The sequence below is a fragment of the Melanerpes formicivorus genome, unplaced genomic scaffold, assembly GCF_026170545.1.
Source record: "Melanerpes formicivorus ecotype bairdi unplaced genomic scaffold, bMelFor1.0.p_v2 SCAF_2, whole genome shotgun sequence".
In the NCBI taxonomy this organism is placed as follows: Eukaryota; Metazoa; Chordata; class Aves; order Piciformes; family Picidae; genus Melanerpes; species Melanerpes formicivorus.
Genome location: NW_027142354.1, coordinates 167,175 through 309,030, shown reverse-complemented (window position 1 = coordinate 309,030; position 141,856 = coordinate 167,175). Strand labels below are relative to the sequence as shown.

The following is a 141,856-nucleotide window of genomic DNA, read 5'->3' as shown; positions in this document are numbered from 1 at the left end:
GTACTCTGCACTGGTTAGGCCACACCTTGAGTCCTGTGTCCAATTCTGGGCTCCCCAATTCAAGAAAGATGTTGAGATGCTGGAAGGTGTCCAGAAAAGGGCAACAAAGTTGGCGAGGGGCTTGGAACACAGCCCTGTGAGGAGAGGCTGAGGGAGCTGGGGCTGCTTAGCCTGGAGAGGAAGAGACTCAGAGGTGACCTTATTGCTCTCTACAACTACCTGAAGGGAGGTTGTAGACGGGCAGAGGTTGGTGTCTTCTCCCAGGCAGCCAGTACCAGAACAAGAGGACACAGTCTCAGGCTGCGCCAGGGGAGGTTTAGGCTGGAGGTCAGGAGGAAGTTCTATACAGAGAGAGTGATTGCCCATTGGAATGGGCTGCCCGGGGAGGTGTTGGAGTCACCATCACTGGAGGTGTTCAGGAGGAGACTTGACAGGGTGCTTGGTTGCATGGTTTAGTTGATTAGGTGGTGTTGGATGATAGGTTGGACTTGATGATCTTGAGGGTCTCTTCCAACCTGGTCTGGTCTGGTCTACTCTACTCTAAATTCACAGCAGAATTACCCATTTGAGCTAAAAAGAGTACAGTCAGCAAAACAAACAGAATAGAATACAGAATTAACCAGGTTGGAAAAGCCCTTTGAGATAATCCAGCCCAACCTATCACCCAACACCATCTAACCAACCAAACCCCGGCACCAAGTGCCTCATCCTCAACCCCTGGGTGGATTTACAGCAATAACATCAACAGGGTGAACACATAACCTTTAGGAGCAATCTGGTAAATATTTTATTGTGGTTTCCTTGAAGAATCATTTTGTTTACTTAAGAAAGAAGATGTCAGTGTGAAGAAGTTACAGCGGTTCTTGCACAGCTAAAATTCCTAGAGCAGGGAAACACCGCGGAGCACAGAGGATTCGCCACATTTTCATCACTGTGTGTAGTCAAACCAGTGTTGCTAATTTATTCAGAGGCTTTCATGCATAATTACTAGAAAACACAAATCTGTTAGTCTGCCATCAGAAAAGGAGAAGCTATCCAGTGCAGTTTTTTCCTTCAGTGGGGCTGGGGGGAGATAAATAATTGTAAGCATTAAATTATTAACCGCGACACGAAGACAGCATCTAAAGTGCCACTTTCATTTTCTTAAGGTTTTCTTTTTTTCCTTGGTTTTTCTCTTTTTTTTCCCTTCTATGTATTTAGGCTGACAGTGGGAATGGAAGGCCTGATGTCAAGCTTTGCCTACGCCACAGCAGATGACTTCTGGCACAGTAAGGCTTTCCCGGGATGCGACAGCGTGGAAATCGTAACGCCGTTGAGAAAGCAAAAGCCCTTTCTGAAGGACGTGCTCGGACTGCAGACCTGCACTCTGACTTCTAAAAGCTTGGGGCTTTGTTTTGGTTTGTTTTCGAGGTGGGAGAGAGGTGCTGTTAGGTTTGCTGCATTGGTACAAAGCACCGCTTCCCTGTATTGACTCAAAAGAGCCAGCAGAACACGCTTGCTTCTGTATCCGCAAAGGACCCTCGGCTCCCAGGTGGTTTGTATCTCTTCTCTCAGTATGTGTGAGCTAGATCTAATAAATGTTTCACTTCCCAAAAGGACTGCTTCCTCTCTTCCTCAGTGGGCTATCGCTGTTTGATTCCAAGCCAAGGTCCTTGCAACTAGCAAGCAGTGTTGTTTGCCACGCAAAACAAACCACGACAAAAACCAAAGGAGTGTTAAAACCACGACAAAAACCAAAGGAGCGTTAAGCTATGGGCCTGGTTTAGCCATTATTAAATCAGCATTGATTTAAAACCCGAATTGTTATAATTAAACAATTTATTCAATTATATGTATTATTTATTCAAATGTTAATTGTTCCACTTTCTGCTACACCCCCCAGAAATCTCAGTGGAAAAACCACCTGCATTACGGATACCCTAGGAGGTGACGCCACTTGCTAGCAAAATGTTTCCATTTATAGCAACGGGAAGAAATTAGAGCTGTAGCCATAAAACATGACCAGAAAATGATGGAATTAGTCAGCAATTGCTCCTGTTGCTAGTGCTGTGGTTTCCAGAGCTGACCCACTGCAAAGGGGGTATCCCCAGTCTCCTCTATAAGCTTCTCCCTTCAGAATATAAATGTCATTCGGAAGCTTGAAACCAAAACGAGGTGTTTTTTTTCTTACCAAATGCTATTTTCCTTCATCATATGCTGAGAATGAATGGCTCTTCTTGAACATTCAGCTGCTAAAGAAAAGAAAAAAAAAAGAAAGCATGTATCAAATTTTCATTCTGTCCACTTTGACAAAGGCTTTCTCAGAGTCAGGATTAAAGGGAAAACAAAGATGCTAAACCTCAAACCACAGGTGCAGCCGGGCTGGTTCCCTCTACCTGCGCAGGTTCAGGATTAACTCCTTTCTAATGGATTTCTTGAGAGAAATGAGGCGAAGGAGAAATTATGCAGATGCATAAAGAGCAGAGTATACCACAGGGAAAATACTGGTAGAATAATGAGAGTTGGGATCCGAGCACAGTCCTGTTTGGAATGTATTTTTTTTGCCATGCCCATCTTCAGCGACATCCCAGTCAACAACCGAACCCGGGACTGCTTCCTCAGCTGGCGTGTCACCGGGGATCGTCACCAGCGCCTAAGAGCTAAATTACCCTGAATAAAAAGATTTAAAGCAGTTGTGCAAAACTTCCAATCACTTCTCTGGGGTTTTTTTTTGGATGTCAAAATTCTCAGTAATATTATGGCTTGCTGAAATAAAAGTGAGATATGAAAGCTACCTTGGATACAGAATATTCTGTTTCGTACCTGGCAACGGCACTTAACCCAAAAGTACTCTAGGAAAAACAGATGACAAGTATGTCAGAGAGAAGCTTATTACAGCTAAAAACCAGTTTTAAGAAAGCACTTGAACCTGGGGCAAACTGCTCAGCTGTGCAGCCTTCCCTAAAGATGTGTCCACCACCTTAAGCTAGATGTTTCCTATGAAACATCATCGCGCTGAACATTGGAAGTTTATGTATAGAAACCACATTTTAGAGGGATTCAGTGCTGCACGTGTTTTATTGGAGAAGGAATGAATGGATGAAAACAGCATCTCTAAGCTGCTCTGGAAATAAGTCACCAAGTGGAATTTTCAGGTGTTAAAGCAGGGCAGAGATTATAAAATGCGCTTCGGAAGTACCTTTAAGCTGACGTCGTTTCGTATGCATAGCTTTTTAATCAAGTTCTGAAGCGCTTTGGGAGCTACTTTCTGAGGGTCTTCTCCGTACCACTGTTAACTATTGCGCAGAAGGAAAAAGAGAGGTAAAATTTCAAGCACTCCTTTATGGAAGGGGATTTTAAGATCAAATAATGCATTGTACACAACACCAAAGCATTCACAAGTCGGTCAGCCGCCGCAGAAGAACGCTACCGAGCACAACACTGACGCATGCTAACTGTTACATCCTAACAAACGCACAAGAAGTAAGCAAAAGGCAGAAATCATTTTCAAGTAGCCGTCACCAAGTCTCTACTGAACTTCTGCTACATTTTCTACGATACAAAAATAACAATCTTTGAAATAACAGGTGTAGTACAACGGGTACACTCGCTCACTATACAAATAGTCAGTCCATTGGTGAGAGAGAAGCGAATCAAGTCCGTGCCCCTCTTCACACAGCAGCTCTATAAACGCGTGGCTGTTAGGCTAACACGCCACGGAGAAATGTTTTCACTGTAGTTGCTTTCAAGTGTCTGTGAACAAAACCCAGGAAACTGCCCAAGAAACCTCTTGGCTTGTACACATATCATCTGTTATGTTACAGGAGCGTCTGAAAGCGTGGATGGCGCTCTGCTTCCTCTTGGCACTGCACAAATGAAGTGTAAGCTGATAACCTCTGAGATGACTAACAGAACAAAGCATGCTGCATAGCTATTGTGAATTCCAGCTTCTTCCAGCAGCTATCTTGCATACACCAAGGACGAACGGTTTGCATAGTTGCACAGCAAGAGTTACTCACACCGGGGGGGGGTGGTGGGTTTCACGCTGCTCTTAAAACATGGGCAGCAAACATTCAGACCAGCAGCCTGCTTTTTGAGAATCCACAGACTTAATTCATACACTGTTAATCAGATATTGCTCATACAGTTAAGATTACAGCAGGAGGCACAGGCTATCACTTAACTTACATTACTTGTAAAATATGCTGACTTATCGAAACATTGATTGTACTTAAGAATGCTTTCTCTTTTTGGAGGGTGAATGTACAAAACTCCATTACTGCTATTGCACAAAGCCAATTCAAAGCAACAGAACGTTAGTCTGAACCCAGCTTGGGCTGCTTGCTTTTGCCTGAAGTTGCACGGAGAGAAAAATGCACTCCATTAATGCCGATGCCCAAAACATATTGTACTTCTTTTGATACTTTAAGGACTACTTTGTATTTATGAGCTCTCACCAAAGCTGTATATCTGTGAGAAAACTGTCACTTTTTGAAAGCAAAAAGGACTAAGCCAGCAATTCATAAAATCTTAAGAGATGCTCAAGAGCTTCAAGTAACACAGACCATGGCAAAAAAAAGCTCCACAGATAGACTGATAGATACCAATTCACATCACACTTTGGCAGCTGGTGTGGTTTGGTTTTGTTTTCTCTTCATTAAGAACCTACAAATAGATTAGAAAAAAGTGCATTAATTATTGGAGGCCATTGGAAGGCTCTTGCTAACCTTTTTCCTTATGTCATCAGTTGCGTACTGAATGATGCATTTTTTGATGTCTCCCTTTGCATGCTTTATCTATTTACAAGTAAATGCATTCCCAAGCAAGTAATAAGCAAAAGATACAATACTGAAATACACCTGGCTATAAAGTTTGAAAGATAAATGTAAAGTTCCATCGAGTTACTTGATGCACTTCACCATAGAACTTCACAAGTACCAAGAGCTTCAAATGAAACAGTAAAGCACTCGGTCGGTCCTGCGCTGATTCACAAGCCTGAAGCTCACCGACCACACGACTGAGCTGCGATTGATTCAGTCCAGAACATAAAGATATTTTGTGTTTTATATATATATATATATATATATGTTAAACAATTCAATTCAGGTAAAATTTGCTTTAACTTACAAATCCTACAATGCAATTTGAATTTTTTATTTGGTAGAGAAGACCTTATGAAAATTCTCTCAGCTGGTACCTTCCCAGCAGCTGCCTCAACGGTGTGCAGTCGGTTTTGAGAGCAGGCTGTGCCAAAGTGAACCTGCTCTCCACGTTGATCCATGTTAAATCTCCTAGCATAGCCCACAAAACTGTCAAGTACTTATGTCTCTAAAATACACATTTGTATAAAAAGATTTAGTCAGATCACTACTGCAGGGCTATCACTTCAGAGACTGGGAAGTTATCCACATTCTTAGATGTCCGGAACAGCTCTCATGGAACAGCAAACTTCCAACACAACACTTCCTCTAAGACTGTTTATTGAATTCAACAGTTCCAGATGGGAGTTTAGATCCAGTCTGTATAAAAAAAAACCCTCTCTCTTTTCAAGTAAACTGCAATCAAAAGCAATTTTACAAAAGGGTAAGGGACTTAGCTTCCTAACATGTAAAACTCTATGTAAAGCATTTGTGCATGCTCACTACTCGATTTCCTCCTTCGTAATGGAAGAGCTGCTAAAAGGAGTTCCTCTGTCCTTTTGTTGTCTTTAAATCTCAGGGGTGGTCTATGAAATGCAATTGCTGTCATCACAGTTCGGATATACAAGGTCAAAACTGGCACACAGGAACATGTTTGTGGTTTTTTTCCCCACCCCACCCCCCCAAAAATTTGAGGCAGCTTTTGTTGAACGGTGTCTGCATTGGTAATATTGGTTTTTATATAAGATATAAACTCTGCTGGCTTTGGAGCATCAGAGAGAAGAGTTTGTGGTTTGTATTTTTGTTGTTGCTCCTACTGAGATCTTGAAACAAAATACTCTCACAAGTTCAGACTTGAGGGCAGGGAGGAAAAGCAGCAGCAGCAGCTTGTTTCCTACACCATGTGCAGCTGCCCGGCGACTCAAAACAAAAGATGAACTTGACATCACAGGGAGGCATATCCCCCTCAAGTTATACACACGTCCGAGGTTTCTCCAAGGAGGGGGAAGCAAGCACAAGGATAAAGCCTGAAGTCTACTTTTCATGCATAGCTACGGTGCGCTGCTCAGGGTCCGCAGCGCTTCGTCAGACGTCAGAGTTGGAGCTGAGGTTTGTTAACCTGGGGTCTGCATTGATCTCGTATCTGTAGTGGTAGCCCTCCATGTGATCCCTACAGGCATCTCTGATGTTGTGCATCCACTTTTTGATTCCTTTCCGGTTCAAGTACAAAACCAGGAGGAAAATGGCCCCGATGAGAGCCAAGACTATCCCTAGGAAGACATATGAAGTCTGTAGCTGGGAAGGCAAGTCTACAGGCTCGGAGCAGTTAAGGTCCGAGCCATTGATCTTCAGCAAAGTTTTGCCCAACACCTTGTCAGGGTGGGCACAGGTCAGGGCTTCTTTGCCCTCCCCTTGGTCACTCTCCTTGAGCCAGGCCACCAGGTCCTCGACGGTGCAGTTGCAGACCCATGTGTTGCGGCCCAGGCCAACACGCCGGAGAGCAGGCAGACCGTGGACCTGGGCCAGGCTGCGGTTCCTCAGCACACCCAGGGAGCTGTCGCTGAGGTTGAGGCTCTGCAGCTGGCCCAGCCCCTGGAAGGAGACGTTTTGCAGGCCCACCAGAGAGCTGTTGCCAAGGTCCAGCTGCCGCAGTGCGAGCAGGGTGGCAAACATGCCGGAGGGCAGCAGCAGCAGCCCGTTGTCAGCCAGCTCCAGGTGGCTGAGGTTGCGCAGGACCCCGGACTGCAGCATGGCAGCCACGCTCAGGAGGACACTATGGTCGCGCAGGGCCCCCCGGAGAGCCAGCTCCTCCAGTGGGCTGCCGTCCTCCCCGAAGGCCTGCGGGCTGAGGGACACCAAGGGGTTGCCGCTGAGGTCCAGCTGTCGCAGGGCGGGCAGGGCGGCGAGGGCGCCGGCCTCCACGGCCCGCAGGTGGTTGCCGCTGAGGTTGAGGGCGCTCAGGTCGGGCAGGCGCTGGGCAGGGAAGGCGCCGGGCGGCAGGCGGGCCAGGCGGTTGCCGGTGATGAAGAGGTTGCGCACGTAGGAGGGCAGGTTGGGTGGCACCGCTGTCAGGTTCCTGTTCACGCACTTCACCGTCTTGGCTGCCTCCGAGCACTCGCAAGCGGCCGGGCAGCCGCCGGGCTGCTGCACCGAGCTGCAGCCCAGCAGGACGTGCAGCAGCAGCCCCAGGCACAGCGCGCCGCGCCCCGGCATCGCGCCCGGCCCGGTCCTGCACGCAACTTTCCCCTCCGGGCTCCTTCGGCTCGGGGCGGCGCGGCGAGGCGGGCGGCGGCTTCCGCCGGGGCACTGCCCACGCTGGGCAGCCCCTTCTCCGGTGGCAGGCGTTTCCCTCTGGCGCTGGCTCCGCTCCCCGCAGCGAGACCTGCGGCAGGGAGGAAAGAGAGAGGGCAGCGGCAGGGCGGCGCAGCTCTGCCCGCCCGCGCCCACCCACCTTCTCCCGGCTCCAGGGCTCGCCCCCAGCCCCCGACACGTGGTTCGGCCGGGCGGCCCCAGGCCCGCAGCTGCTCCGGGGAGCCCGCCGAGGAAGTTTTCCCCCGCTTCCAGCACACGCCGCGCCTCCCCACCTGGCCGGTGCCTCCTATGCTGCATAGGAGAGGAGAGGGGAGGGAAGGGTCTAACCCGCGCGTCCCGCAGCTCCCCGCTTGCCACCCCCCACTCCGGGGTTCTCCGCTTCGCACCACGACCCCTGCAAACTCCCGCCCGGAAAACCCACCGCTGAGCCGAGCCTAGCCCTGCCCTGGTCCTTGTCCCTTACCTCCCGACCCGCGTCCAGAGCAAACTCCGCTGGAGCGAACCGCCGACTGCCCCCGGCCCCGCCGCCAACTCCGCGCCCACCCTCGCCGCGCCTGGCCCTGCCTCCGCTGACAGGAGAAACCAACGGCCACCCCGGCCGGGGGGAGCCGCCGGCCGCCCCTGCCCCGAGGGGCGGTGCCGTCCCCGCCCGCGCCCCGCCCGGCTCCCGCCTGCCACCCCCGCACCCCCGCTTCCCCGCGGCCGCAGCCGGGAGGATTTTGTCGGCTACGCGCTCCCCCCTGCCCTGGTGGTGCTTCCGCAGGCTCACCTTGCCGCTGAGCCGAGCCGAGCCGAGCCGAGCCGCTCCATGTGGAGCTCTCCTCAGCTCAGCCGAGGAGGCAGAGCGCCGCTCGCTCGGCGCGGAGCGGTTCCAGACCGCCCCGCCACGGGAGAGCTGCGGGCCAGCACTGCCGGAGCGCAGTGCCCCGCTCCCCGCCTCTGCTGCGCCTTACCTGTGCTCGCCTCGACGGAGCCTGGCTGCCGGCTGCCGCTTTCCACAGTTTTCCCCGCTCGGCGCACTCAGACCGGCAGGACTGGGAAATCCCGAAGGATTTCCAGAGCGTCCCCCGCCCAGCGCAGACCCGCCCGAAGCCCGCCCTCCACCCGGGTGCGCAGAGGAGGCGAGGGGTCCGCGGACCCCGGCAGGTCTCGGTGTGGAGGTAGGGGGGTGAGGAGGCAAGGCTGGCATCTTCCCCGATCCATTCGTCCAGGGCAAGCGTTTTGGTGGCGGAGGGAGAAGCACCAGCAGCAAAATACGCCGAGCAAGCTCCGAAACTAAAGCGAAGATGCAGCAAATCCACGGGGATATCTTGAGAGGTCCTAAGATACTTAATTTTCGGAAGGGGGGTAAAGGGGGGAGGGGAAGGGGGAAAAAAAAGAGCCGTAAATTGACAACTGAAGTCTGAGATGTAAACATCCATCAGTATGGTTACCAGTTTAAGTCACTCTGGTTGTATTAGAACTGCCCAGGCATGGCTGAACAACCTGGGCAGTTCAAACGCTGTTTTGTAGATGAGTGACTCGCTTGGGATACTTGAGGAAGAGGTAGCAGTGGGAGCTATCATGGGGCCTGTGTTGGACCACTGGCCCCTATGAAGTGATTGAGATAGTTAAATATGATCCAATTAGAGCAGGGGGAATGGAATGAAGCTGGAGGTGGGGAGATTCAGGCTAGATGTGAGGAGGAGGTTCTTCCCCATGAGAGTGGTGAAGCCCTGGAATGGGTTGTCCAGGGAGGTGGTTGAGGCCCCGTCCCTGGAGGTGTTCAAGACCAGGCTGGATGAGGCTCTGGCCAGGCTGATGTAGTGTGGGGTGTCCCTGCCCATGGCAGGGGGCTTGGAACTAGATGATCCTTGTGGTCCCTTCCAACCCTGACTGATACTATGATACTATGAAATAGACACAGTTTCAGCAATGTGAAACACTTTGGGTCTGTGACTCCTTTGGACTTTCTTTACCCATCTGATGATTGCTTAGAAAAGATTTCCTTCTTCCTGTAAGTCGGAGTTGCACTCCTGCTTTCCTCATCAATTAGGTTTCTTCTTTTGTTTCCTCTTGTCTTTTTGGTTTTTTTTTCCCCAGAAGTCAGCAGAAATTGTACAGCTGTCGAAAGCCATGAGGGAAATGAGCAGATGAATCCAGGGTGAGAAAATCGACCCCAGAACCTAGATAGAACACTGATTTCTGTAGGATTGTCCTCCCCTCTCTGCCCTGACAGTGCTATTATGTTGCAGAAAAGCCTGGTGTTGGGGTGGCAGGCAGGGGCTGCCCAGCTAATAGACCAGCATGCTCTCTATGAAGAAAAACAAACATGGACTGGCTGTAGTAATAGCATTATGCGGCACACACGAGCCAGCAGTGTGCCCAGGTGGCCAAGAAGGCCAACAGCATCCTAGCCTGTATCAAGCATAATGTGGCCAGCAGAACCAGCAAAGTGATTGTGCCCCTGTACTTAGCACTGGTGAATACTCTGCTCAGTTTTAGTCCCCTCTCTGCAAGAGCGCTGGAGCGTGTCCAGAGAAGGGCAACAAAGCTGGTGAAGGATCTGGAGAACAAGGCATGTGTTGAGTGGCTGAGGGAACTGGGATTGTTTAGCCTGGAGAAGAAGAGGCTGAGGAGTGACCTTATTGCCCTCTATAACTACCTGACAGAATTCACACAGAATTCACACCAGGTTGGAAGAGAACTCCAAGGTCATCAAGTCCAACAGATCACCCAACCCTATCTAATCAACTAGACCATGGCACTAAGTGCCTCATCCAGGCTTTTCTTAAACACCTCCAGTGATAGTGACTCCACCACCTCCTTGGGCAGACGATTCCAATGAGGTTGTAGTGGGTGTTGGTCTCTTCTCCCTTGTATCAAGTAATAGAATGAGAGGAAATGGCCACAAACTGCATCAGGGGAGGTTTAGACTGGGCACTAGGAAAAATTTCTTTACTGAATAGGGTGCTCAGGCTGCCCAGCATGTGATGGAGTTACCAAACTTGGAGGTGTTAAAACAATAGTGTGTAGACATGGCACTTTGGGACATATTTTAAAGCCCATGGTGGTGTTAGGTCCCTTGTTGACCTTAAAGGTTTTTTCCAACCGAAAGCATCCTATGATTCTATGAGATCTTGGGGTCACAAGAAGTTCCAGAAACTTGGGAGGTTATTGCTTTAATGTTGAATTGGAAAACCAGTGACATTGTTCTGCAGGAGCTTTTAGTTTGTTACACATATTTGCATTCCAGATCCACGCACTTGTCTTAGAATAATCACAGAATCACCAACCTCTTGAACACCTCCAGGGATAGTGACTCCACCACCTCCCTGGGCAGCACATTCCAATGGCTAACAACTCTCTCAGTGAAGAACTTCCCCCTCACCTCGAGCCTAAAATTCCCCTGGCGCTGCTTGAGACGGTGTCCTCTTGTTCTGGTGCTGCTTTGACAAGTAGAATTTTGCAAGAGAAAGAGATATTCTCCTAGTCTATTCAAATTCTTTTATAAAGTCAAAAGTGGGGGGAAAAAAAAGGCACAAAGTTGGCCTGCTAGACCACAGTGAAATTTGGTGACCAGTAAAAGGTAATTTCCAATAGGAGACAACTTTTAAAAGTAAGTAACTGAAAATATTAATAAATAATGTGTGATAAATCAGAGAAAAAATACTTATTGAGCATACCCAGAACAGCAGGCACCAGGACAGGCCAGGGGCTGCCCTGCTGGAATGCAGCTCCATGGAGAAAGACCTTGGAGTCCTGCAAGTTCTGCATGGGATAGCAATGTGCCCTCGTGGCCAAGAGAGCCAATGGGATCCTGAGGTGCAGCAAGAAAAAGTGTGGCCAGCAGGGCTAGGGAGATTCTTCTCCCCCTCTGCTCTGCCCTGGTGAGACCACACCTGGAATCCTGTGTCCAGATTTGGGCTTCCCAGCTCAAGAGAGACAGAGACCTGCTGGAGAGAATACAACAGAGAGCCACAAGGATGATTAGGGGATTTAAGCACTCCCTTATCAAGAGAGACTGAGAGCCCTGGGGCTGTTTAGCCTGGAGGAGAGAAGACTGAGAGTGGATCTGATCAATGTCTATCAATAGCTGGGGGGTGGGTGTCAAGTGGAGGGGATCTGATCAATGTCTATCAATAGCTGGGGGGTGGGTGTCAAGTGGAGGGGATCTGATCAATGTCTATCAATAGCTGGGGGGTGGGTGTCAAGTGGAGGGGGCCAAGCTCTTTCCAGTGGTGCACAGTAATAAGACAAGGAACAATGGATGCAAACTTGTACATAGAAGGTTTCACTTCAACACGAGGAGAAATTCTTTCCAGTGAGGGTGACAGAGCAGTGGAACAGGCTGCCCAGAGAGGCTGTGGAGTCTCCTCTGGACATATTCCAAACCCACCTGGATGCATTCCTGCGCAGACTACCCTGGGTGATGCTGCATTGGTGGGGGGGTTGTACCCAATGATCTCTGGAGGTCCCTTCCAACCTCTAATGTAATGCTAACCATTTGTAATCAGATGTTTAGAGATAATGCCATTTGTAATGGAATAATACAATTGAGAATGATTACATTGACCTGCTTGTCACGCTGACCAAAGTTATCCTAGTAGCTCCTGGCTCTCTGTGGCTGTTTAAATGGGTCTGGGCCACTTAACCCTTTGGGCTGGGAACCTGCTTTTGTTCTGTTTTTCTGGAGGGCTCCCTGACAGGTGCTTGTATGTAACACAAATAGCGTTGCATACACAAATAAGCAACACAAATAGTAAATAACAAATATTTCCTTGCTGTTTCCTTTCATTTGGGTTGGAAATTGCACCTGCTAAGCCTGCTTAAGCTTGCCAGAGGAATACAAACACTTGTTAATCTGCTCTCTTCTCTTCTTGTTTAAATAAAGCAACTTTTCTCAGAGGCATGCTCCAGAATGGAAACACTGCTTTCTGGTGAATACTCTTATGCTGAGTGCATCTCCTGGAGGTGTTTGTAATCTGTTCTAGGAAAATGAAGTAAAAAAAAAAAACCCAAGCCCTGGGTGTATTTTCTGGTCAGTTTTGGTTATGATGATTGATTGATTTGTGGATTTGCATTGCCACAGCCTGTTGGCTCTCACATCAGATGTTTTTTTTTGCATAAGGCTTATGTAAAATGTCTTAGTTTATATGTAGTATTAAAATCTATGTCTTGTCTGGGCTAAAGGACTCAAATGGGGAGAGATCCTGGGCTGCATCAAGAGAAGTGTGGCCAGCTGGTTGAGGGAGGTGATTTTTCCCCCTCTACACTGCTAAGGTGAGACTCCACCTGGAGTACTGTGTCCAGCTCTGGAGCCCCTATTACAGGAAGGATCTGAAGGTGCTGGAAGGTGTCCAGAGAAGGGCCATGAGGATGATCAGAGGGCTGGAGCTCCTCTACTATGGAGACAGACTGAGGGAGTTGAGGCTGTTCAGTCTGGAGAAGGTCTGCAGGAGACCTTCTTGTGGCCTTCCAGTATCTGAAGGGAGCTACAAGAAAGCTGGGGAGGGACTTTTTGGGGTGTCAGGTAGTGATAGGACCAGGGGGAATGGAGCAAAACTAGAAATGGGCAGATTGAGATTGGATGTTAGGAAGAAGTTCTTCCCCTTGAAGGTGGTGAGACACTGACACGGGTTGCCCAGGGAGGTGGTGGAAGCCTCATCCCTGGAGGTTTTTGCAGCCAGGCTGGATGTGGCTGTGAGCAACCTGCTGTAGTGTGAGGTGTCCCTGGCGGTGGCAGTGGGGGTGGAACTGGCTGATCCCTGAGGTCCCTTCCAACCCTAACACTTCCATGAGTCTGTGATAAGGAAATTGTTTTGTGGCTGATACCCCTATGGGCTGACTGAGAAACTCATTGGCGTGGTGATGTCAAGGCACTGCTTCAGTCTTTTGGTGTCTTTTCTGCTCCAAGCTAAAGCTGGGTAACATGGTGGTCATCTGTAATCACGAAGGAAAGTTCTGCCTGTCCTCCTTCAGAAGATTAAAGCTTGCTTCATGTGCCAGTTTGCTGTTGAAAGCCAGTGCCCCATAATTTAAGCTCCCCCAAAGGGAAAATGTGACATCTACCTCAAGAACTGCAGAGTCATAGGGGCAACCTGTGAGAGCTATACTGCTCAACATGTTTGGAGTTGGTCTACCCCTCACTTTTGCAAGCAACAAAGTGGCATTTATTCTTGTGTCACTCCACTCACTGTCCTTAGGAAAACCTGGCAGAGGATTTTATTAAGGCATTTGTTCATATATCTATTAATTGAGATGGATCCCATCCTGAATAACCTGGAAGATGATTTTGTTAAGGCACTTATTTATTTACTGAGATGGATCCCATCCTGAATAACCTGGAAGATGATTTTTTTTAAGGCATTTATATATTTACTGAGATGGATCCCATCCTGAATAACCTGGAAGATGATTTTAGTGTGGCATTTGTTTATTTCTTTAGGTAGATAGTTAATTATTGAGATGGATCCCATCCTAAATAATCTTCCCAAAGCCCCTCAGGCAGATGATAAACAATGCTGGATGCCTTCCATAAGATTCTGAGTGGCCAGCTGATGTCTAAGCAGGCGGAATAGTGTAGAGTAGGACTCCATGCATCAGCTCTCATCTTTTAAAAACATACATTTTTTCTTCACTGGCAGGGAAATCCATGTTTTTTAGGTGAAGTGTCTCAATATTGCATGAAGACACTCAGCACTTCACAGGAAGTGCCCTTGGAAGGCTATTTCTGATGTGCTAAAGAGCATACACCAAGTGAGCAATAGTGCTGAGACCAGAATTCTTCTCCACTACCAAAAATATCTCCCCACAAAAGTGGAAGAACATGCTGCAAGTTCCATCTGCTTCCTCACATGGAGAGATCCAGCAGGTCCTCCAGAGGACACCTTCTGTTTCCTTTGGGCCTGGGCTTCGTTTGCAGAAACACGTTTTGAAATTCTTAGGATGGTGCCATAAAAATACTGAAGGCAACCAAATGCTGCCTTGAAGTCTGGTTTGAATGTTTTATTCAGCACTGACACCTTCACACCCATAAACAGTCCTGTGCTGGTTCTCCTCTTAGGTGCACTTAAAATTCTTATAGCAGTTGAAGCAGTACAGATGGCAATCTTTAACTAACTTATGTATCTATATATCATAGAGTCAGGAAGGTTGGGAAAGACCTCAGAGATCATCAAGTCCAACCTGTCACCCAACACCTCGTGCCTAACTAAAACATGGCACCAAGTGCCACATCCAATCCCCTCTTGAACACCTCCAGGGACAGGGACTCCACCACCTCCCTGGGCAGCACATCCCAATGGCAAATTAATCTTTCTGTGAAGAACTTTCTCCTCACCTCCAGCCTAAACCTCCCCTAGCACAGCTTGAGACTGTGTCCTCTTGTTCTGGTGCTGGTTGCCTGGGAGAAGAGACCAATCCCCACCTGGCTACAACCTCCCTTCAGGGAGTTGTAGACCACAATAAGGTCTCCCACGAGCCTCCTTTTCTCCAGGCTAAACAACCCCAGCTCCCTCAGCCTCTCCTCACAGGGCTGTGCTCCAGATCTCTCCCCAGCTTTGTTGCCCTTCTCTGGACACATTGAAGTATCTCAACATCGTTCCTAAATTGAGGGCCCAGAACTGGACACAGGACTCAAGGTGTAACCTAACCAGTGCTGAGTACAGGGCAGAATGACCTCCCTGCCCCTGCTGGCCATGCTATTTCTGATGCAGGCCAGGATGTATCTCCATATATATATAGTAATTGTGTTGAAGTGCCATTGTGCACAAAGGCACCTGGTTGGTGTGTGGGTCCAGAGAGGGAAAGAGACTCAGTTCTTTTGAATATTCCTGTGTCATGAAATTAGAGGCACAAACAAGGCCAAAATATCAACAGTGAGGCTGTTTATTACACAAATAAAGTGGATGGATCAGAAGGGTTGAGAGAGAATATAGAGAGGGAGAGAGAGAAGAGGGAGAGGAATTATATTATCACACCCCAGGACAGTTTGAGTCTGTGGAGGAAAGGTGCTGCAGCTTTGGATGTAGAGGAGATGTTGGGTCTGTAGAGGAAGGGTGCTGCAGCTTTGATTGTACAAGAGATGATGTCCTCTGGGCAGCCTCTTCAGCTCCATGAGTTGCAGCAGGCAGAACTTGGTGGAGTCACCATCCCTGGAGGTGTTCAAGAGGGGATTGGATGTGACACTTGGTGCCGTGGTCTAGTAGTCATGAGATCTTAAGTGACAGGTTGGACTTGATGATCTTTGAGGTCTTTTCCAACCTTATTGATTCTATGAACTTAGGACACAGATAAAGGCTTTCTCTTGGTCTGCTTCTTCCAGGCTACATGGTGATGTCTCTGTCCTGGTATTCTCTCTGTTTTTCCTTCTCGGCAGCATTGCCATGGTCTTTTCCTTCTACTGAGCCAGTAGTTGCTCAGATCTTTTACAGAGTTTTTAGCTATGTATATTCCAGAGAGTATGGATAGCAGTGGCTTCTGCCCATTATTTCCAGGGCAGCTGCAGTCTGGTGATCAATCCTTATCTATGCACCTTCCCGAGTCTGCCCAATACACATCAGCTATTGTCTGGGCAAGCAGCAAAGGTGATTTTATCTTTGTCGAGTCACATCAAGAGAGACAAGCTTTAGTCTCACACAGTTAGGTGAAGGTGCTGGGCTCCAGCTCACATCTCCTCATGGTTTCTGGAGGGCTTTTAGAAGATGTCATAGGTTAGGGCAGTTGCTTAGCTGCAGTGAGGGCAAGCAGGCAGCGCTGAAACACGTCGCTTTCCCTCCTGGCTCGGGAAAGCAGAAACCCAGCTCTGCAGGGAATCTGGGCCAATGTGTTCCTCACACTCCAGACGCCAGTCCCACTCATTCCTCGCTCTGCAGGCTGTGCTGAGGTTTCACAGCCACTCCTGGTGCCAAGGGTGTTTCCCGGTTTGCCCTGCTTCCCTGGTGCCTAAGAGCGGCTGGCTCCGGCAGGCAGGGCTGCGGGAGCTCGAGCCACGGGGGAGTGCAACTTGGGAGTATTCCCCCCACAAAACCACGTTCATCTGTTCATCTTCGTAAGAAAAGCTTGGATTTGATGAATTCCCCATTAAAAAAAACCCCACACATAAAAGGCTCAGCAGATTTGAGAACATATGGGGGTTGGATCTCCACTGTCTTACACGTTGTGCTGTTGTTTATGAGCTGACAAAGCAGATGTAAAATGCAACCTCGCTGCCTGGTTAGGCTTTGCCTCCACTTGGTTACAAGTATAAGTGAAAATACACAAGGTTAAAAAGCCTGATGAATCAGTTCCCTGCTTCTTTTCCTCCATGCTCATGATGCTTGCTTGCTTTTGATCACTGTGGCACAGGTAGGTTTCTCTAGTCCCCCAGGACTGAACTCTTCCTCTCTTGCTTTGCCTTCCCAGCTTTCTCCTGCTTATCTCAAGTCACAGTATAACTAAGGTTGGAAGAGACCTCGAGGATCATCAAGTCCAACCTATCACCACAGACCTCATGACTAGACCATGGCACCAAGTGCCACATCCAATCTCCTCTTGAACACCTCCAGGGAAGTCCTTGCAGCTTCCTAGGTTACTATATCCAAGGTGTTTGGAAACAGGCCTGCCCCGAGAAGAGGAGGTTCAGGGGAGACCTTATTGCTGCCTACAACTACATGAAGGGTGGTTGTAGCCAGGTGGGGATTGGACTCTTCTCCCAGGCAACCAGCACCAGAACAAGAGGACACAGTCTCAAGCTGTGCCAGGGGAAGATTAGGCTGGAGGTGAGGAGAAAGTTCTTCCCAGAAAGAGTAATTGACCATTGGGACGTGCTGCCCAGGGAGGTGTGGTGGAGTCACCATCCCTGGAGGTGTCCAAAAAAGGATTGGACCTGGCACTGGAAGCCATGGTTTAGTTGTCATGAGGTGTTAGGTATTAGGTAATAGGCTGGACTTGAAGATCTGAGTTTTTTTCCAACCTGGTTGATTCTATGAAATGTGTGCATAGACATTAGAAGAAGGTGGAAAAAAATAAGGGAGAAGGGGATATACTTGTTTTTTTGTAGGGGTTACTCAGTCTCTCAGCAAAGGAGTAAGATAATACTCTTCCTTCCCCCTTAGCACAGGTTATTACTGTAACTAGGAATTGATCACACTGGCTGTAGAGGTCTTTGGTGCATTTAAGCTGGGCTAAACCACAAAAGCACAGAAACATTCAGGATGGGAAAGACCCTCAGGATCACCAAGTCCAACCAACAACCCTACTCTGCAAGGCTCAACCCTAAACCATAGCCCCAAAGACCATATCCAAACCACCTTGAAACACAGCCAGGCTTGGGGACTCAACCACCTTCAGCCCCAGTGAGGAAGCCCAGCCAGCACCCATGGATGACATTGGAGTGGCCATCAGTCATTGCCCTAACAACCGGGGGGCCACCAGGCCCCCCGGCCTTTGTTGTCACCACCACCATCACCCAGTGTGCACCAGGGGCACTCACCTGTGATGAGAGGAGGATCCTCAGCCCAGATGGGCTCAGCTTGGGGCTTCTGCCTTTCCTAGGGAGGATTAAAAAGGGGAGTGGGTGGGGAGGGCCAAGTGGCCACACCTGGGGTGGGAGGAGACTCCAATAGAGCCCAGGTGCTCTGGGTTTGAGGAGAAAAAGGGGGAAAATGGGGCAGGTGAGGGACTTTTAACGTATCAGGTAATGATAGGACTAGGGGGAATGGAAAAAAACCAACAAACCAAAATTAGAACTGGGTAGATTCAGACTGGATGTTAGGAAGAAGTTCTTCACCATGAAGGTGGTGAGAGACTGGCACAGGTTGCCCAGGTTGCTCAGCATAATCCAAGGGGAAACAATTAGTGACTTGCTTCACAATTTAGGCACACACAGTTCTTAGGATGTCAGGTAATGCTAGGAGTAGGGGGAATGGAGCAAAACTAGAAATGGGTAGATTCAGATTGGATGTTAGGAAGAAGTTCCTCACCATGAGGGTGGTGAGAGACTGGCACAGGTTGCCCAGGGAGGTGGTGGAAGCCTCATGCTGGAGGATTTGAAGGCCAGGCTGGATGTGGCTGTGATCAACCTGCTGTAGTGTGAGGTGTCCCTGGCCATGGCAGGGGGGTTAAACTGGATGATCCTTGAGGTCCTTCCAAGCCCAACAGTTCTATGATTCTAAACCAATTTTGCAGTTTAGGCTGGTTGTTAGGAAGAGATTCTTCCCAGAAAGAGAGATTGGCCATTGGAATGTGCTGCCCAGGGAGGTGGTGGAGTCACCATCACTGGAGGTGTTTAAAAACAGATTGAATGAGGCACTTAGTGCCATGGTTTAGTCGATTAGGTGGTGCTGAGTAAAACTTATAACACCCTCAAACCATTCTATGGTGACAGAAAAATATCTTTTTCACTTTTTTCTAATAGAATAGAATAGACCAGGTTGGTGAGACCTTCAAGATCATCAAGTCCAACCTATCACCCAACATCATCTAATCAACTTAACCATGGCACCGAACACCCCATCCAGTCTCTTCCTAAACACCTCCAGTGATGGTGACTCCACCACCTCCCTGGGCAGCACATTCCAATGGCCAATCTCTCTTTCTGGGAAGAATTTCTTCCTAATAGCCAGCCTGAACTTCTCCTGGTACAGCTTGAGGCTGTGTCCTCTTGTTCTGGTGCTGGCTGCCTGGGAGAAGAGACCAACCCCCACCTGTCTACAACCTCCCTTCAGGTACTTGTAGACAGCAAGAAGGTCTCTCCTGAGCCTCCTCTTCTCCAGGCTAAGCAACCCCAGCTCCCTCAGCCTCTCCTCACAGGACTCTGAGCCAGACCCCTCCCCAGCTTTGTTGCCTTTCCCTGGTCACCTTCCAGCATCTCAACACCTTTCCTAAACTGAGGGGCCCAGAACTGGACACAGGACTCAAGGTGTGGCCTAACCAATGCAGAGTACAGGGGCAGAATGACCTCCCTGCTCCTGCTGGCCACACTATTCCTGATGCAGACCAGGATGCCATTGGCCTTCTTGGCCACCTGGGCACACTGCTGGCTCATGTTCAGCCTACTATCAACCAGTACCCCCAGGTCCCTTTCTGCCTGGCTGCTCTCCAACCACTCTGATACCATCCTGTAGCACTGGATGGGGTTGTCATGGCCAATGTGTAGAACCCAGCACTTGGATGTGTTCAATCTCTGATTAAATCTTAGATGTGTTAAATTTCCATTCCCCCTCCCCCCCTTTCAGTATTTTATTTATTCCTCACAGTAAATTTATTCTTTTTGGTATGCTTAGACAAACTTTAAATTCCTGTACCTTTGCAGAGCTGCTGCAAGACTGCAAAAGTCACCAGAAGAGACAAGAGGAAAGAAAGAAGGGGCAAAATGCCTTCATTTGTTCCTCACAGTGTCTTCAGCTGGAACTCAAAGAGTATTGCAGCAACAATAATCTCTTGCTTTTACATAAAGTAGAGGCATCCTTTATATATGCCATGACAGCTCCAGTCAGCTGGCATTTTGTCCAGCATCTAGTATCAGCTTGAAATATGCCTTCACTTTGCCAGCCTCACATTGCCAAGTCGCAGAACAACAAAGGCAAATTCAATAGCTGGAAAACTACAAGAGAGAGAGAGGGAAAAAAAACAAAGGCTGGCTTTGGACAAGATTATATTTAATGCTGCTAGGAGCTCTAGGCCTGGTTAGAACTGTTTCAAAAACCTCTATTCTGCTCTTCCCTGTGGGGTGTCCCTGCCCATGGCAGGGGAGTTGGAACTAGATGATCCTTGTGGTCCCTTCCAACCCTGAATGAAACTATGAAACTATGAAACTATGAAATGATTTGTTGGTGTACCTCAAACCCAGCAGAGCCACCCAGAGGAAAGCTACCTATGTGATGCACACGCTGCCAGATGCTTGCAGCTGTGGTTGGAGCTACAAGTTTCTCAGTTAAGCTGCTCTGCCATAAGTCAGGTATTTCCAGTCTTAAAGTGAAATCTGCAGTAAAAAAGCCCTTCTAAGTTTTGACTCCAGAAAGGACTGATACTAAGCAGCCCATCTTCCCCAGTGTGGTGGGTTGAAATCACCCCACCAACATAAAATTTCCACACCAGATCAGTTGGAAAGCAAATGAAGCTGTATTGGGAATGGGAATGGAATGGAATGGAATGGAATGGAATGGAATGGAATGGAATGGAATGGAATAGAATAGAATAGAATAGAATAGAATAGAATAGAATAGAATAGAATAGAATAGAATAGAATAGAATAGACCAGACCAGGTTGGAATAGACTTTTGAGATCATCAGGCCAACCTATCACCCAACACCATCTAATCAACTGAACCATGGCACCAAGCACCCCATCCAGGCTCTTCCTAAACACCTCCAGTGATGATGACTCCACCACCTCCCTGGGCAGCACATTCCCATGACCAATTACTCTTTCTGGGAAAAACTTTCTCCTCACCTCCAGCCTAGACTTCCCCTGGTGCAGCTTGAGACTGTGTCCTCTTGTTCTGTAATGACATTTATTTTGAGCTTGCATGCAAGATGTATGCTTTTAAGGTACGAACTCTGATATTTCCAGAACACATCCATCACTCTCATTGACACAGGTCTTAGAATCATAGAACAGGTTTGGGTTGGGAGGGACTCTAATGATCATCTAGTTTCAACCCTCCTGCCCTGGGCTAGGACAACTTCCACCAGACTGTATTGCTCAAAGCCCCATCCAACTTGGCCTTGACTGGTCTCACAGAAGCACAGAATCAACCAGATTGGAAAATACCTCAGAGATCATCAAGTTTAACCTGTTACCTAATACCTAACAGCTCATGACAACTAAACCATGGCTTCAAGTGCCACATCCAATCCTTTTTTGAACACCTACAGTGATGATGACTCCACCACCTCCCTGGGCAGCACATTCCAATGGCCAATCTCTCTTGCTGGGAAGAATTTCTTCCTAACATCCAGCCTAAACCTCCCCTGGCACAGCTTGAGACTGTGTCCTCTTGTTCTGGTGCTGGTTGCCTGGGAGAAGAGACCAACCCCCCACCAGGCTACAACCTCCTTTCAGGTAGTTGTAGAGAGCAATAAGGTCTCCCCTGAGCCTCCTCTTCTCCAGGCTAAGCAGCCCCAGCTCCCTCAGCCTCTCCTCACAGGGCTGTGCTCCAGACCTCTCCCCAGCCTCATTGCCCTTCTCTGGACACGTTCAAATACATCATTTGGGATCTCCTAAATCGTTGGGGGAGGTGGGGGGGAGGAAAGCAAACAAACCCTGGCTGTATGCTGCTTCCTTAAATATTTACCCTGGATGGTTGTGTGATTATTTTTAGCAAGTGTTGGCCAGTGCAGAAAATGAGCCTGTGTGGGCAAAGGAAAACATGTGTTGAAAAACTCTCAAGGAAGGCCAGGACCAGCATTTTAACCAAGATTCTCTGCTTCTGTGTGCATGAGACAGAAAATGCAATGAAGTTGTGGAAGCCATGGGTAATGTGACACTCTGCAGATGGGTACAATGGGAGCAGAAGCTCTTCAGAAGTGTTTGCAGCTGATGGCACAATTGCATAGGTTGCAGGCTCAGAATCAAATAGCTTTCCAATTCTGATAGGACAAAGCCATTCCCAGCTGGGTTTTAGAATTGCTATTTACACTGGTGGAGACATGAACATGAAAACTACAACAATCCTTTTCACAGCACAGTGTCACAGTACCTTGGAGGTTGGAAGGGACCTCCAGAGATCATCAGGTCCAACCCCCCTGCCATGGGCAGGGACACCTCACACTACAACAGGTTGCTCACAGCCACATCCAGCCTGGCCTTATAAACCTCCAGGGATGAGGCTTCCACCACCTCCCTGGGCAACCTGTGCCAGTGTCTCACCAGCCTCATGGGGAAGAACTTCTTCCTGACATCCAATCTCAATCTACCCATTTCTATTATTTTTCTGCTCCCCCAGGGTAGTCTGCACAGGAATTCATCCAGGTGGGTTTGAAAGCTTCCAGAGAAGGAGACTCCACAACCTCTCTGGGCAGCCTGTTCCAGGGCTCTGTCACCCTCACTGGAAAGAAGTTTCTCCTCATGTTGAGCTGAAACCTTCTATGTTCAAGTTTGTATCCATTGCTCCTTGTCTTATTACTGTGCACCACTGAAAAGAGCTTGGCCCCCTCCACTTGACACCCACCCCTCAGATATTGATAGACATTGATCAGATCCACTCTCAGTCTTCTCTACACTAAACAGCCCCAGGGCTCTCAGTCTCTCTTCACAGGGGAGAAGCTCAAGTCCCCTAATCATCCTTGAGGCTCTCTGTTGGATTCTCTCCAGCAGGTCTCTGTCTCTCTTGACCTGGGGAGCCCAAAACTGGACACAGGATTGTAAGTGTGGTCTTAGCAGGGCAGAGTAGAGGGCAAGAAGAAGCTCAGTAGCCCTGCTGGCCACACTTTTCTTGCTGCACCCCTGGATCCCATTGGCTCTTTTGGCCACGAGGTCACATTGATGTCCCATGCAGAACTTCCTGTCCAGCAGGACTCCAAGGTCTTTCTCTGTGGAGCTGCGTTTCAGCAGGGCAGCCCCTAACCTGTCCTAGTGCCTGCTGTTATTCCTCCCCAGATGCAGGACCCTGCACTTGTCTTTATTGAACTTCATGAGGTCTGCCTGCACCCAGCTCTCAGCCTGTCCAGATCTCACTTTGTTATCTCCACCCTTTTTCAGCATTCTGAAAAGCATGTTAATTCTTTTCATCATTTATTCTTCAGTTAAGGATTTTTATTTCCTTTGGGTTAATTGATAATAGGATAATGAATAAACCATCAGCATGTGAATTCAGATTCTGAGGGTGTGTGAAGATGAATCCCTTCACTCAGAACCCTCCTCCCTCCCAACTTGAGCAAATGTGAATCTTTTTGTGGTTCCAGGCATTTAATTTATTCATTTTTAAGTAATTAAATTCTCAAGTCAGGACACTTTTTATGGCTTCTGGGGTTTTTTTGGCTACAGAGATATTCTCATCACTGGTGCCTCTACAAGGTAAATTACCAAGCTAGGGGCAGGAGTTGATCTGTTAGAGGGTAGAAGGGCTCTGCAGAGGGACCTCGACAGGCTGGACAGATGGGCAGAGTCCAAGGGCAGGAGATTGAACACATCCAAGTGCCAGGTTCTGCACATTGGCCACAGCAACCCCATGCAGTGCTACAGGCTGGGGTCAGAGTGGCTGGAGTCAGAGTGGCTGGAGAGCAGCCAGGTAGAGAGGGACCTGGGGGTGCTGGTTGATAGGAGGCTGAACATGAGCCATCAGTGTGCCCAGGTGGCCATGAAGGCCAATGGCATCCTGGCCTGCATCAGAAATAGCGTGGCCAGCAGGAGCAGGGAGGTCATTCTGCCCTGTACTCAGCACTGCTTAGGCCACACCTTGAGTCCTGTGTCCAGTTCTGGGCTCCTCAATTTAAGAAGGACATTCAGACTCATGAATGTGTCCAGAGAAGGGCAACAAAGCTGGGGAGGGGTCTGGCTCAGAGCCCTGTGAGGAGAGGCTGAGGGAGCTGGGGTTGTTTAGCCTGGAGAAGAGGAGGCTCAGAAGAGACCTTCTTGCTGTCTACAACTCCCTGAAGGGAGGTTGTAGCCAGGTGGGGGTTAGTCTCTTCTCCCAGGCAATTAGCACCAGAACAAGAGGACACAGTCTCAAGATGCACCAGGGAAGGTTTATGCTTGAGGTGAGGAGAAAGTTCTTCACAGAAAGAGTTGCTAGCCATTGGAATGTCCTGCTCAGGGAGGTGGTGGAGTCACCATCCCTGGAGGTGTTCAAGAGGGGATTGGATGTGGCACTTGGAGCCATGGTTTAGTAGTCATGAGGTGTTGGGTGACAGGTTGAACTTGATGATCTTTGGGGTCTTTTCCAACCTTATTGATTCCATGATTCTATGATTCTATGATCCCTTCAGGTATTGGAAGGCAGCTGTAAGTTTCCCCCAGAGTCTTCTCTCCCCTAGGCTGCAATATTTACATCAACCAGGACTCTTCCATCGTGTTCACCATTCATCACTTTTGCTGGCTCCACGGTTCCTATACTGCTTGTTCCTTACCAACCTGCTGCAGCTATTTGCATTGCTTTTTCATACTAGATTGCTTTGATTGTGTTAATATGCTGACACCCACGACTTTGAGAGGAGTGGAGTCATTTTTTTTTTTGCCTTGTGCTATCAAGAAGCCATAAAATGCCTGGCAGGCTGAGAACCCCAGAGATGCATTATGTGCAGTAAGTAAAAACCTGCTTTTGTTGCAAGTGGGGGGAGGGAGGGGGGGGGAATAATTTCAGGTGCAATGCCAAGCTGGAGTTACAGAGTGTGCTCTTCTGCTTGCAAAGACAGCCTTTGTATAAACACAATCACGGGAAAATAAGGGAAATGGTTATTTTGACAGCCTAAATGACTTGCTCCCTGTTTCCTTTGGAGGATTTAATATCTTTGGGGAGTTTTCCCTCGTGTTGAGGCAGGTTGTATCATGTTCTTTCATGGGTTTTGGGTGTTGTGTGGTTGCTTCTTTTTAATAGCACTTCTCCCACTCCAGCTCTGGCTCCAATTACAGTTACGATGAGGCTTAATTATAGAAAGGGAATAACTCTGCTGGGCTGGAATGGATTTGAAATTACAGAAGCTGCTTGACCAAATTTCAGTGCTGGGTCTACAAACAGCTCCATATGTTACATTTCCGTGCCTAGCTGAGCTCCTGCACTCCAAGCTGGGCAGCAGAGGCAGAGAGGAGATCAGCCCTCTCTTGGCATTTGCATAAGCTAAAATATTTCTGCTTCCTTATTATTCAGGGGAAGAGTTAAAGCACTCCAGATTCTTGGGATAATGCAGGGCTTATTTCTCACCCCAGGAGAAAATTTCCTTTGGGGGTATGGGGATGGCTTTTTAGAAAAGCTATCCTGCTTGGTTCCTCTGGAAGACACTGCTTTCCATTCCAGCTGAGTTAGTGCTAACACTGCTTTCCATTCCAGCTGAGAGTTACTGCTAAGCTCTTTTATGGAATCATAGAGTTGTCAGGGTTGGAAGGGACCTCAAGGATCACCCAGTTCCAAGCCCCCTGCCATGGGGCAGGGACACCTCACACCACAGCAGGTTGCTCACAGCCACATCCAGCCTGGCCTTATAAACCTCCAGGGATGAGGCTTCCACCACCTCCCTGGGCAACCTGTGCCAGTGTCTCACCACCCTCATGGGGAAGAACTTCTTCCTAACATCCAATCTCAATCTACCCATTTCTATTATTTTTCTACTCCCCCAGGGTAGTCTGCACAGGAATTCATCCAGGTGGGTTTGAAAGCTTCCAGAGAAGGAGACTCCACAACCTCTCTGGGCAGCCTGTTCCAGGGCTCTGTCACCCTCACTGCAAAGAAGTTTCTCCTCATGTTGAGCATTTCTAGTTTTGTTCCATCCCCCCCAGTCCTATCACTGCCTGCACTTTAAAAATTCCCTCCCCAGCTTTCTTGTAGCCCCCTTCAGATACTGGAAGGCCACAATAAGGTCACCTCGGAGCCTTCTCTTCTCCAAACCGAACAGCCCCAACTCCCTCAGTCTGTCCTCATAGGAGAAGAGCTCCAGCCCTCTGCTCATCCTTGTGGCCCTTCTCTGGACACCTTCCAGCATGTCCAAATCCTCCCTGTAACAGAGGCTCCAGAACTGGACACAGTGCTCCAGGTGGGGTCTCACCAGAGTGGAGTAGAGGGGGAGAATCACCTCCCTGGACCTCCTGGCTGTGCTTCTCTTGATGCAGCCCAGGCTCTGGTTGGCTTTCTGGGCTGCAAGTTCTCACTGCTGGCTCATGTTGAGTTTCTCATCCACCAGCACCCCCAGGTCCTTTTCTTCAGGGCTGCTCTCCAGCCAGTCCCTGCCCAGCGTATATCAGTGCTTGGGATTGCCCTGACCCATCTGCAGGGCCTTGCATTCAGTCTTGTTGAACCTCATGAGGTTGTCATGGTTCCATTCCTGTCCTCTACTAGTTTCTACCTTCTATTTCTGGACTTTTCTGGGAGCCTGATTAAAGCTATCCACCACATTGCATTAGGTCACATCATTAGGGCACTGATATTCCTCTTTGGTGCTTTGGCTTCCCGAATGTGTTTACAGCGTTCCTGGCTGATACTCTCTCCCCTCGTGGACAAAGTAGCTCCTCAGCTGTTGAAAATGTAGATCATTGTGATGGGTTGAAATTCCACCCCCAACATAAACTACCACAACCATCCTGGAGATGCCCAATGCTTTTCTTTAACACACCATAAAGAGCAGCCTCTGGGCAGGGTAACAGATGCCTTAAGTATGAAACTGTAATCAACAGATTTATGAAGCAAGCTGAATCACTTCTCATTATTATCAGCACTTCTCACAGGATAGCTTCAAAACCTGCATTTGGAGCGAGCTGGAAGCTCTTGTGCAAAATTTTCTTCTCCTTTCTTTCATTTTTATCTAAACCTTTCATGTGGAGCATTGAGATTTATGTGTTTATCTTTGTATGTATAATACGGAGTTGGGCATGGGAGATAGATGCAACAGGAAACGAAAGAAGCATTCTGAGGCTTGTGAATGGCTGCAATACTTTGAGCTAGCCCTGTTGTTTAGCTGCATGTAGAAAGCCTGACTAGCAGGGGTGCCTAGGATTATAAGATGTGTGTATGTATGCCTGCACTATGCTTGAACACAGATTTCACCTCAACATGAGGAGAAACTTCTTTGCAGTAAGGGCCAAGAGAGCAAATGGGATCCTGGGGTGCAGCAAGAAAAGTGTGGCCAGCAGGGATAGGGAGGTTCTTCTGCCCCTCTAATCTGCCCTGGAATACTGTGGGCAGTTTTGGGCTCCCCAGGTCAAGAGGAACAGAGACCTGCTGGAGAGAATCCAACAGAGAGCCAGAAGGATGATTAGGGGACTTGAGCATCTCCCCTGTGAAGACAGACTGAGAGCCCTGGGGCTGTTTAGTCTGAAGAAGAGAAGACTGAGAGGGGATCTGATCAGTGTCTATCAATATCTGAGGGGTGGGTGTCAAGTGGAGGGGGCCAAGCTCTTTTCAGTGGTGCACAGTAATAAGACAAGGAGCAATGGATACAAACTTGAACATAGAAGGTTTCAGCTCAACATGAGGAGAAACTTCTTTCCAGTGAGGGTGACAGAGCCCTGGAGCAGGCTGCCCAGGGGTGTGTGGAATCTCCTCTGGAGGTATTCTGAACCCACCTGGATGCATTCCTGTGCAGACTACCCTGAGTGATCCTGCTTTGGCAGGGGGGTGATGATCTCTGGAGGTCCCTTCAAACCTTTAATGTACTGTGATACTGTGATGCACAAACTCCATAAATACCTACTGCTGCCTGATTTTAGTACACATAGTGGTAAAAAAGGCCAATTGGACACATTGCAGAGCCACAGACCTGAACGTTTTCCAGCAGCTGTAGCTGTACGGGGAGGCTGTCACGTCCCCCAGGAGGCAGAGGACAGCAAAGGAACATTTTCCTCTCTCCTCACACAGGCAGCACAGGCAGCTGTTGACAGCCTGGCTGCTGTGTTCAGGAGCATTAATCTTTGCAGTACTTGTCTTGCAGCATAAGAGGTGCACTGGGAGGTATTCTGTCTTGGGGTGAAAGAAGAAATTACCTCCCTACCAGTCTTTCAGGTGCATGAGGCAGGTGCTTAGTCTTGCAGTTATATTGTTGTAGGCATTGCTGTGCTTGCTGTCCATCAGTAAATACTGACAGGTGCCACATGTGGGGGGTTGAAATTGCCCTCCCCCATACTAAAATTGCCAGACTAGCTCAGAGGGAAGCAAATGAAGCTGTATTTACAAGCAAAACTAGAATCTGAACTACAAAGTGCAATGAATACAGGTTGGACTTGATGATCTTTGAGGTCTCATCCAAGCTTGGTGATTCTGTGATTCTGTGAATATGTGCAATATCTACAATATTTACAATTTATAAACAACACAAGAGCCCCACCTGGACAAAGCCAGGGGGTTGCCAACAGCTTCCCTTTCTCTGCTCCCTTCCCCCCTGTACAATATCATAGTATCATAGAATCAGTCAGAGGTGGAACGGACCACAAGGATCATCTAGTTCCAACCCCCCTGCCATGGGCAGGGACACCCCACACTAGATCAGGCTGGCCAGAGCCTCATCCAGCCTGGGCTTAAACACCTCCAGGGATGGGGCCCCAACCACCTCCCTGGACAACCCATTCCAGGGCTTCACCACTCTCATGGGGAAGAACTTCCTCCTCACCTCCAGCCTGAATCTCCCCACCTCCAGCTTCATTCCATTCCCCCTAGTCCTATCACTACCTGAGATCCTGAGAAGTCCTTCCCCAGCCTTCCTGTAGGCCCCCTTCAGATACTGGAAGGCCATAATGAGGTCACCTTGGAGCCTTCTCTTCTCCAGACTGAACAGCCCCAATGAGAGAGAAGAGCAGAGAGCAGCTTGTTAGTTCGTAGCCACAACAAGAATGCAGCCAAGGTCAGCAACAGCCATGCAAAAGCAACCAGCTGGTGCCTGCTAGAGTGAGCAAGCTGAAAGAAGGAAAGAATCATAGAATCAACCAGGTTGGAAAAGACTTCAGATGGGCTTGGAACACAAGCCCTATGAGGAGAGACTGAGGGAGCTGGGGTTGCTTAGCCTGGAGAAGAGGAGGCTCAGGGGTGACCTTATTACCTTCTACAACTACTTTAAGGGAGGTTGTAGACAGGCAGAGGTTGGTCTCTTCTCCCAGGCAACCAGCACCAGAACAAGAGGACACAGTCTCAGGCTGCGCCAAGGGAGGTTCAGGCTGGCGGTTAGGAGGAAGTTTTACACAGAGAGAGTGATTGCCCATTGGAATGGGCTGCCTGAGGAGATGGTGGAGTCACCATCACTGGAGGTGTTGAGGAGGAGACTTGATGGGGTGCTTGGTGCCATGGGTTAGTTGTTTAGGTGGTGTTGGATGATAGGTTGGACGTAATGATCTTGAAGGTCTCTTCCAATCTGGTGTATTGTATTGTGTTGTATTGTATTGTATTGTATTGTGTTGTGTTGTGTTGTGTTGTATTCTATTCTATTCTATTCTATTCTATTCTATTCTATTCTATTCTATTCTATTCTATTCTATTCTGTTCTATTCTATTCTATTCTATTCTATTCTATTCTATTCTATTCTATTCTATTCTATTCTACTCTACCAGGTCCAACCTATTACCTAACACCTCCTGACAACTAAACCGTGGCTCCAAGCGCCACGTCCAATCCTTTTTCTGAAGGATGTTTTGAAGTTTGCACAACTAACCTCATGTTAGCCATCAGACCCCTGGGATTGTTTAGACCTTGTCACTATTTCCCCTTTGACATCCAGGGGTAATTTATTCACATTCTACCCCTTCCCTCCTCTGCCTGGGGAGAATTTTCCTAGGCATCAGCCTGAAAGCAGCACACCACGTTCGCCTGCTGTCGAATGAATCACTCTGCGCTCTGCTGCACAGTCACAGGATGACATTGGTTCAGAAGCTTCCCAGGGAAAGAAAAAACCCAACCCTGAAAACATTTCAATGGACTTCTCTTTTATTTTTTTGGGTGTTATTATTATTTTTTCATTACACACCTACATTTTGGGATCTGAGAAAAGCAATTATAGATGAAGTGTCTGAGCTCACTGCAGGGTTTTTTTTTGTTTCCCTGCTTCCTTGACTGATGGGAGAATAATAGTTTTGTTTGTCTTCTGCTGTCTCAGGCAGCTGGTAATTCCTATTCTCCTTTTCCCTCTAGATTGTTTTCTCTTTTTATTTTTTTCCCCCCTTCTGCAGGGCCAAATTGGAACCACAGACCTAATCTTCTCCTACTTTATATCCCATGCAGCCACTTCCAGGTGTGTGCGTAGTGTCACCTTAGCAAAACGGCAACGCTTTACAGAGGGATAAATTAGAAGGTACAAGCAGTACAAGCAATATAAGGAGCAGGATAGGAGATAATCAAGTCCCAGAGAGAGAGAGAGTGAGAGAGGGGAACTATGTTTAAGTGTTATACCATCTGGCCATGACTTTTTGTGAGTGCTTATGAGTTTAAAATATCTGTAGGTTCAGTGAAATGTGCCGGTTTTATGCGAGGAGCAGCTGAGTGCCAGATCAGAGATTTAGAGCTGTTAAAGGGAGATACTCCCTAAGAGACAAATGAAGCTTAGAATAGAATAGAATAGAATAGAGTAGAGTAGAGTAGAGTGGAGTAGAATAGAATAGAATAGAATAGAATAGAATAGAATAGAATAGAATAGAATAGAATAGAATAGAATAGAATAGAATAGAATAGAATAGAATAGTGTAGGAAAAGAATAGACTAGACTAGACTAGACTAGACTAGACTAGAATAAAACAGGTTAGAAGAGACCCTCAAGATCATCGTGTCCAACCTATCAACCAATCCAACCCACCTAAACAACTAACCCATGGCACCAAGCACCCCATCAAGTCTCCTCCTGAACACCTCCAGTGATGGTGACTCCACCACCTCCCTGGGCAGCCCATTCCAATGGGCAATCACTCTCTCTGTGTAAAACTTCCTCCTAACCTCCAGCCTAAACCTCCCCTGGCACAGCCTGAGACTGTGTCCTCTTGTTCTGGTGCTGGCTGCCTGGGAGAAGAGACCAACCTCTGCCTGTCTACAACCCCCCTTAATATAGTTGTAGACAGCAATAAGGTCACCCCTGAGTCTCCTCCTCTCCAGGCTAAGCAACCCCAGCTCCCTCAGCCTCTCCTCACAGGGCTGTGTTCCAAACCCCTCACCAACTTCGTTGCCCTTCTCTGGACTTGTTCCAGCAAGTCAACCTCCTTCCTAAGCTGAGGAGCCCAGAACTGGACACAGTACTCCAGGTGTGGCCTAACCAGTGCAGTGTAAAGAGGCAGAATGACCTCCCTGCTCCTGCTGGCCACACTGTTCCTGATGCAGGCCAGGATGCCATTGGCCCTCCTGGCTGCCTGGGCACACTGTGGGCTCATGTTCAGCCTACCTCCTTTTCAGACCCTGCCTTTATAAGAAGAAGTTTCCTGTTATTTTCTTCCCCTCCAGCCTGGTCTTTGCATAAAGCTCTGCCTGCTTTGGTGTTTGCCTATGGGAGAGGACAGGGAAAACGTGGGTGTGCAAGGATATTGCCTGTACTGGTTGTACAGAGCTCTTTGTTGGAAGGAGTTGAGAAAAAGCTGACTGTAATCTGCTCAGGCTGAAAAAGGCTGAGCACAAAGCTTTAAGTCATATAAAAGGAGACTGCAGAAAGAAAAGGGCCCTGAGGAGAGCTTGTAACAGCAATGTCCTACAGAGTAACCAGTGAATCATCACATTGACTACATAATATCATTAAATCTCATCCATTTGGGCCTGTTCATTACAAAAAATTGGGTGTTGTGTCTCATCCCTTTCACAGCTGTGCAACACCAGTCACATGAAAATTCCTTGAGGGGTCTCTACTCTCAGAATACCACCTCTGAGCATCTTTTGCCCCAGCCTTGTTTTTACTTGCTTTAGTGGAAGGATAGACTAATGACATTTAGTGAAAAAAGTGCCTTCACTGGTGAGAATCATAGAATTGTTAGGGTTGGAAGAGACCTCAAGGATCAGCCAGTTCCAACCCCCCTGCCATGGGCAGGGACACCTCACACTACAGCAGGCTGCTCACAGCCATATCCAGCCTGGCCTCAAAACCCTCCAAGGATGAGGCTTCCACCACCTCCCTGGGCAACCTGTGCCAGTGTCTCACCACCCTCATGGGGAAGAACTTCTTCCTAACATCCAATCTGAATCTACCCATTTCTAGTTTTGCTCCATTCCCCCCAGCCCTATCACTCCCTGACACCCTCAATAGTCCCTCCCCAGCTTTCTTGTAGCCCCTTTCAGATACTGGAAGGCCACAATTAGGTCTCCTCAGAGCCTTCTCTTCTCCAGACTGAACAACCCCAACTCCTTCAGTCTGTCCTCATAGCAGAGCAGCTCCAGCCCTCTGATCATCCTCATGGCCCTTCTCTGGACACCTTCCAGCACCTCCAGATCCTTCCTGTAATAGGGGCTCCAGAGAACATAATAAAGGTTTTGTTGTGCTGCCATATAGCCAAGCCAAGCCATAAGACAATGCTGAGGTGAGAGATTGCTGTGAACCCTTTACTAAGGCAACTAAAAGGTAGACAAAAAATAATCTCTCACAGGTCAGCTCATTAAGGATGCTGCTGCAGTATGGGGAAAAACAGGCTCCTGAGGTCTTTTTTTTTCCCTTTCCTTTTCTCTTTTCTCCCTCCCCCCCCCCCCCCCCCCCTTTTTTTTTCTTGTGAGCTGAACCAAATTTGCTTAATGAGCTTTGGCATGAAAAATGATCTTTAATTTTTTCTTCCTACTATTGTCTACAAAAATAGAGCTGAGGGAGTGCAGAAGAGTACCTGGCAAACAAATAGAGAGAAATGACAGTTAGTGGGGATTGAAAAGTGCCAGAATAGCTCTTCCAGCTCACCCCAACCCCCTCCTGGAGATAAAGCAAATGTCAGGGCACAGCGGGGATGTGGGCCAGAGCAGTAGGGGCACCCCTGGAATGAGCAGGGTCTTGAAGCAAGGGATTCCACTGTTTAAGCCAGCAAGAATAGCAGGCCCCTGGGGGTTTCACAGTTAGAATAGAATAGAATAGAATAGAATAGAATAGAATAGAATAGAATAGAATAGAATAGAATAGAATAGAATAGAATAGACCGGGTTGGAAGAGACCTTCAAGATCATCGTGTCCAACCCATCAACCAATCCAACCCACCCAAACAGCTAACCCATGGCACCAAGCACCCCATCAAGTCTCCTCCTCAACACCTCCAGTGATGGTGACTCCACCACCTCCCCAGGCAGCCCATTCCAATGGGCAATCACTCTCTCTGTATAGAACTTCTTCCTAACATCCAACCTAAACCTCCCCTGGCGCAGCCTGAGACTGTGTCCTCTTGTTCTGGTACTGGTTGCCTGGGAGAAGAGACCAACCTCTGCCTGTCTACAACCTCCCTTCAGGGAGTTGTAGAGAGCAATAAGGTCACCCCTGAGTCTCCTCCTCTCCAGGCTAAGCAATCCCAGCTCCCTCAGCCTCTCCTCACAGGGCTGTGTTCCAAACCCCTCACCAACTTTGTTGCCCTTCTCTGGACTCGTTCCAGCAAGTCAACCTCCTTCCTAAACTGAGGGGCCCAGAACTGGACACAGTACTTGAGGTGTGGGATCACAGAATGTTAGGGGTTGGAAGGGACCTACAAAGATCATCAAGTCCTATTCCCCTGCCAGAGCAGGACCAGAGAATCCAGCACAGGAACATATCCAGTGTGCATTTGAATAGACATCATATGGAGTCTTATTTTTTTTGCTTCACAGAGCTATTATCAGCATTTCACTGGGAGGACAGTGGGGTTTACCATCTGGGCTGGGAGAGGTCTCAAGCACAAACCCTATGAGGAGAGGCTAAGGGAGCTGGGGTTGTTTAGCCTGGAGAAGAGGAGGCTCAGGGGTGACCTTATTGCTCTCTACAACTCCCTGAAGGGAGGTTGCGGCCAGGTGGGGGTTGGTCTCTTCTCCCAGGCAACCAGCACCAGAACAAGAGGACACAGTCTCAAGCTGTGCCAGGGGAAGTTTAGGCTGGAGGTGAGGAGAAAGTTCTTCACACAAAGAGTAATTGGCCATTGGAATGTGCTGCCCAGGGAGGTGGTGGAGTCACCATCCTTGGAGGTGTTCAGGTCTTTTCCAACCTTATTGATTCTATGATTCTATGATCCAGATGGGTCTTGAAAGTCTGCAGGAAAGGAGGCTCCCCAACCTCTCTGGGCAGCCTGTTCTAGTGCTCTGGGACCCTGACAGTGAAGAAGTTCCTCCTCATTTTGAGGTGAAACCTCCTGTGCTGGAGTTTATCCATGACCCCTCATCAGGGTGCAAGGGAGCAGAGTCTGTCCCCTCTTAACCTCCAGCCCTCAGATATTTATACACATTTATTAAATCCCTTCTCAGTCTTGTCTTCCCCATCCTAAAAAGCCCCAGGGCTCTCAGCCTCTCCTCATAGGGCAATGTGCTCCATTTCAGGTCAGTTTCCTTGTTCTTGTAAGCTGCCTGAGCCAGGAGACAGTCCGGTGGCCTGCAGGTATCTTGGCAGGAGCTAAGCAATATTTAGCTCAAGGATAGCTGTTTAGATAACCACCAGACCAAACAAATGCAAGGAGCGTATGGACACATTCTGCGTCAGGAGGAGAGCTACGTGTGACCAAGGGCTGATTCCAGCTTTCAAGGTCTAGGCACAGGATGGCAAATTTGCTCTAGTCCCAGTCAGATATCTGGGTGGAGACCTCACAATACCTTCAGGGCAATGAGAGACTTCTTATTCTCTTATTTATTAGGAAACAAAAGGGGGAAATGGTTCATCTTGTGGCTTCCTTTCTTTTTCTCCTGGCTGTTGTTTTTTTAGCTGGTTGATTTCAGCTTTCAAGGTCTAGGCACAGGATTGCAAATTTGCTCTAGTCCCAATCAGATATCTGGGTGGAAACCTTATAATACCTTCAGGGCAATGAGAGACTTCTTATTCTCTTATTTATTAGGAAACAACAGGGAGGAAATGGTTCATCTTGTGGCTTCCTTTCTCTTTCTCCTGGGTGTCGTTTTTTAGCTGGTTGATTTCAGCTTTCAAGGTCTAGAAACAGGATTGCAGATTTGCTCGAGTCCCAATCAGATATCTGGGTGGAGACCTCACAACACCTTCAGGGCCATGAGAGACTTCTTATTCTCTTATTTATTAGGAAACAAAAGGGGAAAATGGTTAATCCTGTGGCTTCCTTTCTTTTTCTCCTGGCTGTTGGTTTTCAGCTGCCTTCCATGTGAGAGGGAATAGCTGAGCAAGGACAGCATATACTCCCAGATAAGAGGAAACTGGCAAGATGGGAAGAACTATTATGTTTTCCTGGACAAATTAAATAGGAATCTCACACACCACCTTCTCTCCCTAATGCTGATTCCACAGCCCCGGAATAGGCTTGTGATTAGGTGAAAGACATTCACTCTGTCTCTAAATGGCACCATAACTATTTAAAACAGCTAAATGCAAATGATCTCATTTACTTGCAATAGCCTGAAAAGATGTTTTTTTGCCCCTGGTTCTGCTTCAGGAAACTATACCACACTCGTTAGGATTTTCTTCTTCCTCGATTGTATTCTCTCCTCATGTTTTAAGAATAAGGCTTTCCAAAATGCGGCTAGCTCGCCGTTGTTCAAATCTGGTTTTCCCCATACCTTTGCAGCAGCAGCAGCAGGAGGAGGATGAACAAACAAATGTATCTCGACAGTGTCATCTAGTGGCAAAACACCTGCGAGGCCCTTGAGAGGGCAGCAGCAGCTGAGCTGGCACGGGCTGAGCTGGCTGGAGCCAGCCCTTCCTTCTGCACGCTGATTAATGGCTGATCCACAGCTTTGTACTTTGTTGGAGGCCACCCTGCTGGCAACTTGAAGGCATTTTCAATCCAGGACAGATGAGAGAGTGTTTATCTCAGTTTACAGAGGAGATCACAGAACGTTGGTTGGAAAGGAACTCCAGAGTCCAACCCCCTGCCAAAGCAGGATCACCCAGGGTAGTCTGCAGAGGAATGCATCCAGGTGGGTTTGGAATGTCTCCAGAGGAGATTCCACACACCCTGGGCAGCCTGCTCCAGAGCACTTTAGAGTTCCACTTGCATCTTCATTTGCAATTTCATCACAAACTAAACCAAACCAATCTAAAGTTTAAAGTGAAGTATTTACGTTTACAAAACTTAATCTCAAACTTTAAGCACTGAAGTATTTACCTTTACAAAACATAATCTCAAACTTTAAGCACTGTTTACCTTTACAAAACTTAATCTCAAACTTTAAGCACTGTTTACCTTTACAAAACTTAATCTCAAACTTTAAGCACTGAAGTATTTACCTTCACAAAACTTAATCTCAAACTTTAAGCACTGAAGTATTTACCTTCACAAAACTTAAGCTCAAACTTTAAGCACTGAAGTATTTACCTTTACAAAACTTAAACTCAAACTTTAAGCACTGAGATTTAACACATGAGACTGAAAACATCGAAGGATTGAAGCTGGAGGTGGGGAGATTCAGGCTGGATGTGAGGAGGAAGTTCTTCCCCATGAGAGTGGTGAAGCCCTGGAATGGGTTGTCCAGGGAGGTGGTTGAGGCCCCATCCCTGGAGGTGTTTTAGACCAGGCTGGACGAGGCTCTGTCCAGCCTGATGTAGTGTGGGGTGTCCCTGCCCATGGCAGGGGGGGGTGGAACTAGATGATCCTTGTGGTCCCTTCCAACCCTGACTGATACTGTGATACTATGAGATCAAGTTGATGTTTTTCCAGCAATCCCAGTAGTCCTTTATCCTTATTAAGTATGGAGACAGACCATGCTGGGAGTGAGGAAGGAGGAGTATTTTCCCCACTGCCACTAGTTCACTACCTTCATGCCTCAGCCTGCACTTCACAGCTTCTGAGTGTGGAGAAACCTGCGGTTTGGTGCAGAAATGCCCTGCCAAGGCTGCTAGCAGATAACCAACCAACACTGCAGTGTCATCTGTGTGCCGGCAGAGTTTTTCGACTCTAGATGGCACTGCAAGATAAGTGCAAAGCTGTGCTTCCTAGCTTCTGAAGCTGGTTTTTTATCTCCCAAACACATTAAATTTGACTGCAAGGTTAAAAAAAAGCCTCCAGAGAGGTTTTCATGACCCATAGAAGACCTAGAAAGAAGTAAAGAAAGGCCAAAGGAAAGCTGTCTGTGGCTGATAGAAAAGGAATGCCATGCTATCCTTGCCAGCATACTATTTAATGCAGGGCTATCCCCATTTTGGGAACCAACCCCTCCCAAGGGAAGGGAAGGGAAGGGAAGGGAAGGGAAGGGAAGGGAAGGGAAGGGAAGGGAAGGGAAGGGAAGGGAAGGGAAGGGAAGGGAAGGGAAGGGAAGGGAAGGGAAGGGAAGGGAAGGGAAGGGAAGGGAAGGGAAGGGAAGGGACCAGGTTGGAAAAGACCTTTGAGATCATCGAGTCCAACCTATCACCCAGCATCATCTATTCAACTAAACCATGGCACCAAGCACCCCATCCAGTCTCTTCCTAAACACCTCCAGTGATGGTGACTGGTGAGGCACTGCAGAGATGGACAGGATTGGTGGATGCAGCTGCTCCTGGCATCCCTGGATCATGCAGCTGGAGCAAGACAGCTTGGGAACCCTGGCATCACTTCAGCTGGACCACAAACTGCAGAGAGCATGGCAAAAGACAAAGAGCATTCAGAGAGACAGGCAACCTCCTTAGGGTGCCCAGTGCTGTGAAGGGCATCCTGACCCATGGCATGCTGCAGTTGCTGGGCACCCTTTGCCCCCAGGCTGACTGAGGGTTTTGCAAGCTTTCCCTGCTATGAGGTGTATGGCAGTTTTAGTCTGCTGCCTAGGAAGATTTCCCACAGATTGAGTGGACAGTGGTAGAGTGTAAATAAATGACCATTGGATGTCAAAGGGAAAATCATCATAAGGTCTAAATAATCCCAGTGGTCTGAAAACCAACATCAAGTTAGTTGTGTAGACTAACTCTCTTTTTGGCTTCTTCCCTCTAGCAGATGCTACCTGGTGGCTTTTGCTTGGCTTTTGCCGACCTTGGCTGCATTTTTGTTGTGGCTAAGTACTAACAACCTTCTCTCTGCTCTTCTCTCTGCTCTTCTCTCTCTTTTACTGTGTACAGGGGCAAGGGAACAAAGAAGGGGAAGCTGTTGGTAACCCTTCTGGTTTTGTCCAGGGAGGTTCTTGTGTTGTTTATAAAATGCAAATGTATGTAAATATTGTGTATTTTGTACACATTCATTGCACTTTATATTTCCTGATTTTAGTGTGCTTGTAAAGATAGCTTCATTTGCTTTCCACTCAGCTGGTCTGGCAATTTTGATTTAGGGGGTAATTTCAACCCACCACAAGGTGTTACACTGAACCTTCATGCATTACAGAATTAACCAGGTTGGAAAAGACCTTGGAGATCATCGAGTCCAACCTATCACCCAACACCATCTAATCAACTAAACCATGGCACCAAGTGCCGCATTCAGTCTTTTTTTAAACACCTCCAGGGATGGTGACTCCACCACCTCCCTGGGCAGCACATTCCAATGGGCAATCTCTCTTTCTGGGAAGAACTTCTTCCTAACATCCAGCCTAAACCTCTCCTGGTGCAGCTTGAGACTGTGTCCTCTTATTCTGTCATGGGTTGCCTGGGAGTAGAGACCGACCTCCACCTGGCTACAACCTTTCTTCAGCTAGTTAGAATCATAGAACCAGTCAGGGTTGGAAGGGACCACAAGGATCATCTAGTTCCAACCCCCCCTGCCATGGGCAGGGACACCCCACACTACATCAGCCTGGCCAGAGCCTCATCCAGCCTGGGCTTAAACACCTCCAGGGATGGGGCCTCAACCACCTCCCTGGACAACCCATTCCAGGGCTTCACCACTCTCATGGGGAAGAACTTCCTCCTCACATCCAGCCTGAATCTCCCCACCTCCAGCTTCATTCCATTCCCCCTAGTCCTATCACTACCTGAGATCCTGACAAGTCCCTCCCCAGCCTTCCTGTAGGCCCCTTTCAGGTACTGGAAGGCCACAATGAGGTCACCTGGGAGCCTTCTCTTCTGCAGACTGAACAGCCCCAACTCCTTCAGTCTGTCCTCATAGGAGAGGTGCTCCAGCCCTCTGCTCATCCTCATGGCCCTAGCTGTAGATGGCAATAAGGTCTGCCCTGAGCCTCCTCCTCTCCAGGCTAAACACCCCTAGCTCCCTCAGCTGCTCCTCACAGGGCTGTGTTCCAAACCCCTCACCCAATTTGGTCTTTAATAGACATTTCCCAGTAATTTATATCCTTCATTTTTTTTTTCAGGTTCATTAACCCAAAATACCACGAGGAACTTACTTAGTAAAACCTGAAGCTGATTAATTTTTACTTCAGTGTTACTGCTGCCAGTAAGAATTATTACTCAAGGCTCTAGAGGACACTGGTAATAATTAGGCTGGCTAAGGCTGCTAAGTAGAAATTTGAAGGGGGTAAATCTGTCACTTGACACAGTAGAGCTGAAATGGGGTGGAGGGGGGGGGAATTAATTATTTCCACTTTTGCTATATAGACTGAACTTTTGGATTGAATGAAGTAATTGTTGAAGCAATTGATGAAGTAATTACCATCTCTTTTCCAACATTTGGAAGCAGTATCAGAAATGTGCTCTGAGATGGTTGCAGTGATAGCATAGAATGCAGAGGACATTTTTTCCTTGCTGTTGCTTATATCTTTTCCTCTAGTTCCTCTAATAGCCTAAGATTGGTGCAGCAGACAAGGCATGGACCTTTACCACAGTATTTCTGCAGACTACTCTGGATGGATGGAGGGAGGGATAGGTTCCATAGGCTGACAGAAAGCTACCTCATAGGGTAATGTCCTCACTATAGCCTAGATTTATCTTCTCCTAACCCTCAAACCATCTTTTAACCTTGCAGATGACACCCAGCTGGGAGCAGAAGTTGATCGGTTAGAGGGTAGAGAGGCTTTGTAGAGGGATCTTGACAGGCTGGACAGATGGGCAGAGTACAAGGGCAGGAGATTTAAGACATCTAAGTGCCAGGTTCTACACATTGCCATAACAACCCCATGCAGTGCTACAGGCTGGGGTCAGAGTGGCTGGAGAGAGCCAGGCAGAAAGGGACCTGGGGGTACTGGTTGATAGTAGGCTGAACATGAGCCAGCAGTGTGCCCAGGTGGCCAAGAAGGCCAATGGAATCCTGGCCTGCATCAGGAACAGTGTGGCCAGCAGGAGCAGGGAAGTCATTGTGCCCCTGCACACTGCACTGGTTAGGCCACACCTTGAGTCCTGTGTCCAGTTCTGGGCTCCTCAGTTTAGGAAAGATGTTGAGTTGCTGGAAGGTGTTCAGAGAAGGACAACGAAGTTGGTGAGGGGTTTGGAGCACAGCCCTGTGAGGAGAGGCTGAGGGAGCTGGGGTTGCTTAGTCTGGAGAAGAGGAGGCTCTGGAGAGACCTTATGGCTCTCTACAACTCCCTGAAGGGAGGTTGTGGCCAGGTGGGGGTTGGTCTCTTCTCCCGGGCAACTATCACCAGAACAAGACGACACAGTCCAAGCTGTGCCAGGGGAGGTTTAGGCCGGATGTTAGGAAGAAGTTCTTCCCAGAAAGAGAAATTGGCCATTGGAATGTGCTGCCCAGGGATGTGGTGGAGACACCATCCCTGGAGGTGTTTAGGAAGAGACTGGATGAGGCACTTGGTGCCATGGTTCAGTTGATTAGATAGTGTTGGGTGATAGGTTGGACTTGATGATCTCAAAGGTCTTTTCCAACCTGGTTAATTGTCTTCTATTCTATTCTATTCTATTCTATTCTATTCTATTCTATTCTATTCTATTCTATTCTATTCTATTCTATTCTATTCTATATGACTACACATATTTGGAGCACAGTCAATCTATAACACTTCAACAGTCAAAGAATGGCATACTAAGACAAAAGATACACTTTATAGGCTAATTAAGCCTCTCAAATGTGATGTTCCTCCTCAAGTTCTGAAGTAGACTGTTTTTCATTTTAAAGTGATGTGTTTTTGGGTTTTGCACTTTTTGAGAGGTTTCTGACTTGGAGTCTAGAGCTGCAATAAAAGTATGAAAAGATGGTGGTCAGATACAATTTTTTCCCCTCTGTAAGATGATTACATGTTGATTTGCAATAATTCAGACCTTTTAACCACCACTTGAATATTGATGATCTGGATGAGTGCATTGAGTCCATCATCAGTAAATTTGCTGATGACACCAAGCTGGGGGCAGGAGTTGATCTGCTGGAGGGTAGAGAGGCTCTGCAGAAGGACCTCAACAGGCTGGACAGATGAGCAGAGTCCAAGGGCATGAGATTGAACACATCCAAGTACCAGGTTCTGCACATTGGCCACAGCAACCCCATGCAGTGCTACAGGCTGGGGTCAGAGTGGCTGGAGAGCAGCCAGGTAGAGAGGGACCTGGGGGTACAGGTCGATGGTAGGCTGAACATGAGCCTGCAGTGTGCCCAGGCAGCCAAGAGGGCCAATGGCATCCTGGCCTGCATCAGGAAGAGTGTGGCCAGCAGGAGCAGGGAGGTCATTCTGCCCCTGTACTCTGCACTGGTTAGGCCACACCTCAAGTCCTATGTCCAGTTCTGGGCCCCTTAGTTTAGGAAGGAGGTTGACTTGCTGGAGCATGTCCAGAGAAGGGCAACGAAGTTGGTGAGGGGTTTGGAACACAGCCCTGTGAGGAGAGTCTGAGGGAGCTGGGGTTGCTTAGCCTGGAGGAGGCTCAGGGGTGATCTTATCACTCTCTACAACTACCTGCAGGGAGGTTGTAGACAGGCAGAGGTTGGTCTCTTCTCCCAGGCACCCAGTACCAGAACAAGAGGACACAGTCTCAGGCTGTGCCAGGGGAGGTTTAGGCTGGATGTTAGGAAGAAGTTCTATACAGAGAGAGTGATTGCCCATTGGAATGGGCTGCCTGAGGAGGTGGTGGAGTCACCATCATTGGAGGTGCTCAGGAGGAGACTTGATGGGGTGCTTGGTGCCATGGGTTAGTTGTTTAGGTGGGTTGGATTGGTTGATGGGTTGGACACGATGATCTTGAAGGTCTCTTCCAACCTGGTTTATTCTAAATAAATACATTCTAAAAGATGAACACTCCCTAATTACCAAGCATGCACTCCATGCAGCAGGACTTCAGAGATCTTAGAATGATAGAATCATAGAATCAATAAGGTTGGAAAAGACCTCAAAGATCATCATGTCCAACCTGTCACCCAACACCTCATTACTGCTAAACCATGGCACCAAGTGCCACGTCCAATCCCCTCTTGAACACCTCTAGGGATGGTGACTCCACCACCTCCCTGTGCAGCACATTCCAACAGCTAACAACTCTTTCTGTGAAGAACTTTCTCCTCACCTCGACCTAAACCTCCCCTGGTGCAGTTCGAGACTGTGTCCTCTTGTTCTGTTGGTGGTTGCCTGGGAGAAGAGAGCAACCCCCTCCTGTCTACATCCTCCCTTCAGGTATCTGTAGAGAGCAGTAAGGTCTCCCCTGAGCCTTCTCTTCTCCAGGCTAAACAACCCCAGCTCCCTCAGCCTCTCCTCACAGGGCTGTGCTCAAGGCCACTCCCCAGCCTCGTTGCCCTTCTCTGGACACGTTCAGGAGTCTCAATGTCCTTCTTAAATTGAGGGGCCCAGAACTGGACATAGATCTGGCTCTTGGACTACCCAATTATACAATTATACTTGTTACTGGCTGTGTCTGCTGCCTGTGATTTCTTCTGAAAGGCTTAAAATAATGTATTTTCTCACAATAATGTTGTCATTTCCCACTGGTAAAAAAACCCACACACTTAACCAAACCCAGTAATTTCAAGAGAGGCTCAAGTTAACCTGTTTTGAGCTATTTTTGTTTGACAGTGTTGCCTTGGCATCTCTGCAAATCAAACCTTGCCATCCTGGTTCTGTGAAGGGCATTCATTAGTTTGCTGCTTTTGCAGAGGCTGCACAAGACAGCAGGAAGTTCTTTCACTGACCTAATAGAGGGGGGACAATTAGAAAAGCCTGGACAATAAACAATAGGTAAATAGTTAATAGTCCTGCAAATCAGATCAGAGTCTTGCCCAAAGACTGGAGAGCCGTGGCTAAAAGCTTTTTGGTTACTCTGTCAAGGTTTTGGTTGACTCAAACTCCATCAGGTCCTGTTCATGACTCCATATTATTTTCCATCTTTTCTGTGTCCCTTGCTGCAGTTTCCAGTTCTTTACAAAAGTCTTTTTTTTCTTTTCACTGAAGAGCTCAGGCAGTTCAGCTTCCTAAAAGTTACTTTTCTCATACAGAATATATTGTTGTCATGGACCTCATTCTATTTTAAGCCTCCTGATCTTTCCACCGTGCTGTTTACCTCTCCGAAGGACGCCTGTCCTGGCCAGTCACTTGAATTCATTACTGTACAACAAAGCATTGTTTATGGCTGACTTCAGCTGTATTTGGACCTCCTTATCTCCCCAGATGGTCATTACTGTTGTTAGGCCAGCTGGCAGCATACTTGAAGCAAGGCCACCTCTGAGGTATGCTCATGACTGTAGCAGGAAGAAGTGATCAGAAGGAAAGCACGCAGGGGTAGTTGCAATGGTGAATGGCTGCTGCCAAACCTTACAGTAACTGGGCCAGATGGTACAGGTAAGATTTTGTTTAGATCCACCTACATACAGCTTCTGCTGAGGCTTCCCCAAATTGAGCTGCTGCTGAAGGACACAAGTAACTTCTTTCAAGTTCAGAAGTTCAGAAGAGAAGGCTCCGAGGTGACCTCATTGTGGCCTTCCAGTATCTGAAGGGGGCCTACAGGAAGGCTGGGGAGGGACTGCTCAGGATCTCAGGTAGTGATAGGACTAGGGGGAATGGAATGAAGCTGGAGGTGGGGAGATTCAGGCTGGATGTGAGGAGGAGGTTCTTCCCCATGAGAGTGGTGAAGCCCTGGAATGGGTTGTCCAGGGAGGTGGTTGAGACCCCGTCCCTGGAGGTGTTTAAGAGCAGGCTGGCTGAGGCTCTGGCCAGGCTGATGTAGTGTGGGGTGTCCCTGCCCATGGCAGGGGGGTTGGAACTAGATGATCCTTGTGGTCCCTTCCAACCCTGAATGATACTATGATACTAAGTTTTGTGGCTTAAAAAACAGTGGAGTTGTTTGAAGTCTTCAGTGTTTATACAACACAAGGGATAAGCTGCAGCTTTGAAAAGAAAACACATAGAAACTGGCCAGTAACATGACAGAATCACAGAATGTTAGGGGTTGGAAGGGACCTTGAAAGATCATCCAGTCCAACCCCCCCCGGCCAGAGCATAGTATCATAGTATCAGTCAGGGTTGGAAGGGACCACAAGGATCATCTAGTTCCAACCCCCCTGCCATGGCCAGGGACACCCCACACTAGATTAGGCTGACCAGAGCCTCCTCCAGCCTGGGCTTAAACACCCCCAGGGACGGGGCCTCAACCACCTCCCTGGACAACCTATTCCAGGGCTTCACCACTCTCATGGGGAAGAACTTCCTCCTCACCTCCAGCCTGAATCTCCCCACCTCCAGCTCCATTCCATTCCCCCTAGTCCTATCACTACCTGACATCCTGAGCAGTCCCTCCCCAGCCTTCCTGTAGCCCCCTTCAGATACTGGAAGGCCACAATGAGGTCACCTCGGAGCCTTCTCTTCTCCAGACTGAACAGCCCCAACTCCTTCAGTCTGTCCTCATAGGAGAGGTGCTCCAGCCCTCTGATCATCCTTGTGGCCCTTCTCTGGACACCTTCCAGCACCTCCAGATCCCTCTTGTAATAGGGGCTCCAGAACTGGAGGCAGTACTCCAGGTGGGGTCTCCCCAGAGCTGAGTAGAGGAGGAGGATCATCTAGAGCAGATCACACAGGAACTCATCCAGGTGGGTTCTGAATATCTCCAGAGACTGAGACTCCACAACTCCTCTGGGCAGCCTGTTCCACCACCCTCACAGTGAAAAAAACTTTCACCTCCTGTAATACATCATTAAAGCATTTCTGTATTTTGCCAAAAGTGATGTATGATTATTTTCTTTTTCAGTCTCTATTTTATGTTGGGTACTGTTTGTCTTGGCTTCTGGCTTCCCACCCTAAAATACTACACCCTAATCTAGCTCCAGATTAATGTGCAATCTGTACCACCTGTTACATCATCCATTAATTAAAAAGCAGAACTGAATGAGCCCTCCTGGAGCTCAGTTGAAGCACACATTAAGTGAACCATAGGTAATTACTTTACAAAAGCAATTTTTCCAATCCATGTGCACATACCAAATCTTGCCCTCGGAGCTGGCATTAAAAGCCTCATAAAGATGAAGCTGTGTGTTACCAATTAGGCCACTTGTTCTCGGAGAGACAAAAGGTACATTGGCTTAAGATAATGTGCCTCAACACAGCCTTGTGGTTACTTCCTTTCAATTATTTTCCAGAGACCTGCAGGCTGATTATTTAACGTTAAGTTCAACAAGACCAAATGGAAAGGTCCTGCAGATGGGTCAGGGCAATCCCAGGCACTGATATAGGCTGGGCAGGGACTGGATTGAGAGCAGCCCTGAAGAAAAGGACCTGGGGGTGCTGGGGGATGAGAAGCTCAACAGGAGCCAGCGGTGAGCACTTGCAGCCCAGAGAGCCTGGGCTGCATCAAGAGCAGCACAGCCAGCAGGGTGAGGGAGGTGATTCTCCCCCTCTACTCCACTCTGGTGAGACCACACCTGGAGTATTGTGTTCAGTTCTGGAGCCCCTATTACAGGAAGGATCTGGAGGTGCTGGAAGGTGTCCAGAGAAGGTCCAGGAGGATGATCCGAGGGCTGGAGTGCATCTCCTATGGAGACAGACCTAGAGGGTTGGGGCTGTCCAGTCTGGAGTAGAGAAGGCTCCAAGAAGACCTTCCAGTATCTGAAGGGGGCTACAAGAAAGCTGGAGAGGGACTTTTTATGGTGTCAGGTAGTGAGTGATATAACTGGGGGGAAGGAGCAAAACTAGAAATGTGTAGATTGAGATTGGATCTCAGGAAGAAGTTCTTCCCCATGAGGGTGGTGAGAGACTGGCACAGGTTGCCCAGGGAGGTGGTGGAAGCCTCATGCCTGGAGGTTTGGGAAGCCAGGCTGGATGTGGCTGTGAGCAACCTGCTGTAGTGTGAGGTGTCCCTGCCCATGGCAGGGGGGTTGGAACTGGATGATCCTTGAGGTCCCTTCCAACTCTGACAACTCTCAAAGTTCTCCTAGAGAGGGGCTGCCTTGCCAGAAACTATCCTCCTTCTCTACTACAGGCCAAGCTGTTTCCTTTTTGAAGGCTGACAGGAGCAGACATGTAACACCTCTGCTTGCTTCCCCCCTCTGTAGCGCGCTCGGTCTCGTCGCCGCCGCTTCCAGCCCTTTTCCTCGCCCCCCCCCCCCCCCGCGCCGGCCACCTTGGTTCAAGCCTTACGGCTCCTGAGGCAGGCGCCGCCCCCTCGCGCCTTTACCACCTGACCTAGCCCCGTCGGTCAATCCGGGCTCCGCCACGCAGGGGGAGTGGGGGAGGTTTGGGAGCCGGGGCCCATTCGCAGCCAATCAGCGAGCGAAATGCGGCGTTGCCGCGGCCAATCGGCTCCTTGCTTCTTCGGGGGTGCGGTGGCTGCTGCTGTCTCTGCGCTCCGCTGTGCGCTGCCGGTACAGGCTGTCGCCGCCGCCGCCGCCGCCGCCGCTGCCTGAGGTACCGCGGTAGCCACAGCGGCCTGGCCCTGCCCTGGTGTCACTGAGGATGAGCCCCCGCGCTGCCCAGCGCGCGTCCCGCCCTGCCCGCCCGAGTCCATTCATCTAGCGACTGGTGAGGGGCGGGCCGCGATCTGCTGATGTGTCCGGAGTGGGAGCCGGGCCTGGGGGAGGGGCAGGGTCATAAGTGGCCCTGCCGGAGGGGTCGGGACGCCAGTGTCGGGGTCTGTTTGAATGGGGAGAGCCCCAGGCAGGAGACCCAGGGAGGGTAAAGGGCAACCGGCCACATAAGATGGGAGGGGACCGGCTTCGAGGCGGAAGAAAAGTGGCCGGCCGCCTCCTGATAAGTCTCTTCTGTCGCTCCTCACTTCCCGGCTACGTGGACATGTGTAGCGGGGTTAAGAACGGCCACTTAACCCTCAGCCTGCCCCTGGCCTGTGTCTGGCTCTTCGAAACACTTTAGACCTTGACACTCGTTCTTTAGCTTGTGATTCTTGGAAAGCTCGCCGTGTTTCTGACTTTCTTGGTCGTATTTTTCCGTGGCTTTTGTTAGCAGCTGCCCGCATTGCTGGCCTCTAGCAGCGACGCAAGCCATAGAGAGAGGGCCGAAATCTCGTGGTTAAAAAAAGAAAAGGATCTTTCCGTGCGGTTTTCTTTGGTGCCAACCACCTGATCTCTGAAATCTGGATGTTATTTTGTTTTGCTGACGTGATCAGTGCAGTTGTCTGTCCTCAGGGAAACTCAGCACGGTTTGTGGTTTGCAACAGAACCCGACCAACCCACTCACCCTGTTCTGATGTGGATACCACAACCAAAGAGGTCCTTTAGAAAAGTCACTTCTCCTAAGGCTTGGTGGATATAGTTTTATCTGGTGAAATGCTGTCACACCCTTGTGATTTGCTGTGCTTGCAGGTTACCTCTTTCAATTGAATATCTGGATCAGGGTCCCAGTGTACTGTGGCATTCTCTGCAGCTGGCAGTTGCAGTAGTTTTGTCTGCATTTATGTTATGCTTTATGTCTGATGGTTTTTTTTTTTCAGGTCAGCATTTATGGCTCTGAAGTTCTAATGTGCTGGGTCTTAGACAATACTTTAATAGTTTGTCACGCTTTCAAAACAGGCATTTGTGTGTTTTTTTCCAATGCTCTATGAAGGCAGCTTTTAGCAGCTCATTAGTTCTTAAAAATTGTGACCCTGATTTCCTGACTGAGAGGCCTCCAGGCTCACCTATTGCCTAACTTACTACAGCATCTTTGAAACAAATAGTCTTAGGGCAGATAGTCTCAGTCCTCAGTCTTAGGGATAGTCTCAGTCTGCAGAAGAGAAGGCTCCCAGGTGACCTAATTGTGGCCTTCCAGTATCTGAAGGGGGCCTACAGGAAGGCTGGGGAAGGACTTCTCAGGATCTCAGGTAGTGACAGGACTAGGGGGAATGGAATGAAGCTGGAGGTGGGGAGATTCAGGCTAGATGTGAGGAGGAGGTTCTTCACCATGAGAGTGGTGAAACCCTGGAATGGGTTGTCCAGGGAGGTGGTTGAGGCCCCGTCCCTGGAGGTGTTTAAGCCCAGGCTGGCTGAGGCTCTGGCCAGCCTGATCTAGTGTGAGGTGTCCCTGCCCGTGGCAGGGGGGTTGGAACTAGATGATCCTTGTGGTCCCTTCCAACCCTGAATGAAACTATGAAACTATGAAACTATGAAGTGGTTTGGGGCTATTTCTAGGTAAGCCAAAGGCAGTGTTTCACAGCATACTGTTTATGTACTATGATTCCTGACTAATAGATCTGCTCTGACGTCCTGTAGCTGCATTTAGCTACCAGTGGTACTTTGGAGGGGGTTTTGGCAGCCGTCTCTGCCTCTAATTGGCAGCGCTTGTTAGCACTGTTAAGAGCGAATGGATTAGAGTTGTTGGATCACTAAATGTCTCATCCTGATAAGGATTAGGTTGGTGGTGCTGTGAAGAAGGAAGTTGTAGAAAGCCAGGAGAGAACCTCTAAAGGTCACCTGTGGCAGGCTGTACCTGTGGGAAGCGGTGGCACAGAGTCCCAGGCGTGGTAAATGAAGCAGCTTGGATCTGCCATAGCCCGGGGGGCATAGTGGGCACGGTGGAATGCCATGGGGTTTTTTTTAAAGCAAGCTGGTTTTCCTTCATAGCTATACTTCTAGGTCACATTTATTTAAAACTCCAAACAGGTTGCTGGTTGTCTAGCCCATCTTGAGAGCCTCATTAGCATTCAGTTTATCATTTGAAACTGCTTCCTGACACACAGCCTCTTAGAAAATGTGAGCAAAGGACTGCTTGTCCCACTGTCAGGAGGGCCATGCATGAGGGTTTTGATATTTGTTCTGTATGTTGCAGCTGTGCTATTCAAAGGCTCGGGGCAGTCTGAAGGAGAAAAGAAATCCTATATGCTCAGCCTGTACTCACAGGTTGTTTTGTAAACCTGGCTGCTCTTTGGAAGTTTTCTTCTACTTACCTGCTTCTCTTAAAACTTGATGCCTCAGCTAGAGGCAGCACTCAGCATGACGTTTTTTCTGATGGGAAGACCTTGTTTTCTGCACCTTGTATTGCAGTGCCTCTGTAAGATAGTCAAGAAGAAGCTACTTTATAGAAAAGCCTGGATGTGGGAATGTCTAACTGCCAACTACTCTAAGCTGCTGCAAAGCTCAATTTACCTTTTTTTTTCCTTGTGTATTCCATCACTTCCCCCCCTCCCTCTCACCCCCACCCCCCCAAAATATATTGTGGTCAAATAATACTGTTTAAGGGATTTAAAAGCCTGGATTTATCATAGTATCACAGTATCAGTCAGGGTTGGAAGGGACCACAAGGATCATCTAGGTCCACCCCCCCCCTGCCATGGGCAGGGACACCCCACACTAGGTCAGCCTGGCCAGAGCCTCGTCCAGCCTGGGCTTAAACACCTCCAGGGACGGGGCCCCAACCACCTCCCTGGACAACCCATTCCAGGGCTTCACCACTCTCATGGTGAAGAACCTCCTCCTCACATCCAGCCTGAATCTCCCCAGCTCCAGCTTCATTCCATTCCCCCTACTCCTATCACTACCTGATATCCTGAGAAGTCCCTCCCCAGCCTTCCTGTAGGCCCCCTTCAGATACTATGCTCAGACTTCAATAAATGTGCAGGGAGTTTCTAAACATCTTAAGTTCTCTGTGGATGTGTGGTCTTCTGAGTAGAAATTACTAATCTAGCTGCTCTTTGAAGCCTTGAACAATGTGCTGTTTATAGCTGAAGGGTGTGTTTACTGCTGCATATCTAGGAATTAATCTGCTTCTTTGAGGCTATGTTACTTGATGCCAGTGCTATGTTTATTATATTACTATCCAGCTTCAATTTGCTAGTCACTTTTCTCAGATGCTAAACTACTACTTTAATAGGTATTAGTAAAAACTGCTTTAAGATGAGACTACAGTCAACAGAAAAATCTGGGATCAGTAACAAAATAGTAAATTCTTCTCTCTTTAATTCTTTACCTAGTGTGCAAAAGCCAACCAACACAGAGGCAGAATAGTTGTTTTGTTCCAGATCTGTGCAGGAAAGGTTGCTAGGTGTTAATTCACAAAACTGGCACCCTGGCTGAAATTTGTGGCAGATATTTTCATAGTTTCATAGTTTCATTCAGGGTTGGAAGGGACCACAAGGATCATCTAGTTCCAACCCCCCTGCCATGGGCAGGGACACCCCACACTACATCTGCCTGGCCAGAGCCTCATCCAGCCTGCTCTTAAACACCTCCAGGGACGGGGCCTCAACCACCTCCCTGGACAACCCATTCCAGGGCTTCACCACTCTCATGGTGAAGAACTTCCTCCTCACATCTAGCCTGAATCTCCCCACCTCCAGCTTCATTCCATTCCCCCTAGTCCTATCACTACCTGAGATCCTGAGAAGTCCCTCCCCAGCCTTCCTGTAGGCCCCCTTCAGATACTGGAAGGCCACAATGAGGTCACCTGGGAGCCTTCACTTCTGCAGACTGAACAGCCCCAACTCCTTCAGTCTGTCCTCATAGGAGAGGTGCTCCAGCCCTCTGCTCATCCTTGTGGCCCTTCTCTGGACACGTTCCAGCACCTCCACATCCCTCTTGTAATAGGGGCTCCAGAACTGGACACAGTACTCCAGGTGGGGTCTCACCAGGGCTGGGTAGAGGGGGAGGATCACCTCCCTTGACCTGCTGGCCACACTTCTCCTGATGCAGCCCAGGATCTGATTGGCTTTGTGGGCTGCAAGTGCACACTGAGAGCTCCTGTTGAGCTTTTTGTCCACCAGCACCCCCAAGTCTCTCTCCTCAGGGCTACTTTCCAGCCAGTCACTGCCCAGACTGGATTTGTGCCTGGGATTGCCTCGACCCAGATGCAGGACCCTGCACTTGCTCTTGTTGAACTTCATGAGGTTGGCTTGTGCCCACCTCTCCAGCCTGTCAAGATCCCTCTGGATGGCCTCCCTTCCCTCCAGCTTGTCTGCTGCAGCACACAGCTTGGTGTCATCAGCAAACTTGCTGAGGGTGCACTCAATGCCACTGTCCATGTCACCCACAAAGATGTTGAACAAGACAGGTCCCAGGACTGAACCCTGAGGGACTCTGCTTGTCCCTGGCCTCCACTGGGACATGGAGCCATTGACAGCCACTCTTTGGGTGTGGCCATCAAGCCAGTTCCAGTCAAATGTATTAACTGTGCCTCATGTCAACAGCTACTAACTAGAATAGAATAAAATAGAATTAGAGAGGTCAGAAAAGACCTTTGAGATCATCGAGTCCAACCTATCACCCAACACCATCTAATCAACTAAACCATGGCACCAAGCACCCCATCAAGTCTCTTAAACACCTCCAGTGATGCTGACTCTGCTACCTCCCTGGGCAGCTCATTACCAATGGCCAATCACTCTGTCTATGAAGAACTTCTTCCTAACTTCCAGCCTAAACCTCCCCTGGCACAGCCTGAGACTGTGTCCTCTTGTTCTGGTGCTGGTTGCCTGGCAGAAGAGACCAACTCCCTCCTGGCTACAACCGCCATTCAGGGAGTTGTAGAGAGCAATAAGGTCTCCCTTGAGCCTCCTCTTCTCCAGGCTAAGCAGCCCCAGCTCCCTTAGCCTCTCCTCATAGGGCTTGTGTTCCAAACCCCTCGCCAACTTTGTTGCCCTTCTAGAAAAAGAGAAAATTTGGAATGTGTTGGTGGATAACATGATCATATTGATGAAGGTTGAAGACTGAAAACCACTAACCCTTATAAGCAGCTTGGGTATGCAGAGAGATTTCTGGAACTCCACAGTGGGAAGCTTTTGCCAACTTAATTTTTCCTCAGTGACTGAACAAGCAGTCTGGTGTTTTCCTTCCTTCAGCTTGTGATGCCTCTGTGCTGAATGTTAAGTTGGAAACAGCTCACTTCTGAGATGAATAGAATAGAATAGAATAGAATAGACCAGGTAGGAAGAGACCTTTGAGATCATCGAGTCCAACCTATCACCCAACACCATCTAATCAATTAAACCATGGCACCAAGCACCCCGTCAGGTCTCTTCCTAAACACCTCCAGTGATGGTGACTCCACCACCTCCCTTGGCAGCCCGCTCTAGGCACCACAAAAGTTTGTGCTGAATATGCTTTGCCTGCACTGTGTTTGTGTTTGAAAGACAGTGACTACAAACCAGTTCCATAGCAGAGGGCCCTGAAGCTGCCTTGGTATCATCATATCTTTCTTCTGGCTTAATATTTGTGATTTTATGAAGTTTCAGAATGCCATTGCTTACATATGTTGTATCTATTCTCAAAATCATCTTGGATAACAAAATTAGATAAACAGAACCCTTTTGATTGAAGACCACTAAGCCTTGTAAGCAGCTTGGATATGCAGAGATATTTCTGTGTAGTGGGCTTCTGAGCCTCGATATAGAATAGAATAGAATAGACCAGGTTGGAAGAGACCTTCAAGATCATCGTGTCCAACCTATCAACCAATCCAACCCACCTAAACAACTAACCCATGGCACCAAGCACCCCATCAAGTCTCCTCCTGAACACCTCCAATGATGGTGACTCCTCCACTTGCACAGGCAGCCCATTCCAATGGACAATCACTCTCTCTGTATAGAACTTCTTCCTAACATCCAACCTGAACCTTCCCTGGCGCAGCCTGAGACTGTGTCCTCTTGTTCTGGTGCTGGCTGCCTGGGAGAAGAGACCAACCTCTGCCTGTCTACAACCTCCCTTCAGGTAGTTGTAGACAGCAATAAGGTCACCCCTGAGACTCCTCCTCTCCAGGCTAAGCAACCTCAGCTCCCTCAGTCTCTCCTCATAGGGCTGTGTTCCAAGACCCTCACCAACTTCATTGCCCTTCTCTGGACTCATTCCAGCAAGTCAACCTCCTTCCTAAACTGAGGGGCCCAGAACTGGACACAGGACTCCAGGTGTGGCCTAACCAGTGCAGTGTCCAGGGGCAGAATGACCTCCCTGCTCCTGCTGGCCACACTGTTCTTGATGCAGGCCAGGATGTATCCTCTACTCCACAGTGGGAAGCTTTTGCCAACTTCATTTTTCCCTAGTGACTGAACCAAATTTCAAGATTTCCTACCTGCCCTCTGCTGTTTGCAGGAAATGAAGCCTAGCACCATCATACTTGGTTGCTAAGGTATTTGCCAGCTAAGTCTCACAGATATGTGGAACTGAGAGGTGTGACAGCTTTGATTATAGACTTTTTTAGCATAAAAAAAAAGTGCCAAATCTTTGCTTATTTGTAGTGACATTCTGAAAGAAACAGGTTTTTGATACAACCCCAGTAGGTAGGTAGCTGCTTTTTCAGCTCTAAGAGCTCTGTTTCCACGAGGCCAGATGACACGTCTGACACACTGCTGCTTGAAGGGTGTCTGACAGCTGTAGTGCAGCAATACTTTGAATAAACCTTTATTTAGAATAAACCAAGCCAGGTTGGAAGAGACCTTCAAGATCATCGTGTCCAACCCATCAACCAATCCAACCCACCTAAACAACTAACCCATGGCACCAAGCACCCCATCAAGTCTCCTCCTGAAGACCTCCAATGATGGTGACTCCACCACCTCCCCAGGCAGCCCATTCCAATGGGCAATCACTCTCTCTGTATAGAACTTCTTCCTAACATCCAACCTCCCCTGGCGCAGCTTGAGACTGTGTCCTCTTGTTCTGGTACTGGCTGCCTGGGAGAAGAGACCAACCTCTGCCTGGCTACAATCTCCCTTCAAGTAGTTGTAAAGAGCAATAAGGTCACCCCTGAGTCTTCTCGTCTCCAGGCTAAGCAATCCCAGCTCCCTCAGCCTCTCCTCACAGGGCTGTGTTCCAAACCCCTCACCAACTTCGTTGCCCTTCTCTGGACACGCTCCAGCAAGTCAACCTCCTTCCTAAACTGAGGGGCCCAGAACTGGACACAGGACTCAAGGTGTGGCCTAACCAGTGCAGTGTACAGGGGCAGAATGACCTCCCTTCTCCTACTGGCCACACTGTTCCTGATGCAGGCCAGGATGCCATTGGCCCTCTTGGCTGCCTGGGCACAATGCTGGCTCATGTTCAGCCTACCATCAACCAGTACCCCCAGGTCCCTCTCTGCCTGGCCACTCTCCGGCCAATTTGATTCCTTGTCTGAGTGGAAGAGTCGAGTGAGAGGGCTGTCTGTACTCACTTCCAGGAGGCAGGATATCAGAAACTTTCTTACTATTTAGGAATTGCTTCCAGGTTGGTTGCAAAATTTTCCTGGGGCTCTGAACATTTAGCTTGTGTCTCTAAGGGAAAATCAAGAAATTCACTTGCTGCTGAAATAAACCATCATGGCATACTCTGAATGCTTCCCCAGAGGGCTGGAGTGTCTCTCCTATGAGGACAGACTGAAGGAGTTGGGGCTGTTCAGTCTGGAGAAGAGAAAGCTCTGAGGAGACCTAATTGTGGCCTTCCAGTATCTGAAGGGGGCCTACAGGAAGGCTGGGGAGGGACTTCTCAGGATCTCAGGTAGTGATAGGACTAGGGGGAATGGAATGAAGCTGGAGGTGGGGAGATTCAGGCTGGATGTGAGGAGGAAGTTCTTCCCCATGAGAGTGGTGAAGCCCTGGAATGGGTTGTCCAGGGAGGTGGTTGAGGCCCCGCCCCTGGAGGTGTTTAAGCCCAGGCTGGCTGAGGCTCTGGCCAGGCTGATGTAGTGTGGGGTGTCCCTGCCCATGGCAGGGGGGTTGGAGCTAGATGATCCTTGTGGTCCCTTCCAACCCTGACTGATACTATGATACTATGTCAGGTCTGGGGGGAATGGAAAAAAAAATAGTGTAGATTCAGATGGGATGTTAGGAAGTTCTTCCCCATGAGGGTGGTGAGACTCTGGAACAGGTTGCCCAGGGAGGTTCTGGAGGTTTTGAAGGCCAGGCTGAATGTGGCTCAGAGCTTCAGGGTTTTGCTTAAGAAGCTCCTCTGTATCTAAAAACAATCAGATGTTGTAATCAGATGATGGTGTGTGCTGCTGGGGTTGCCAGTCTTCATTGTGGAAAGATTAGTAAGTACTTGATCTGCAGCCTTCTGTCTCCAAACTGAAGGGGGTATATATCAAGCACAAATATTCCAGCTAATGTTGCAATGTTTATAGTACTAGAGGGCTGGGTTAGAATGACTTACAGAACAATAATTCAGCAGAGTCAGATTGCACATAGCTGCAGTAAATGTCAGCATAATAGAGTCAGTGTGAGGAAGGCAGGGTTGTATTTCTACCTAGTAGCAAACTTTTTAATGTGTAGCTGATTGCTCACAGTACTTTGATGTGTGGTGAGGCTCAGGTGCTTTAAAGAAGTTTTTCTGTAGCCTCTTTATTCTCTTCTTGTAATGGCACAGATTTCTCTGGAACCTGAATTTACTTCCTTCTGAATCATTTCTTCATGCACACCTATTTAAGACCCTGAAATGCACCTTCATGAGGGAGGGTATGACATGGGGAATGGCTGCACTGCTTCCTTGGGTGGTGGTGCCATTTCATGCTAGTTTACCTTACTGATTAGCTGATTTTACTTTATGACTCCTCTGACTAATCTTTCTTTATTTTCCTTTTGACTTCCTTTCTTTGTTGCACTAATAGCAATGTCTTAATGGTGGATTACATGGACTATAATGCTTTACAAGGCATATGGGAGATGTGTTCTTCTTCCGTGACATGATTTTATTGCTTAGTGACATACTGATGAAGTGAAAGGTGACAAATTGGTCTGAGCATAATAGCACTTGTGATGTTTTTCCTGTAGACCTCCAAATATATATATTATATATATATATATATATATATATATATATATATAATTACTACTGTTTAGAAGGTGCTTGATGCACTGGCAATCTGCTGTAGTCTACTGATAACAGTCACTTGTCACACTTTGATTCCTTAAGCATCAAGTCATGCTGTGTTATTAAACAAGACCTTTTTCTGAGCTTGCAGCAGTAATTCACTTTTTTTTTTGTGGAGAAGGTGAAGGGAGAGTAGTCCACATGGATATAGATTTGGAGGGTAGAGAGGCTTTGCAGAGGGACCTCAACAAGCTGGACAGATGGGCAGAGTCCAAGGGCAGGAGATTGAACACATCCAAGTGCCGGGTTCTGCACATTGGCCACAACAACCCCATGCAGTGCTACAGGCTGGGGTCAGAGTGGCTGAGAGCAGCCAGGCAGAGAGGGACCTGGGGGTGCTGGTTGATAGTAGGCTGAACATGAGCCTGCAGTGTGCCCAGGCAGCCAAGAGGGCCAATGGCATCCTGGCCTGCATCAGGAACAGTGTGGCCAGCAGGAGCAGGGAGGTCATTCTGCCCCTGTACACTGCACTGGTTAGGCCACATTTGAGTCCTGTGTCCAGTTCTGGGCCCCTCAGTTTAGGAAGGAGGTTGGCTTGCTGGAACGAGTCCAGAGAAGGGCAACTGTGACCGTTTGAGGCGGTGCCTTTAACAAAGGGACACCATGGTCAAATGTTTTATAAACAAGACAGGTCTAAACTAATTTCATTGGTGGAGAAGCAGAAGCACTGCCTTAAGTTTTGGTTCCCAGTGGGACTAGTCTCAGTCTTGTACTTCTTCCCCCACCTTTCGCATGCTCGCAGCTTCTTGGGCTTTCGGCCAGACTGACCTTGGAGCTGATAAAGCGTGTGAGGCCTCTACTAACAAATTCTGCTTCAATTAACAATGTCTCTTTTTCTCTCTTTCTAACCCTCTTTTGGGAAAAAGGGGAGAGAAACGGGGTGCAGGGGGAAACCCTTCCTCTTGGTGGGGGAGGGGAATCTCATTTCTGTGTTACTTCATTCTGTATTTCTGTATATATTGTAAATACTGTAAATTCTATATATAAACCTGCATTTCCTAAACTGCTTTGTAAATACAGCACATTCCTTTGCTAATCCAGCTGTGTTTTTGTTTTTCCTTTCAATTTTCTTCCCTTTACTTACAGGGCGGGGGGAAGAAGGCTTGAGGCCTTCCCCCCAACCCTTGACAGCAACGAAGCTTGGGAGGGGTTTGGAATAGAAGTCCTATGAGGAGAGGCTGAGGGAGCTGGGGTTGCTTAGCCTGGAGAGGAGGAGACTTAGGGGTGACCTTATTGCTCTCTTCAACTACCTGAAGGGAGGTTGTAGACAGGCAGAGGTTGGTCTCTTCTCCCAGGCAGCCAGTACCAGAACAAGAGGACACAGTCTCAGGCTGCACCAGGGGAGGTTTAGGCTGGCGGTTAGGAGGAAGTTTTACACAGAGAGAGTGATTGCCCATTGGAATGTGCTGCCTGAGGAGATGGTGGAGTCACCATCACTGGAGGTGTCCAGGAGGAGACTTGATGGGGTGCTTGGTGCCATGGGTTAGTTGTTTAGGTGGGTTGGATTGGTTGATAGGTTGGACACAATGATCTTGAAGGTCTCTTCCAACCTGGTTTATTCTATTCTATATGAAATTTCTTGTGTTACTGCAGAAGTTTGTGTGTTGGTTGTAAGCATACCCTGCAGAGTGAACTGAGGCTTGCTGTGACAAATGTAAGCTAAACAGTTGTGGCCAGTTTTGGTTGCTGAAGTGTTTCTAAATGCTCCTCCTGGTCAGGGATGAAAGATGAAATGGTAGTGAGGAAAAAAATACCACCACCACCCCTCCTCCTCCCCCCACTTCATTTGCCTGCTGTTTGATGTTGTTTTGAAGATGCATACAGAAAATCTTCTCATTTATAGATTTCCATTCCAAGTACTTAATCCTGCCTGAATGATGTGGAAAAATAATCATTGGAGGCTTTGTCAGGAGAGGTTGAAATTAATACTCTTGGATCAGTAATCTGAGTGGCTGTGGGGCTTTTTGTGTTCTCCAAAGTTTAGATTCCATTGCTAGTGTCTGCTCAAAACCAGTTGCTTTTAGCTTGGTGGCAACCTTGGTAGTGATTCTTGAAACAGCAGGAGGCCTGGGATTTCTTCTTTCTTTTCCAGGCAAAGTGGTCTGTCCCTGACACATCTTTGTTAGATGGAGACATGAATAAAATGTGGTTATACATTCAGTGTCTGAAAAGCAATGGAAGCTAAGCTCAGCAGGCTCTTTTAGAGGGGGATGGAGGCCAAGGAGTGGGATGTGCACATTTATAGTGACTGCTGAGCTGGAAAGACAGCAGGGAGGAGTTTTGTGGTTGCTGGTTGGTGTCCCCCTGAGGATTTGCTAACGTTTTTAGTTTTCTTTGTTCACCTTCTTTTGGAATATTTCACTCAGGGGTAGAATGAATTTAAACAGAAGTTTTCAGAAGCAGCAAAAACTTCAAGGAGTGTAATGCACTTGGTGCCATGGTTTATCATAGTATCAGTCAGGGTTGGAAGGGACCACAAGGATCATCTAGTTCCAACCCCCCTGCCATGCCCAGGGACACCCCACACTACATCAGCCTGGCCAGAGCCTCATCCAGCCTGGGCTTAAACACCTCCAGGGACAGGGCCTCAACCACCTCCCTGGACAACACATTCCAGGGCTTCACCACCCTCATGGGGAAGAACTTCCTCCTCACCTCCAGCCTGAATCTCCCCACCTCCAGCTTCATTCCATTCCCCCTAGTCCTATCACTCCCTGAGATCCTGAGAAGTCCCTCCCCAGCCTTCCTGTAGGCCCCCTTCAGGTACTGGAAGGCCACAATGAGGTCACCTCGGAGCCTTCTCTTCTCCAGACTGAACAGCCCCAACTCCTTCAGTCTGTCCTCATAGGAGAGGTTCTCCAGCCCTCTGCTCATCCTCCTGGCCCTTCTCTGGACACCTTCCAGCACCTCCAGATCCCTCTTGTCATAGGAGCTCCAGAACTGGAGGCAGTACTCCAGGTGGGGCCTCACCAGAGCTGAGCAGAGGGGGAGGTCTGTGGTGATGGATTGGGCTTGATGATCTTTGAGGCCTCCTCCAACCTTGGATGATTCTGTGGTTATGACTGAATACTACTTTGCTCAGTTTGCAACTTCTGCTTGAAAGATTGAAGCCTGAAGGTTTTGGGGACAGTATCACAGTGTCACTCTGGTTGGAAGACAGCTCAAAGATCATCGAGTCCAACCTGAATAAGTTCACAGTAAATTAGGCAGTGTGTCAGTGATGTACATAGTGGTTACTTTTTCTGTTTTAGATGGGTTTATGTGTGATTTCTTTTCTACTGCTGCCTGCACTTCAGGTACTGTGGCTCATTTAAATACAACTGCACATATTGAATAGGCTGGAAGAGTGCTTCTGTCAGGCCTTCTGTATTTTTGGGCAAGTGGCTGCCAGAGAAAGATGGATATGCTAAAGATAAGCATGCACAAATAAGCAGAAATACTGTGTGCCCCAGAATACATTTTAATGAAGAAGAGTTTGTACCTTTGCCTCCTTTTCTTTCCTCTTCCCTTATCTCTTCTAACCTCCACCTTCACTTCTTCCTGCCCATTTCAGGGGTTTGTACTGTAGCCCTGCAGGAGTGCTAACCACCTGCATTTGCATCTCTTGTACAAGCTGTCATCATTTGCACTGTGGCTCGCCTTTGTCAGTGGTTGCAGGAGGGGTGGAGTGGAACCTTCCTGTTGATTCTGCAGAAGACAGTAGGGAGATGGAATAGAATAGAATAGAATAGAATAGAATAGAATAGAATAGAATAGACCAGACCAGGTTGGAAGAGACCTTCAAGATCATCGTGTCCAACCTATCATCCAACACCACCTAATCAACTAAACCATGGCACCAAGCACCCTGTCAAGTCTCCTCCTGAACACCTCCAGTGATGGCAACTCCACCACCTCCCCGGGCAGCCCATTCCAGTGGGCAATCACTCTCTCTGTGTAAAACTTCCTCCTGACCTCCAGACTGAACCTCCCCTGGCGTAGCCTGAGACTGTGTCCTCTTGTTCTGGTGCTGGCTGCCTGGGAGAAGAGACCAAGCATTCAAGCCAGGGAAGAGGAAGTGAAGCATGAAACTGGTGGAAGGGAAGGGAAACACCTCATTGTTATGGGTGTGACTGACAAGGCTGTATTTTTGTTGGTGGGGTGTGGGTTTTTGGTTGGTTTTGTTTTTGGTTTGTTTTTCCCCTCCCTTTTTTCCCCACAAGGAGTCTTTTAGTTCAGTTCTTGCTTTCTGATCATGAAGTAATGATTTAGAGCAGCCAAACAGAAAAGGACCTAGGGGTACTGATTGACAGCCAGCTGAATATGAGCCAGCAGTATGCCCAGGTGGCCAAGAAGGCCAATGGCATCCTGGCCTGCATCAGGAATAGTGTGGCCAGCAGGAGGAGGGAAGCCATTCTGCCCCTGTACTCAGCTCTGGTTAGGCCACACCTTGAGTCCTGTGTCCAGTTCTGGGCCCCTCAGTTTAAGAAGGACATTGAGACACTTGAACGTGTCCAGAGAAGGGCAACAAGGCTGGGGAGAGGCCTCGGGCACAAGCCCTATGAGGAGAGGCTGAGGGAGCTGGGATTGTTTAGCCTGGAGAAGAGGAGGCTCAGGGGTGACCTCATTGCCCTCTACAACTACCTGAAAGGAGGCTGTAGCCAGAAGGGAGTTGGTCTCTTCTCCCAGGCAACCAGCACCAGAACAAGAGGACACAGTCTCAAACTGCAGCAGGGGAAGTTTAGGCTTGAGGTGAGGAGAAAGTTCTTCACAGAGAGAGTAGTTAGCTGTTGGAATGTGCTGCCCAGGGAGGTGGTGGAGTCCCCATCCCTGGAGGTGTTCAAGAGGGGATTGGACGTGGCACTTGGTGCCATGGTCTAGTCATGAGGTCTTGTGTGACAGGTTGGACTTGATCATCTCTGAGGTCTTTTTCAACTTTATTGATTCCATGATTCTGTGATATAATTAGGCAGTAACTATCAGGGTCTTAAGGACCCAATGATCTTGAAGGTCTCTTCCAACCTGGTCTGGTCTGGTCTGGTCTGGTCTCTGCTCTGCTCTGCTCTGCTCTGCTGTACGCTCTAGCAAACATTCTTTTTGTTGTGTCTTCAGATGACCTCTTTGGATCCAGCTCAGTGTATAGCCTCAAAGATTTATGGTAGAAAACAGGGAGGAGGTGCCTTTGGGGACTGGGGTGGAAAAGAAGAGTCATGGGTTTTTAAACTGGCTGAATGCCTGAGGATAAACTCAGATGGCATGGGGAAGGTCAGTTAACCTTTGCCACACTGCACCTGTACTTGCAAGCACTAGTTTGGTGTGCATTTAAACTGATGCAGTTGCTAGGGAAAAGAATTTTTCTTCACTAACCCGTTCTGATTTGTTCTCTTTCAGGTCTCCCTTGCAATTATGGAGTTTTAGAAGAACCAAGTAGTGTGGAGGGGGAATCCCCCTCTGCACGCTTGAGGTAGTTCACGTCTGGAATTTTCTATGGACAAGAATATTTGTTACAGAGGATGGTGAAATAAGACTTCTACACATATATATATATATTTATAGATATTTATTTGGATCAAGTGCCAAACACAGCAGTACAAAGATTTCTAATGGCAGCTCAATAAGACTGGAATTACAAAGTGTTGGGTTTTTTTTTTTGAGGCACTGTGCTGTGTACTGAATTGGAGTGCCTTGAGACACTTAAGGGTTGTTCCCCTTAAGGAGAGGAAGCAGCTTTAGAAGTGAAGATGAGTTCTCCTTTGCCAGACTGCACTTCAAAGTGTCGCTCTCTGCAGCATGCTTTGGATGTTATTTCTGTGGTAACCAGAGGAAGCGAAGGCCAGATCAAGGCCTTTCTGTCTTCTTACTGCTACAATGCTGCAACTATCAAGGATGCCTTTGGTAGAAATGTTATACATCTTGCTTCATCTTGTGGCAAAAAAGGCGTGCTGGACTGGTTGGCTGAGAGCAAAGGAGTCGATCTCTTGGCGAAAGACGAAGAGTCTGGTTGGACAGCTTTGCACAGGAGTATATTTTATGGATACATTGATTGTGTTTTGTCCTTGCTGAAGGTGAGTGGTCTGCAGCTGTAGTTGTCTTCAGTTTCCACAGTTTTGACAGTTCCATTGCTTAGGTAAAAGTGAGGTTTCTTTAAGTTGACCAAGGGCCTCTTGAGGGATATCATAGTATCAGTCAGGGTTGGAAGGGACCGCAAGGATCATCTAGTTCCAAGCCCCCTGCCATGGGCAGGGACACCCCACACTAGATCAGCCTGGCCAGAGCCTCGTCCAGCCTGGTCTTAAACACCTCCAGGGACAGGGCCTCAACCACCTCCCTGGACAACCCATTCCAGGGCTTCACCACTCTCATGAGGAAGAACTTCCTCCTCAGATCCAGCCTGAATCTCCCCACCTCCAGCTTCATTCCATTCCCCCTAGTCCTATCACTACCTGAGATCCTGAGAAGTCCTTCCCCAGCCTTCCTGTAGGCCCCCTTCAGATACTGGAAGGCCACAATGAGGTCACCTGGGAGCCTTCTCTTCTCCAGACTGAACAGCCCCAACTCCTTCAGTCTGTCCTCATAGGAGAGGTGCTCCAGCCCTCTGATCATCCTCATGGCGCTTGTCTGGACATGTTCCAGCACCTCCAGATCCCTCTTGTAATAGGGGCTCCAGAACTGGAGGCAGTACTCCAGGTGGGGTCTCACCAGAGCTGAGTAGAGGGGGAGAATCACCTCCCTTGCCCTGCTGGCCACACTTCTCCTGATGCAGCCCAGGATCTGATTGGCTTTGCGGGCTGCAAGTGCACACTGAGAGCTCCTGTTGAGCTTTTTGTCCACCAGCACCCCCAAGTCTCTCTCCTCAGGGCTGCTTTCCAGCCAGTCCCTGCCCAGCCTGGATTTGTGCCTGGTATTGCCTCAACCCAGATGCAGGACCCTGCACTTGCTCTTATCTTAATAGTGTGTTGAGATCACAGTGCACTGATGAACTTGAAGTCTGTCCCTCTATTCATAAAAGAGGTTTGCCTTTGCCCATGCAGAAATCAGAACTGAGTGAGGATCTCTAATTAATTGGGGACTTGAAGACTGGTTTGTGTGAATGCTATCAGGGTCAGGATCTTAAAAGTGGAGAGTGATTAGAGTGAAGATACTCTAAAGATAGACTCTTCAGTGCTTATACCAATTACTGCTTTTAGAGAACATAAAATAACAAAAGCTTAAATGGATTTATAATTAGAAATGAATCATACACTTGAGAGAGAAGCACTTCAAGATACCACAGAGTGCTTTATTAAGTGAATCCCTATTTCATTCATATGTAACCAGGGCTTTTGCTCTGTCCCCCTTGTTCATTTCTTGCAGTTGCTGTTTCTTCTCTACCACTTAACAAGTTGTGTCTATCCTTGATTGCTCTTTCTTCCATTCCTCCTGTCCCAAGTACAGCAAAGGGAAGAGCTATGTATGGCTGAGATGTTCAGGGTCCCTTAATAATTTGTGGTTCAGGGCTACTTAAAGCAAACCTTTTAAGGCAGAGAATTTTCCATTTTAAATTCAGCCTTTTGAAATTGCAATGACTCGCTGTTTGTAAACATAAATCCTTCTGGTTTTAAGCAAAATGGTTGTGGATCCAGTGTTGAAGTTCTGATAACTGTTAAATATGCCATGGTCTTGAAGATCTCTTCCAACCTGGTCTGGTTCGGTTTGGTTCTGTTCTATTCTATTCTATTCTATTCTATTCTATTCTATTCTATTCTATTCTATTCTATTCTATTCTATTCTATTCTATTCTATTCTATTCTATTCTATTCTATTCTATCCTCTTATCCTATCCTATCCTATCCTATCCTATCCTATCCTATCCTATCCTATCCTATCCTATCCTATCCTATCCTATCCTATCCTATCCTATCCTATCCTATCCTATCCTATCCTATCCTTTCATGTGCTGTACCCGTACACAGGGAGGAGGTTTCCACTGAACTTGACAGCAGTAGGTGTTTGGGTGAGATGTGTACATGATGCTGTTTCCTAGAAAACTGGGAACTGTGTATAGGATAGGCTCTGGCCAGGCTGATCTAGTGTGGGGTGTCCCTGCCCATGGCAGGGGGGTTGGAACTAGATGATCCTTGTTGACTTGCTGGAGCGTGTCCAGAGAAGGGCAACAAAGTTGGTGAGGGGCTTGGAACACAAGCCCTATGAGGAGAGGCTGAGGGAGTTGGGGTTGCTTAGCCTGGAGAAGAGGAGACTCAGGGGTGACCTTATTGCTCTCTACAACGACATGAAGGGAGGTTGTAGACAGGCAGAGGTTGGTCTCTTCTCCCAGGCAGCCAGCACCAGAACAAGAGGATACAGTCTCAGGCTGTGCCAGGGGAGGTTTAGGCTGGATGTTAGGAATAAGTTCTATACAAACAGAGTGATTGCCCATTGGAATGGGCTGCCTGGGGAGGTGGTGGAGTTGCCATCACTGGAGGTGTTCAGGAGGGGACTTGACAGGGTGCTTGGTTGCATAGTTTAGTTGGTTGGGTGGTGTTGGATGATACGGTGGATGCGATGATCTTGAAGGTCTCTTCCAACCTGGTCTATTCTAAGTTCTAAGTTCTAACCCTGACTGATACTATGATACTATGAAAAAGTGATCAGTCCTCTAGCATGTATGTGTGTCTGTATCCCTGATACTTGCATACAGGAGGCCTGTACTGATTTATCCAGATCTATTTTACTTTTATGTCAGTTGCATAAATGAGTGAGGTTTTTCTGTGGCTATGCAGTCTGGAGAAGAGAAGGCTCTGAAGAGACCCTATTGTGTCCTTCCTGTATCTGAACAGGGCCTGCAGGAAAGCTGGGGAGGGACTTTTTAGGGTGGCAGGGAGTGACAGGACTGGGGGGAATGGAAAAAAACTAGAAATGGGTAGATTCAGATTGGATGTTAGGAAGAAGTTCTTCCCCATGAGGGTGGTGAGAAACTGGCGCAGGTTGCCCAGGGAGGTGGTGGAAGCCTCATCCCTGGAGGTTTTTGCAGCCAGGCTGGGTGTGGCTGTGAGCAACCTGCTGTGGTGTGAGGTGTCCCTGACCATGGCAGGAGGGCTGGAACTGGCTGATCCTTGAGCTAACTGCTATGATTCTATGATAGTTAGACTCTGCTGATAATCTTCTAAGAGGCAGAATGAAACCATCCATGGAGAGTCCTCTGCCTCCCAGTTCCTTCACTGAAGTCTCTCTGCTGTGCTGTGTTATAAAAAGGATATGTTCTGGAGGTATTACAGCAGCAAGGAGAAGGGCTTATAGAATAGAATTACAGAATAGCTGAGCTAGAAAGACCAACCCCTGGTGCTCAAGCAAGGTCAGCTAGGGCAGATTTCCCAGGACTCTGTCCTGTTGGACTTTGAATACAGTCTCAGACATCTCTCTTCCAATGTTTTCATACCAGTGCAGTAAAGACCAGGTATTCATTACACACATTGATAAGAAGTGCCCTCCCTTCCAGCCCTGGACCTTCTCTAGGGTAAGGAGGTCAGCTCTCACAGCCTGAACCTAGCGCTCCAGTTGTGGCTTGCCAATGCTGAGTAATGTCTGCTGGCAGCACTCTCACATGCAGCCCTGGATGCTTTCTCCATTCTTGGCTGTAAGGACACATTGCTGGCTTGTGGTCAGCTGGTTGTCCAGCAGGAGCCTCAGGTCCTTTTCTGCCAAGCTGTTTTCGAGCCAGTTTGCCTCCAGTCGGTGGACTGGACTGTTCCTCCCAAGGGCCAGGATTTGCATTGCCCTTTGTTAAACTTCATGAGGTCCCTGTCAGTCCATTGCCTCTTAAGGCCCCTCAATGACAGCACAACCCTCTGGTTTACCAGCTCCTCCTGATCTTGCATCTTCTTGCTGGGTGTGCAGTCTGTCCTGTCACCCAGGTCATTAGCGAAGCTGTGAAACTTTATCAGCCTCAGAATCAATCCCTGGGGCACTGAGCTGGTGTGGATGACAGACTTCTGTTTTGGGCTGGAGGCAGTTGTGACTTATTCCCAGGACTATATCTAAATACAGGTTTTGCCTCTGAGCAACTAGGGTTTGCTTTAAAAATTCAGACCACATGAATATTACTGCAGCCTCTGTTCTGCTTGTAAATTGCTTATACAGCTGCCAAAGAGAAGAATATCCAGCTGAGTGATGAATCATAAAAGTAGGTTGGCCTTTCTGTCATGTAGTGAATTAATACACAGCTACACCATACCACAGCTACCTGAAAGCAGCTCATAGCCAGGTGGGGGTTGGTCTCTTCTCCCAGGCAGCCAGCACCAGAACAAGAGGACACAGTCTCAAGCTGTGCCAGGGGAGGTTTAGCCTGGAGGTAAGGAGGAAGTTCCTCATAGAAAGTTCTTCATAGAAAGAGAGATTGGCCACTGGAATGTGCTGGCCAGGGAGGTGGTGGAGTCACCATCCCTGGAGGTGTTTAGGAAGAGACTGGATGGGGTACTTGGTGCCATGGTTTAGTTGATTAGATGGTGTTGGATGATAGGTTAGACTGGATGATCTCAAAGGTCTTTTCCAACCTGGTTTATTTTATTCTATTCCTATTCCTATTCCTATTCCTATTCCTATTCCTATTCCTATTCCTATTCCTATTCCTATTCCTATTCTATTCTATTCTTATAGTTTCATAGTTTCATAGTTTCATTCAGGGTTGGAAAGGACCACAAGGATCATCTAATTCCAACCCCCCTGCCATAGGCAGGGACACCCCACACTAGATCAGGCTGGACAGAGCCTCATCCAGCCTGCTCTTAAACACCCCCAGGGATGGGGCCTCAACCACCTCCCTGGACAGCCCATTCCAGGGCTTCACCACTCTCATGGGGAAGAACCTCCTCCTCACATCCTGAATCTCCCCACCTCCAGCTTCATTCCATTCCCCCTAGTTCTATCACTACCTGAGATCCTGAGAAGTCCTTCCCCAGCCTTCCTGTAGGCCCCCTTCAGATACTGGAAGGCCACAATGAGGTCACCTGGGAGCCTTCTCTTCTCCAGACTGAACAGCCCCAACTCCTTCAGTCTGTCCTCATAGGAGAGGTGCTCCAGCCCTCTGATCATCCTCGTGGCCCTTCTCTGGACACGTTCCAGCACCTCCACATCCCTCTTGTAATAGGGGCTCCAGAACTGGAGGCAGTACTCCAGGTGGGGTCTCACCAGAGCTGAGTAGAGGGGGAGGATCACCTCCCTCGACCTGCTGGCCACACTTCTCCTGCTGCAGCCCAGGATCTGATTGGCTTTGCGGGCTGCAAGTGCACATTGAGAGCTTCTGTTGAGCTTTATGTCCACCAGCACCCCCAAGTCTCTCTCCTCAGGGCTACTTTCCAGCCATTCCATTCCATTCCATTCCATTCCATTCCATTCCATTCCATTCCATTCCATTCTATTCTATTCTATTCTATTCTATTCTATTCTATTCTATTCTATTCTATTCTATTCTATTCTATTCTATTCTATTCTATCCTATTCTATTCCCAGCACTGTATTAGTAGAGCTGCCTTCACCATTTGGGAAATACATGTTGTTGCTCTGGCTAGTGCTTTTGCCACTGAAGTTACAGGTTGAAATCCCTCCTTCAGCTGTGGCTAGCTGTCCTGTCATGCTTCAATGAATGGTATTCCCTCAAGTTTTCCATTACATGCGTTTACTCCTGAAGTGTGAGATTCTGTATGAGTCTCCTTTGTGTTAGCCATGAGCTATATTAGCCATTACAGTCTGCTTGAGGACACCTGCAGTTCTGCTCTTCAAGCAGTACTTGGTAATACTTGACTCCCTTAAAACCAGTGTTGAGGTAGCTCTACTTTTGTGCTGAGAAAGGGAATATCCCTAGCTCTGAGTTCTGAAGAATGAACTGTTCAAACCTCTGTGCTTTGTCTGGTTGTTACATCCCCTTGCTTTTCCTCAGCAATTCAGAAGCAGTATTCCTTGCTTGTCAGAGCCAGAATATTCACACAGTATTAAATCAGTACTCGTACAGCAAAATCCCACATGATAGCTCAACTTGATTTCTGCATGGCTGAACAGAATGGCACTGCTGTTTTCAGATCTTCTCACTTTAGAATCATAGAATCAATAAGGTTGGAAGAGACCTCAAAGATCATCAAGTCCAGCCTGTCACCCAAGACCTCATGACAACTAAACCATGGCTTCAAGTGCCACATCCATACCTCCAGGGATGGTGACTCCACCACCTCCCTGGGCAGCACATTCCAATGGCTAACAACTCCTTCTGTGAATAACTTTCTCCTCACCTCAAGCCTAAATTTCCCCTGGCACAGTTTGAGACTGTGTCCTCTTGTTCTGTTGCTGGTTGCCTGGGAGAAGAGACCAACCTGTCTACCTCCTTTCAGGTAGTTGTAGACAGCAATAAAGCCTCCACTGAGCCTCCTCTACTCCAGGCTAAGCAACCTCAGCTTCCTCAGTCTCTCCTCACAGGGCTTGTACTCGAGACCTCTCTCCAGCCTCATTGCCCTTCTCTGGATATGTAACTCAATGTCCTTCTTAAATTGAGGGTCCCAGAACTGGACACAGTACTCAAGGTGTGGCCTAACCAGTGCTGGGTACAGGGGCAGAATGGCTTCCCTCCTCCTGCTGGCCACACTATTTCTGATGCAGGCCAGGATGCCATTGGCCTTCTTGGCCACCTGGGCACACTGCTGGCTCATGTTCAGCTGGCTGTCAATCAGTACCCCTAGGCCCCATTCTGTTACTTGAATCTGCAGGTTTTATTTTATTCATATTAAACTTCATTGAAAGACTGATCTGGCTTGTCAAATGCTTACTGTCTTACTTCAAGCTGTGAAGTTAAAAGTCATCTTCTTCTTTTACCCTCCCCTCCTTCTCTTTCAGCACGGCGTTAGTCTCTATGTCCCGGATAAAGAAGGCTTATCCGCCCTGGATCTTGTGATGAAGGATAGGCCAATCCATGTGGTCTTCAAGAAAACTGGTAGGAAATCAAATAGCTTAAATTGTATTTTACAAGGGGGTATAGGGCCACAAGGATGATCAGAGGGCTGGAGCAACTCTCCTATGAGCACAGACTGAAGGAGTTGGGGCTGTTCAGTCTGGAGAAGAGAAGGCTCCCAGGTGACCTCACTGTGGCCTTCCAACATCTGAAGGGGGCCTACAGGAAGGCTGGGGAAGGACTTGTCAGGATCTCAGGTAGTGATAGGACTAGGGGGAATGGAATGAAGCTGGAGGTGGGGACATTCAGGCTAGATGTGAGGAGGAGGTTCTCCCCCATGAGAGTGGTGAAACCCTGGAATGGGTTGTCCAGGGAGGTAGTCGAGGCCCTGTCCCTGGAGGTGTTTAAGAGCAGGCTGGCTGAGGCTCTGGCCAGGCTGGTGTAGTGTGGGGTGTCCCTGCCCATGGCATGGGGGTTGGAACTAGATGATCCTTGTGGTCCCTTCCAACCCTGAATGATACTATGATACTATGTATTAATGTACATAGCCATGTGGACTGTTTTGTATTTCAAATTAGGGCTGTATAGATTTTGAGATGGCTAAAGGTACAGGGTCATAAATACCATAAGGCAGCAGGTGCAGAACCTTGATGTAGCAAAAGAGAAGGAATGATGACTGACTGAGAGGTTTAAAAACAGCAAAAGCAAGTGATAGCATGGGTAACCCAGAGAGGGAAAGCAGCCCTGAGGAGGGAGACTTGGGAGGAGGCTCAGGGGAGACCTTACTGCTCTCTACAACTCCCTGAAAGGAGGCTTCAGCCAGGTGGCGGATGGTCTCTTCTCCCAGGCAACCAGCAACAGAACAGGAGGACACAGTCTCAAGCTGCATCAGGGGAAGTTTAGGCTGGAGGTGAGGAGAAAGTTCTTCCCAGAAAGAGATATTGGCCATTGGAATGTGCTGCCCAGGGAGGTGGTGGAGTCACCATCCCTGGAGGTGTGCAAAAAAGGATTAGGTGTGCTACTTGGAGCCATGGTTTAGTTGTCATGAGGTGTTAGGTATTAGATAATAGGTTGGACTTGATGATCTCTGAGGTCTTTTCCAACCTTGTTGATTCTATGATTCTATTCTATGATCTTTGAGGCCTCTTCCAACCTTGGTGATTCTGTGATTGCAGATCCCACAGAAGTCTACACCTGGGGAAGCAACATAAACTTTACTTTGGGTCATGGTGGTCAACAGGACAAACACCATCCTGAACTGGTGGACCTCTTCCCTCGAAATGGCGTGTACATCAAACAGGTAATGCTCAGTGCTTCGTGCAGGCACCTGGGGCTGTGAGCTTGGATGGGTGTCTGAGGGGCAGCAAGTACTGAAGGTGTTAGCATGTTTTGAAAATTAGCATGGGGTGGAGGGGGAAACAAAAGGGAAGTCTGTGGTTTCTTGTTGGGTTTGGTTTTGATGGTTTGTTCAGTCTGGAGAAGAGAAGGCTCTGAGGAGCCTGAGGAAGGATCTGGAGGTGCTGGAATGTGTCCAGAGAAGGGCCAGGAGGATGATCAGAGGGCTGGAGTGCATCTCCTATGGAGACAGCCCTAGAGGGTTGGAGCTGTCCAGTCTGGAGTAGAGAAGGCTCCAAGAAGACCTTATTGTGGCCTTCCAGTATCTGAAGGGGGCTACAAGAACGCTGGGGAGGGACTTTTGAGGGTGTCAGGGAGTGATAAGGATGGGGGGAATGGAACAAAACTAGAAATGGGTAGATTCAGATTGGATGTGAGGAAGTTCAGTGGTGAGACACTGGCAGAGGTTGCCCAGGGAGGTGGTGGAAACCTCATCCCTGGGGGTTTTTAAGGCCAGGCTGGATGTGGCTCACAGCAACCTGCTGTAGTGTGAGGTGTCCCTGCCTATGGCAGGGGCGTTGGAACTAGATGGTCCTTGAAGTTCCTTCCAACCCTAACAATTCTATGGCTCATTTGAAAGCAGCATTTGCTGTTAAGCATGCTTCCTGTAGCAGTCATTTTGTCCCTAAAAATTTCTTGGGACTTGAGTTTAAGAATATTTGAAAGTACAACTTGAACAAGCCTTCAGGGCAGGTAGTCTGTGCTGCAATCTTCACCTGTTTCCTTCAGCTCTTTGCAGGCAGTATTGCTGCCCTTAAAGCTCAATATTTTGAGCTTCTGTTAGCCTGTAGAGCAATACTTGAACTTGCTTAAATACAAACTGTTAAGCCTCAAGCACAAGCCCTATGAGGAGAGGCTGAGGGAGCTGGGGATGCTTAGCCTGGAGAGGAGGAGGCTCAAAGAAGACCTTATTGCTGTCTACAACTACCTGAAGGGAAGTTGCAGCCAGGTGGGAGTTGGTCTCCTCTCCCAGGCAACCAGCACCAGAACAAGAGGACACAGTCTCAAGCTGCACCAGGGGAGGTTTAGGCTGGATGTTAGGAAGAAATTCTTCCCGGAAAGAGAGATTGGCCATTGGGATGTGCTGCCCAGGGAGGTGGTGGAGTCACCATCACTGGAGGTGTTTAGGAAGAGCCTGGATGAGGCACTTAGTGCCATGGTTCAGTTGATTAGATGGTGTTGGGTGATAGGTTGGACTTGATGATCACAAAGGTCTCTTCCAACCTGGTCTGGTCTGGTCTGGTCTGGTCTGGTCTGGTCTATTCTATTCTATTCTATTCTATTCTATTCTATTCTATTCTATTCTATTCTATTCTATTCTCCAAGTAGGTTAAGACACTACAGAATGAATGTAAAGCCCATATTTTTATGTTCCTTGGGGCTTGATTTATTCAGTCCTGTGTTTTTAATACAGTGTCTTACTCAGGTGTTCACGAACAGACCTTTAGTAAAGCTGGACTTTGCACAGTAGCTTTGACAGGTGTTTTCAAATTATCCAAGAAAATTAATTTGCCCTGCACTGCTTCTTCCCCACTCTTATTTTGCCCTTTTTTCTTTCAGGTGGTCCTCTGCCAATTCCACTCTGTGTTCCTTTCCCACAAAGGTCAAGTTTATACATGTGGACACGGACAAGGAGGACGCTTGGGTCATGGTGATGAACAAACATGCCTGGTAGGCCATCCTCTGTGACCTCCTGTAGTCTGGCCTGATGTTTCTTTCATTTCAAACAGTAAATCTCCTAAATGAATTAGAGTTTCTGTGAGTGCTCTGTGAAAATGAGTTTGCTGTTGATTTCAGAGAAATACCCTTGGTCCCCATGGAAGAACAGAAAAAATCCCCTCCAGCACTGCCAATGAGGTGACAGAAGAAGAATGTGCATTGAAATACACTTCAGTTTAAGATACCTAAATGGCTGAGATCTAGTTACAGATGAGTTGTTTTTAAAGGCTAGCTGATGCTGGATGAGTGGAAGCAAATGGTTTGGGTCTGTGATGGCCTCTTAAATAGGTTTGTGAATCCATCTGATGAGCGTCGAGCCTGGCAAAAGGAATCATAGAACCAACCAGCTTGGAAAAGACCTTGGAGATCATCAAGTCCAACCTACTACCTAATGCCTAACACCTCATGACAACTAACTCAAGCTCAAGCTGCACCAGGGGAGGTTCAGACTGGATGTTAAGAAGAAATTCTTCACAGAGAGAGTGATTGACCACTGGAATGGGCTGCCCAGGGAGGTGGTGGAGTCACCATCATTGGAGGAGTTTAGGAGACTTCATAGGTTGCTTTGTTGCATGGTTTAGTTGATTAGGTGGTGTTGGATGATGGGTTGGACACGATCTTGAAGGTCTCTTCCAACCTGGTCTGGTCTGGTCTGGTCTATTGTATTCTATTCCTATTCCTATTCTATTCCTATTCTATTTCTATTCCTATTCTATTTCTATTTCTATTTCTATTTCTATTTCTATTTCTATTTCTATTTCTATTTCTATTTCTATTTCTATTTCTATTTCTATTTCTATTTCTATTTCTATTTCTATTTCTATTCTATTCTATTCCTGTTGCTATTCCTATTCCTATTCCTGTTCTATTCTATGCCATGGCTTCAAGTGCCACATCCAATCCTTTTCTGAGTCCACCACCTCCCTGGGCAGCACATTCCAATGGCCAATCTCCCTTTCTGGGAAGAACTTCTTCCTAACATCCATCCTAAACCTCCCCTGGTGCAGCTTGAAACTGTGTCCTATTGTTGTGGTGCTGGTTGCCTGGGAGAAGAGACCAACCCCCTCCTGGCTACAATCACCCTTCAGGTAGTTGTAGAGAGCAATAAGCTCTGCCCTGAGCCTCCTCTTCTCCAGGCTTAACAATCCCATATTGAGTGCTCAAATGCATTTTCTTCTGTAGCTCAGTATTTGATCATAACTTTCAACACTTTCTGTCTGTGTAACTTTGGTTTCCTAGATAGCTACTGTTTAATATTAAACTAACTCATTTTTATGTGCTTTTCTCTTGTTCAGATTCCAAGACTTGTGGAAGGCTTAGCTGGCCATCAGTGCTCTCAGATAGCTGCAGCTAAGGATCATACTGTTGTGCTAACAGAAGATGGCTATGTTTACACATTTGGTTTAAACACCTTCCATCAGTTGGGTATTCTTCCTCCTCCTGCCAACTGCAATGTTCCTAGGCAGGTAAAATAACATCAGTCAGAGCTTAATTGTTTTAACAGAAAGTAAAATGTGAAGGTTGTGAAAAGGGCTTTTAAACTTTTTTCAGGACAGTAAAGCCCATTGTGAGTTCTGATAAGATCTTGATGCTGTGTCATCATACACCTCCATCTTAAATACTTTAACTGTGTCCTGATAAATGTCTTAGTTTGTAACCTGAACTGTGCTGAAGTTTCTGGTGCTAAGTGTGGTACAAGTTACAATAGCCAACCCCCTTTTCTTCCCCAAATTGCTCTGTAGCTGAAAAGATGTAAAAGAAATGGGTATGTGTTAGCTGAGATTGATTCTCTGCTCCCTTTGAATTACTGGATGATGGATCTCAGGATTTGATGGTTTGTGTCCATCCCTGAGAGCACTGTTGGTTCTGGACTCATAATCCTTTGAGAAGGGTAGCAACATGGAGAAGAGCATATGAGCATCAGCAACTTGACTATGGTTCTGTGCTCAGTCTCTAGCTTTTTTGTATGCTTTTTTCCCAAGTAAATAAGAGTTACATTGCTTTTTGTTGAAAGGGAGGGGAGTGGAGTTCCACTGGAGTGTTGTTCCACTGGAGTGGAACAGCCTTGTACTACCAGTGCTGTAAAAGCAGGAAAGAAAAACTGGCCAAAGTTCAACAGCAGAGTGTTTTGGGGTAGGGTGGGCTGCTTCTCAATAGTGTAATGATAGCTGTGTGTATCCACAGTATTTGCTTTGCTCTTCATCTGAAGAAATCCAGTTAAATTTGAAGTGTGGAATTAGCACTAAAGTGTTCTGCATTGTGTCTAGGGCATGGGGACTTAATAAACTGAAATTTAGCACTTTAGCACCACCTGAGCCTTGTTTGGCTCTGTAATACACATCCTGAGTAGTCTTCTTCAACACCTTGCATGTGAATAGTGCCTAAGGAGATTTGATTCTGATTAGATGATGTAAAGAGCTTACCTGATTTTGGCACTAGTGCACCACTGGAGAAACTTCTGAAATGACCCTAGACTGCATGTGGATTGATCCCAGTGCTTCATTCTGAATGCCTTTGGGAGCTGAATGTTGTCAGAAGTCTGTACATGTGAAATTCACTTGTTGCTGCTTAATACTAAGATGTACCTTGGATTTGTGCTTAGGTTCAGGCAAAAAACCTGAAAGGTAGAATGGTGATTGGAGTGGCTGCAGGCAGATTCCATACAGTGCTATGGACTAAGGAAGCAGTGTATACCATGGGGCTGAATGTCGGCCAACTAGGTAAGGTGGAAACATGCTGGAAGTAAAACCCAGCCATTGAAAGATGTTGTTTTGTTACCTGCTTCTCACACCAGAAGCTTTCTCTTCTCAATTTTCTTTCTTGTTTTAACCAGTCTGATGACAACATCTCTTTGCACTTCTTTGCACAGAAGTGTCAGGGTTGGAAGGGACCTCAAGGATCATCTAGTTCCAGCCCCCCTGCCATGGGCAGGGACACCTCACACTAGATCAGGTTGCCCAGAACCACATCCAGCCTGGCCTTAGACATTTTTATAGTACAATAGGCATGATTTCAAATTCTTTTTAAAACCTAATTCCTAATGAATATCATTGTAGAGAAACAGTCACCAAATGGAGGATTTGTTTTAAATGACTTTAAACGGCAACCTGCTGAACATACTATTTTAGAGTCATAGCTTGTTAGGGTGGAAGGGACCTCAAGGATCATCCAGTTACAACCCCCCTGACATGGGTAGGGACCCCTCACACTACAGCAGGTTGCTCACAGCCACATCCAGCCTGGCTGCAAACACCTTCAGGGATAAGGCTTCCACCACCTCCCTGGGCAACCTGTGCCAGTGTCTCACCACCCTCATGGGGAAGAACTTCTTCCTAACATCCAATCTCAATCTACCCATTGCTAGTTTTTTTTTTCATTCCCCCCAGTCCTATCACTTCCTGACACCCTAAAAAGTCCCTCTCCAGCTTTCTTGGAGCCCCCTTTAGATACTGGAAGGCCACAATTAGGTCTCCTCAGAGCCTTCTCTTCTCCAGACTGAACAGCCCCAACTCACTCAATCTGCCTTCACAGGAGAGGTGCTGCAGCCCTCTGATCATCCTTGTGGCCCTTCTCTGGACTCACTCCAACACATCCATGTCTTTCTTCCAATAGGGGCTCCAGAACTGGACACAGTACTCCAGGTGGAGTCTCACCAGAGCTGACTAGAGGGGGAGAATCACCTCTATCAACCTGCTGGCCACAATTCTCTTGATGCAGCCCAGGATTGTGATTGGCTTTCTGGGCTGCAAATACACACTGGTGGCTCCTATTGAGCTTCTTGTCCACCAGTACACCCAAGTCCTTTTCTTCAGGGTTGTTCTCAAGCCTGCCTATACCTTCCTTCACGTTTTGTGTGTCAAAGCTTGAATGTTTTCTGGTGTTTGTGGTCAGCTGCCAAGCCTTTGTGGGGGCTCTCTTCTCTGTCGAATTGTTTTGAAGGCTAATTTTTTGACTGCCTAAAAAATACTTTAGAAGGTAAAGGTCCTTTGACGGCAGCCTAGTGACATGTCCTCTAAATGCACAGTGTCTGGAATAGCAAGTAATGTTTGTGAGGTGTGTTGTGTTTCCTAGGTTACCTGCTGGACCCCAATGGGGAAAAATGTGTGACTGTCCTTCGGCAAGTTTCTGCTCTACACCACGAAGACATCGCTGTCTCCTTGGTCGCCGCGAGTGACGGTGCTACAGTATGTGTCACTGAGAGAGGAGACATCTACTTACTTGCAGACTATCAGTGCAAAAAGATAGCTTCAAAGTATGTATAACTTTCCTACCTTTATTTAGAATAAACCTTTATTTAGAATAAACCAAACCAGGTTGGAAGAGACCTTCAAATCATCGCGTCCAACCCATCAACCAATCCAACCCACCCAAACAGCTAACCCATGGCACCAAGCACCCCATCAAGTCTCCTCCTGAACACCTCCAGTGATGGTGACTCCACCACCTCCCCGGGCAACCCATTCCAATGGGCAGTCACTCTCTCTGTATAGAACTTCTTCCTAACATCCAACCTGAACCTCCCCTGGCACAGCCTGAGACTGTGTCCTCTTGTTCTGGTGCTGGCTGCCTGGGAGAAGAGACCAACATCTGCCTGTCTACAACCTCCCTTCAGGTAGTTGTAGAGAGTGATAAGGTCACCCCTGAGTCTCCTCTTCTCCAGACTAAGCAACCCCAGCTCCCTAAGTCTCTCCTCACAGGGCTGTGTTCCAAACCCCTCACCAACTTTGTTGCCCTTCTGTGGACTCGTTCCAGCAAGTCAACCTCCTTCCTAAACTGAGGTGCCCAGAACTGGACACAGGACTCGAGGTGTGGCCTAACCAGTGCAGTGTACAGGGGCAGAATGACCTCCCTGCTCCTGCTGGCCACACCTTTCCTGATGCAGGCCAGGATTCCATTGGCCTTCTTGGCTGCCTGGGCAGAACAATATGTGAAGAACATGAATATATGAATATATATGAAGAACAATAGGTGAAGGTTTCACAATACTCTTACACTTGCAAGCTGTTTTAAAATAAGCTTGGGATTTCTTTTTTGTGCATCAAGTAGCATTAAAGTGCTCCCCTGAGGTTCTCATCCTGTGCAGCTCTTCTAGATGAGCTGCAGCTGTCATGTTTTGTTTCTCCCTCTCTGTTGTTCAGAATCACAGAAACATTCAGGTTGGAAAAGACCTTCAGGATCACCAAGCCCAGCACAGGTTCACCCCTAAACCATATCGTCAAGCACCACATCCAACCAACCTTTAAACACATCCAGAGGTGGTGACTCCACCACCTCCCTGGGCAGCACATTCCAATGGCCAATCTCTCTTTCTATGAACAACTTCTTCCTAACATCCATCCTAAGCTTCCCCTGGCACAGCTTGAGACTGTGTCCTCTTGTTCTGGTGCTGGTTACCTGAGAGAAGAGACCAACCGCCACCTGGCTACAACCTCCCTTCAGGGAGTTGTAGAGAGCAAGAAGGTCTCCCCTGAGCCTCCTCTTCTCCAGGCTAAGCAACCCCAGCTCCCTCAGCCTCTCCTCACAGGGCTGTGCTCCAAACACCTCCCAAGCTTTGTTGCCCTTCTCCGGACACCTTCCAGCAACTCAACATCTTTCTTAAACTAAGGGGCCTAGAACTGGATGCAGGACTCAAGTAAAACCTGTTGAAGAAATGACCCATGACTCATAGATTTAGGGAACTATTTAATCACTTTCCCTCTTACTGGTTTACAATAACAGATTAGAAGAGGTAATTAGGATTTCCCCCAGCTAACACTCCATTAGCTTTTCAGCTTCACTTCCATTTGTTGCAATGTTACAGCTTAATGACTGCTTTACACTTCATTTTCTACATGGTTGTAAGGGAAGGTGCTGGCACTTGGAGAAACTTACTGCTGTTATCACTGTGCTCTCACACTAAGAAACTGAAAAACAGATAAGGTGCACAGCTTTTGATCAGCTTTTACCTGATCATAGAATCATAGAATTGTTGGGGTTGGAAGGGACCTCAAGGATCATCTAGTTCCAACACTCCTGACATGGGTAGAAACACCTCACACTACAGCAGGTTGCTGTGAGCCACATCCAGCCTGCCCTTAAAATCCTCCAGGGATGAGGCTTCTACCATCTCCCAGGGCTACTTGTTCCAGTGTCAAGCAAACCTGAGAAATGGCCTAGTGGGATGGGTAGGTCTTTTAATATATATATATAAAATCATTTAGTTGTTTGTAACTCTAAGTTTCATACTAGAATAGAAGAGGATTAACCAGGTTGGAAAAGACCTTTGATGTCATTGAGTCCAACCTATCACCCAATACCTTCTAATCAACTAAACCATGGCACCAAGCACCCCATCTGGTCTCTTCTTAAACACCTCCAGTGATGGTGACTCCACCACCTCCCTGGGCAGCACAGGAGGTGGTGGAGTCACCATTATTGGAGGTGTTTAGGAGACTTTATAGGTTGCTTAGTTGCATGGTTTAGTTGATTAGGTGGTGTTGGATGATGGGTTGGACACGATGATCTTGAAGGTCTCTTCCAACCTGGTCTGGTCTGGTCTGGTCTATTCTATTCTATTCTATTCTATATTCTATTCTATTCCTTTTCTATTTCTATTTCTATTTCTATTTCTATTTCTATTTCTATTTCTATTTCTATTTCTATTTCTATTTCTATTTCTATTTCTATTTCTATTTCTATTTCTATTTCTGTTTCTATTTCTATTTATTTCTATTTCTATTCTATACCATGGCTTCAAGTGCCACATCCAATCCTTTTCTGATTCCACCACCTCCCTGGGCAGCACATTCCAATGGCCAGTCTCCCTTTCTGGGAAGAAGTTCTTCCTAACATCCAGCCTAAACCTCCCCTGGCACAGCTTGAGACTGTGTCCTTTTGTTGTGGTGCTGGTTGCCTGGGAGAAAAAAACAACCCCCACCTGCCTACAACCTCCCTTCAGGTAGTTGCAGACAGCAATAAGGTCTCCTCTGAGCCTCCTCCTCTCCAGGCTAAGCAGCCCCTAGTTCCAGTTATGGAATGTTGTGCTGAGCCTGTGGATATGATGTGACTCCCTGGAAAGCAAAGCAGATTGCAATGTACTAATAGCTTTTTATTGGCAGTTATGAGAGTAAGGATCAGTGCTGGGCCCTGTGCTCTTTAACATCTTTATTGATGATCTGGATGAGGGCATTGAGTCTATCATCAGTAAATTTGCTGACGACACCAAGCTGGGGGCAAGAGTTGATCTGCTGGAGGGTGGAGAGGCTCTGCAGAGGGACCTCGACAGGCTGGACAGATGGGCAGAGTCCAACGGCATGAGATTGAACACATCCAAGTGCCAGGTGCTGCACATTGGCCACAACAACCCCATGCAGTGCTACAGGCTGGGGTCAGAGTGGCTGGAGAGCAGCCAGGCAGAGAGGGACCTGGGGGTACTGGTTGATGGTAGGCTTAACATGAGCCTGCAGTGTGCCCAGGCAGCCAAGAGGGCCAATGGCATCCTGGCCTGCATCAAGAACAGTGTGGCCAGCAGGAGCAGGGAGGTCATTCTGCCCCTGTACACTGCACTGGTTAGGCCACACCTCGAGTCCTGTGTCCAGTTCTGGGCCCCTCAGTTTAGGAAGGATGTTGACTTGCTGGAACGAGTCCAGAGAAGAGCAACAAAGTTGGTGAGGGGTTTGGAACACAAGCCCTATGAGGAGAGGCTGAGGGAGCTGGGGCTGCTTAGCCTGGAGAAGAGGAGACTCAGGGTTGACCTTATCACTCTCTACAACTACCTGAAGGGAGGTTGTAGACAGGCAGAGGTTGGTCTCTTCTCCCAGGCAACCAGCACCAGAACAAGAGGACACAGTCTCAGGCTGCACCAGGGGAGGTTCAGGTTGGATGTTAGGAAGAAGTTCTATACAGAAAGAGTGATTGCGCTATGGAATGGGTTGCCTGGGGAGGTGGTGGAGTCGCCGTCATTGAAGGTGTTCAGAAGGAGACTTGATGGGGTGCTTGGTGCCATGGGTTAGCTGTTTAGGTGGTTTGGATTGGTTGATGGGTTGGACGCGATGATCTTGAAGGTCTCTTCCAACCTGGTTTGGTTTATTCTGTTTATTATTCTGTTTAATACCAGGGGGGAGAAACTGAAGTAATTTTTTTAGTGTCACTACCTCAGCTGTGGGCTTTTGGTGGTTTTGTTGTGGGTTTTTTTTACTGCTTCTAGAAATGACAATGTGTCATGGAAGCAACAGAAGTATACAATGAAGAAATAAGAATTTACCCTTCTCTGTCCTTTCAGACAACTAAACCTCAGGAAGGTTCTTGTTAATGGGGGACGCTTGGAATATAAGGTGGATACCCAGCACCTCGAAGACAATGGGGGTGAGAAGATCTGCATCCTAGCACTGGATGAAGCTGGAAGAGTAAGTTGTGTCCCTAGGAATCATGGTGATGCAGTGAGCTGCATCTTGATGAATCAACATGGAAACATAAGACGGGACAAAGTCGCACATAGGAAGTACCCAGTTCATTTCCTTAGAGCTGATAGTGATTTTCTTGTTTTTAATGTTAGGGTTTTTTTTTATGGCCTATGGCAAGGTTCCTAGAGTGTTGTAGACTAATTTTAAAGCTGTGAGCATCCCAGGGCTTCTTAATGAAGGTGTGACTCCTTTTGTTTCAGTGGATGAAGAGCGTACGGGGCCTTACTGCTGCCTTGCAGTACTTTAAGGGGCCTCTAAGAAAGATGGGGACAGACTTTTTAGTGGGGCCATAGAACTGTAGAATCAGTAAGGTTGGAAAAGACCTCAGAGATCATCAAGTCCAACCTATCACCCAACACCTCATGACTAACTAAACCATGGCTTCAAGTGCCATGTCCATTCCCTTTTTGAACGCTTCCAGGGATGGTGACTCCACCACTTTCCTGGGCAAGACATTCCAATGGCCAATCTCTCTTTCTCGGAAGAACTTTCTCCTCACCTCAAGCCTAAATTTCCCCTGGCACAACTTGAGACTGTGTCTTCTTGTTCTGTTGCTGGTTGACTGGGAGAAGAGACCAACCCCCACCTGGCTACAACCTCCCTTCAGGGAGTTGGTTGTAGAGAGCAAGAAGGTCTCCCCTGAGCCTCCTCTTCTCCAGGCTAAACTCCCCCAGCTCCCTCAGCCTCTCCACATAGGGCTGTGCTCCAAACCCCTCACCAGCCTCATTGGCCCTTCTCTGGACACATTCAAGTGTCTCAATATCCTTCTTAAATTGAAGGGCCCAGAACTGGACACAGGACTCAAGGTGTGGCCTAACCAGTGCTGAGGACAGGGGTACAATGACCTCCCTGCTCCTGCTGGCCACACTATATCTGATGCAGGCCAGGATGCCATTGGCCTTCTTGGCCACCTGGGCACACTGCTGGCCAGTTGCAGTAGGGCAAAAGTCACTGAGTTTGGAGCTCTTGAAGCCTTTGCTGAAAAGCAGGTGTTCTGTAAGTAAGGTCTCCCTTCTGTTGGTGAAAAATTACATCTTAGCCTGGTAGAGTGTTTTAGTTTTTATGAGTAAGTGTAGGCACTCTGTTGTCTTTAGATCTGGAATGCTGATGCAGATTATTTTCTGCCCTCCCCCTTCCCATACAATTAACAGGTTATAAGAAAAGTTTAAAACTGGTCTCCTCAAGAGCTGCTCACTGGGAGTCCTGAGGCTTCGGTGCCATCTAGTGGTGCTTGCAAACAGGTTATGTTTCTGAAAGGCTACTGCTGCCTTACTGCTGCCTTGCAGTACTTTAAGAAGGATGGGGACAGAGTTTTTAGTGGGGCCATAGAATTGTAGAATCGATAAGGTTGGAAAAGACCTCAGAGATTATCAAGTCCAACCTGTCACCCAACACCTCATGACTAACTAAACCATGGCTTCAAGTGCCACGTCCAATCCCTTTTTGAACACCTCCAGGGACTCCAGCACCTCCCTGAGCAGCACATTCCAATCGCCAATTACTCTTTCTGGGAAGAACTTTCTCCTCACTTTGAGCCTAAACCTCCCCTGGTGCAGCTTGAGACTGTGTCCTCTTGTTCTGCTGCTGGTTGCCTGGGGGAAGAGGCCAACCCCTTCCTGGCTACAACCACCCTTTGGGCAGTTGTAGAGCAGCTCATTGGCCTTCTCTGATCGTGCTGCAGCAGCTCAATGTCCTTATAGTGAGTGCCCTAGAGCTGAACACAGTACTCAAGGCCTGGCTGTGTTATACCTGTGGGTACTTTGTCATCACACTTGAGGGTATAATGTTGAAGATTGCCTTTCTCTTTTTATATGCCACTTTGAGATGCACAATGTGCCATTGGAATGGGCTGCCCAGGGAGGTGGTGGAGTCACCAACACCGGAGTGGTGTAAGTCCCAATGGAGGCCAGTGACAAGCGGCGTCCCTCAGGGATCAGTCCTGGGACCTGTCTTCTTCAACATCTTTGTGGGTGCTATGGACAGTGGCATTGAGTGCACCCTCAGCAAGTTTGCTGATGACACCAAGCTGTGTGGTGCAGCAGACACGCTGGAGGGAAGGGAGGCCATCCAGAGGGACCTTGACAGGCTGGAGAGGTGGGCACAAGCCAACCTCATGAGGTTCAATAAGAGCAAGTGCAGGGTCCTGCATCTGGGTCGAGGCAATCCCAGGCACAAATCCAGGCTGGGCAGGGACTGGCTGGAAAGCAGCCCTGAGGAGAGAGACTTGGGGGTGCTGGTGGACAACAAGCTCAACATGAGCTCTCAGTGTGCACTTGCAGCCTGCAAAGCCAATCAGATCCTGGGCTGCATCAGGAGAAGTGTGGCCAGCAGGTCAAGGGAGGTGACTGTCCCCCTCTACTCAGTCCTGGTGAGACCCCACCTGGAGTACTGCCTCCAGTTCTGGAGCCCCTATTACAAGAGGGATCTGGAGGTGCTGGAAGGTGTCCAGAGAAGGGCCATGAGGATGATCAGAGGGCTGGAGCACCTCTCCTGTGCGGGCAGACTGAAGGAGTTGGGGCTGTTCAGTCTGGAGAAGAGAAGGCTCCCAGGTGACCTCATTGTGGCCTTCCAGTATCTGAAGGGGGCCTACAGGAAGGCTGGGGAGGGACTTCTCAGGATCTCAGGTAGTGATAGGACTAGGGGGAATGGAATGAAGCTGGAGGTGGGGAGATTCAGGCTGGATGTGAGGAGGAGGTTCTTCCCCATGAGAGTGGTGAAGCCCTGGAATGGGTTGTCCAGGGAGGTGGTTGAGGCCCCATCCCTGGAGGTGTTTAAGCCCAGGTTGGATGAGGCTGTGGCCAGGCTGATGTAGTGTGGGGTGTCCCTGCCCATGGCAGGGGGGTTGGAACTAGATGATCCTTGTGGTCCCTTCCAACCCAGACCGATACTATGATACTAAGAAGAGACTGCATGAGGCACTTGGTGCCATGGTTTAGTTGATTAGGTGATGTTGGGATGATAGGTTGGACTTGACCTCGAAGGTCTTTTCCAACCTGGTTAATTCTGTTCTATTCTAGTCTATTCCATTCTTGTCTTGTAAAAAGTAGTGTGTAATACATAATTGCTTTTCTGTGATAAGAAGATTTCCTTTTTTTCTCTGACAACCTCATCTTCTAGGTGTTCTGCTGGAAGTCATCCAGCAGCTCCATGAAGCAGTGTCGCTGGGTGTACGGCCGGCAAGTCTTCATGTCTGACATTGCTTTAAATGGGAATGAAATAATGTTTGTCACACAGGATGGTGAAGCCTTTACAGGGAAGTGGCTGGGAGAAGAGAAAAAAATCTCAGAAAAGAAAGGTTAGCTATGATTTCCTCATGGTTTTTAAGTGCTTCAAATCAGTGTAAGAGCTTAATTGAATCTTTGCAGTCCCTGACATTATTACATGGTGAGTTTGTTCTTTCCTCCGTGGCTGACAGTTGGTGGAACAGTTGCTGTTCTCTTTCCTCAGAAGTACAAAGATGTATTTATTTTGCAGCCTTCAGTTAACCTTTAGGTGGAGATTTCCAAGGAGAAAAGTACTTCTGAAGAGTAATAGTAGCACAGGGGTCCTGGGTAATGATTTTGTCACATATTAGTTGAGCAGTCCTAGGAGACTGGTATTGAGCAAAAGAAGGATCACAGTACTTGCACTGTCTGGGAAATGTTTCCCAGACTGTTATCTATACATAATGCAGGGTCTGGATAAATCTCTGCCTTACTAACTTGGCTCATCATGCTGCCAGTAGGTCCTGATGGGTTGTTTCCCTCTGAGGAAGATAGCTGCCTTCTATAGATAAGCTTTTTAATCAGACCTCTGAGCTGTGTTCATGTATGGGCCTTAAAAGTCGATGGAAAGAAATGGATTTACTTCTAGCCTGGGGATGCATTTGAGCATTATAGCTTTATGTTGCAAATCTACTTCCTTTGATACTGAGATTCTTTAATTTTAGCAGTCCATTTTGGCATTCTTTCACAGCAAAAATTCTTTCCTCTCTTGCTCAACCCAGACTTGCCTATTAGTTTTCCTCTGTTGGTGTTTCCTTTTATTCTCCACATCACATAACAGTTCCCCTCATTACAGAGGCACCAAACATCTTTTTGCTGTTTGACCTGGTGCTGCTATATCTGTGTAAGCACTGATGGGTGCTTACACACCCAATGCTTATTACTGTCCTTTTGTAGCTTCAGTATCTCCAAGGAAACTTCAGAATCCAGATTGATCCATCACTGGTTTGTGATGAAATGGTTTTTGACAGGTTTTAATGATTGTGGTGAGTGGTGTTGCCTGTATTCAGCCACCCAGTTCTTGAAAACCAACCCAGAGAACATCAGATCTTTTCAGCAGCACTTGGTTCATTTGGGTAGAATTTGAAAAGACAGAATATGAAGTCTGGAGGCAATTCTATTGAATCTGTGTTAACTGATACAACAGGGCAAGAAAATTACTGTGGTGTGCTGATGCACAGCTTGTTGCTGATGCACAGCTTGTCTTGTTCCACAAGAGGTTGCATTGAATGTTAGATGTCAGTGTTTTCCCTTACATGAAGAAGTGACAAAACACTTCCACAAGAGCTTCTCTCCTGTGTGTAAAACCTGTGGTGACAGGTTGGACTTGATGATCCTCGAGGTCTCTGCCAACCTTAGTGATACTGTGATACTGTGACACTGTGACCACTTCTGTTTAAAGGCTTATTCTTAAAACATTTTCCTGCATTTCAATAAAGTGACCTGAAATCTGCAGCTTAATGTAGCCTTATTCAGTGGCTCACAGAATCACCAAGGTTGGAAGAGACCTCAAAGATCACCATGTCCAACCCATCACCACAGACCTCATGACTAAACCATGGCACCAAGTGCCACATCCAGTCACTTCCTACACACCTCCAGGGGTGGTGACTCCACCACCTCCCTGGGCAGCACATTCCAATGGCCAACAACTCTCTCAGTGAAGAACTTTCTCCTCACCTTGAGCCTAAACTTCCCCTGGCACAGCTTGAGACTGTGTCCTCTTGTTCTGGTGCTGGTTGCCTGGGAGAAGAGACCAACCCCCACCTGGCTACAAGCTCCCTTCAGGTAGTTGTAGACAGCAAGAAGGTCTCCCCTGAGCCTCCTCTTCTCCAGGCTAAGCAACCCCTGCTTATATTTACTTAGCACTTTTCTACTCAACTCCACTGATGGACTTTCAGATGTAATTTTTTACATACTGTTTTCTTTTTTAATTAGCTGGGCCTTACTATATTTATGAGGTTGTTTTGTGTTGTTTTGTTGTTGTTTTTTTTTAACAGAGCTTGTATCAAGCCTTCAGAATTCTTCATGTGATGTGTCTTGTGAGCATGATTCAAACAGTGTGTATGAAAGAATTCGCCTGCAGAAGCTGACTTTTGTCCACCGAGCTGTCAGTATTGCCACCGATCCCAATGGCTGCAACTTTGCTGTTTTGCAGTCAGATCCTAAAACAAGGTATGTTGAACATACCAGGGACTGTCTTTTTCCTTTTTTTGTGTGTGTGATTTCAAGTAAATCATTTTTGTATGAGCCAAAAGGGAGGTTTTGAAAAGCGGAAGTCACAGTAAATGCAGTTAGCCAGACTGCAAGAGAATATCACAGTATCACTAAGGTTGGAACAGACCTCGAGGATCATCGAGTCCAACTTGTCACCACAGACCTCATGACTAGACCATGGCACCAAGTGCCACATCCAATCCCCTCTTGAATGCCTCCAGGGATGGTGACTCCACCACCTCCCTGGGCAGCACATTCCAATGACAAATGACTCTCTCAGTGAAGAACTTTCTCCTCACCTCGAGTCTAAACTTCCCCTGGCACAGCTTGAGACTGTGTCCTCTTGATCTGGTGGTGGTTGCCTGGGAGAAGAGACCAACCCCTTCCTGGCTACAACCACCTTTCAGGGACAGCAATAAGGTCTGCCCTGAGCCTCCTCTTCTCCAGGCTAAGCAACCCCAGCTCCCTCAGCCTCTCCTCGTAGTGCTTGTGCTCAAGGCCTCTCCCCAGCCTTGTTGCCCTTCTCTGGATGCATACAAGTGTCTCAATGTCCTTCTTAAACTGAACGGCCCAGAACTGGGCACAGGACTCAAGGTGTGGCCTAATCAGTGCAGAGTACAGGGGCACAATGACCTCCCTGCTCCTGCTGGCCACACTATTCTTGATGCAGGCCAGGATGCCATTGGCCATCTTGGCCACCTGGGCACACTGCTGGCTCATATTTAGGTGGGTGTCAATCAGCACCCCCAGGTCCCTCTGTGTTTGGCAGCTCTCCAGCCATTCTGACCCCAGCCTGTAGCTCTGCATGGGGTTGCTGTGGCCAAAGTGCAGCACCTGGCACATGGACTTGTTAAATGCCATCCCGTTGGACTCCACCCATTGATCCAGTCAGTAGATAGTACTTGTTAGTACACAACTGTGGTGAAGTTATCCAATGACCTCATCTTGAATATTGGCATAATTAGTATTAGTGGTGATATGAAGTGTGATTAATGTGATATGAAGTCTTTAAGGCAAGGATTTGTAATGCCCTCCTTAACACACTCTGAGCTCTAAATGCTGTAGAAACTCCCTCATTTAGTATTCATCAATGCTCACCTTTCAAATAAGTGAGAAGTGGTTCTTCATTTGTTTGGGAAAAAAGTGTTTAAAGGAAAATCAATAAACTAGAATAGAAGAGAATTAACCAGGTTGGAAGAGACCTTTGAGATCATCTAGTCCAACCTATCACCCAACACCATCTAATCAACTAAACCATGGCACCAACCACCCCATCCAGTCTCTTCCTAAACACCTCCAGTGATGGTGATTCCACCATCTCCATGGCCAGCACATTCCAGTGGTCAATCTCTTTCTGTGAAGAACTTTCTCCTAACTTTTGTGTCCATTTCTGGGCCTCTCAATTTAAGAAGGACCTTGAGATACTTGAACATGTCCAGAGAAGGGCAATGAGGCTGGGGAGAGGACTCGTGCACAAGCCCTATGAGGAGAGGCTGAGGGAGCTGGGTTACTTAGCCTGGAGAAGAGGAGACTCAGGGGTGACCTTATTGCTCTCTACAACTACCTTAAGGGTGGTTGTAGACATCTCCCAGGCAACCAGCACTAGAACAAGAGGACACAGTCTCAGGCTGCACCAGGGGAGGTTTAGGCTGGATGTTAGGAAGAAGTTCTATACAGAGAGAGTGATTGCCCATTGGAATGGGCTGCCTGGGGGGTGGTGGAATCACCATCATTGGAGGTGTTCAGGAGAAGACTTGATAGAGTGCTTGGTGCCATGGTTTAGTTGGTTGGGTTGGATTGGTTGATATGTTGGACGTGATGATCTTGAAGGTCTCATCAGGCTTTAAGGTGAGGAGAAAGTTCTTCCCAGAAAGAGTAATTGGCCACTGGAATGTGCTGCCCTGGGAGGTGGTGGAGTCACCATCCCTGGAGGTGTTCAAAAAGGGATTGGATGTGGCACTTGAAGTTTATTTAGTCATGAGGGTTGGGTGACAGGTTGGACTTGATGATCTCTAAGGTCTTTTCCAACCTTATTGATGCTATGATTCTATGAACTAATAATAGTAGGACAAAAATTGTTTAGCAGTCCAGCAGTGTAAGGGAAAACACAAAGAAGCCCAATGGAAACAATCTCACCCTGTTTGTCCAACACATTATGGAGAATTTTATCCAGTGGCTCTTTTTGATGGATGTAATTTTGTTCCAGCCTCTATGAAATTCCAAGTGTGTCATTATCAAGCTTTGGAGAGGATTTTGGCAAACTGCTCCGTGAAACAGATGAAATGGACAGCATCCACGATGTGACTTTTCAGATTGGCACCAGAACCTACCCCCTGCACAAATACATCTTGGCTGTGCGCTCTGACTTCTTCAACGAGCTGTTTGCTGCCAGCGACAACCAGCTAGACACGCCGGATGTCTACCGGAAAGATGAGGATGCTGTCGGCTGTGATCTGTACATCATAGAGAAAGTCCATCCAGATCTGTTTGCCTACCTTCTGCAGTTCATATACACTGACACCTGTGATCTTTTAACCCAAGGTTTCAAGCCGAGAATCCCGCCTAAAGGGAAGTCGGAGGAGTACCAAGACACTTTAATTTCCAACCTGAGCAAAATGAGTTTTGAGGACGACGTGAATGGAAAGGCTGCCTTTGAGATTTACAGGAATAACCAAGTGCAGGTTATAAATGAAAAACAGAAGGGCAAATCTAAAAAAGGCAGAGTGGGTGGTGAGGAAGCCAACCTCATAAAAATGGTGCAGAGTGCAGCGAAGAAGTTTGGACTCAGCGATTTGAGTGAAAGGTAGGTGAAAGGAAGTAGGTTTCGGAGCTCTTTGTGGAGTGTTGGATGAGATGCTGAGAAATCTGGGTTGGTGGAGGGTGTCCCTGCCCATGGCAGGGGGATTCTTTTAAGGTCATTTCCTTTAATTGGAACTAGCCAGCAGGAGCCAGGGAAGTCATTCTGCCCTGTACTCAGCACTGGTTAGGCCACACCTTGAGTCCTGTGTCCAGTTCTGAGCCCCTCAGTTTAGGAAGGAGATTGAGACACTTGAATGTGTCCAGAGAAGGGTAATGAGGCTGGGGAGAGGTCTTGAGCACAGCCCTGTGAGGAGAGGCTGAGGGAGCTGGGGTTGTTCAACTGAGAGAAGAGGAGGCTCAGAGGAGACCTTATTGCTGCCTACAACTACCTGAAGGGAGGTTGCAGCCAGGTGGGGATTGGACTCTTCTCCCAGACAACCAACACCAGAACAAGAGAACACAGTCTCAAGTTGTGCCAGGGGAAGTTTAGGCTGGAGGTGAGGAGAAAGTTCTTCCCAGGAATTGTAATTGGTCATTGGAATGTGCTGCCCAGGGAGGGTAGAGTCACTGTCCCAAGAGGTGTTCAACAAAGGATTGGATGTGCCACTTGGAGCCATGGTTTAGTTGCCATGAGGTGTTAGGTTGTTAGGTAATAGGTTGGACTTGATGATCTCTGAGGTCTTTTCCAACCTGGTTGATTCTGTGATTCTATGATAAAGTAGAAAGCACTTTGGGGTTGAGAAGTTTCTATTTTGTCACTTGTTTTATTGTTTATAAGTTTGAAATGATTCTCTGATTCTAACTACATTAGAATAGCTTCCAACTAAGGTAATAAATAAGATAGCTAGAATGTAAAAAGGGTGTCTTAAAAGTTACAGAATTAACCAGGTTGGAAGAGACCTTTGAGCTCATCAAGTCCAACCTATCACCCAACACCATCTAATCAACTAAACCATGGCACCAGGTGCCTCATCCAGGCTCTTTTTAAATACTTCCAGTGATGGTGACTCCACCACCTCCCTGGGCAGCACATTCCAATGGCCAATCTCTCTTGCTGGGAAGAATTTCTTCCTAACATCCAACCTAAACCTCCCCTGGTGCAGCTTGAGACTGTGTCCTCTTGTTCTGGTGCTGGTTGCCAGGGAGAAGAGACCAATCCCACCTGGCTACAACCTCCCTTCAGGGAGTTATAGAGAGCAAGAAGGTCTCCCCTGAGCCTGTTTTTCTCCAGACTAAGCAACCCCAGCTCTCTAAGCTGCTCCTCACAGGGCTGTGCTCCAAACCCCTCCCCAGCTTTCAAGCAACTCAACATCTTTCTTAAACTGAGGGTCAGTTACACTTTACAGTTGCAGTCAACACTTTCCAAGAGCAGCTGATCCTATCTAGTTCTCTGTGCTGCATGATTTTGCTCCTTTTTCATAGCTGTGATCTGAGCCCACTGAAGTGTTTTGACTTTGTGAAGTTGCTCTTCTTAGTGGTTTGAACTGTATAGAAATTCTCTTGCTTACTACTGGTGTTCATGATTTGCAGGTTGGATGAAGTCAGGTTAGAGAATGGAAAAATTCATGTTGTCAACAAGAAGAATGGGAACAAACCAGAGTTACATCAGAATAAATGGTAAACTTATAAAATCATGCTTCCCATACCATCTTCCTCTTATTTCTTTATCTTTTAAGTGTAGGCTAAGAGTGATTAGCTCTATATCATCTCATGGTGTACAGTTGTCTCTTTCACAGGAACTCATGTTTGGAGTTTCCAGACTGAGGTAGTAATCTGGATAGATGTGTATGGTACATTCATGCTTTTAAAACTGTTTTTTTTCTATACATCAATATGGTTTTGGCTTAACTGTATCATGGATGAGCCATCATTGGGGGTATCACAGTGTCACAGTATAACTAAGGTTGGAAGAGACCTCAAGGATCATCGAGTCCAACCTATCAACACAGACCCCATGACTAGACCATGGCACCAAGTGCCACGTCCAATCTCCTCTTGAACGCCTCCAGGGATGGTGACTCCACCACCTTCCTGGGCAGCACATTCCAATGATGAATAACTCGCTCGGTGAAGAACTTTCTCCTCACCTCGAGTCTAAACCTCCCCTGGCGCAGCTTGAGACTGTGTCCTCAATTTTTACTAGCAGGACAGAATGTCTTCCAGACAGCTGACCTCCAGAGCTGGCAGAAGGAGCCAGGGAGCAGCATAGTTTTCCACTGTTCCAAAATGGGGTAGTTGGTGATCTGCTCAGCCGCCTGGATCCCCACAAGTCCATGGGACCAGATGGGATCCATCCTAGGGTGCTGAGGGAGCTGTCAGAGGAGCTGGCCAAGCCGCTCTCCATCATTTTTCAGCAGTCCTGGCTCACTGGCGAGGTCCCAGAGGACTGGAAGCTGGCCAACGTGGTGCCCATCCATAAGAAGGGCCGGTTGGATGAGCCAGGGAATTACCGGCCTGTCAGCCTGACCTCAGTGCCAGGCAAGATCATGGAACAGGTCATCCTGAGTGCATTAACACAGCACTTAGAGGATGGCCAAGGGATCAGGCTCAGCCAACATGGATTTAGGAAGGGCAGGTCCTGCCTGACCAACCTGATCTCCTTCTATGATGAGGTGACTGCCTGGTGGATGTGGGGAGGCCTGTGGATGTAGTTTACCTGGACTTCAGCAAGGCCTTTGACACCATCCCCCATAGCAAACTGCTGGCCAAGCTGTCAGCCCATGGCTTGGACAGCAGCACTCTGAGCTGGGTTAGGAACTGGCTGGATGGCCGAACCCAGAGAGTGGTGGTGAATGGTGCCACATCCAGCTGGCGGCCAGTGAGTAGTGGAGTCCCCCAGGGATCAGTGCTGGGCCCCATCCTCTTTAACATCTTTATTGATGATCTGGATGAGGGCATTGAGTCTATCATCAGTAAATTTGCTGATGACACCAAGCTGGGGACAGGAGTTGATCTGCTAGAGGGTAGAGAGGCTTTGCAGAGAGACCTCGACAGGCTGGACAGATGGGCAGAGTCCAACGGCATGAGATTGAACACATCCAAGTGCCAGGTTCTGCACATTGGCCACAGCAACCCCATGCAGTGCTACAGGCTGGGGTCAGAGTGGCTGAGAGCAGCCAGGCAGAGAGGGATCTGGGGGTGCTGGTTGATGGTAGGATGAACATGAGCCTGCAGTGTGTGCAGGTGGCCAAAAAGGCCAATGGCATCCTGGCCTGCATCAGGAAGAGTGTGGCCAGCAGGAGCAGGGAGGTCATTCTGCCCCTGTACACTACAGTGGTTAGGCCACACCTCGAGTCCTGTGTCCAGTTCTGGGCCCCTCAGTTTAGGAAGGAGGTTGAGTTGCTGGAACAAGTCCAGAGAAGGGCAACGAAGTTCGTGAGGGGCTTGGAACACAAACCCTATGAGGAGAGACTGAGGGAGCTGGGGTTGCTTAGCCTGGAGAGGAGGAGACTCAGGGGTGACCTTATTGCTCTCTACAACTACCTGAAGGGGGGTTGTAAACAAGCAGAGGTTGGTCTCTTCTCCCAGGCAGCCAGCACCAGAACAAGAGGACACAGTCTCAAGCTGTGCCAGGGGAAGTTCAGGCTGGAGGTCAGGAGGAAGTTTTACACAGAGAGAGTGATTGCCCATTGGAATGGACTGCCCGGGGAGGTGGTGGAGTCGCCGTCACTGGAGGTGTTCAGGAGGAGACTTGACAGGGTGCTTGGTGCCATGGGTTAGTTGATTAGGTGGTGTTGGGTGATAGGTTGGATGCGATGATCTTGAAGGTCTCTTCCAACCTGGTCTATTCTATTCTATTCTATTCTATTCTATTCTATTCTATTCTATTCTATTCTATTCTATTCTATTCTATTCTATTCTATTCTATTCTATTCTCTTGTTCTGGTGCTGGTTGCCTGGAAGAAGAGGCCAACCCCTTCCTGGCTACAACCACCTTTCAGGTAGTTGTAGAGAGCAATGAGGTCTCCCCTGAGCCTCCTCATTGTCAAAGCTTTTAGTTGTTTATACTGTAAAAGAAGTAACTTCCCTAAAGCAGACCATTTAAAATGGACTAGATTTAGGCACAACTGATTGATTTGGTCAGAGCAGTTTTGAGACAATAATGGTGAGGGGCTTTTGAGGGTGTCAGGGAATAATAGGACTAGGGGGAATGGAACAAAACTAGAAATGGGTAGATTCAGATTGGATGTTAGGAAGAAGTTCTTCCCTATGAGGATGCTGAGACACTGGCACAGGGTGTCAAGGGGGGTGGTGGAAGCCTCATCCCTGGAGGTTTTGAAGGCTAGGCTGGGTATGTCTCTGTGCAACCTGCTGTAGTGTGGGGTGTCCCTGCCCATGGCAGGGGGGTTGGAACTGGCTGATCCTTGAGGTCCCTTCCAACCCTGACAATTTCATGATTCTGTGGTCATGTTTTGAAAGAAATCCTTCAGATGGAATATTAAGAGCTCAATTTTGGATAAAAGATTTCTCTCTTGAAACTGTCCTGCCAGTACTTTGAGATTCATTTTACATGATGCTATCATGGTTCAGGTTTGCCTTTCTGTTAAAGGAGAAATCCTAACTGCTGAAGAAAGGCTTTATTTGTGGAGTGTACATCTTGTAGCTCTTCCTCATAGTCACAGTTCTGCTCCTGTTCAATATCTTTCAGCTCCTACCTCTGCGATGTGACCCTGAAATCATTAGATGGAAAGGAATTCCCGTGTCACAAGTGTGTGCTTTGTGCAAGACTTGGTATGTGTGGGCATTTTTTTCTGCATACATATAAATTATAAGTAGTATTGTCTTTTTATCCACTGACATTTGACTGCATCATGAACTGAAATGCCTTTCTTTACAGATTATTTTCACAGCATGTTAAGCAGCTCGTGGATCGAGGTAAGCGTGCTAATAAAGACGTGGTGGTTCTTTTGGTTGCATCAAATAAGTGACAGCTGTGCAGTTTTACTTTGAAGAGCATATCCTAAAACTGGGAAAAAGAAAGGCTAGGTTCTTGGATCCTGTTGGCAAGACAAAAAAGAGTAGAGTAGAGTAGAGTAGAGTAGAATAGAGTAGAATGGAATAGAATTAACCAGGTTGGAAAAGACCATTCAGATCGAGTCCAACCTATCACCCAACACCATCTAATCAACTAAACCATGGCACCAAGCACCCCATCCAGTCTTTTCCTAAACACCTCCAGTCATGGTGACCCCACCACCTCTCTGGGCAGCACATTCCAATGGCCAATCACTCTTTCTGTGAGGAGTTTCTTCCTAACATCCAATCTACACCTCCTCTGGCACAGCTTGAGACTGTGTTCTTTTGTTCTGGTGCTTGTTACCTGCCACAATTTTGGTTACTCTATATTTGTACTGTTCAAATAATGTATTAGATGAGACTAATCCATGTAATATGCCATGTAAATGCCATGGTTTAGTTGGTTGGGTGGTGTTGGATGATAGGTTGGACATGATGATCTTGAAGGTCTCTTCCAACCTGGTCTGGTCTGGTCTGGTCTGGTCTATTCTATTCTATTCTATTCTAATATACCAAAGGAAATTAAGAGGTTTACTTTGAGGTAGTTCCTAGGTTTATAGAAGCTGTAGTTATGGGATACTGCTTTGGAAGAATTCTATACAGAGGGAGTGGTTGCCCATTGGAATGGACTGCCCGGGGAGGTGGTGGAGTCACCATCGCTGGAGGTGTTTAGGAGGAGACTTGATGGGGTGCTTGGTGCCATGGGTTAGTTGTTTAGGTGGGTTGGATTGGTTGATGGGTTGGATGCGATGATCTTGAAGGTCTCTTCCAACCTGGTTTATTATTATTATTATCATTATCATTATCACTTACAGTTCAAGTAGTATGGATTAGGTTTTCATAGGTACTGAGTGAAAGATACAGCAGAATTGAGAATCAGTGTTGCTGAACTATATAGTTGCCCAGGGAGGTGGTGGAAGCCTCATCCCTGGAGGTTTTTGAGGCCAGGCTGAATGTGGCTCTGGCCAGGCTGATGTAGTGTGAGGTGTCCCTGCCCATGGCAGGGGGGTTGGAACTAGATGATCCTTGAGGTCCCTTCCAACCTTACCAATTCTATGATTCTGTGATAATAATGAAATATGTGATATTCAGAACTATTCCACTTAGTCACCAGCTGCTACTCCAAACAGTGTAAATCTTTTTTTTGTGTCTTGGTCCCTATTTGCTATCTGTGTCTCAATGCCCTGGTTGTTGCTAGATATCTCAATTTCACTGCATGCCTCACTTTAAGTATCTGAGTAACTGTGATAATGCTTGTTGAAAGAGAGAAGAGTGGAGAAGCCTTTTTCAGGGACTGAAAGCTGAAGTCATGTGCAAGAGTTTCCTCAACTTTCACAGCTTTTTGGCAATATGTAGATCATAGAATCATAGAATCAATAAGGTTGTAAAAGACCTCAAAGATCAAGTCCAACCTGTCAACCAAGATCTCATGACTACTAGACCATGGCACCAAGTGCCACATCCAATCCCCTCTTGAACACCTCCAGGGATGGGGACTCCACCACCTCCCTAGGCAGCACAACCCAATGGCTAACGACTCTCTGTGAAGAACTTTCTCCTCACCTTGAGCCTAAACTTCCCCTGATGCAGCTTGAGACTGTGTCCTCTTGTTCTGGTGCTGGTTGCTAGAGATGAGACCAACCCTTTCCTGGCTACAACCATCTTTCAGGTAGTTGTAGAGAGCAATGAGGTCTCCCCTGAGCCTCCTCTTCTCCAGGCTAAACAACCCCAGCTCCCTCAGCCTCTCCTCACAGGGCTGTGCTCAAGGCCTCTCCCCAGCCTTGTTGCCCTTCTCTGGACACCTTCAAGTGTTTCGATGTCCTTCTTAAACTGAGGGGCCCAGAACTGGACACAGGACTCAAGGTGTGGCCTAACCAATGCTGAGTACAGGGGCACAATGACTTCCCTGCTCCTGCTGGCCACACTATTCCTAATGCAGGCCAGGATGCCGATGGCCTTCTTGGCCACCTGGGCACACTGCTGGCTCATGTTTAGGTAGCTGTTAGTCAGCACCCCCAGGTCCCGCTCTAATGGCTAGTGTCTGCTGAGACCAAAACTTTGCCTCAATGGTTAGGATGATTCTTCACATGGAGGGTTTGCTGAGGACCTTGTTTTTCTGAAGGGTTATCAGTAATAGCTGCTTTCATGTTATTCTTCCACAGTAACTTGTGATTTCAATAGATCTTTTACCTTGAAAAGAAAACAGTTCAGTACTTGTGTAGTGGGTTCCTGTAGCTCCACTTGCAGGCAGAGGCAAATAATCAAGGGGGATTGTCAGGGAAGACACTCAGAGTGATGAGAAAGTGAACTGTTTCGTGGCCATGTGGGCAGATTTTAATTGCAGTGCTACAATCAGCTCTTAATTGAAGAACAGATTCTGTGCACATGCTTAAATGAGCATTTGAGCAGGTGACCCTCAGTCTGAGTCACTGGCTAAATATAATTGCTGCCTTAATTTTGTGTCTGATTTCAAGCAGTCAACTTATTTTACTCTGTTTGTTTGGGGGTGGCTTTTTGTTTTTTAAACCCATTTGCTTTTCAGGCTTCCTGTTGTTCAGCTCTGGAAATGCCAATCCATTCTGACATCCTGCAGATAATTGTGGATTACCTGTACACAGATGAAGCTCTTGCAGTAAAAGGTGCCTTTCATGTACTTTCAGCCCAGCTGCAGCTCCTGCAGTTCTCATCATTTTTGTTTTGAACAGAAATGTGCTGCTTGTTGTGCTTGCTTTGAATGTTCATGTGGAAAACCCAAAGGTCTGTGCCCCATGCTTCAGATTTGAAGTGACAGCTGTATCCCAGAGCTTTCTGTGCCTTGGCTTTAGTTTGCCTAACTGCCATTTTTCTTTGCTTTCCTTCTCTTGCTTCAGAAAGTCTGTCTTCCTTTAAGCTCTTCCTTGTGCTGTGAAAATGCCATCTTCCTTTTCTTTCCTTCTCTTGCTTCAGGAAGTCTGTCTTCCTTTCAGCTTTTCCTTGTGCTGTGAAAATGCCATCTTCCTTTTCTTTCCTTCTCTTGCTTCAGGAAGTCTGTCTTCCTTTAAGCTCTTCCTTGTGCTGTGAAAATGCCATCTTCCTTTTCTTTCCTTCTCTTGCTTCAGAAAGTCTGTCTTCCTTTAAGCTCTTCCTTGTGCTGTGAAAATGCCATCTTCCTTTTCTTTCCTTCTCTTGCTTCAGAAAGTCTGTCTTCCTTTAAGCTCTTCCTTGTGCTGTGAAAGTGCCATCTTCCTTTTCTTTCCTTCTCTTGCTTCAGGAAGTCTGTCTTCCTTTAAGCTCTTCCTTGTGCTGTGAAAATGCCATCTTCCTTTTCTTTCCTTCTCTTGCTTCAGGAATTCTGTCTTGTTTAAAGCTCTTCCTTGTGCTGTGAGAATGCCATAAAAGCTTGCAAAGCCCTGAGACTTGTCCTTTGGTAAAATCTCCTTGAAGCTGCATGTGTTGTAGTTGCTTTTGGCTTTCCTCCCCCTACCCAGTGTTCACACACAACTTCTGTTTTCCAGAGTCTCAAAATGTGGAATTCATATGTAATGTTCTGGTGGTAGCAGACCAGCTTCTTATAGCCCGACTCAAAGAGATCTGTGAAGTAGCCATTGCAGAAAGACGTGAGTTCTTCCCCTTGTATTATGGGATGGGATGGGATGGGATGGGATGGAATAGGATGGAATAGAATAGAGTGGAATGGAATAGAATAAACCATTATTTAGTATAGAATAAACCAAACCAGGATGGAAGAGACCTTCAAGATCATCGCGTCCAACCCATCAACCAATCCAACCCACCTAAACAACTAACCCATGGCACCAAGCACCCCATCAAGTCTCCTCAATGGAAGAGAGTGGAGTGGAATGGAATGGAATGGAATGGAATGGAATGGAATGGAATGGAATGGAATGGAATGGAATGGAATGGAATGGGATGGAATAGAGGGGGATGGAATGGGATGGAATGGAATAGAGGGGGATGGGATGGAATGGGATGGGATGGAATGGAATGGGGATGGAGTGGAGTGGAATGGAATAGAATGGAATGGAATAAAGTAGAATAGAAGGGAGTAGAATAGAATGGAATAGCATGGAGTGAAGTGGAGTGCAGTGGAGTAGAATAGAATAGAATAGAATAGAATAGAATAGAATAGAATAGAATAGAATAGAATAGAATTAACCAGGTTGGAAAAGACCTTTGAGAGCACCAAGTCCAACCTATCACCCAACACCATCTAATCAACTAAACCATGATACCAAGCACCCCATCCAGTCTCTTCCTAAACACCTCCAGTGATGGTGACTCTACCACCTCCCTGGGCAGCCTATTCCAATGGCCAATCTCTGAAGAATTTCTTCCTAACATCCAGTCTAAACCTCCCCTGGTGCAGCTTGAGACTGTGTCCTCTTGTTCTGGTACTGGCTGCATGGGAGAAGAGACCAACCCCCACCTGGCTACAATCTCCCTTCAGGGAGTTGTAGACAGCAATAAGGTCTCCCCTGAGCCTCCTCTTCTCCAGGCTAAGCAACTTCAGCTCCCTCAGCCTCTCCACATAGGGCTGTGCTCCAGACCCCTCCCCAGCTTTGTTGCCCTTCTCTGGACACCTTCCAGCATCTCAACATTTTTCCTAAACTGAGGGTTACACAGGGTTAGAGAATAAAAATACCCCTATTTTTTTAGATGTAAGTGTTCTTGCCTTCTTCAGCACAGAGTCAGTTGTGTGTATTCCTTTGCTTGGATTACCTTTGGCTGTTGGTTGTGTAGCTGTTAAAAGTTGCTGCTTTGGTCTGGGTGATATTCTAGGTTAGCATAATCTTCCATTCCTTATGCACCATTATCTTTTTCCCAGAATCACAGAAACATTCAGGTTGGAAAAGACCCTCAGCATCACCCAGTCCAACCAACAACCTTACTCTGCAAGGCTCACCCCTAAACCATAGTCCCAAGCACCACATCCAAACTACTTTATACACATCCAGGCTTAGTGACTCAACCACTTCACTTGGCAGCAATTCCAAGGCCTGAACACTCTTGCCATCAAAAATATTTCCTAATGTCCAGTCTAAACCTACCCAGTCACAGCTTGAGGCCATTCCCTCTTGTTCTATCACTAATCACATATGAGAAGAGACCAGCAGCAGCCTTTCCACAATGTCCTTTCAGGTAGTTGTAGAGAGCAATGAGGTCTCCCCTCAGCCTTCTCTTTTCCAGACTAACCATCCCCAGCTCCTTCAGTTGCTCCTCATCAGATTTCTTCTCCAGGCCCTTCCCCATCTTCCTTGCCCTCCTCTGCAGTGGCTCCAGCACCTCCACATCTCTCTTAGTTTCATAGTTTCATAGTATCAGTCAGGGTTGGAAGGGACCACAAGGATCATCTAGTTCCAACCCCCCTGCCATGCCCAGGGACACCCCACACTAGATCAGGCTGGACAGAGCCTCATCCAGCCTGGTCTTAAACACCCCCAGGGACGGGGCCTCGACCACCTCCCTGGACAACTCATTCCAGGGCTTCACCACTCTCATGGTGAAGAACCTCCTCCTCACCTCCAGCCTGAATCTCCCCACCTCCAGCTTCATTCCATTCCCCCTAGTCCTATCACTAGGTGATAAAAACTGGACACAATACTCCAGGTGTGGCCTTCCCAGAGCTGAGTACAAGGGGACAATCACTTCCCCACTCCTGCTGGACACAGCACCAGAACAAGAGGACACAGACTTAAGCTGTGCCAGGGGAAGTTTAGGCTGGAGGTTAGGAGGAAATTCTACACAGAGAGAGTGATTGCCCATTGGAATGTGCTGCCCAGGGAGGTGGTGGGGTCACCATCACTGGAGGTGTTCAGGAGGAGACTTGACAGGGTGCTTGGTTGCATGCTGGATGATAGGTTGGACGCGATGATCTTGAAGGTCTCTTCCAACCTATTCTATTCTATTCTATTCTATTCTATTCTATTCTATTCTATTCTATTCTATTCTATTCTATTCTATTCTATTCTATTCTATTCTATTCTATTCTATTCTATTCTATTCTATTCTATTCTATTCTATTCTATTCCCAGCCAGGATGCCACTGGCTGTTCTGTTTCTGTGAAGCAACCACTGCATTCAAGCTGCTACAAGGTTATGCAAAGCTGTCTGCTGTTCAGGGCTCTTTGAGCACTATCATTTTTCCTTGGAATGGAGAAGCCTGTATGTTACATTTCAATAACTAGATAGTGCTGTGCAACAAGTCTTAGAAACTGGTGTAGGATACTGCAGCACATTGTCCAGCTTGGTTTGTTATGTCTCTCCTTTGCAGTTACTTTAAAGAATGCTGCTGAGCTGTTGGAGTTCTCAGCAATGTACAATGCTGAACAGCTGAAGCTGTCCTGTTTGCAGTTCATAGGACTCAATATGGCAGCTTTGCTTGAGGCAAGGTAAGGAGGAATGCAAATGGGTTCAGATGCTGGCTGTTGAATTCAAACATCCACAAAAGGCAGCAGGGTTGGAAGAAGCAATGGGACTAATTGAGAGTTAAAATGCAGCTGAATGCTTCCAGTGTAAAGGGAGCCTCATTTTTCATAGTATCATAGTATCAGTCAGGGTTGGAAGGGACCACAAGGATCATCTAGTTCCAACCCCCCTGCCATGCCCAGGGACACCCCACACTACATCAGCCTGGCCAGAGCCTCAGCCAGCCTGGGCTTAAACACCTCCAGGGACAGGGCCTCAACCACCTCCCTGGACAACCCATTCCAGGGCTTCACCACTCTCATGGGGAAGAAGCTCCTCCTCCCCTCCAGCCTGAATCTCCCCACCTCCAGCTTCATTCCATTCCCCCTAGTCCTATCACTGCCTGAGATCCTGAGAAGTCCCTCCCCAGCTCTCCTGTAGGCCCCCTTCAGATACTGGAAGGCCACAATTAGGTCATCTTGGAGCCTTCTCTTCTCCAGACTGAACAGCCCCAACTCCTTCAGTCTGTCCTCATAGGCGAGGTGCTCCAGCCCTCTGATCATCCTTGTGACCCTTCTCTGGACACCTTCCAGCACCTCCAGATCCCTCTTGTGATAGGGGCTCCAGAACTGGATACAGTACTCCAGGTGGGGTCTCCCCAGAGCTGAGCAGAGGGGGAGGATCACCTCCCTCGACCTGCTGGCCACACTTCTCCTGATGCAGCCCAGGATCTGATTGGCTTTGCGGGCTGCAAGTGCACACTGAGAGCTCCTGTTGAGCTTTTTGTCCACCAGCACCCCCAAGTCTCTCTCCTCAGGGCTGCTTTCCAGCCAGTCCCTGCCCAGCCTGTATTTGTGCCTCGGATTTCCTCGACCCAGATGCAGGACCCTGCCCTTGCTCTTATTGAACCTCATGAGGTTGGCTTGTGCCCACCTCTCCAGCCTGTCCAGGTCCCTCTGGATGGCCTCCCTTCCCTCCAGCGTGTCTGCTGCACCACACAGCTTGGTGTCATCAGCAAACCTGCTGAGGGTGCACTCAATGCCACTGTCCATGTCACCCACAAAGATGTTGAACAAGCCTGGTCCCAAGAGTTCTTGGTAAACAGGGATAGAGAAACTGCTTACAACTCGGAGAATCATGGAATTGATTTGAACTTTTCATTAACACATTTTTTTGAGGTGCTAACATAAATTTGTATTTGTTTTTTTAGGACTCTTGATGTCTTAAGTGATGAAGTTGTGAAGGACCTTTCTGTTTATTACAGGAAAATGGTAAGTTGTGTAAGCTGAGCATAACCTATTAGGTTTAAAATGAGAACAGATGAGTAACAGAATCACAGAATGGATCAAAATGGACCTTAAAGATCCTCTAGTTCCAATCCCCCTGCCATGTGCTTGGGAACCTTTCACTAGGCAAGGTTGCTCAAGGCCCCATCCAGCCTAGCTTTGAACACTTCCACGGAGGAGGCATCCACAGCTGCTCTGAGCTGCTCTGTTCTAGTGGCTCACTATTAAAAAGAATTTCTTCCTAATAGCTAATCTAACTCTACCCTCTTTCAGTTTGAAGTGGTCACCCCTCATCCTCTCACTACAGTACCTGATAGAGTCCCTCCTGCCCATCCTTTCAGTAAGTCTCCCTTAAGTACTGGAAGGCTGCCATAAAATCTTCATGGAGCCTTCTTTTCCCCAGGCTGAACAACCCCAACTCTCTCAGCCTGTCCTCATAGGGAAGGTGTTGCAGCCCACAATCATTTCTGTGGCCCTCCTCTGAGTCCATTTGAGCATGTGTTATGCTGTAGGCCTCAGAGCTGAGCACAGTAGTCCAGGTGGACTTCCAACCTGGGTTATTCTATTCTATTCTATTCTATTCTATTCTATTCTATTCTATTCTATTCTATTCTATTCTATTCTATTCTATTCTATTCATCACAGAACCACAGAATTATCGGGGTTGGAAGAGACCTGAAGGATCATCTAGTTCCAACACCCCTGCCAGGGTCAAGGACACCTTCTCCTAGATGAAGGTTGCACAGAGCCACATCCAGCCTGGCTCTAGAAGCCTCATCCCTGGATGATTTTTACCACCTCCCAGGGCAACCTTTTCCAGTATCTCACTGCTGTCACGGGGAAGAATTTCATCCCAATGCCTGATCTAAATCTACCCTCCTCTAGCTTGGATCCATTTCCCCTAGTCACAGAATCATAGAATTACCAAGGTTGGAAGAAACCTCAAAGATCACCAAGTCCAACCTGTCACCACAGACCCCATGACTAAACCATAGCATCAAGTGCCATGTCCAAGCTCCTCTTGAACACCTCCAGGGATGGTGACTCCACCACCTCCCTGGGCAGCACATTCCAATGGTGAACGACTCTCTCAGTAAAGAACTTTCTCCTCACCTCCAGCCTAAATTTCCCCTGGCACAACTTGAGGCTGTGTCCTCTTGTTCTGGTGCTTGTTGCTTGAGAGATGAAACCAACTCCCTCCTGGCTACAGCCACCCTTCAGGTAGTCGTAGGCAGCAATAAGGTCTCCTCTGAGCCTCCTCTTCCCCAGGCTAAGCAACTTCAACTCCCTCAGCCTCTCCCCATAGTGCTTGTGCTCAAGGCCTCTCCCCAGCCTTGTTGCCCTTCTCTGGACACCTTCAAGTGTCTCAATGTCCTTCTTAAGTTGAGGGGCCCAGAACTGGACACAGTACTCAAGGTGTGGCCTAAGCAGTGCAGAGTACAGGGGCACAATGACTTCCCTGCTCCTGCTGGCCACATTCCTATCACTACCTTCAACTTTAATGCAAAGGGGAAAGCCAAGGCCTATTATTATGTAATATTCTTTAACTGTACACTAGTAAAAGGTCAGGGTTTGTAAAACTTTGAAACATTTGTTTTTCAGGAGTTACAGGCACCTGAAACATGCTTTCTGACTCAGTTAAAATAGTTCTTCTGTTTTGCTTAAAGACTCAACTGAAGTTTATAAACTGGTTGAATAATTCATTACTTGATCTGTGAAAGTGTTTTAAATACAATCAGTTTGGGCTCTTTTTCACCAGAGATCATATATATCATGACCTCATCAATGCTTATAAATAGGTAAAGGGTTAGTCCTGAGAGGCTGGAGCCAGGTTCTGCTGGGAGGTGCCCTATGACAGCACAAGGGGCAATGGTGGAAGCTGAGGCATAGGAAGTTTCATGTAAATATGAGGAAAAAATTTTTCCCTGTGAGGGTGACAGAACACTGGAACAGGCTGCTCAGAGGGGTTGTGGAGTCTCCCTCTCTGGAGATACTCAAAACCCACCTGGATGTGTTCCTGTGTGGTCTGCTGTAGGTGATCCTGCTCTGGCAGGGGGGTTGGACTGGAGGAGCTTTCAAGGTCCCTTCCAGCCCCTGAGATTCTGTGATTCTGAAGCTCTGTGATACATTTGCTAGTGTGCAACTTAAGAGAAACTTGACAACTTTTACAACTGCAGATCCCAGCTATGGTCAGGAGAGTAATTACTCCCTATCCAGATGGACCTGACATAAGTTCTTTTGAGCCTGAAGACGGAGAGAACTTTGTCTTTTTAAGGGATGAAATGAATGCAGAACAAAATACGCAGTAAGTGTCTTTTTTTTTTCCCCATCAATATTTTAACTAAGTCAGCTCTAGATGATCTTTACCCCCCTTTGCATGGTGCCTCAGGGTTACCAATGAAAACATTAACATTGGGTTCACAATGAAAACATTAAGATGCAGGAGGCATGAAGGTTTCAGAGACTGGTCTCAGTTCCCTTAAGTATTGTTACAGAACTCATTGTTACATGTTACAGAACTGATAGAGGAATGAGTAGACACCTATGTAGTGACTCCACAAAAAGCCTCTCAAGGGAGCTTTTGGAAGTAGGGTTCCTGTGGCTGTGATTTGAAGCATTCTGGATTTGTGGTAGCTTTTAGTGAAAAGAAAAAATGCCTTTCATTTGATTCTGCTCTTCCTAATCTCATATACACACAGGTGATATTTTGGTACCATGGCCATTATACTTGCTTTTATTCTAGAAGTACTGTTACCTTCATGGCAATATTTAGAATAGAACAGAATAGAGTAGAATAGAATAGAATAGAATAGAATAGAATAGAATAGAATAGAATAGAATAGAATAGAATAGAATAGAATAGAATAGAATAGAATAGAATAGAATAATACACCAAGTTGGAAGAGACCTTCAAGATCATTGCGTCCAACCTATCAACCAATCCAACCCACCTAAACAACAAATGAGGCCAGCTGTGGACTTTGTTGAACTTCACTGATGAAGGACAAATCAGGAGAGGAAAATGTGGAGATTGGATGTGGTTTTGCTTTATGTCAGTTGCCTCACTGTGTAGCAAGTTTAATCTGACCTAGGTGGCAGTGCCAGCCTATCCAGCTGCTGTTTCTTACAGTGTCTCAGCAGAAGTCTTTGTGCAGCATACTAGACCAGGGGCTAGATCTAGATTGAGGAGAATATTTCCTCTTCCTCCTGGATTTTGGCTATTTTCCCCCTTCCACATCATTTACTAACACTCATGCCAATGCCTAAGCAGAGCTGGAGCAAGCAGCTGGTGACAGCTCATGGGAACAGGTTACTTCCTTAAGTATAACTACTGCTGCTGACTGAAAAACTTCACATTGACGCTTGCAGTTAGTTGTGAGGCTCAATTTCTTTGGCTTGGCTCCATCTCAGGGGTTTGTGTTCTTGTTCTGTTTTTAATAGGGAAGCCCTTTTCAAAAAAGCCAAAAATAAGGCCAAAAAGAAGCCACGAAAACGGTCTGACAGCTCTGGAGGATATAACCTCTCAGATATCATTCAGAGTCCAGCCTCTACAGGTCAGTGGGAAAGAGGCTTCTTTCAGGTATAAAAGGAGAAGATAAAGCTCAATGTGAAACACCATTTCCTTCAATGAGGACATTTTGCAGAGGCTCTCTCTTTTCTAGTGAACACCATGGCTGAATTTGAATGCTGAATTGAATGCTGAATGCTTAACTTCCAAAAGGATATTTGCCTCTTAAACTCGTGCCCAGGGCTCAGATTTCTGTGTGAATGGACACTTTCCATGTGGTTTTAATAAGTGGGAACATCACTGCTAAGGTGTTTTGGTTTGGGGCTTGTTGGTTTGGGGGGGGGTGTTGGTTTGTGTTGGGTTTTTTCCCCCCCTCTTCTGGAATATAAAAAGGAAATTGGTCTCTGTTTACCAAAAGGGTGGTTGAAGCCCTAATTTTTCACTGGAAAGTGTCAGTGTTACTTCCTAAAGTGTGTGTGTTGAAAGAGAGAAAGAAAACTGGAAGTAATCTTACTCTGTCAAAATATTTAAGATAGTCTTAAATTTGTTTATACTTTATTACAGTCTAACAGACTGGATTAGTTAAACTTCTGGGTACTTGGCATTTATCATGGGGAGTGAATGAACTTCCAGGTTGTTTAAGCACTGTTTAGTCAGGCTATCATCACTTCATAGTCCTGTCTTCTTTTCTTATTTCTTAGGCTCAGTAAAGTTGGATAAAACTAACTCTGTGGAATCACTTCCAGAGCTCTTAACGTCTGACTCTGAAGGTAGTTATGCAGGTGTGGGAAGCCCCAGAGATGTGCAGTCCCCTGACTTCACAAAAGGATTTCATCCAGAGAGGACTGAGGTTGGATTTCTTTGTTCCTACTTTATCTTTTTGTTGTTTATCTAACCCATCCAAAGCCAATGGCATCTTGGCCTGTGTCAGGAGGAGTGTGGCCAGCAGGAGCAGGGAGGTCATTCTGCCCCTGTGCTCAGCACTGGTGAGGCCACACCTTGAGTCCTGTGTCCAGTTCTGGGCATCTCAGTTTAGAAAAGATGTTGAGTTGCTGGAAGGTGTCCAGAGAAGGGCAACAAAGCTGGGGAGGGGTTTGGAACACAAACCCTATGAGGAGAGGCTGAGGGAGCTGGGGTTGCTCAGCCTGGAGAAGAGGGAGGCTCAGGGGTGACCTTATTGCTGTCTACACCTCCCTGAAGGGAGGTTGTAGCCAGGTGGGGGTTGGTCTCTTCTGCCAGGCAACCAGCACCAGAACAAGAGGACACAGTCTCAAGCTGTGTCAGGGGAGGTTTAGGCTGGATGTTAGGAAGAAGTTCTTTATAGGAAGAGACATTGGCCATTGGAATGTGCTGCCCAGGGAGGTGGTGGAATCACCGTCACTGGAGGTGTTTAGGAAGAGACTTGATGGGGTGCTTGGTGCCATGGTTTGGTTGATTTTCAACCTTGTCCCCTCCCCCCCTCCCCCTTCCCCTCCCCTTCCCTCCCCTTCCCTCCCCTTCCCTCCCCTTCCCTCCCCTTCCCTTCCCTTCCCTTCCCTTCCCTTCCCTTCCCTTCCCTTCCCTTCCCTTCCCTTCCCTTCCCTTCCCTTCCCTTCCCTTCCCTTCCCTTCCCTTCCCTTCCCTTCCCTTCCCTTCCCTTCCCTTCCCTTCCCTTCCCTTCCCTTCCCTTCCCTTCCCTTCCCTTCCCTTCCCTTCCCTTCCCTTCCCTTCCCTTCCCTTCCCTTCCCTTCCCTTCCCTGATTTTGGGGAGTTCCTGAAAAGCTGCTGTCCATATACCAGAGTAAACCAACTGTAGTTGATGTTTGTCTGATAAAGCAAATATGAATCAGTATTCCCTATTAAATTGAATCAGTAGAATTTATTCACCTGGTACTGCAGGAATCTTTATAAGCTGTAGTGTTCAGAAAATGTCAAAATGAAAGCACAATTGTGTAGAGTCTTTGTCTACTTCATTTGAAATGCAAAGTGGATCTGAAGTTCAGAAGCCTAAAAAACAGAAGCCAAAAGCCTCCAGACAAGTCTTGCAGTTCTTTGACTTCTGTAGTTGTGCAGAGGTACTGTTCAGGATACCTGAGCCATAACTGGCAAAAAGACAGGTTAAGTGTTAAAGTTTTAGGAGAGAATTTTCCACTATCAAGATGCATATTTCAACTGAAGTGATTCAGGGTACAGAGTGAGGTACAAACAATAAAGGGGGGGAGGGGGAAGTAAAAAGACACAAATAGCAACCTGAGCAAGAATGGACTTTGTTATTGGCTTGCACATGTTATTCAGGTTGTTTGTAGTGTCACTCTTTTTTTCCACATGAGTTAAGGTGAGACTCTTCAACATTTGTCTGTCTTTCTTTTTTTCTTCTTGGTTTTGTTTTTCAGGTGAAGGACAAAGTAAGCAGTCAGGGCATGAAACTCCCTCAACCTTCCAAGGAGACAAAGTCATGCAAGACCTCGTCAGCACTGACGCAGTCTGTTCCACAGTCTATCCCCAGTGCCAAAACCAACTCTGCAAGCTCTCCCAATTGGGTAGCAACCAGTTTCAGGTGGAGTAATAGTTGTGATGTCTACCTAACATAGAATCACTGTTCCAGGCTTGGTGGTGAATGCTAATAACATTCTAGTCAAACTTTTTTTGTTAAGAATAGAATAGAATTAACCAGGTTGGAAAAGACCTTTGAGATCATTAAGTCCAAGCTGTCATCCAGCACCATCTAATCAACTAAACCATGGCACCAAGCACCCCATCCAGTCTCTTCCTAAACACCTCCAGTGATGGTGACTCCATCACCTCTTTGAGCAGCACACTCCAATGGCCAATCTCTCTTTCTATGAAGAATTTCTTCCTAAGATGCAGCCTAAACCTCCCCTGGCACAGTTTGAGACTCTGTCCTCTTGTTCTGGTGCTGGTTGCCTGGGAGAAGAGACCAACCTCTGCCTGCCTACAACCTCCTTTCAGGTAGTTGCAGACAGCAATAAGGTGTCCTCTGAGCCTTGTCTTCTCCAGTCTAAACAATCCCAGCTCCCTCAGCCTCTCCTCACAGGGCTGTGCTCCAAACCCCTCCCCAGTTTTCTTGCCCTTCTCTGGACACATTCCAGCAAGTCAACCTCCTTCCTAAACTGAGGGGCCCAGAACTGGACACAGGACTCAAGATGTGGCCTAACCAGTGCTGAGTACAGGGGCACAATGACTTCCCTGCTCCTGCTGGCCACACTGTTCCTGATGCAGGCCAGGATGCCATTGGCCTTTTTGGCCACCTGCACACACTGCAGGCTCATGTTCAGCCTACTATCTACCAGCACCCCCAGGTCCCTTTCTGCCTGGTTGCTCTCCAGCCACTCTGACCCCAGCCTGTAGCACTGCCTGGGCTTTAATCCTGTTCTTCAGAAGAAAGATCTAATTCAGCCTTCAGGAAAGAGCTATGAGCAATGCTTCTCTAGTAGGGAGCAGGAGCAGTTGACTACTGGATTTAGGTCATCTCTACTTTTTATATATATATATATATTTTTAAGTAATCACAGTTCACATCCTTTTTGTTTCACAGTATAATGAGTCCTGCAAGTATTTTTAGTGTCCTTTTAAAGATGTGTGTATTTATAAAAGCTTTGTCTGGAACATTCCATTTGAGGTTTGCCATAATTGAGGAAGCAGACATAAATTATACATCCGGTTACCAGCCTTATGTATGATTTAGAGGCTTGCAGTGAAGGCTGCAACTGTGGAATGTAAGAAAAGATGAGGGCCTTCCTTGCAAGGTAACTTCTTGTTTTGTTTGCATGTAGCCCTGCCAGCCCTCCTGCTATGGATCTGAGAACCATCATGGAAATTGAAGAAAGTATGCAGAAGTGTGGAACCATGCCAAAGGCAAATTCAGGGTTGGTAAAAAACCAAAAGCTATAAAAGAAAAGTGTGATGGACTAGGTTATGAGGAATTTACTTAGTGGTTCAGGCAGTATAGAGTTTAAAGGAGGCAGGGCAAAAAAAACTACACTGTTTTTTTGTTGAATGGATTAGTTTGCTTCATGATGGTGTCTTCTGTGAGCATAGGAAATTTATCCCTTTGGTTTACTGTCAACCTTGGTTGGTCAGCTGCTGCAAAAGCTAGGTCTTGAGCTGCTAGAATAGAATAGAATAGAATAGAATAGAATAGAATAGACCAGACCAGGTTGGAAGACACCTTCAAGATCATTGCGTCCAACCTATCATCCAACACCAACCAACTAAACCATGCAACCAAGCACCCCATCAGGTCTCCTGGACACCTCCAGCAATGGTGACTCCACCACCTCCCCAGGCAGCCCACTCCAGTGGGCAATCCCTCTCTCTGTATAGAACTTCTTCCTAACATCCAACCTGAACCTCCCCTGGCACAGCCTGAGACTGTGTCCTCTTGTTCTGGTGCTGGTTGCCTGGGAGAAGAGACCAACATCTGCCTGTCTACAACCTCCCTTCAGGTAGTTGTAGACAGCAATAAGGTAATCCCTGAGTCTCCTCTTCTCCAGGCTAAGCAACCCCAGCTCCCTCAGCCTCTCCTCATAGGGCTGTGTTCCAAACCCCTCACCAACTTTGTTGCCCTTCTCTGGACTCGTTCCAGCAAGTCAACCTCCTTCCTAAACTGAGGGGCCCAGAACTGGACACAGGACTCGAGGTGTGGCCTAACCAGTGCAGTGTACAGGGGCAGAATGACCTCCCTGCTCCTGCTGGCCACACTGTTCTTAATGCAGGCCAGGATGCCATTGGCCCTCCTGGCCACCTGGGCACACTGCAGGCTCATGTTCATCCTACCATCAGCCAGCACCCCCAGGTCCCTCTCTGCCTGGCTGCTCTCCAGCCGCTTTGACCCCAGCCTGTAGCACTGCCTGGGGTTGTTGTGGCCAATGTGCAGAACCCGGCACTTGGATGTGTTCAATCTCCTGCCCTTGGATTCTGCCCATCTGTCCAGCCTGTGAAATGTGAAAAAGCAAGCTAGTAAACTGCTGTCTTCAATCAGTGGCCTGCTCTGCTGAGCTTTCCTGTTTCCAACCAAAGAGGATTAATCCTTGGACGTTGCTCTGATCCTGAAGTTTCTTTCTTGTCTCGCCTTCTCTGACCTCCCCCAGCCCCCTTGTGCTGATTTTGGCAGTTCTCCCAGATGGAAGTAAGGGCAGTTCCTGATCAGAGAAGCATCCTGAAGACACAGGGATATAAATGTCCTTTTTCAGGAGGCAGTGGAATGAACCTACTGTTTCCCACCTGGTGACACAAACAGAAGAGAACTGATCTTTGAAGTGTGGTATTGTCGTAAGGGAAAGCTAGCATAGTAGTCCTGGAGCCTAGGAAAGGGTTAGTGGCTGGGTGGATTCAGAAGCTGTGAACAAAACTGCCAAGATGGAAGAATTCAAATAACTTAGACAAGGAATCAGGCCCAGCTAGGAAAAATGGCTGCATGCTGCTGTATCCATTTCTTATGCAAGAATATTTTTGGTTTAAGGGAGCTAAGCTTGCAGCTTCTAAAGTTAAGGGATTAGGAAATGGTGTTTGTTCAGCTGGTGGTAGCCTATATCCATTTTGGAGACTTGATCTCTACTCTGCCTGCTCCATTTGTAGACATCTATATGAATAGATGCTTTTTTTCTCCCTGTCATTTTTTCATGTTCATTGATCCTCCTTTTGCTCCCTAGCTGTCTAACCCTCCCCCCCCTCCCCAAACACCTATGATACACTTCTGGCCCTCTAGACAAAGTATTTTGGACTGGGAAGGAAGCATTTCTTAGTTTAATTTGCAAGATAAAAGGTGAACCATCTCAAAGGACACTAACCTTACATCTCCTCTCTTTGCCATAACAATTCACAGCAAAATGGCATCTCATGGAATCAAGCTCTCTCAGAAGCAAAGGAAAATGATTGCCCTGGCAGCAAGAGATAACGGATCAGCAGCTAGCAGCGTGGAGCCTCCTGTGACAGTGCCCACACCACCTACAAAAGTTGCAAAACTAGGGAATGCCTGGTATGTTAAAATGGAATATCACTTCTTGTTCTTTGGAGGGTTTTTATGCTGAGGTCTCTGAGAAGCAGTTTCTTACCTAAAAGTGGCCTCGGGTTCTGTTCGCTCAAAAAGGTGAGCGTTGAACTAGCCTCATCTACATTTGGGATTAATCTAGACATTCAGAGGAGGCAGGGAAGTGCAGTGGTTGCAGTTTAGCAGCTCTTTGAGATTTTGCTGTAATGAGTCAGAAGCCTGTATCCCATCTGGTTCTTGCCTCTGTGTGATGAGGTGCTTGCAGATGGTGTCGAAGAGAAGCACAGAAAAAGAAGATTGAGCGCAAGCTCTGGAACTTCGTCAGCGGGAGGTTATTGAAAGCTGGTTGATGAATGCAGGTTTTTCTGTCAAGAACATAAAGAAAGATGTTAGCCCTTCCTGGGAGAAAGGGCTAGAATGACTTTGGAGTAGAACAAAATTGACTGAAATTACAGATAACAAGGTTATCTGGCTGTCTAGGAGCTAGGAGGAGTGACAGATGCTGCTAAGAATTCTCATGGTAGAAGGATGCATAATGGGTTTAAAATGACTTTTAATGCTGATTACACACAAATGCTCAAGCTAATATCACTCCATTGAATGGAAAAGTGATTTATCATCTGTTCAATGAACTAAGTTTACAGCAGTGAATGTAATGAGCTGCTAGCACGATTCATCTTTGTTCTTCACATTTACAGTTGGCTTGGAATGAAAGCATAAAGGCATGAATGTGAAAGTTGCAAGCTGGGTGAATGTAATGTGTTTAATTACTACAGCATGCATACCCATGTGCATACCCTCAATTTGAGGTAGATCCTGGGCAGTTCTGCCCCTTTCCCTGTTGGAGAAGGTCTATGGCAACTCATTTCTCTACTGGTATTCTAGAATAAACCATTTATTTAGAATAAACCAAACCAGGTTGGAAGAGACCTTCAAGATCATCGTGTCCAACCCATCAACCAATCCAACCCACCTAAACAACTAACCCATGGCACCAAGCACCCCATCAAGTCTCCTCCTGAACACCTCCAATGATGGTGACTCCACCACCTCCCCAGGCAGCCCATTCCAATGGGCAATCACTCTCTCTGTGTAGAACTTCTTCCTAACATCCAACCTAAACCTCCCCTGGTGCAGCCTGAGACTGTGTCCTCTTGTTCTGGTGCTGGCTGCCTGGGAGAAGAGACCAACCTCTGCCTGTCTACAACCTCCCTTCAGGGAGTTGTAGAGAGTGGTAAGGTCACCCCTGAGTCTCCTCTTCTCCAGGTTAAGCAACCCCACCTCCCTCAGTCTTTCCTCATAGGGTTTGTGTTCCAAACCCCTCACCAACTTCATTGCCCTTCTCTGGACTCGTTCCAGCAAGTCAACCTCCTTCCTAAACTGAGGGGCCCAGAACTGGACACAGGACTCAAGGTGTGGCCTAACCAGTGCAGTGTCCAGGGGGAGAATGACCTCCCTGCTCCTGCTGGCCACACTGTTCCTGATGCAGGCCAGGATGCCATTGGCCCTCTTGGCTGCCTGGGCACACTGCAGAAGAATTTTGAGTCTCCTCTCTCTAGAGCTTACCTCTCTGTGCCTTGGTGGGAATAAAACTTGCTGCACACCCACCAGCCACTCTATTGTCAGTGGTCTTTAGCTGTTTGAAATGCTGTTGTAGTAGTTTTCCTTTTGTATTGTATCACTTTCCAATGCAACAGAGCCTGAAGTGGGTTTTGAAAGACATTTGGCCTTCTTCACAAAAGTCTTCTTCCTGAAGTCCTGTTTTTCAGTGTAAGATAAATGGCTTTTTGGAAGTATTTGTCCTGGTTGACTGAAGCACATGAGCTAGATGCCTCTATCTAAATGATTTGCTTCTTAGTACAGGAAATAAGATATTAAGAGAAGCTCTGATAAAAAGCCTATGAACCTTGATCTGACATCTGGAGAGTTTGGTTGTTCATCTGCTCTCTGATAGATAGTTCTTTACTTACTGGATGTTAATTAATTTCAAACTATGAACAGCCTGTGAACTGTTCCTCACATTTAGAAGGGAAGTATAGACTTAAAGGAGGATCTGAGCCCCTCAGTTCAGGAGAGATGTTGAGTTGCTTGAATGTGTCCAGAGAAGGGCAACAAAGCTGATGAGGGGTCTGGAGCACAGCCCTGTGAGGAGAGGCTGAGGGAGCTGGGGCTGTTTAGCCTGGAGAAGAGGAGATTCAGGGGAGACTTTATTGCTCTCTAAAACTCCCTGAAAGGAGGTTTTAGCCAGGTGGGGGCTGGTCTCTTCTCCCAGGCAACCACCACCAGAACAAGAGGACACAGTCACAAACTGTGCTAGGGGAAGTTTAGGCTTGATCTTAGAAAGAAGTTCTTCACAGAAAGAGATTGGCCATTGAAATGTGCTGCCTGGGGAGGTGGTGGGGTCAAGGTGTTTAAGATGAGACTGGATGAGGCACTTAGTGCCATGGTCTAGTTGATGAGTTAGGGTTGGGTGATCAGTTGGACTTGATGATCTTGGAGGTCTCCTCCAACCTGGTTGATTCTGTGGCTTGTAAAAGCAAGTCACAGAAGTATAGAAAAGTATAGACATGTGAGATACTTGAACATGTCCAGAGAAGGCTCAGGGGAGACCTTATTGCTCTCAACAGCTACCTGAAGGGAGGTTGTAGCCAGGTGGGGGTTTGTCTCTTCTCCCAGGCAGCCAGCACCAGAACCAGAGGACACTGTCTCAAACTGTCTCAAGCTGTCTCCAGAAAACACATTGTGCTCTTAAGGTTCTGATTAAAGAGCTTTGGAAAGGAGCTAGGCTCTACTGTGTTACCCTCTTGAGAGGAAAGGGCAGAGTATACTTCAGCAGGATGGAATCCGATCTAACGCTCATGTGGTCACCACGCATGATTCTGTACATTCCCCTGCAGTGTTCCTCTGGCTTGCCCATCTGGAAAATGCCAGTTGCTTAAGAGATCAAAGAAAGAACCAGTGGGAGGTATATGAATGTTTAAAATTATGCCTAGCTGCTGGAAGAGAGCATTTGTTAATAAAGTTTAATCTGCTTTAGGCAAGCCTTCAATTCCACGATTGCCCCTGCGCCTCCTTCCCGTTGTTTTTGTATGTAACATGAAATAAGGTTTACTCCTCTGCCCTAATACTGTATCTGCAGACTTATATTCTTTAAATTCACAGTGGACTGTGAGATTGCATTTGGCAAGAGACTGAGCTTTCCATGCAGGCAATGTAGTTGAAGCCACAGAGCTTGTGTTCCAGGGAAATGAGATACTCGTCTTGGATGTGCAGCGAGCATGTTTGCCAGAAGGGTGTGGGACCCTCTGGCTCTTTTTTGGTTGACTGAGAGGCTGTCACAGAGTCACAGAATCAACCAGGTTGGAAAAGACCTCAGAGATCATCAAGTCCAACCTATTACCTAAAACCTCATGACTAACTAAAGCATGGCTTCAAGTGCCACATCCAGTCCCTTTTTGAACACCTCCAGGGGCAGTGACTCCACCACCTCCCTGGGCAGCACATTCCAATGGCCAATTACTCTTTCTGGGAAGAACTTTCTCCTCACCTCTGGCCTAAACTTCCCCTGGCACAGCTTGAGACTGTGTCCTCTGGTTCTGGTGCTGGTTGCCTGGGAGAAGAGACCAACCCCCACCGGGCTACATCCTCCCTTCAGGTAGTTGTTGAGAGCAATGAGGTCTCCCCTGAGCCTTCTCTGGACATGTTCAAGTATCTCACACACAATGTCCTACCATTTCCACCTCCACTTTTCACAGTTTTTTAGGAGCTGAACCTATGTTTCCTCCTTTAAAGGAAAGTAGAAACTAAAAGGTGGGGGAAAGAAACAACACTAGTAATATTCTGGGAGTATATCATGCAAGAAGCTCAGTGTCAAGCTTGAATATATCCAGACAATGGCAACAAGGCTGCTGAGGGGTTTGGAGCACAAGACCTATGAGGGGAGGCTGAGCACAGAAGTACTTACATATAGCTTATGTACAGCTTCAGAATACCTGAACTGTTTCCTACCTTCTAAAGCCAGGCTACAGGCTGGGGACAGAGTGGCTGGAGAGCAGCCAGGCAGAAAGGGACCTGGGGGTACTAGAAGACAGTAGGCTGAACATGAGCCAGCAGTGTGCCCAGGTGGCCACGAAGGCCAATGGCATCCTGGCCTGCATCAGGAATAGTGTGGCCAGCAGGAGCAGGGAGGTCATTGTGCCCTGTGCTCAGCACTGGTTAGGGCACACCTTGAGTCCTGTGTCCAGTTCTGGGCTCCTCAGTTTAGGAAAGTTGTTGAGATGCTGGAAGGTGTCCAGAGAAGGGCAACAAAGCTGGGGAGGGGTTATGGAGCACAGCCCTGTGAGGAGAGGCTGAGGGAGCTGGGGTTGCTTAGCCTGGAGAAGAGGAGGCTCAGGGGAGACCTTCTTGTTGTCTACAACTCCCTGAAGGGAGGTTGTAGCCTGGTGGGGGTTGGTCTCTTCAGCCAGGCAACCAGCAACAGAACAAGAGGACACAGTCTCATGCTGCACCAGGGGAGGTTTAGGCTGAATGTTAGGGAGGAATTCTTCCCATAAAGAGACATTGGCCATTGGAATGTGCTGCCCAGGGAGGTGGTGGAGTCACCATTACTGGAGGTGTTTAGGAAGAGACTGGATGAGGCACTTGGTGCCATAGTTTAGTCAATCAGATGGTGCTGGGTGATAGGTTGGACTTGATCATAGTATCATAGTATCATTCAGGGTTGGAAGGGACCACAAGGATCATCTAGTTCCAACCCCCCTGCCATGGGCAGGGACATCCCACACCAGATCAGCCTGGACAGAGCCTCATCCAGCCTGGGCTTAAACACCTCCAGGGATGGGGCCTTGACCACCTCCCTGGACAACCCATTCCAGGGCTTCACCACTCTCATGGTGAAGAACTTCCTCCTCACCTCCAGCCTGAATCTCCCCACCTGCAGCTTCATTCCATTCCCCCTAGTCCTATCACTACCTGAGATCCTGAGCAGTCCCTCCCCAGCCTTCCTGTAGCCCCCTTCAGATCCTGGAAGGCCACAATGAGGTCACCTGGGAGCCTTCACTTCTGCAGACTGAACAGCCCCAACTCCTTCAGTCTGTCCTCAAAGGTCTTTTCCAACCTGGTTAATTGTGTATTCTGTATTTTATTCTTATTCTGTATTAGTTCTCCAGACTGAGTTTGATTGAGGGAGGGGGCTGTTATTCCCTGTATTTTTTATTGTTAGGAACTGAAAAGACCCTCTTGTCTGTCTGAATCATGGAATAATATGGAGCCTTGTAAAAAGCACAAGCACAGAATCAATGTTGTTCCCTTTGTTTCAATCTGAAAGGTCATCTTCCTTACATTCTGCTTTGCCAAAGTCATTCCGTGATCTTGTAATGGAAGAAGAAAAGTCTATGAATAATTCAACTGGTGCTGGTCTCAAAAGAGCTGGATATAAAGGAACTGAGGATTCATCAGTCCAAAACACCACAAGGTAAGAGAGCCCTCCTCTGCAAATCAACAGCCATTGTACAAGAGCCACAATAACTTGTTTAAATCCTGCTGGAATGAGAAAGGATGAATTAGTTACTTTAAAAAACCAACCTCCTCTGGTCATTCTTTTAATGATTCTGTTAAGAAGATTTTGTGAATGGAATACTCTTAGGAACAGGAACCATAAAGACTAGAAGGATTTAATAGAATAGAATCAACCAGGTTGGAAGAGACCTTCAAGATCATTGTGTCGAACCTATCAACCAATCCAACCCACCTGAACAACTAACCCATGGCACCAAGCACCCCATCAAGTCTCCTCCTGAGCACCTCCAATGATGGTGACTCCACCACCTCCTCAGGCAGCCCATTCCAATGGGCAATCACTCTCTCTGTATAGAACTTCTTCCTAACATCCAAACTGAGCCTCCCCTGGCGCAGCCTGAGACTGTGTCCTCTTGTTCTGGTGCTGGTTGCCTGAGAGAAGAGACCAACCTCTGCCTGTCTACAACCTCCCTTCAGGTAGTTATAGAGAGTGATAAGGTCACCCCTGAGTCTCCTCTTCTCCAGGCTAAGCAACCCCAGCTCCCTCAGCCTCTCCTCACAGGGCTGTGTTCCAAGCCCCTCACCAACTTTGTTGCCCTTCTCTGGACTTGTTCCAGCAAGTCAACCTCCTTCCTAAACTGAGGGGCCCAGAGCTGGACACAGGACTCGAGGTGTGGCCTAACCAGTGCAGTGTACAGGGGCAGAATGCCCTCCCTGCTCCTGCTGGCCACACTCTTCCTGATGCAGCCCAGGATGCCATTGGCCCTCTTGGCTGCCTGGGCACACTGCAGGCTCATGTTCAGCCTACCATCAACCAGCACCCCCAGGTCCCTCTCTGCCTGGCTGCTCTCCAGCCACTCTGACCCCAGCCTGTAGCACTGCATGGGGTTGTTGTGGCCAATGTGCAGAACCTGGCACTTGGATGTGTTCAATCTCCTGCCCTTGGATTCTGCCCATCTGTCCAGCCTGTCGAGGTCCCTCTGCAGAGCTCTCCTATCCTCTGACAGATCAACTCCTGCCCCCAGCTGGATGGAATCTGCAAACTTACTGCTGATGGACTCAATGCCCTCATCCAGATCATCAGTAAAAATATTAAACAGGCTGGGGCCCAGCACTGATCCTGGGGCACACCACTAGTGCCTGGCTGCCAGCTGGATGTGGCACCATTCACCACCACTCTCTGGGCTTAGCTCTCCAGCCAGTTCCTGACCTAGCTCAGAGTGCTGGGTTTGTAATAAGGGATGGGTTTGTAGCAATAGGATGAGGGACAATGGTTTTAAACTGGAGCAGGGTAGAGTTGGGTTGGACATGAAGGAGGAAGTTCTTCACACTGAGAGTGGTGAAATACTGGCACAGGCTGCCCAGGAATGTGGTTGAGGCCCTGGCCCTGAAGACATTCAAGCTCAGACTTGATGTGGCCCTGGGCAGCCTGCTCTGGTTGGAGGCATCCCTGCTTACTGCAGCAGGAGTTGGACAAGCTGACCTTTGAGGGTCCCTTCCAGCCCGGTGCGATCTGTGAACGTCGTGAATGTGCTGTGAAAGGGCTTCAGGCCAGAGGCAGAGCTGCCCCAAAGCTGGGCTGTGTGGATGTGGCTGCATTGTTTCCAGGGACAGCTCAGCCTTGGGAGTTATGCTGTGCAGCTGTGCCTGTGGAGCTCACAGTCCAAGCTGGAAACACAGGCCTGACGTGACTGAGCTTTGTTGTGGCAGCCTGGGCTGTCTTCACTCCGTCACCCCAGGGAGCAGCGAAGAGGCTTAGTGGAAACAAGCCTCTGTGGCTCAGCGTGGGAATGGCCCAGTTCTGGCATGGCTAATAATGAGCTAGTAAGTAGTACATGACTCAAATGGTACAGTGAAACCCCAGAGGTTCTGCAGGAGTCTGGGCTTTGAGTTCCATTTTGTGAGAGCACTCGTTACATCAGGGAGGCACCGGCCCGGAGCTGCCTGCAGATGAACAGCTCCTCCAGAAACACTGGGGGGCTGAGTGCTGGGGCATCTTGGTGGCTGTGCAGGAGTCATGGCAAGTTCAGCCACCTGGAGTTAATCAAGTTGGTTGAGGACTGATGATACTTGGCTGGTCTGTTTCCATGCAGAACCACTTAATGTCTCTGCAGACAACTTCCATTTCCAACACTTCCAGGTTTCCAATTTCTGGGATTTTCTTGTTGAGGTTTTTTTTTCCCCCCCTCCATTTTTCTGTTTCTGCTAGCTTCATGTTTCCCATCATCTGTCCCATGTCTCCAGGTTATTTTCACAGAATCACAGAATCAATAAGGTTATAAAAGACCTCAGAGATCATCAAGTCCATCCTCTCACCCAACACCTCCTGACTAAACCATGGCACCAAGTGCCACATCCAATCCCCTCTTGAACACCTTCAGGGATGGTGACTCCACCACCTCCTTGGGCAGCACATTCCTTGGTTAACAACTCTCCCTGTGAAGAACTTTCTCCTCACCTCCAGCCTAAACTTCCCCTGGCACAGACCTTTAACAATTGGCAGAGAACACAGGATTAAAAGAACCCAAACCACTTCCCTTCCATGCTTCCCTTCCTTCAAGCAGCAGTGGAGAGAGGCTCTCAAAGAACATCTTTCAAAGCAGAACCTCTGCAGTGCCCGAGCTACTTTCATGCCAGCTGAGGACTTAAATTTAGCATAGTGAAATACCTGCACTGGATTTAATGTCTGAACTGAGTGTCTTGCTAGCAAGAAGCACAGAAGTACTTCTGTACAGCTTATGTGCAGCTTCAGAATACCTGAACTGCTTCCTGCTTTCTAAAGCCAGGCTACAGGCTGGGGTCAGAGTGGCTGGAGAGTGGCCAGGCAAAAAGGGACCTGGGGGTACTGGTTGACTATAGGCTGAACATGAGCCAGCAGTGTGCCCAGGTGGCCAAGAAGGCCAATGGCATCTTGGCCTGCATCAGAAATAGTGTAGCCAGCAGGATAAGGGAGGTCATTCTGCCCTGTGCTCAGCACTGGATAGGCCACACCTTGACTCCTGTGTCCAGTTCTGGGCCCTCAGTTTAAAAAGATGTTGAGATGCTGGAAGGTATCCAGAGAAGGGCAACAAAGCTGGGGAGGGGTCTGGAGCACAGCCCTGTGAGGAGAGGCTGAGGGAGCTGGGGTTGCTTAGCCTGGAGAAGAGGAGGCTCGGGGGAGACCTTCTTGCTGTCTACAAATTCCTGAAGAGAGGTTGTAGCCGGGTGGGGGTTGGTCTCTTCTCCCAGGCAACCAGCACCAGAACAAGAGGACACAGTCTCATGCCGCACCAGGGGAGGTTTAGGCTGGATGTTAGGAAGAAGTTCTTCATAGAAAGAGAGATTGGCCCTTGGAATGGGCTGCATGAGGAGGTGGTGGAGTCACCATCACTGGAGGTGTTTAGGAAGAAACTGGATGGGGTGCTTGGTGCCATGGTTGAGTTGTTTAGATGTGGTGTTGGGTGACAGGTTGGACTTGATGATCTCAAAGGCCTTTTCCAGGTGGGGTCTCACCAGAGCAGAGTAGAGGAGGAGAATCACCTCCCTCACCCTGCTGGCTCTGCTTCTCTTGCTGCAACCCAGGCTCTGGTTGGCTTTCTGGGCTGCAAGTGCTCACTGCTGGCTCCTGTTGAGCTTCTCATCCCCCAGCACCCCCAAGTCCTTTTCTTCAGGGCTGCTCTCAAGCCAGTCCCTGCCCAGCCTATATCAGTGCTTGGGATTGCCCTGACCCAGCTGCAGGACCTTGCACTTGGTCTTGTTGAACCTCCTGAGGTTGTCATGGGCTCACCTCTGCAGCCTGTCAAGGTCTCTCTAATTCTTTTAGCTTTCTATAGATGTTTTTTTTCCCTCTTTCCCATGTGTTGGTGACCACTTAGAGAGGATTACCAAAGCCTTAATGAAAATGGGCACTGATTTATTACAGCCCCAACACCCCTTAGGGGTTTTATTGAACAGTGCTATAGAGTAACTTAGAGCAGCCTGCCAGCATTTCTTAGTATGCTGTGACTCTTCTTAGAGCTCTGGAAATGACAGAAACTGCTGAAGATTCCTAGGACATGACAAGACCAGGTCTCTCTTTCTACTGCTGTAGGCTTTTCCTGACAGATACACTTGCCTCTTAAGGCACACAGTATGCCAGATGTGACTTCTTTTTTGTTGAGGGGTTGACATTTTGCAGCTGAGGGAAATAGCTTCCTGTGGGGAACTCTGTTGGCATTGCAGGAATTTTGGGTTTCAGTTGTGCTCATTCCACTTTGATGCTCTTCTCAGGAATGTGGGAGCTGATTGCAGAGTGTGTGCTGAGAATCCATCCATTCTGAGCTTACCCTGCTGGATGTGATTTACTAGTGCTGCTGCAGCACTGCTTCCTTTACATGATTTACTCATTTTGAGTACAGGACACTTGTGGGTGTGGTGTTTTTATCTTGAAGACATTCTTAGAATATTAATTGCAGAGTGTCTAACTCATTTCATGGAATCACAGAATCAATAAGGTTGGAAAAGACCTCAGAGATCATCAAGTCCAAGCTGTCACCCAGCTTAGTCACACCTTGTGACTAAGCCATGGCTCCAAGTGCCACATCCACTCCTTTTCTGAACACCTCCAGTGATGGTGACTCCACCACCTCCCTGGGCAACCCATTCCAATGGCCAATCTCTCTTGCTGGGAAGAACTTTCTCCTCACCTCCAACCTAAACCTCCCCTGTCACAGCTTGAGACTGTGTCCTCTTGTTACAGTATCACAGTATCACAGTATCACCAAGGTTGGAAGAGACCCCGAGGATCGAGTCCAACCTATCAACACAGACCCCATGACTAGACAATGGCATCAAGTGCCACGTCCAATCTCCTCTTGAACACCTCCAGGGATGGTGACTCCACCACCTCCCTGGGCAGCACATCCCAATGACGAATGACTCGCTCGGTGAAGAACTTTCTCCTCACCTCGAGTCTAAACCTCCCCTGGCACAGCTTGAGACTGTGTCCTCTTGTTCTGGTGCTGGTTGTCTGGGACAAGAGATCAACCCCCACCTGGCTACAACCTCTCTTCAGGTAGTTGTAGACAGCAAGAACGTCACCCCTGAGTCTCCTCCAGGCTAAGCAACCCCAGCTCCCTCAGCCTCTCCTCATAGGGCTGTGCTCCAGACCCCTCCCCAGCTTTGTTGCCCTTCTCTGGACACCTTCCAGCATCTCAACATCTTTCTTAAACTGAGGGGCCCAGAACTGGACACAGGACTCAAGGTGTGGCCTAACCAGTGCTGAGCACAGGGCAGAATGACCTCCCTGCTCCTGCTGGCCACACTGTTCCTGATGCAGGCCAGGATGCCATTGGCCTTCTTGGCCACCTGGGCACACTGCTGGCTCATGTTCAGCCTGTTGTCCACCAGTACCCCCAGGTCCCTTTCTGCCTGGCTGCTCTCCAGCCACTCTGTCCCCAGCCTGTAGCACTGCATGGGGTTGTTGTGGCCAATGTGCAGAACCCAGCACTTAGATGTGTTAAATCTCATCCTGTTGGACTCTGCCCATCTGTCCAGCCTGTCAAGGTCCTTCTGCAGAGCTCTCCTACCCTCTAACAGATCAACACCTGACCCCAACTTGCTGTCTTCTGCAAATTTACTGATGGCTGACTCAATCCCCTCATCCAGATCATCAATAAAGATATTGAACAGGATGACTCTTATTAAAGTAGCATGCCACTGTTCAGATGCTCACATGTTAGAAAATCAGCCTTTGTGTATTGCCTCTGTGGTTGGAAAAGATCTGCTGGACACACTCTTCTTAATGCACCCCAGGATACCATTGGGTGCATCCAGAGTGTAGCCAGCAGATCAGTTCTTCTCCCTCTCTATTCTGCTCTTGTGAGGGCCCACGTGGAATATTGCATCCAGTTTTGTCTCCCCAGTTCAAGGGGGGCAGGAGAGAGTTCAACAGAGGGATACCATCCCAGAGGGATACCAGACCCCACCTGGAGTACTGCCTCCAGTTCTGGAGCCCCTATTACAAGAGGGATCTGGAGGTGCTGGAAGGTGTCCAGAGAAGGGCCACAAGGATGAGCAGAGGGCTGGAGCACCTCTCCTATGAGGACAGACTGAAGGAGTTGGGGCTGTTCAGTCTGCAGAAGAGAAGGCTCTGAGATGACCTAATTGTGGCCTTCCAGTATCTGAAGGGAGCCTACAGGAAGGCTGGGGAGGGACTGCTCAGGATCTCAGGTAGTGATAGGACTAGGGGGAATGGAATGAAGCTGGAGGTGGGGAGATTCAGGCTGGATGTGAGGAGGAGGTTCTTCACCATGAGAGTGGTGAAGCCCTGGAATGGGTTGTCCAGGGAGGTGGTTGAGGCCTCATCCCTGAAGGTGTTTAAGCCCAGGCTGGATGAGGCTCTGGGCAGCCTGATGTAGTGTGAGGTGTCCCTGCCCATGGCAGAGGGGTTGGAACTAGATGATCCTTGTGGTCCCTTCCAACCCTGACTGATACTATGATACAAGGATGATTAAGGGACTGGAGCACTGCCTGATGAGTAAAGGCTGAGAGCCCTGGGGCTGTTTAATCTGGATAGGAGAAGAATGAGAGAGGATCTAATAAAGGTGTACAAATATCTGGGTGGTGGGTGTCAAGAGGGAGAGAGGAAGGGGACAGGCTCTGCTCACTTGCACCCTGGCATAGGACAAGGTGCAATGGATATACACTACAGCACAGGAGGTTCCACCTCAATATGAGGAAGAACTTCTTTATTGTAATGGTCCCAGAGCAGTGGAACAGGCTGCCCAGAGAGGTTGTGGAGTCTTCTTCTCTAGAGACTTTCAAGGCCTGTCTGGCTGTGTTCCTGTGTGACCTGTGCTAGATTCTGTGGTCCTGCTCTGGCAGGGGGGCTGGACTCAAGGATCTGCAAAGGTCCCTTCCACCCCCTAAGCTCCTGTGCTCCTGTGATCATCAAATCCAACCATTACTGAACTTTACCAAGCCCACTACTACCCCAGAGGATGCCAGAATGAACACCCAGACTGGAAATTGATTAAGTTCTGGTAGTCAGAAATGAACATCAGTATCTCCTGTAGTCACAGCATCACACCTGAAGACACCCTAATGCCCTTCATCTGGAACAGCTCTACATCTTTTTAATGGCTCTAAATTGGTGAGAGGATGCTCTGTTAGTGACATTCACTCTTCTTTCCTGTCTTTTCTTCCAGATGCACCACTAGAAACAGCCCAGGCCTGGAAGACCATGTTCTGGATTCTCCACACCTGGAGAGTCACAAGTAAGTTTGACAGTGGTTAGTTCCTGGAGCTTGATTTCTGCATGCTGTGCTGATCTTGTTCTTGCTGTTGCCTCATAATGTCATTTGGCTTGTGGTTTTTGTTTTGCAGTCCTTGGCTAGCAGCATCCCCAGCCAGCTCTCCTGTCATAGCACCTGTCATGTTTTCAGCTATTGTAGAGGAAGAGCTCCAGCAAGAAGCTGCTCTTATTAGGAGCAGAGAAAAACCTTTGGCTTTGATCCAGGTAAAATGTTAACTTACTGCAGCTGCAAAGCAGCATGAAGAGGTTCCAGTAACTGGTTGAGAGATGAATTTTGTGGTTAGCCTGGAGGTGAGCAGAAAGGTCTTCACAGAAAGAGTAATTGGCCACTGGAATGTGCTGCCCAGGGAGGTGGTGGAGTCACTGTCCCTGGAGGTGTTCAGAAAGGGATTGGATGTGGCACTTGAAGCCATGGCTTAGTTAGTCATGAGGTGTTGGGTAATAGGTTGGACTTGATGATCCCTGAGGTCTTTTCCAACCTTATTGATTCTGTGATTCTAGGGATTGGTACACTTAGCAACATTTACATAATGATATCTAATATAATGATATTTGATATCCTCTAACAATAACTTCACATTGCTGTTTAATAAAGCAGGCCTGTATGAATAGAATTGAATAGAATAGAACAGAATAGAATTGAATTGAATTGAATTGAATTGAATTGAATTGAATTGAATTGAATTGAATTGAATTGAATTGAATTGAATTGACCAGGTTGGAAGAGACCTTTGAGATCATCGAGTCCAACCTATCACCCAACACCATCTAATCAACTAAGCCATGGCACCAAGCACCCCATCAAGTCTTCCTAAACACCTCCAAAAGTCAAGTCAAAGTGAAAGTCAAGTGGACTGCTAAGTCCATGATTAATGCATTCACAGCATCAGAGGTTGAAAGGAACCTCTGGTACCTGGCTAATCCAGACCTCCTGGAGCGCTTGTGTCCTGCTGTGTTGCCTTTCCACCAGGTGGTTAAAGTTCCCAGCGACCAGCAGGGCCTTCAGGTTGTCTGAAGGCCTCATCTACTCTTCTTCCTGATTAGGTCTGTAGCAACCATGCCAGCATCTGGGTGAGGGCAATCCCAGGCACTGATATAGGCTGGGCAGGGATCTGGCTTGAGAGCATCCCTGAAGAAAAGGACTTGGGGGTGCTGGGGGATGAGGAGCTCAACAGGAGCCATCAGTGAGCACTTGCAGCCCAGAAAGCCAACCAGAGCCTGGGCTGCAGCAAGCACAGCATAGCCAGCAGGGTGAGAGAGGTGATTATCCCCCTCTACTCCACTCTGGAGAGACCCCACCTGGAGTACTGTGTCCAGTTCTGGAGCCCCTATTACAAGAAGGATCTGGAGGTGGTGGAGCGTGTCCAGAGAAGGGCCACAAGGATGAGCAGAGGGCTGGAGCTGCTCTGCTGTGAGGACAGACTGAGCGAATTGGGGTTGTTCAGTCTGGAGAAGAGAAGGCTCTGAGGAGGCCTAACTGTGGCCTTCCAGTATCTGCAGGGGGCTACAAGAAAGCTGGGGAGGGACTTCTGAGGGTGTCAGGGAGTGATAGGACTGGGGGGAATGGAGCAAAACTAGAAATGGGTGATTGAGATTGGATGTTAGGAAGAAGTTCTTCCCCATGAGGGTGGTGAGACACTGGCACAAGTTGCCCAGGGAGGTGGTGGAAGCCTCATGCCTGGAGGTGTTTGCAGCCAGGCTGGATGTGGCTGTGAGCAACCTGCTGTAGTGTGAGGTGTCCCTGCCCATGGCAGGGGGGTTGGAACTGGCTGATCCTTGAGGTCCTTTCCAACCCTAACACTTCCACAATTCTGTGCTTTTGGAGCATAACCATGCTGCTGGTGTAAGTGTGGCTCTGACACTGCCACCCATGCTGTTTTTCCCTGGCAGATTGAGGAGTGTGCCATTCAGGATCTGCTGATCCACTACGAGGCTTTTGACAACCCTGATGAGTTTGTGACGGTCGAAAGGGCTCCGCAGGGACCTATAGCAGCACCGATGTGGAACAAGCACTGATTTGTAATCCTCACAGGCCATGTGCACCCCTGAAGTTCTGCTCCTCATCAAACACAACTGGAGGAAGGGGAATCATGTCATTTTTAACATCAGCATTAAAGCCCTGCACATAATCACTAGGTGTTGGTTAGAGAGAATGGAAATAATGCATTCACTGTGTCCTTGACCCACGGTATCTATCCTCTGTATGCTTGGAGAGGAATTCCTCAACAAGAGAGACTCTCAGCAATGCTCCATGAGGCTGTAGATTGGCACTGCAGTTGCTAATGTTAAGGTGGGAGGAGGGGTTTCTGCTCAGCTCACGGGTGGCTGAAGAGCGACCTGCCTGCTTTGTGATTGCACGTGGAATCCACTCTGCACCACTGGACATCTTCAACCTTGTGGGGGTGCTTGCATTCTTCAGAGCTTCCTGGCAAACTGGGGTTATTGGCAAAAGTTCCTGCTTGAACTTTGTGTGAAAGTACAGTTTGATCATGCAGTTTTCCTTCAGTGTGCAGGTCCTGGCTCTCTGCTGGTTGTGGCCAGTACCTCTTACTGTCACGCTCCTTGATGGACTTCCTGTGCTGTGCTAAGTGCCCTGCCATTGCCTGCTCCCAGTGGAGGTGTGCATGTTTGAACACTGCTGTGAGGCTGGCCCCTGAGCAGCCAGCTCTGGTGTGAAGTAAAGCACCCAGCTGAGTGGAAGGGGGTGGCACTTCATCAGCTCCTCTAGAGTCTTAACTCTGGTAAACGTGGTACAGTTGTAGAACCACTCTCTGGAAGGTACAATTCACTTTGAAGTGCTGAGGGACTCAACCAGATCTCTCTCTTCAGTGTGAAAGCTCACAGGGATGAGTGCTTGACTTGGGGAACCTGCAAACACCTACCTTTCAAAGGCTGTCATAGGTGGCTTTGAGTATTGTGTGTTCCAAAGTTCTCTGTGCCTGGTTTAAACAAATTTATATATATATATAAAAAGTTACCCCCCCCCTCCCCTTACCTGCAATATTGTCTGGTTTGTCTGGCTGCATAGGTGTGTTTGAACTTGTATTTTTCACTAGTCTTCAGTACTCAACCTCTGGAAACCTAGAATGGAAAGAGCTACAAGAAAATGAATGTAGAGAATGATCACTGTGTGATAAAAGAATCTTGGGGGGGGAAGCAAAAAAAACAAACCAACCCCACACCAAAACCAAACCCTCTGTAGAGATGTCTAATGGTTTCAGGTCAAGCTGCACCAAAAAAAAGCAATCCCCCTTCCCCCCACAAAAATTGTGAAGAAATGCAATAAAACCCTAAACTCTTGATTTACACTCACCATGGTTGGCTTTTGTGTGCTGTCTCTATGTGATCAAGGCTTTAGGTGACTGGGGAGTAGTGCAAACTTACTTTAGTGCGTGGAACAAGAAGGCCATCCAGAGGGACCTGGACAGGCTGGAGAGGTGGGCACAAGCCAACCTCATGAGGTTCAACAAGAACCAAGTGCAGGGTCCTGCATCTGGGTTGAGGCAATCCCAGGCACAAATCCAGGCTGGGCAGTGACTGGCTGGAAAGCAGCCCTGAGGAGAGAGACTTGGGGGTGCTGGTGGAGGAGAAGCTCAACAGGAGCTCTCAGTGTGCACTTGCAGCCTGCAAAGCCAATCAGATCCTGGGCTGCATCAGGAGAAGTGTGGCCAGCAGGTCGAGGGAGGTGATCCTCCCCCTCTACTCAGCTCTGGTGAGACCCCTCCTGGAGTACTGCCTCCAGTTCTGGAAGATAGAATAGAATAAACCAGGTTGGAAGAGACCTTCAAGATCATCGCGTCCAACCTATCACCCAACACCACCCAATCAACTAACCCATGTAACCAAGCACCCTGTCAAGTCTCCTCCTGAACACCTCCAGTGACGGCGACTCCACCACCTCCCCAGGCAGCCCATTCCAATGGGCAATCACTCTCTCCGTGTAAAACTTCCTCCTGACCTCCAGCCTGAACTTCCCCTGGCGCAGCCTGAGACTGTGTCCTCTTGTTCTGGTGCTGGCTGCCTGGGAGAAGAGACCAACCTCTGCCTGTTTACAACCTCCCTTCAGGTAGTTGTAGAGAGCAATAAGGTCACCCCTGAGTCTCCTCCTCTCCAGGCTAAGCAGCCCCAGCTCCCTCAGTCTCTCCTCATAGGGCTTGTGTTCCAAGCCCCTCACTGGAGTCCCTATTACAAGAGGGATGTGGAGGTGCTGGAAGGTGTCCAGAGAAGGGCCACAAGGATGATCAGAGGGCTGGAGCACCTCTCCTGTGAGGACAGACTGAAGGAGTTGGGGCTGTTCAGTCTGGAGAAGAGAAGGCTCTGAGGTGACCTCATTGTGGCCTTCCAGTATCTGAAGGGAGCCTACAGGAAGGCTGGGGAAGGACTTGTCAGGATCTCAGGTAGTGATAGGACTAGGGGGAATGGAATGAAGCTGGAGGTGGGGAGATTCAGGCTGGAGGTGAGGAGGAGGTTCTTCCCCATGAGAGTGGTGAAACCCTGGAATGGGTTGTCCAGGGAGGTGGTTGAGGCCCTGTCCCTGGAGGTGTTTAAGCCCAGGCTGGATGAGGCTCTGGCCAAACTCCAAACTTCACCACCTGTCTGGGCAGCCTCTATCCTTCTGAATTAAAAGAAAGTTCATGTACTGTGAGAAGTAGCTGTAAAAGCAATGAGCTGTCCTGGGTTGAGCTGGGACAGAAGATAGTTTACCCCAAAGGAGTAGAAGGAAAACATTCAAACCTTGCTTAGGAGTGCAAATACCAGGTGGGTATTGAAGGTCTAAAGAGAAGGAGACTCCAGAACCTCTCTGGGCAGCCTGTTCCAGTAATCCATCAACCTTCACAATGATGATTATCAGCTACAAGCTTAAGTGTGATGGTTTCACTCCATTGAGAGAGGCTCAACGAGTTGAACTGGTGGCGATGAATTCCTTGGGGAAAGGCAATCAAGGTAAGGCTAGAGGTAAGCTGAGCAGCACATGCTTGGGAAAGTGATGGTTAGTCTAACCTTGGACTAACCAGCTGTGAGGTGTCTAAACATGGGTGGTAAAGAGAAGAAAAGTGAGCTTGCTTCCTCTGCAGTTGCTTATTGTAAGCACAGAAGTAGTTTCTGGTGCATCCTCTGTACATTTCTATGCAACCAGTGGAGGATGTCCCTGCTCCATGGGACAGCAATGTGCCCCTGTGGCCAAGAGAGCCAATGGGATCCTGGGGTGCATCAAGTGTGTGTACAGCAGGTCTAGGGAGGTTCTTCTCCCCCTCTACTCAGCCCTGCTGAGATCACACCTGCAATCCTGTGTCAAATTTTGGGCTCCCCACTTCAAGAGAGACAGAGACCTGCTGGAGAGAGTGAAAGGAGAACCATGAGGATGCTTAAGGGACTTGAGCATCTCCCCTGTGAAGACAGACTGAGAGCCCTGGGGCTGGTTGGTCTGGAGAAGAGAAGGCTGAGAGGGGATCTGATCAATGTGCATAAATATCTGAGGGGTGGGTGTCAAGTGGAGGGGACCAAGCTCTTTCCAGTGGTGCATAGTAATAAGACAAGGAACAATGGATACAAACTTGAGCATAGAAGGTTTCAGCTCAACATGAGGAGAAACTTCTTTCCAGTGAGGGTGACAGAGCCCTGGAGCAGGCTGCCCAGAGAGGTTGTGGAGTCTCCTTCTCTGGAGGCTTTCCAAAGCCACCTGGCTGCATTCCTGTGCAGACTCCCCTGGGTGATCCTGCTTTGGCAGGGGGGTTGGAGTTGATGATCTCTGGAGGTCCCTTCTTCACAGAGAGAGTCATTGGTCATTGGGATGTGCTGCCCAGGGAGGTGGTGGAGTCACCATCCCTGGAGGTGTTCAAGAGGGGATTGGACATGGCACTTGGTGCCATGGTCTAGTCATGAGGTCTGTGGTGACAGGTTGGACTCGATGATCCTCAAGGTCTCTTCCAACCTTAGTGATGCTGTGAGACTGTGATATAATCTCTTTTGTTTTGATTACAAATTCAATCCATTTCCATGGATAAATAGATTGTTTCATCCTAGTGCTATCAAGACAAGCAAAAAAGCAAAGAGAAGATGAAGGTTTTAACCACAGCTTGTATTAACCTCACCCTGGATATTTCTTTGCAGGTGTTTCAACAGGCAACAGCTTGCAGCTGACCTGTAAGAACAGGCACGCAGTAGATTTTGAGCCCCTAAAATGCCCCCTAGTGAATCTAGGAAAGTTTTGACCTGAAATTCCTGCCAGCTGAAGCCATAAAATGTTTCCCAGTAGTTAATCAGGGAATGAGAGGGGAGGCTGGTAGCTTGGGGGAGGAAAAAGAGCTATGTGGTTGCTTTGCTTTTCAAAGCACATGGTATTATTTAATGTGTGAGCTGTCAGAGCATCCCATCAGGGCTGGGCAGCAGTGGAAACAGGAGGTGGAAATTACAGAATCAGAGAGTCACAGAAACATGCAAGTTGATTGGAAAAGACCCTCAGGACCACCAAGTCCAACCCAGAACCCTACTCTACAAGGGTCACCCCTAAAGCATAACTCCAAGCACCACATCCAAACCACCTTGAAACACAGCCAGGCTTGGGGACTCAGCCACCTCCCCGGGCAGCACATTCCAAGGCCTGACCACTCTTGCTGTGAAAAAATGTTTCCTGATGTCCAGTCTAAACCTACCCAGTGGCAGCTTGAGGCCATTCCCTCTTGTTCTATCACTAATCACACATGAGAAGAGACCAGCAGCAGCCTCTCCACAATCTCCTTTCAGGTAGTTGTAGACAGCAATGAGGTCTCCCCTCAGCCTTCTCTTTCCCAAACTAACCATCCCCAGCTCCTTGAGTTGCTCTTCATAAGTTCTATTCTCCAGGCCCTTCCCCAGCTTCCTTGCCCTCCTCCAGTTCTGGAACTGAAGTTCATTTCTCAGAGGTTGTGTTTTTATGTCTCCTGTAACTTAGAGCATGAGCAAGCCCCCTGCTTTGGTGATAAAAACGTGGCTCGTTAAGGGGATGAGATGTACAAAATTCCCCCCAGAAGGAGTCAGATTTACACCACCTACTGAAAAGGCTTTATGAAATCTCCATAGCAAAAATAACCCCAGGCCATATCAGAGGCATCATCACTATGCACTGGCTCTCAAACCCCTTTCCCCTGCTGACTCTGGTGCCTGGCACTTGATAGCCTTGGCACAGCAGCTGCACTGCTGGCTGTTTCAAACTGGCTCTGTTGACTTGTGAATATTGTAGTGGTTTTCTTCTGAAGGCCACAATGCTTCCAATCAGAAATAAAGCAGATGCTTATCCACCCTCCTGGGTCTGAGGCAAAGGCACCACAGAATCCACCAGGTTGGAAGAGACCTCCATGATCATCAAGTCCAACTGATCACCCAACCCTAACTAATCAGCTAGAACACAGAATCAGAAAGGTTGGAAAAGACCTCAGAGATCATCAAGCCTAACCTATTACCTAATACCTAACACATCCTGACAACTAAACCATGGCTCCAAGTGACACATCCAATCCTTTTTTGAACACCTCCAGGAACAAAGACCATGGCACTAAGTGCCTCATCCAGGCTTCTCTTGAACACCTCCAGGGACATCAACCCCATCACATCAAGCAAGGAGCATCCTGGTGTATGAAGGAGGAGCTCCTCCCTTGGGTATGGCAGAGTCCATGCCCACCACAGCTTTATAAATCTAATGTTTTGGGGTTTTTTTCCTCTGTTTTCTTCTGTCTCAAGTGATACTGCAACAAAGGTTTGAAGCCCATTGTAGAATAAAGGCAACTACTGCACTGGCTCTCAAACTCCTTTCCCCTGCTGACTCTGGTGCCTGGCACTTGATAGCCTTGGCACAGCAGCTGCACTGCTGGCTGCTTCAAACTGGCTCTGTTGACTTGTGAATATTGTAGTGGAATGGGTTATCCAGGGAGGTGGTCGAGGCCCCGTCCCTGGAGGTGTTTAAGCCCAGGCTGGATGAGGCTCTGGCCAGGCTGATCTAGTGTGGGGTGTCCCTGCCCATGGCAGGGGGGTTGGAACTAGATGATCCTTGTGGTCCCTTCCAACCCTGACTGATACTATGATACTATGACCTCCATGATCATCAAGTCCAACTGATCACCCAACCCTAACTAATCAGCTAGAACACAGAGGGACCTTGACAGGCTGGAGAGGTGGGCACAAGCCAACCTCATGAAGTTCAATAAGAGCAAGTGCAGGGTCCTGCATCTGGGTTGAGGCAATCCCAGGCACAATCCAGGCTGGGCAGTGACTGGCTGGAAAGCAGCCCTGAGGAGAGAGACTTGGGGGTGCTGGTGGACAAAAAGCTCAACAGGAGCTCTCAGTGTGCACTTGCAGCCCTCAAAGCCAATCAGCTCCTGGGCTGCATCAGGAGAAGTGTGGCCAGCAGGTTGAGGGAGGTGATTCTCCCCCTCTGCTCAGCTCTGGTGAGACCCCACCTGGAGTACTGCCTCCAGTTCTGGAGCCCCTATTACAAGAGGGATGTGGAGGTGCTGGAAGGTGTCCAGAGAAGGGCCACAAGGATGATCAGAGGGCTGGAGCTCCTCTCCTATGAGGACAGACTGAAGGAGTTGGGGCTGTTCAGTCTGGAGAAGAGAAGGCTCCAAGATGACCTAATTGTGGCCTTGCAGTATCTGAAGGGGGCTACTGGAAGGCTGGGGAGGGACTTCTCAGGATATCAGGTAGTGATAGGACTAGGGGGAATGGAATGAAGCTGGAGGTGGGGAGATTCAGGCTGGATGTGAGGAGGAAGTTCTTCCCCATGAGAGTGGTGAAGCCCTGGAATGGGTTGTCCAGGGAGGTGGTCGAGGCCCCGTCCCTGGGGGTGTTTAAGCCCAGGCTGGCTGAGGCTCTGTCCAGCCTGATGTAGTGTGGGGTGTCCCTGCCCATGGCAGGGGGTTGGAACTAGATGATCCTTGTGGTCCCTTCCAACCCTGACTGATACTATGATACTATCCTATCCTATTCTTCTGTTTCAGGTTGACTGGGAGAAGGGCCCAACCCCCACCTGGCCTCCCTTCAGGGAGTTGTAGATGGCAAAAGATGTCCCTGTTCAGTGCAGGGGGGGGGTTGAACCAGATGATGTTCAAGGATCCCTTTCAATCTGATTCATCCTATGACTCCATGATTTCACGTATAGATTTCCCTTAAAGTATGGAGCTGTGTATTAGATGCTTGCCCACAGAGTGCCTCTTGCATTCAGAGGTCACAGTTGGAGCACCTCCTGCTATGCCTCTGCAGTAAAATATTACCTGTGAAAGTTGGCTGGGCTTGCTTTCCTGTGCAGGTTTCTGGCTGTGAGGGAGATGCTTCCTGCCAGGAACCATTCCGGATACAGAACATCTCACCACTGAGGAAGGGCTGGGAAAAAGAAAGCTGTTCAGCCTCAAGAAAAGAAGATTAATGGACTTGGGAAGGAAGAAAAGAATGTTGTGGATTTGGGAAGGAACAACTCCATGCACCAGTATAGGTTAGGGACTGACCTACTGGAGAGCAGTGAAGGTGAAAGGTACCTGGAGGTCCTGGTGGATGGGATGTTGACCATGAGCCAGCAATGTGCTCTTGTGGCCAGGAAGGCCAATGCCATTCTGGGGTGGATTAGAAGGGCTGTGACCAGTAGGTCCAGAGAGGTTCTCCTCTCCCTCAACTTTGCCCTAGTGAGGCCACAGCTGAAAGATTGTGTCCAGTTTTTGACCCCTCAGTTCAAGAAAGACAGTGAGCTGCTTGGAAGAGTCCAGCACAAAGCCACAAAGATGATGAAGGGAGTGGAACATCTTCCTTGTGAGGAGAGACTGAGGGAGCTGAGGGCTCTGTAGCTTGGAGAAGAGGAGACTGAGAGGTGACCTGATTGCTGTTGATAAAGATGTGCAGGGTGAGTGCCCAGAGGCTGGAGCCAGGCTCTGCTGGGTGATGCCCAATGCCAGCACAAGGGGCAGTGGTGGAAGTTGAGGCATAGGAAGTTGCATGGAAATATGAGGAAAAATTGTTTCCCTGTGTGGGTGACAGAACACTGGAAGAGGCTGCTCAGGGGGGTTGTGGAGTCTCCCTCTCTGGAGATATTCAAGACTTGCCTCGATGTATTCCTTTGTGATCTGCTCTAGGAGATCCTGCTCTGGCAGGGAGGTAGAAAGGATGATTTTCAAGGTCCCTTCCAGTCCCTGAAATGGATTTTTCCAAAGCAATAGGAATATATTGAACAGGGGGAAAACTATCACTGCCTGTTGATGCTTATGGTGAATAAGGAAGAATTAAGCTGGACCATGACAGACTCAACTCACACACTTGAAAAAGCCTTGTAATAGCAATGGTGAAGCTTTCTTCCCAGGAAGAGAGACTGGCCATTGGATATGTGCTGCCCAGGGAGGTGGTGGAGTCACCATCACTGGAGGTGTTTAGGAAGAGACTGGATGGGGTGCTTGGTGCCATGGTTGAGTTGATTAGATGGTGTTGGGGATAGGTTGGACTTGATGATCTTGAAGGTCTTTTCCAACCTGGTTACCTCTCCTCTCCTCTCCTCTCCTCTCTCTCTCCTCTCCTCTCCTCTCCTCTCCTCTCCTCTCCTCTCCTCTCCTCTCCTCTCCTCTCTCCTCTCCTCTCCTCTCCTCTCCTCTCCTCTCCTCTCCTCTCCTCTCCTCTCCTCTCCTCTCCTCTCCTCTCCTCTCCTCTCCTCTCCTCTCCTCTCCTCTCCTCTCCTCTCCTCTCCTCTCCTCTCCTCTCCTCTCCTCTCCTCTCCTCTCCTCTCCTCTCCTCTCCTCTCCTCTCCTCTCCTCTCCTCTCCTCTCCTCTCCTCTCCTCTCCTCTCCTCTCCTCTCCTCTCCTCTCCTCTCCTCTCCTCTCCTCTCCTCTCCTCTCCTCTCCTCTCCTCTCCTCTCCTCTCCTCTCCTCTCCTCTCCTCTCCTCTCCTCTCCTCTCCTCTCCTCTCCTCTCCTCTCCTCTCCTCTCCTCTCCTCTCTCCTCTCCTCTCCTCTCCTCTCCTCTCCTCTCCTCTCCTCTCCTCTCCTCTCCTCTCCTCTCCTCTCCTCTCCTCTCCTCTCCTCTCCTCTCCTCTCCCTCTCCTCTCCTCTCCTCTCCTCTCCTCTCCTCTCCTCTCCTCTCCTCTCCTCTCCTCTCCTCTCCTCTCCTCTCCTCTCCTCTCCTCTCCTCTCCTCTCCTCTCCTCTCCTCTCCTCTCCTCTCCTCTCCTCTCCTCTCCTCTCCTCTCCTCTCCTCTTCTCTTTGGAGGTGGTGGAGTCACCATCACTGGAGGTGTTCAGGAGGAGACTTGACAGGGTGCTTGGTGCCATGGGTTAGTTGATTAGGTGGTGCTGGATGATAGGTTGGTCACGATGACCTTGAAGATCTCTTCTAACCTGGTCTATCCTATCCTATCCTATCCTATCCTATCCTATCCTATCCTATCCTATCCTATCCTATCCTTCTATTCTATTCTATTCTATTCTATTCTATTCTATTCTATTCTATTCTATTCTATTCTATTCTATTCTATTCTATTCTATTCTATTCTATTCTATTCTATTCTATTCTATTCCATTCCATTGCTTTGCATTCCATGTCCATTCCATTCCACCACAACTTACTTAACCAATCTTAATCACTGAAGCCTTTAACAACAGACTTCACAGGTTGAAGGCAGGTGTAACTAATCCCAACCCAACACAAAGGTGAGCTAGGCTCTTGTCCAAGCCATTTCTTCCATTTCTCATGACGATACCCTCTCACTTCACAGCTCATCAGCAATCATGACCAGCACCCTCCTATAAAGGAATCACTTTCTGCTCCTGCTGCCATCTGTATGACACAGATTTGTGTCATTTGTATAAAGACAGTCATTATGAGCAAAGGTTCTGCATTAAAAGCTGTTATTACTGCGATGAACAGTTAGTAGGTTAAGTGAGGAGTTCTTATTAGCAATTGATATTAATGAATCATGCAGCTAAGCACCTAGACCTGCCAATTGTTGAGGGCACTGACAATTTTTCTGGCTGGACAAATTATTATGGGGTGATGGATAATCACCTCAGAGAGCTATCAAATCTCACAGGATCACAGGATGTTAGGGGTTGGAAGGGACCTCTGGAGATCATCGAGTTCAATCCCCCTGCCAGAGCAGGGCCAGAGAATCCAGCACAGCTCAAACAGGAACACATCCAGACAGGCCTTGAAAGTCTCCAGAGAAGGAGACTCCACAACCTTTCTGGGCAGCCTCTTCCAGTGCTCTGTGACCCTCACAGTGAAGAAGTTCCTCCTCATGCTGAGCTGGAACCTCCTGTGCTGTAGTTTGCTTCTTGTGCTATCACAGGGTTCAAGTGAGCAGAGCCTGTCCCCTCCCTCCTGACCCCCAGCTCTCAGATATTTATACACATTTACTGAATCCCCTCTCAGTCTTCTCTTCTCCAGACTGAACAGCCCCAGGTCTCTCAGCCCCTCCTCATCAGGCAGTGCTCCAGTACCTCAATCATCCTGGTAGCTCTCTGTTGGACTCTCTCCAGCAGATCCCTGTCCCTTCTGAACTGGGGAGCCCAAACCTGGACTCAGTATTCCACGTGAGGCCTCAACAACTCAGTGCTTGAAGGCAAAACAATTAAAGAGCTGGTAGACAGCAAAACACAAATCTCACGTGCTCTGGCTGAGTAACAGGGTTTGACTATTCTTTTTTTACTGCCCTGAAATGACTTTTCTTGGAGCATAATCAGAAGTTCTTGGAATTATTTCAGTTTATTTCAACAAGTGGCTTTTAATATGCATCTGTGAGCCTGAAGTGCCATTCAGGCAGGTAGAGCTGGGTGCTGGCTCAATGAAAATAATGTACTGGAACAGTGTGGCCAGCAGGAGCAGGGAGGTCATTCTGCCCCTGTGCTCAGCACTGCTTAGGCCACACCTTGAGTCCTGTGTCCAGTTCTGGGCTCCTCAGTTTAGGAAAGATGTTGAGCTGCTGGAAGGTGTCCAGAGAAGGGCAACAAAGCTGGGGAGGGGTCTGGAGCACAGCCCTGTGAGGAGAGGCTGAGGGAGCTGGGGTTGCTTAGCCTGAGAAGAAGAGGCTCAGGGGAGACCTGCTTGCTGTCTACAGCTACCTGAAGGGAGGTTGTAGCCAGGTGGGGGCTGGTCTGTTCTCCCAGGCAACCAGCACCAGAACAAGAGGTCACAGTCTCAAGCTGTGTCAAGGGAGGTTTAGGCTGGATGTTAGGAAGAAATTCTTCATAGAGAGAGTGATTGGAATTGTCATAGAATTGTCAGGGTTTGAAGGGACCTCGAGGATCAGCCAGTTCCAATGACCCTGCCATGGGCAGGGACACCTCACACTACAGCAGGTTGCTCACAGCCACATCCAGCCTGGCTGCAAAAACCTCCAGGGATGAGGCTTCCACCACCTCCCTGGGCAACCTGTGCCAGTCTCTCACCACCCTCATGGGGAAGAACTTCTTCCTAACATCTAGTCTGAATCTACCCATTTCTAGTTTTGTTCCATCCCCCCCCAGTCCTATCACTCCCTGACACCCTCGGAAGTCCCTCCCCAGCTTTCTTGTAGGCCCCCTTCAGGTACTGGAAGGCCACAAGAAGGTCTTCTCAGAGCCTTTTTCTTCTCCAGACTGAACAACACCAACTCTCTCAGTCTTTCTCCATAGCAGAGCAGCTCCAGCCCCCTGCTCATCCTCATGGCCCTTCTCTGGACACCTTCCAGCACCTCCAGATCCTTCCTGTAATAGAGGCTCCAGAACTGGACACAGAGCTCCAGGTGTGGTCTCACCAGAGTGGAGCAGAGAGGGTGAATCACCTCCCTTGACCTGCTGGCTTCTCTTGCTGCAGCCCAGGCTCTGGTTGGCTTTCCAGGCTGCAAGCACACACTGGTGGCTCCTGTTGAGCTTCTCATCCACCAGATCCTTAAGGATTCTCTGTGTATCTCTCTATATTTACCAATCCTGTAGGGTCCAAAAAAGGCTCAAACCATGTTTTCCCTGGCCCAAGAAGCAGGGTTTTATTTTGTCCTCCATTGGAAAGTTCATGTTGGTCCAGGAAGCAGGCTCTGGACTTTGTTTTGTTAGATACGAAGCCACCAGCCCACGTTTTACTGCATCCTGAGTAATTTCCCTTGGCAAACCCCCTGCTTTTGAAAGAAAGGCAAATAATGCTCTGGGGAGCTTCAACACCTCTCAGGGGGAAACCTGCCTCTCTTCATTAGCTTATGAAAACACAAAACCAGGAAATGCAGCCCTTGTGTTTGTGTGGATGGTTAACTGCTGTGAGTACACACGTTGGCTGTGGCTCATAGCAACCACTGGCTTCTCGCTGTTGATTTGTGTCACCAGGCCACCCTGCACTGGAGGCTGAAGTGCTGAGAGGGGGCTGGAAGTGAACTACTAAAGAGTGGTGGTGAATGGTGCCACAGCCAGCTGCCAGCCAGGCTCTAGTGGTGTCCCCCAGGGAGCAGTGCTGGGCCCCATCCTATTCAATATCCTTATTGATGATCTGGATGAGGGCATTGAGTCCATCATCAGTAAATTTGCAGATGGCAACAAGCTGGGGGCAGGAGTTGGTCTGTTAGAAGGTAGGAGAGCTCTGTAGAGGGATCTTGACAGGCTGGACAGATGGGCAGAGTCCAACAGGATGGCATTCAACAAGTCCAAGTGCCAAGTTTTGCACTTTGGCCACAACAACCCCATGCAGTGCTGCAGGCTGGGGTCAGAGTGGCTGAGAGCAGCCAGGCAGAGAGGGACCTGGGGGTGCTGGTTGATGGTAGGCTGAACATGAGCCTGCAGTGTGCCCAGGCAGCTAGGAGGGCCAATGGCATCCTGGCCTGCATCAGGAAGAGTGTGGCCAGCAGGAGCAGGGAGGTCATTCTGCCCTGCGCTAAGCACTGGATAGGCCACACCTCGAGTCCTGTGTCCAGTTCTGGACTCCTCAATTTAAGAAGGACATTGAGATACTTGAACGTGTCCACAGAGGGGCAATGAGGCTGGGACACAGCCCTGTGAGGAGAGGCTGAGGGAGCTGGGGTTGCTTAGCCTGGAGAAGAGGAGGCTCAGGGGAGACCTTATTGCTGTCTACAACTACCTAAAGGGAGGTTGTAGCCAGGTGGGGGTTGGTCTCTTCTCCCAGGCAACCAGCACCAGAACAAGAGGACACAGTCTCAAGCTGTGCCAGGGGAGGTTTAGGCTGGAGGTGAGGAGAAAGTTCTTCCCAGCAAGAGAGATTTGCCATTGGAATGTGCTGCCCAGGGAGGTGGTGGAGTCACCATCCCTGGAGGTGTGTAGGAAGTGACTGGATGGGGTGCTTGGTGCCATGGTTTAGTTGATTAGATGGTGTTGGGTGATAGGTTGGACTCGATGATCTCTGAGGTCTTTCCCAACCTGGTTCATTCAGTTACTTCTGTTATCTGTTCTGCTGGAAAGGATTTATTGCCTTAGCTAAATGAGTGGCTCTCTATCCAACTCTGTTGAAACACTGGCTTAGCTAAACTTGCCAGTTGGCACCAGCCAAGCAAATGCCAGGAAACTGTTTATGTCCTTAGAGGCACAAGGCTTTTGCTTTGAATTTCCTGTAGAAATTCTTTATAAACAAGCTCCCTCAATGGTTTACTGGCCTGAAAATCTCACTTTTTGTTTGTTTGTAGCAGGTTGGATAGCTTCAAATAGGTGACTGAAGAAAAAGCAAAGCCTTTGCTCTTTCTGAGGTGGAGTATATTTTACTATTCCTATTAAAGAATAGAAATGGGTAGATTGAGATTGGATGTCAGGAAGAAGTTGTTCCCCATGAGGGTGGTGAAAGACTGGCACAGGTTGCCCAGGGAGGTGGTGGAAGCCTCATCCCTGGAGGATTTTGAGGCCAGGCTGGATGTGGCTGTGAGCAACCTGCTGTAGTGTGAGGTGTCCCAGCCCATGGCAGGGGAGTTGGAACTGGCTGATCCTTGAGGTCCCTTCCAACCCTGACAATTCTATGATTCTATGACCTGCTGATGTGTAGGCTTTGGGGAATTTGTCATAGCTCAGTGCTACCAGTGCCCACATACCTGCAGCTGGGCGAGGAGGTCATTGCCCAGAGGCTGCTTAGATGGCCCTGGGGGATGAGGCAAGCACAAGCCCTATGAGGAGAGGCTGAGGGAGCTGGAGTGGCTTAGCCTGGAGAAGAGGAGACTCAGGGGAGACCTTATTGCTCTCTACAACTCCCTGAAGGGAGGTTGCAGCCAGGTGGGGGTTGGTCTCTTCTCCCAGGCAACCAGCACCAGAACAAGAGGACACAGTCTCAAGCTGAGCCAGGGGAAGTTTAGGCTGGAGGTGAGGAGAAAGTTCTTCCCAGAAAGAGAGATTGGCCATTGGAATGTGCTGCCCAGGGAGGTGGTGGAGTCACCATCCCTGGAGGTGCTCAAGAGGGGATTGGGTGTGGCGCTTGAAGCCATGGTTTAGTTAGTCATGAGGTGTTGGGTGAGAGGTTGGACTTGATGACCTCTGAGTTCTTTACCAACCTTATTTATTCTATGATTCTCTGATGTGATGTGCCACAGAAAAAATACAGGGATTTCCCAATGTGTCTCTGGAGGATTTTTTTCTCGGCAACAAATCCTGCCCTGGAATAAGTCCTGAGCATGGAAGCCAAACCAATTAGCTAAATGCACAAACAAGTGGATCCTCAGAGTCCATGGCTGGCACCTCTGCTGTCTTTAGAGCTGCACTTCCATGCTGGAAGGGAGAGATGCTTGATGCTTGCCTGCTTCCTCCCTGGCAAATGCACACACTTCTACACTCCTGTTGCTCTGCTGCAGGTATCTGTGCTCCTCCTAATGCACATCACATTAGGAGTGAGCCTCCTTGCAGGTATTGAAGGCTTTGCCAAAGTAATTTGTGGTAGTTTTAGAATAGAATAGAATAGAATAGAATAGAATAGAATAGAATAGAATAGAATAGAATAGAATAGAATAGAATAGAATGAACTTTGAGGTCATTAAGTCCAACCTATCATCCAACACCATCTAATTAAGTAAACCACGGCACCGAGTGCCTCATCCAGGCTCTTTTTTTAACACCTCCAGTGATGGTGACTCCACCACCTCCCTGGGCAGCACATTCCAGTGGCCAATCTCTCTTGCTGGGAAGAACTTCTTCATCCAGCCTAGACCTCCCCTGGCACAGCTGAGACTATGTCCTCTTGTTCTGGTGCTGGTTGCCTGGGAGAAGAGACCAACCCCCACCTGGCTACAACCTCCCTTCAAGGAGCTGTAGAGAGCATTAAGGTGTCCTCTAAGACTCCTCTCCTGGGGCTAAGCAACCCCAGCTCCCTCAGCCTCTCTTCATAGGCCTGTGTTCCAGGCCTCTCCCCAGCCTCATTGCCCTTCTCTGGATAAGTTCAAGAGTCTGAATGTCCTTCTTAAATTGAGGGCCCCAGAACTGGACACAGTACTCAAGGTGTGGCCTAACCAGTGCTGAGTACAGGGCAGAATGACTTCCCTGCTCCTGCTGGCCACACTATTCTTGGTGCAGGCCAGGATGCCACTGGCTTTCTTGGCCACCTGGGCACACTGCTGGCTCAGATATCCTCACATATCTCAAACAGTTGGTTAAGGATGCTGGCCAGCAAGCTTAGACTTGGGAATGTAATCATATTGTTCCTGGCTGCACAGTTACTTAGAGTTGGGAGATAAATTGGAATGTGCTGGCCAGAGAGGTGGTGGAGTTCCCATCACTGGAGGTGTGTAAACGAGGAGTGGATGTGGCACTTGGAGCCATGGTTTACTTGTCAGGAGGTGTTGGGTATTAGGTAATAGGATGGACTTGGTGATCTCTGGAGTCTTTTCCAACCTGGTTGATTCTATGATTCAAACTTTACCTGAAGTCCCCAAAAGGTCTTGGCCCAAAAGGCCAAGTGGAAGTTTTGGACATACTTTTTTTCTTTATAGGGTATGTGCTATCCAAGTAGTATTTTACTTATTAATGAACCATAGCCAGCAGGTCGAGGGAGGTGATTCTCCCCCTCTGCTCTGCTCTGGTGAGATCCCACCTGGAGTACTGCCTCCAGTTCTGGAGGCCCTATCACAAGAAGGAACTGGAGGTGCTAGAAGGTGTCCAGAGAAGGGCCACAAAGATGTGCAGAGGGCTG

At 48.1% G+C, this 141,856-nt stretch overlaps 2 protein-coding genes and 1 long non-coding RNA gene across 5 annotated transcripts; 1 reads left to right on the top strand and 2 right to left on the bottom strand.

Annotated features, from left to right (window-relative positions):
• Window positions 1–774: 774 nt before the first annotated feature.
• On the bottom strand, window positions 775–5,777 carry LOC137446278 (uncharacterized). 2 transcript variants are annotated; one of them, XR_010988606.1, is made up of 3 exons: window positions 2,339–5,777; window positions 2,171–2,231; window positions 775–1,062 (listed from the first exon to the last, which is right to left on the bottom strand). It is a non-coding gene; the product is annotated as an uncharacterized lncRNA (long non-coding RNA). The 2 variants fall into 2 exon arrangements; XR_010988605.1 differs by having other exon boundaries at window positions 3,179–5,777.
• A 41-nt stretch (window positions 5,778–5,818) lies between these two features.
• On the bottom strand, window positions 5,819–8,619 carry TPBG (trophoblast glycoprotein). The gene is made up of 2 exons (XM_068163837.1): window positions 8,384–8,619; window positions 5,819–7,500 (listed from the first exon to the last, which is right to left on the bottom strand). Exons 1-2 carry the CDS (start codon window positions 8,617–8,619, stop codon window positions 6,204–6,206), a joined length of 1,533 nt encoding a protein of 510 aa, XP_068019938.1. The 3' UTR covers window positions 5,819–6,203.
• A 38,024-nt stretch (window positions 8,620–46,643) lies between these two features.
• Window positions 46,644–127,091, top strand: IBTK (inhibitor of Bruton tyrosine kinase). Of its 2 annotated transcripts, none has more exons than XM_068148655.1 (29): window positions 46,644–46,820; window positions 61,433–62,106; window positions 68,897–68,993; window positions 70,127–70,251; window positions 71,907–72,017; window positions 73,361–73,531; window positions 74,668–74,785; window positions 76,137–76,317; window positions 80,326–80,449; window positions 83,624–83,801; window positions 85,770–85,944; window positions 88,193–88,789; window positions 90,316–90,402; window positions 93,434–93,516; window positions 93,623–93,660; window positions 96,344–96,440; window positions 97,296–97,397; window positions 100,073–100,190; window positions 101,417–101,477; window positions 103,670–103,797; window positions 104,934–105,046; window positions 105,747–105,850; window positions 107,373–107,536; window positions 108,774–108,866; window positions 110,825–110,977; window positions 116,316–116,462; window positions 123,673–123,741; window positions 123,851–123,983; window positions 125,670–127,091. In XM_068148655.1, exons 2-29 carry the CDS (start codon window positions 61,783–61,785, stop codon window positions 125,793–125,795), a joined length of 4,017 nt encoding a protein of 1,338 aa, XP_068004756.1. In that variant the 5' UTR covers window positions 46,644–46,820; window positions 61,433–61,782; the 3' UTR covers window positions 125,796–127,091. The 2 variants fall into 2 exon arrangements, with proteins under 2 accessions (XP_068004756.1, XP_068004747.1); XM_068148646.1 differs by having other exon boundaries at window positions 105,702–105,850.
• The last annotated feature ends 14,765 nt before the right edge of the window (window positions 127,092–141,856 follow it).

Excerpts from the sequence above, each read along its gene's own strand:
- TPBG (XM_068163837.1), bottom strand. The coding sequence starts at position 8,619 with ATGCCAGCCTTGCCTCCTCACCCCCCTACCTCCACACCGAGACCTGCC. Across the intron at positions 7,501-8,383 it reads CTCCGTCGAGGCGAGCACAG|GTCTCGCTGCGGGGAGCGGA; the intron begins GTAAGGCGCAGC and ends TCCCTGCCGCAG.
- IBTK (XM_068148646.1), top strand. The coding sequence starts at position 61,783 with ATGAGTTCTCCTTTGCCAGACTGCACTTCAAAGTGTCGCTCTCTGCAG. Across the intron at positions 76,318-80,325 it reads TGCAAAAAGATAGCTTCAAA|ACAACTAAACCTCAGGAAGG; the intron begins GTATGTATAACT and ends CTGTCCTTTCAG. Across the intron at positions 85,945-88,192 it reads CAGTCAGATCCTAAAACAAG|CCTCTATGAAATTCCAAGTG; the intron begins GTATGTTGAACA and ends ATTTTGTTCCAG.